The sequence below is a fragment of the Chelonia mydas genome, chromosome 10 (genome assembly GCF_015237465.2).
Source record: "Chelonia mydas isolate rCheMyd1 chromosome 10, rCheMyd1.pri.v2, whole genome shotgun sequence".
In the NCBI taxonomy this organism is placed as follows: Eukaryota; Metazoa; Chordata; order Testudines; family Cheloniidae; genus Chelonia; species Chelonia mydas.
Window position 1 is genome coordinate 30,504,654 of NC_051250.2, and position 141,286 is coordinate 30,645,939.

The 141,286-nt window shown below is 46.5% G+C and overlaps 1 protein-coding gene and 1 long non-coding RNA gene across 5 annotated transcripts; one reads left to right on the top strand and one right to left on the bottom strand.

Moving 5' to 3' along the window:
* Positions 1-2,463: 2,463 nt before the first annotated feature.
* Positions 2,464-121,348, top strand: GSG1L (GSG1 like). 4 transcript variants are annotated; one of them, XM_037911179.2, is made up of 7 exons: positions 2,464-3,236; positions 41,164-41,211; positions 61,063-61,215; positions 70,430-70,541; positions 74,376-74,543; positions 115,081-115,677; positions 120,525-121,348. In XM_037911179.2, exons 1-7 carry the CDS (start codon positions 2,936-2,938, stop codon positions 120,952-120,954), a joined length of 1,809 nt encoding a protein of 602 aa, XP_037767107.2. In that variant the 5' UTR covers positions 2,464-2,935; the 3' UTR covers positions 120,955-121,348. The 4 variants fall into 4 exon arrangements, with proteins under 4 accessions (XP_037767107.2, XP_043380215.1, XP_043380217.1 ...); XM_043524280.1 differs by having other exon boundaries at positions 120,528-121,348; XM_043524282.1 differs by lacking the exon at positions 120,525-121,348 and adding an exon at positions 87,861-87,928 and having other exon boundaries at positions 115,081-115,225.
* Positions 66,222-86,365, bottom strand: LOC122462099. The gene is made up of 3 exons (XR_006284452.1): positions 85,937-86,365; positions 67,936-68,267; positions 66,222-67,402 (listed from the first exon to the last, which is right to left on the bottom strand). It is a non-coding gene; the product is annotated as an uncharacterized LOC122462099 (long non-coding RNA).
* Positions 121,349-141,286: the final 19,938 nt, after the last annotated feature.

A 141,286-nucleotide genomic window follows, 5' to 3' on the forward strand; every position in this document is an offset into this window, starting at 1 on the left:
TTTATACTCAGTCCCCTGGCTTAGCCTGCCCACACTGTCCTTTTGACAGCTCTGCTGCTATTCTATCCAGTCAGACAGCCAGGCCCCCAGTCTTTGGCAGCCTCTGCTGGGGTCAGTTCTGTCTGGTGAGCTCTCTGCAGTAACCTATCCACAGGCCAGCTGGCCGTCCAGCCACCTAGTCCTCCCTCATCAAGCTCTACACAGCAACTGAAGGCTCTGCTCTGCTGCTTGCCTTTTATCTGGCCCTTCTGGCCCCTTATTGGTCACTCCAGCAGCCCCTCTGATTGGCCGCTCTTCTACAGCCACTCTAGGCTGCCTGGAGGACTTCTTGCTGTTTTATTCTGGGACAGCGTGATGCAGGGCCAAGAAGCCTCCAGCAGGAGGCCTCTGGACCTAGTCCACCCTTCCACACACACACATTTTATCAGGATGATACTGACCAGCAAATTATGAGTTTTTAGATGATATCATACAAGGCACACTTTGTACAAAGATTATTTCAAGAGTGGGTAGAGTGTGAATACAGGGGTACATTCTGTCACATAGGGTTATATGCAATTCCCTCTGGGAAGCTTGTTGATCTTACATGATAGGTGAGCTTCAAAGATACATTCTCAAATTACCTCTATTTATAGTAGGGTTGTTTACAAGCTAAAAGCACTTTATACATCACCTAAGATCCAACCCATCAGTTCATACAAATTCCTTAACTTGTTGTTTTGTACTTTTCCTTATCTCTTTGTTATTACATTCTAAATCAGTTGGGTGAAGAGGGACATCCCAGCATGTGCTAGGACCTACACATTATTCATGTATCTTGATTTTGACAGGTTTCCTATTTTCTAATGCCAAAGCTGACTTTGGGTTTGCAAAGTGTTATGGGATACTGATATGGGTGAACAGAATTGTGGAAAAAGCATAATACATTCAGTTAACATAACTTCCTAGCACGACATATATGATGTATATCATAAATACCATGAGCATAATACCTATTAAGATGATGTATACTATACCTAACACATATGAAGTGGCTAACAGCTCCACTGTCCAGCATCAGTAGTGTTTGAACCTCCGGGACAGGCAACCTGTTCGTGAGTTACAGTACTACTTTCATTAACTGCCAGCAGGTGAAGGCTCTTCTCCTAGGAGTGCGGGGAAAGGGGCACTAGAGTTAGGTGCGAGGTCTGGGAGGTCGTTGCGGGGAGCCTAGCCTGGCTTTCTCTCCATTCCCTCCATAAATCGGGGAAACTCCTGTCCTATTTGGTGTCCACAGGGGGCAGAGGCCATAGGAACCGTGTGCTGAGTCTATTGGAATGGTCACAGGGAGCCCAGAACAGCTTTGTTCCACCCCCAGCCTGCTACAGCTGTTCCTGGAGCCCCTAGGTGTGTCCAGCTACAGTGTTTGCTGCTGCTGCTTCTCTGGTGGTGGCATTGCCTCAGCTTTAGAATGCTTACGTTCAGATATTATTTTGGTATGGTCCCCACATTTCTCTATGGAACATAAGGCACAGTAGTGAAATGGATAGAGTCAGTCAAAACTTTTCCAAACAAAAGAGTTTTGTCAAATTTGTGATGTCATACAAGTTGCATAACACTTATCGGGTATGTCCCTAAAGCGCTTCCAGAGGCCCTCTAAAAAGATCAGAGCCCCAGAGGTTTGTGCAACTTCTGCTGTTCAAAAAGTTATGCTTATCTGATAAGGGCACAAAAACAATACCATGTGACTAAGGTGACCAACCACACAGCTGGATTTGGAATTCTGTATATCAAATTCTCACAACAGTGCTCATTGAGACAGTTTACAAGCAGGCTGAGCATTCACTGAATAATTCTGAATAAAAGATTGTACGCTGATCAGAAATGCAGTAAACAGGTGGACAATGATGGTCAATACATCATTCCTTGTGAATCTGGTCTTTTTAAGGAGTTCCTCTTATCAGCTGGCAGGCAAGAGGCAGACACAAAGGTGCAAAGATCACAGTTTGTTCTAAGTTAATTCTCTTCATCCATAGAAAGTGGAATTATCCTACAGATTTATTTCATGAGACACACCTGTATGTGCTATATCTGGAAATAAGTCTGTAACAGTGGCCTCCATTTGCTACTGTGGGATTATGTTTTTCCTACTAATTATGGCATTTTAGTAATTAATCACCTTTGGGCCTAATTTTCCTTTCACATAGGTGTAAATCGAGAGTAGTTTGGCTGAACTCAGAGGAATTACACCACGTAACGTAACAGGAGGATCAGCTCCCTGCCTTGTTCCTTACTCAAGACACCATAAAAAGTCTGTAATCATACTGAATTCCCCCTTCCTCTGGGTAAATATTCATGCACAGCTTCCGAAAATGGGCTCCTTAGCCTTGAATAATTGTTAATTTGAATATAAAATGAGGCTTCCTCCCCCGCCTCCTCCGTAATGTTCAGCTGTCAGCATGATGCAGTAACAGCCGAGATTCACAAATGACTTTGATGGCATGCAGAAGCAGCCCCTGCTGTCTGTCTCCTGCTTGATTTTGGAGTCAAGTACAATGTAGTCCCACAGCCTGCAGGTGTCTCCCCCTGGAGAAGGCTGCATAGCTCCTCGGCATCATGTGTGTTACGCTAGCAGATGTTCAGTTGCTCTTCATGCTGCCTCTGAGGCAGACCTTCTCTGAGCCTTTCAGCACTCTTAGCCACAACACACACCACAATACAGCTACATTTCTGCTGGCTGCAGCTGCTCTTGTAACACACCAAGACGGGATTTCAAATAAAGAGGAAAATGGGAGGATGGCTGCAGCATTTCCTTCACTGTTTCAGCAACAGATTGGAAGAAGCCGAGAGTTTCTGTGACTGGAAAACCACATTCTGAATTGTGACGGGCTTTGAACTTCCAAGCCCCCAAACCCCACATTTGATTTCTTTTCTCTGCAGGAGGGGGCGGGTTACCATGAAGACAAACCGAAGATGCAGAGCCCTCCTAGCAGTGAGTCTGAACCTGATGGCTCTCCTCTTCTCCACCACAGCCTTTATCACAACCCACTGGTGTGAAGGGACTCAGAGGGTCCCCAAGCCAAACTGTGGGAAAGACAAGAAGACAAATTGCCTCAACTACAGTGGGAATGAGACGGCCAATGAGACAAACCAGAATGTGGTGCACTATAGCTGGGAGACGGGGGATGACCGCTTTCTCTTCCGGTATTTCCACACTGGGATCTGGTACTCCTGTGAGGAAAATATCAATGCTGCTGGTAAGTGGCAAGACTATTTCCTTTCAGCTTGCATTGTTTTCTATTTATTCAGCAGCTTAACGAATAATTAGAGGAGCTATTTGGAACTGTAAACTCTCGGCAGATGAAAGCCTGAGAATTTTAGCAATTCATTGTTCCAAACAGGACAGAGGGGAAACAACCTGTTCATAGCGAGGAGGAGACTTTGCTTGTTTGTCTGCTAATCAGGCAGTGAGGGTGTGCTGAGAGATCAGCTGAACCTCAGACAAATATGTGCTAGCAAGCCCTGGTCCTGCTGCTTGCTTGCTTCCAGAGGCCAGTCAGTGATTTCCTTTCATGAGTCACTCCACATATCATACAAAAGACAAGGTCTTGATAGTAGCTGCAGAGGTTCTGGGGTTCAGTTACCCAATCCCAAGCATCCCCTTAAATATCCTGAAAACACTGTCCTGGATTTCAGGGGGAGGGTGAAGCTCATGGTTCCACTCAGACAATAGTCCCAATCGTGTGTTTCTAGTAACACTTATTGTGACATGACCCTAGGTCATGTCACAAGCTAACCAAAGTCCAGCGGAGGAAATGCTGGTGAAAGCACAGGACTGAGTGACAGGAGATAGAATCATAGAATCATAGAATCATAGAATATCAGGGTTGGAAGGGACCCCAGAAGGTCATCTAGTCCAACCCCCTGCTCAAAGCAGGACCAAGTCCCAGTTAAATCATCCCAGCCAGGGCTTTGTCAAGCCTGACCTTAAAAACCTGTAAGGAAGGAGATTCTACCACCTCCCTAGGTAACGCATTCCAGTGTTTCACCACCCTCTTAGTGAAAAAGTTTTTCCTAATATCCAATCTAAACCTCCCCCATTGCAACTTGAGACCATTACTCCTCGTTCTGTCATCTGCTACCATTGAGAACAGTCTAGAGCCATCCTCTTTGGAACCCCCTTTCAGGTAGTTGAAAGCAGCTATCAAATCCCCCCTCATTCTTCTCTTCTGCAGACTAAACAATCCCAGCTCCCTCAGCCTCTCTTCATAAGTCATGTGCTCTAGACCCCTAATCATTTTTGTTGCCCTTCGCTGGACTCTTTCCAATTTATCCACATCCTTCTTGTAGTGTGGGGCCCAAAACTGGACACAGTACTCCAGATGAGGCCTCACCAGTGTCGAATAGAGGGGAACGATCACGTCCCTCGATCTGCTCGCTATGCCCCTACTTATACATCCCAAAATGCCATTGGCCTTCTTGGCAACAAGGGCACACTGCTGACTCATATCCAGCTTCTCGTCCACTGTCACCCCTAGGTCCTTTTCCGCAGAACTGCTGCCTAGCCATTCGGTCCCTAGTCTGTAGCGGTGCATTGGGTTCTTCCGTCCTAAGTGCAGGACCCTGCACTTATCCTTATTGAACCTCATCAGATTTCTTTTGGCCCAATCCTCCAATTTGTCTAGGTCCTTCTGTATCCTATCCCTCCCTTCCAGCGTATCTACCACTCCTCCCAGTTTAGTATCATCCGCAAATTTGCTGAGAGTGCAATCCACACCATCCTCCAGATCATTTATGAAGATATTGAACAAAACCGGCCCCAGGACCGACCCCTGGGGCACTCCACTTGACACCGGCTGCCAACTAGACATGGAGCCATTGATCACTACCCGTTGAGCCCGACAATCTAGCCAGCTTTCTACCCACCTTATAGTGCATTCATCCAGCCCATACTTCCTTAACTTGCTGACAAGAATGCTGTGGGAGACCGTGTCAAAAGCTTTGCTAAAGTCAAGAAACAATACATCCACTGCTTTCCCTTCATCCACAGAACCAGTAATCTCATCATAAAAGGCGATTAGATTAGTCAGGCATGACCTTTCCTTGGTGAATCCATGCTGACTGTTCCTGATCACTTTCCTCTCCTCTAAGTGCTTCAGGATTGATTCTTTGAGGACCTGCTCCATGATTTTTCCAGGGATAGTTTCCAGATAGTTTCCATTCCCAGCTTGGTCACTGACTCCTTGTGCCGCCTTGGGCAAAACACTTCACCAGTTTGTGCTTCAGTTTCTTTGACTGTAAAATGGGAGTAATGGTATTTTCCAACCTCACCTCACCTGGATGGAAGGTGTTATAGACAAGCAAACAGGGCTGGATGAAGGCACTATAGGCCCACGCCTATGGCCCTTGCTCCCCAAGCTGTGCAATGATGCCAGAATCTAAGCTTAAATTTTGAAAAATTGTTTTCTAGTCCATGTCTAGTCCTGATCACTTTCCTCTCCTCTAAGTGCTTCAGGATTGATTCTTTGAGGACCTGCTCCATGATTTTTCCAGGGATAGTTTCCAGATAGTTTCCATTCCCAGCTTGGTCACTGACTCCTTGTGCCGCCTTGGGCAAAACACTTCACCAGTTTGTGCTTCAGTTTCTTTGACTGTAAAATGGGAGTAATGGTATTTTCCAACCTCACCTCACCTGGATGGAAGGTGTTATAGACAAGCAAACAGGGCTGGATGAAGGCACTATAGGCCCACGCCTATGGCCCTTGCTCCCCAAGCTGTGCAATGATGCCAGAATCTAAGCTTAAATTTTGAAAAATTGTTTTCTAGTCCATGTGGTTGCAAAACAAAGCTTGAAAATGTGGCCCAGGTGTCCCCGAGGCAATGACGGCTGCAGTGAGCCTCCAGCAGAGGCAGGAGCAGCAGCCGCTACCGCCAGGGAGGAAGCTGCCTGGCCCTACACTCTCAATGAAAGCAGGTGTGTTGCTCCCATCACTTCTGGGAGAGATGGAGAGGCTACTGATTCAGCATCCTCTGGGGTGATGTCTGGGGGAACTGCAGGTAGGAGTGTGCCTAACCCCAGATCTCCTTAATCTAGCCCTGAGTGCAAAATGATGACTCAAAGCAAAATGGAAAAGGATTCGTCAGACCCGAAAGAGTAGAATTCCATACAGAGCTAAAGCAAGGATTCTTTGGGCAGGATTTAGGGTTTAGGGGCTGTAGTAAAACAGGTCAAATAGTCTATAAATTGGAGCTGTCTTGGCTGGGAGCTTGATTACATCACGAGGTCGGCACTATCCCAAAGCACTGGGTTGCTTGCTTACTGGATGGCCAGGACAGGACGTGTTGCTTTCTAAGGTGGTACTTTAAGAATTAGTAAACCACTAAAGCTCATTCAACAGAAGGGTAAACTTGGGCCATCTTGCTCAGGTGAGGGAAGGAATGTGCATGGAACTCCTGATTTGGGATCATCCTCTCAGACCTGCTTGGAGTGGAATGAAGGCAAATGCTGGATCATAAAAATGTACGGAAAAATAAAACTTTACGAAAAAAGGGCATTTTTCTCACTGATTTTGAAAGAAGAGCAGGACTTAGCCAGAGCCCGGTGGCACTCAGACCAGAACTAGGGCCAATCAAGCTCCTCTGAGTTTGTTGCAGGCTATTCCAGTTTTCCTAGCCAGGCTCAGTCCACTACTGTTTATACCCCAGATTTCCTGGGTATCTCTTCACCATGTGAATTCAGTCCAGTTTACACATTGAGGTAAGTCAGCAGTAGAAGGAAAGCCTGTATATGCCCTTCATTAAGAGCTGTGCTCAGGAGACAAAGCCATGCTGGAGTGGATAAGCTAAGGCTACCTCCACAGCCGTCAGGCACAGGACAGGCCTAGCGCAGCCTTGGGCACTAGGCTGGCCTGACCAACTTGAAAGTGCTCGACAGTAAGGCAGGCTCATTGTGTTCAGGGCCATGTACACACCAGCTTGTAACTGGAAGCATCTACGGGGGGGGAAGCGGGCGGGGGGGTACATGTTTACTTTGTGCTGCAGCTGTGAGAAGCACCATGCAGGGCAATCACAGGCTGTCTGCCTCTGAGTGCATTACCCAGAGCACAGCCCCCGGCTCCCCACCACAGCCCCAGCATTCCTTGCCACCTTCCCATGCTCCAAATAACCAGAGCACTGTCTATAACATGCTCCACACAGCCACAGGACTAACTAACTGCACAGGATGACTTAGGTGGTGTGTTGCAGTGCCTCACTTTTAGGGGCCCAGACTTCCTACACAATGCATAGGGAGAGCTAGGCACCTAGGAAAGGGACTCGCAAAAGCCAGAATGCTGAGCAGAGAGCGGGATAAGTTAGTCAATAGCAGATACCAAGCGGAGGGAGGTGGCCTAAGCTGTGCCCCTCAAAAGGACTGAGATGACCAAGTGCTGGCTGGAGGCTGGCACCTCTCTTCATTTGTGATTCTCAGCCATGAACCCTCCCTTGAATCAGGTGCCTAAGGCACTTCTTGCAAGAACGGCAGCAGCTGATGCCAAACTCTGCACAAAACAAGCGTGGGGGGCAGCTATCGCCCTTATAACACTTAGACTAGTGGTTTGAATGTGGGTGTCCCACCACTCTGGTGAGTCCCTGAACCTTTGGAGTAAAGAATCATCCTTACTCCCTCGCTCTCGGAACAAATGCAGATTTAATTATTTCATACCCAGTGGAACAGCTTCAACTGGAGAGATGGACAAACTCACACCAGACTGTCCCATAGACCAGGGTGAAGGCACTCATGTAAGGGCTAAGAACCCCAAGTTCAAACCCCTTCTTCATATCCTGCAGAGGGGGGAACTGCCAGGTGTGTCCAACGCTCTGTAACCACAGGGCCAGAACTAGTAAGGAAGGATGCCTTCGGTGTACTCACACACTCCATATAGCCACCACCCTGTTGATAGCACCCTCCATACAACCGTAGCACTGTTAATAACATACTCTGTATAGCCCACAAGGTTGTCAGTAGCAAACTCGGTATAATCACAGGGTGGTCAATAACACATTGTACAGCCCATATCTCTGTCAATAACACATTCCATGTAGCCACCGTCGAGTCAATAGCACACTCTGTAAAGTCACAGAACTGTTAATTAAATATTCCTTACAGCCCCGGTGCAGTCAATAGCACAGATCATACAGCCACAGTGTGGGCAATAACACAGGCTGTCACTTCCATCTCCTACACCTACCAACAAGCATAACCATGACACTTGTGCTGCTACAGCAAATTAAACTGTGGTGTGTGTTTAATTTTCTAGTTTTGTTTAAACAGGGTTGGTTCCCTTAGTGGGTTTAGGCTGGGCTGGGTTGGAGGCTCCAACGCTACCCTCATACACGTCATGGCCCTAGGGACACAAGACATTCCTTTCCCGGCTTGCCCTGGAGATTTGATCTCTTCCTTTCCGTTGGGAACCAATTGTGGTGGTGGCGTAAAGAGCCACAGGGGAGGGCAGCACATTGCTGCAAGATAGTAGCAGTGTCAATCGGGGTTAATTTTGTCAACTTGCGAAGATGCCAGTTAGATTTTAAAGCTGAAATCTGACAAACCAGATTTGCCAAATTAATATGTGTTGTATTGGAATGGAATTTAAGGATTAACCCTTTTTATTGAGTCTAGGAAGCATTAATTTACTAATTCTAAAGTGAAGTTTTTTTCAGGTCTACTTCTAGCTCAGACAGTGTTTCTCAAATCAGTACACTTGGTATTCTTAACCAATCCACAGTTTATTAATTTACCCGGAACCACATCCATATGCCATAAACAGTTCTTCAATCAGCTGTAGACACAATCAATTTTCTAGGTCTGTACTGAACACAAAAACACAGTCTTGGAAGCGATTGTCATAGACTAGGGTCAAGGGTCAGCAGTTATGCCAAGGAACAAAGCAAACTACCAAGATTTCTTATTACATATGAGATCAATAATAATCACTTTGTCAGCATTTCTAATACATTTTTTACACTAGAGGTCCCTCACTAATGTGCACGGATGTCTTAAGGCACTTCTAAGAGTATGGTCCCTGCTATTTGAATGGTATGGACTAAAAGGAACAAGTTTAAAATATCAAAAGCAATTGATTATAGTTACTGTAATAAATTTCTCTTAGGCCAATTTGCTGGACATACAAAGTAGAAGTGCTAATAGCATTAGTTAAAATCCAGAATATGATTATTTGAGGTCTCTCTAAAGAGTGCAGACTCAACAAACTAACCCTCAGTTATTTATCTTACAGAATAGAAGGAGAAATACAATCTTTGAAATTTAATCTCACCACTTCTTACCCCGTTAAGCATGAAATAGGGGAGAATCCTTTCCTCATGGCTGATCCAAACATCATTCTCCTGTCTGGATTTTGCAGCTTATTTGTGGGTTCAGTCATCCCTGCTCCATCCTGTGATTCTGGCCTAGGGGAGAGGCTGTCTTCAGGGGTTCAGCAAGCTCTAGGGTCCCACAAGATGATCCAAGTTGAGATACTGTTTCAGGGTCCATTGGAGGAAGGCAATCCCCTTATTTTGTATTGGACACTGGCCAGTTAGGTATTCAGATTTTAGCTCTCTCAGTTTCTCTGAAACTTCCCTTGGTATTCAGTAGAGGGTGTTGGTATATAACACATTCTTTCAGTACTTTCCTTATTGTAGGATTTTTATATTGGATTCATTTCAAGGATTGTATTTTAATATTAGCCAGGACTATTAATTGGAATTCCCCAAGCTATACCCTCAGTGGGTGCTTAGACCATTCCTTTTCCCTTCTTGTGCCATGCAATCCCTGTCACTTCTAGAGTGCAACAATTTACGAAGAAAACAAACAACATCCTTTATAGTTCCTCTAACCCTAGTGGGCAGAGTCTTTACATTCTTTTCACTTCACATCTTCTGGGGCTTATCATGAGATTGGAGACTTTATACTGTCAGAATAAGACAGGTTAGTCACAGAGAGATGTGCGTCTGAGTCATAAGGCAAACAAATGCATAGCTTGAGGTGAAGGCAATGTGGATTGGGTTTCTTGCAGGAACAGGTCGTTTGTTCCAGTTGACCTTCAGTTTTCTGGGTCTCATAACTAGTTATTTCTAGAGGGTTTAAACTTACGTTTGTACACACATCACTGGTTCGTAATACTTTGTAGCAAGCCAGTAGAATGGGAATTATGTCCTCATGCAAATTATGGGAGGTTCCCTTTAACAGTAACTTGAAGACTTTGTTAACCATTGGAGCTTTCCTTCCCTGGTAATTGTGTATTTTACTTTAGCTTAATTAATGCTCCCCAGATAAGCTGTCCCACCTGTTGGGACAGGCTTATTGACGCTCATAGTCTTTAGCTCCAAGAGGAAGATAAAGGTTTGTGCCAATTCCCTTTATCCATTTTTTTGTGTGTGAGAATTTGTCTGGCCCTCTTCTCACAGAATTTGTCTTCCATTATAAAATATTCTGTTAATAGTTTTTTTTCCCAGCAATCTACAGTAGGAATCATTGCCTGAGTCCACAAATTAAAGAACGGTTATTTTGTTTTGTTGTTTGCTATACAGAGCAAGAATACGAGTAACTTCCTCATTTCCGACTTGAATCTTTTTTTAACAGGCCAACTCCCTTATCTTTAAGGCCGGTTTGAGTCCTATCTCTCGTATATTTTAAAATTTCTTTCAGAGTGGTTTTCCAAAAATGTATTACACATGATATGGGAATGCTGAATTGTATGAAAAAGGGCCTGGCTGTTTTGCATTTCAAACTGTTATGTTTTATATAGGAATGGAGAAACATGCTGTAAACTAAATAGTACTGACCTTGCACTATTTGGTTAGTAGCATAAGTGTGATTGGTGGTAATCTTAATTAACAGATAATTAACTGGGCTGAGTAAGAACTACAGCTGTTAACATATTTTCAAGGTATATGTTAATGGCTATATACACCTTACAATGGTGTGGGATGCAACAGGAAATCATACATCTTTCTGGGGGGAAGAAGAGAGACTATTTAGGTTTGGGGTGTATCCCTGTCCCCCTCATTTCTCCTGCTCACATGCACTGACTTTTGTGACTTTGGAAACAATTAAGCTCAGGGCTGGCAAAGAGGGGAAGAGGGGAACAATTGTACCAGGGCCCTGAGTTCAGGGGGCCCTCAAAACATCTGTAACTGGAGTGAAATGGGAAGATGTGGGTCATGTTTGCTGGGGCCCCACACTTTCCCATTTCTCTTAATGAGACTACCTAAGCTCTTAATTTCAAACTGGACTTTTTGAGAATTCAGACACTTGTGATGAAAATTTAACACTCCTCCTTAAACAAAACCTCTGGTGCAATCTTAACGTTGGTAAAGCTATAACTCCACCATAATTAGCATGACAGTTCTCTCTTTTATCTTGTTATAAGATGATATCAAGAGATCTTGGGTAACATGATCCAAATTTGTACCCTACCACGGTCATCTGATACAGGGCCCTGGAAAATCTGCTCCATGACGGAGAGAGCTGCTGTCGTACTAGCAGCTCTCTCTGAAACATCGTGTTGTCTGTCTCCTGTGGAGAAACCTTCTCATTGTGTCAGCTGCACTCCTTGGCCTGTCGTCATATGGAATCTTAGGTGGCGTGGTGGCAATGTGCTGGGTAATTTTCACTCCATGCATCTGAAGAAGTGGTTTTTTTACCCACGAAAGCTTATGCCCAAATAATCTGTTAGTCTTTAAGGTGCCACCAGACTTCTTGTTGTTTTTGTGGATACAGACTAAAATGGCTACCGCCTGATACTTGACTGCTAGGATAGTGAACCTGACCTACTGTCATACCCTCAGTCAGAGTAACAGGCACATGCCCTGGCCCTGGGGTCTGGTTACAGTTACATTCAGTGGCTGGGGTCCCTCCATCATAAGAATGTCATGGATGCTCTCACAGTCACTCTCACAGTTCTAGTCCCCATCTCAGAGGGGAGCATATGTCAGACAAGCACGGTGCTGGTTCTGCATAGTCACAGGTGTGCTCATGTCTATCTAGGTCTATCTTCCCTCTTCCTGCTCCAGGCATAGGCAAAGATACGAGGCTAACCTATTGCACGGGACTCCACACCACATGACTCTATTAGAAATCTATAACTAGGAACAGTACTAGGTGGGCTTCTGAGGAAGTGTGAGTTTTTGGCACGTTTGAATTAGTCATGATCTGAGATCAATCTGCGGAGGAGTTTGCTCAGCAAAACGCTGTGTGAAAGATGCTTACAACAGGAGGGCTTCACTGTAGAAAAGGCAGTTGCCATGGCATGACTATCTGAGTCAGCACCGGCAGGATCTAGCATTCTCTGCTATACTGGCCGACCGGAGCACGTACAGCACGGCCTCCTGGCCCAGCTACCCACCATTTCAGCCAAAAAGATGCTTCAGCATATGTATAAAATATGGATTTTACCTTTGTAAAATCTGCTGTGGCTGCGAACTGTCCACACACATTCACAAAATAAACGTAGGTCAAGGAAATCCAAAGCTCTGTGCTGTAAGGAAGTGGGATGCTGCTAGAGTTGGCAGAAAAAAAGCAAATCATAAACAAAAGGGGCCGCAGAAATTCTGAGTTAAAGCAACCCCCAATGGGAGGGAGACTGTGAGCTGTCTCAGGAGAGAAAATAACTGTGTTATTAAATCAGAAGTAAAAAAGCCTGCAACTGCTTGTGAATGGACAGAAGCTAAAAATGGCAGCTGATGTTGGGCGTGAAAACAATTGTATTAGTTGTACCTTTTTTTAACAAACTATTTTGAAATATGTTATTAGTAGGGTTGGTTTGGAATGTTCCATCAGAATGATTTTTCCAGTGAAAAGTGCAGTTTCTGCGAAATGCAGCTTTCTGTTGGGAAAAATCAGAATGAAATATTTCAGTATTTCAGCTAGAATCAGTTAAACAAAATTAAACTTCATTATCCTACTGTGTGGCGTATTGTCTTATGGGTAAGGCGACCAGACAGCAAGTGTGAAAAATCGGGACTGAGGGTGGTGGTGGGGGGGTAATAGGTGCCTATTTAAGAAAAAGCCCTGCATATGAAATCGGGACACCTGGTCACCCTACTTATGTGTGGTGTATTTCCAGCCCCCATTCTCTCTTATGGGCTAGGCTCCAGAGGGACTACATCTCTGATAAGGCAATGCACTGATTTCACTGCGACCAAGTTGAGTGGTGCATAATGGGGGTATGCTCCCCATACGAGCCCAGCAAGTGCTGAGTTAGGCCAGATGGGCCCAATCAGCTAATTAGGCTGCAAGCAGGGGAGATTTAGGCTGGAGACAGCTAATTAAGGACAGGCTCACCTGTGCAAGAACAGGCATGGCCGGTATAAACCCAGGTAGCTGCTCCCAGGGAGTAGGGCTGCTGCTGGGAAAGGCTGTAGTCACTCCCTGAGTGGAGGGAGTTGGAGGCTTGCAAAACCAGAGAGGGGGCAAACCAGACATGTAGGAAAAAGCCCAGGGATACAGTAAGAGGTAGGACTACACAGGGACTGTGGCTGCTTGTTATAGGGTCCCTGGGTTGGAACCCATTATAAAGAGGGGGCCTGAGTTCCCCTACCAGCCATTGGGCAGTGGCTGGGGTATTGGAGGTGCCAGACAGACAACAGGTCTGAAAAGTCTGTGAATTCCCTGGAAGGGGAGGACTTTAATGACCTGGCTGGAGAGCCAAGCCCCAGAGAGGAAGATACAGACCCAGGAGTGATCATGGTGGCAGAGTGAGACAAGATTGGGGGGGACAACGCTGGAGGGGGAGCGCAAGCTGGCAGAGCTAACACTAAGGATGGTCAGCAGGAGGTGCCACGCACAGTGAGTGGACCCTGTGACAGGCTATATATGAGCTGGGGTGCATTGTGGAGCTGTAGTCCAGTCTGGGGGCCTGGCCCTTTGGGTAGAATGGTGATATCAGGCTCTCCCATAAGAAAATACAGTTTAATGTTGAAATGACTCCATATGAAGCATTTTAGGTTATTCTGACAAACTGAAAGGAATGTCAAATTGTTTTGTTGTTTGGATCAAAAATATCTAAAGGAAATGTTTCAGCATTCCCAAATCAAATTTCCATTCCACAGAAAACTTCAAAATATTGCAGTGTCAGAATTTCCTGCAGGATGGAAATTCTGCATTCACGCAGCTCTAATTATTACCTAGAAAAAAACAATTGTTTTGCATTTGCTCAGACAACACCAAGTTATTGTATGAGCTGTCTCAAAGCCCAGTTTCACTGGAAAATGTACAAGGTGGGATTTTTCTGAAGCACTCAGTGTTGGGCTAATTCTGTTCCCATTGAAACTAATGGGAATTTTATCATTGACTTCAATGGGATCAGAGTTAGGCCAACACTGAGTTTCTGCAAATCCCACCCATAGTTTATGGGATGACATGTATATACTATTGAAGAGAGTACTGAAGCCTGTCCAGTCAAGGAACCAGCTTTGAATTACATAGCTTCTCCAGTGGGGAGAGAGGGCAAATTAATAGTACATTCTAGAGCAGTGCTACTCAAAGTGGTGGTCCGCGGACAGGTGCCCGTCCACAAGCCATAGGCTGCCGGTCTGCGCGCACATTGGAAAAAAAATTGCAGGTCCCCCCCATCAGATAGCTGGAGAAGCACTGGACTAGAGAATGGTTGGAGAGACTTATTCGGGAATATGATTCTTTAGTCAGCCTTAAACAAAACTAACAGATATTGTCACAATGCTATGATAAAATGACAGCAAAGATTGTGACTTCCTCTATATGCTGTGATAGCTGCTGTGAATCAGGAATTGCATAAGTTCCTGTATCTACAACTGATAATATTTTCCAGGTTGTGCGGGGGCTCAAAGTTTTACTGTAAATACGACACTGGAGTGCATTATTCCCTGAATCCAGAAATCTGGCAACCTTTACTATGCCTTTTTCAGAGAGTCTCTAAAATTTCTTTTAGGCTTTCCAGTGCTCCTGAGGTTTCTCAACAGGCCAAGATTCAACAGTGTGTAGTTTATAAGGCATTTGGTAGGTGGATAAGTACACAATGTCGAGAGAGATGAAAGAGGCAGCAATATCTAACCTAATATTAGTAATAGGAGACTGTTACCCACATACGCTTGTCAGATGGCCCAACAGGACAAGGTTTCCCGACAACACTTCATGTAATTGCTTCTTGAAACAGCTAGCTCTAGAGCACGAAGAGGAGAGATTATTTGTGACCTAACTCCTGTGTGTTACTTCAGGCTAATTTAAAAGTGACAAACTTAACAATGACCACAATATAATTAGGTTAAACATCCACGAGGCAGGTAGGATACCAAAAAGTGACACAGATTGCTTTAGAAAAAGATTTCAATAAAATGAGAAGGTTAGATGCTAAGGCTCTAAAGCTAAAAGTAAAAGAAAGAAAATCCCTAGAGAGGGCTTGGATGCTACTAAGAAAAACCTATAATAGAATCTCAGAGGACACGCAGACTACTGAACAGAAAGGGAAGCAGGAAGGCAAAGAGTAAACCATGTTTTCTACATGACAGGTTCAAGAAGCTATTTGAGCCAAACCGAAATCCTTGAAAACTTGGAAATCTAAGCCTCTGAAGCCAATAAACAGGATAATAAATTACAGCAGACATTAAGTAAGAAGGCGATAAGAAGGGCCAAAATGAAGTTTGAAGAGCAAATAGCTAAGGGAATAAAAACAAACAAGGGATTCTTTAAATATAGCAGAATCATAAAGTCTGCAAAAGAAGTGGTGGGCTTGCTAGATCATCAAGGGTTAAAGTCAGCAATTAAAGAAGATAAGGACATTGGTGAGAAGCTAAATGATTTCTTTGCCTCAGTCCACTGTTAGGGAGAGTCCTACCTGGGATAGGACTTTCTGGTAAAGATGAGGTGCTCTCAGAGATGGAGGTGTCTGAAAAAGGTCCCGGAGCAAACTGATTGTTTAAACTGCAATAAATCACAATAAGTCACTAGGCCCAGGTGATGCATCCAAGAATTCTGAAGGAGCTTAAGTAGGCAGTGACTGAGTTGCAAACAAACATTTCCAAACTCTCACTAAAAACTGCTACTGTTCCAAAGGACTGGAGGGTGGAAAATATTGTACCCAGGTTTTAAAAAGGCTGTAGAGGAGATCTGGAGAATTACAGACCAGTCAGCCTTACATCTGTACCTGGTAAATTGGTTGAAACAATATTTAAAAATAGAATAACAAAACACCAGGAAGATCATGTTCTGCCAGGGTCTAACCAGCATGGTTTCTGCAGAGGAAAACTGTGTCTCACTAATCTCTTAGAATTCTTTGAATGTGTGGATAAAGGAGAACCAGCTGATATATTGTATTTTGACTTCCCAAAGGCCTTTGACAATGTCTCATACAAAGAGGCTACTAAAGAAGTTAAGTGGTCATGGGGCGAGAGGCAGAGTATTGCCATAGATCAAAAAACTGGCTAGGAGACAGAAAATAAACACTAAGATTCAATTGTCAATTTTCATCATGGCAAGCTTAGCAGCAGGGCCTCAAGGTTCCATACTGGGTCCTGTGTTGTTTTTATATATTTATTAATGATCTGGAAAGGCAGGTAGTAATGAGGAAATCATTGAGGCCAAGATCTGAACAAGATTCAAAAGAGATTGGCCATTTATATGGATATCAAGAAGATCCAGACTGATCATAATTAATTATGAACAAATTTTGGAAGATAGGCTTCAAGACTCAAGCTAAGAGATGAGGCTATGACCTGTTTGGGGGAAGATTATCCCACATCTTCCTATTATGGAGGTATTACACCTTTCTCTGAAGCATCTGGTTCTGGTCACTGTCAGAGACAGGACACTGGACTAGATGGAGTCTGGGTCTGATCCAGTCTGGCAATTCCTATGTCCCTATAAAATGAATGATGTCATCCGTAGTTCTCAGAGTTATTGTATCAGGCTGTCTTCGGACTCAGGCAGAGATTACTGTAACAATAACTCTTGGGTCACATTTTCAAACATTTCTTCACCGCCAGGAGTGTTTTTTTTTAAATGAAAGCTGAGAGTCTGCCATCATCACGTGGCTCCAGGAGCTGGGGCCCTAAGCTCCTGCTTTGTGTTGCTGTCTCTTACCTCCACACAATCAGAATTACATGTCAAGTTTAAACTGCAAAACTATCTATAATATTTCCACAGAATAATGTCTATCTCCACACAATGCATTTCTAGTAAGAAATATTAAATATGTATAAACATGTAAATTCTAATATTTATAATATTTTTATACTTCTATATTTAAATATGAATATATATAAGCAGTTAATGATTTGCATTTTGTTTTTGTAATATACTAATTCACTTTTGTTTTAAGAAATTAATGAGTGACAAGTGCAGCTACAATAGTCACAGGCAAACAGATGAGCATTAATCCTGAAAAGGATTAAAATTGTCACAGGCAAAAGATAATGGGGTGAAATTCATCATGCTGCTGAGGGTTAGCAAAGGCTGGTGCACCACTTTATTTTTGCGTCTATTTGTGATGGTGCTCTATACAAGTGTGAACTTCACCTAGCCTGATTACATATAGATATAGGGGTGTGTGGGTGTGCAAATGGTGTTTAGTATTCTTTTTGGTGGATTTTTAGTGGGTTTCAAAATATTTCCTATTAGTTTTAAATTTTATTGAATATTTCCATGTTCTTTTTTGTATTGGAGCTTGAATAAGAGCATCTCATTTACCTTCTCTAGCCCCTGTCTTCTATCATGTCCCCTCTTATCCAGTTCCCCTTAAATAGTCCTAGTCTTAACGCCTCTTCATACAGAAATCTATCCACTCCTCTAATCGTTTGCATTGCCCATCTCTGGAGCTCTTTGATTTCTGGTATATTCTTTGGATGGGGTGATAGAATTGACAGTATAACACTATTTGCACTATTATTTTCCATCCATTTTCTTTGCTTGTTAGCCACTGCTACACACAGCAGAGGACTTTACTAAGCCGTCTGCAGTGCAACCCAGCTCTTTTCCCAGGGTGGTTCCAGTGGATTTAGAATCCAGTAAGGAGTGTGAGAAGTTAAAATTACTCCTCCAAGGTGCATTAACTGGCATTTGCCAACACGGAATGTCATCTGCCGTCATGCTGCCCATTCCCCTGGCTTTGTCAGGTCCCTATGGTACCCCTATTCCACTGTTTTGAAATGTTGCTGTTCTCAAAAATTTAAACTAAAGCTATGTTTGGGAAGGGTGATTTTTTTGGGGTAACTCTGAACTAAAAGCCTTGGCAGTGGTGGTCTAAATTGCCACAATGGTCCACTCTGCAAGTAGCACCAACCATTTCTTTCCCTTTCCTCTGCTACTCTCTTCCTGGTTTTCTGCTACCTGGCCACCTGTTTCTGTGTTGGTGCAATGATTCTGTGAGCACAGCACCTCTATGTGTGGTCATGCCACCAGGAGCTGCTGATGCTACAGCTGCTGGTGTTCCTCCACACCCTGCTGCTGAGGGTCCCATGTGGCGCTCCGGGTCCTGAACGTTAAGATGTGGGTAGGAAAGGGAGGGGCCATTGTCCCGTCAGTTTGGACCATGGAGCAAACAGTGGGGCAAGGGTAAGGCAGATCATAGTGACACATGCCTAGTGAAGACCTGCAATGGGGGAGAATGGTGATCTCCAAGACCCCTCACAGGCTGTTTTCTCCCCTTTCTTCTGCTCAGTGGAAGGTTTTCATTATTAAGGTTAAGAGATGGCTTGATCGCAGTTTGTAGGTATCTACCTGCGGAGAAGACAGCAGAGGGCTCTTCAGTCCGGCAGACAAAGGCACAACAAGATCCAGTGCCTGGGAGCTGAAGCTAGACAAATTCAGGCTAGCAATAAGGTGCAATTTTCTCACAGTGAGGGTGATTAACCATGGAATAGCTTACCTGGGGATGTGGCGGATTCTCCATCACTTGAAGTCTTTGTGGTGAGATTGGGTATCTTTCTAAAAGACCTGCTCTAGCCCAATCAGAAGTTATGGCGTTGATGCCAGAATCACGGGGTGATTTTTTTTTCTGGCCTATGTTGCGGAGGAGGTCAGACAAGATGATCATAATGGCCCCTTCTGGTCTTAGGCTATTCACTTCTTGGCTTAAACTATTCTGCTCTCACTGAGTGCTGTTGGCTCTTCCCACAGGTGGCATGTGCCAGTTGGGGCAGGAGGCATGTTAACTGAATTATTATTTATTCCAGGACAGCCTAAGAACCAGCCAAGAATGGGGTGCCACTGTGCTAAACAGAGTAGCAGACAGTCCCTACTGTGAATTCCATACAGAATAAACGGACCACACAGACATAGGGTAGGGGACAGGGACACAACACACTGGAACAATAAGGCTGAAGTTTTAATTAGAGCTGCTTGAATAGCAAATTAGTTCAGCCAGCTGCTAAGAAATCAATCCCTGGAATCTATTGCCAGCATTATATTCCTGGGTGGTCATCAAAGGCAATTAAGCTCTGCCAGGAATTCAGATCTGCTGGTAACAAGCAGTAGGCTGTTCATAAGAGCAAAGAACTCATTCAACTGCTGGATCAAACCAGGTGTGATCGATAGAGGGAGACAGTCACAAAGGTGGACTTTACTCATTCCAGCCGGAAAGCCTGGCAGACCATTAAAAGTCTTTCTGGATATTCCATGCTCATCAAAAAGGAGTTTCCTGTCTCTACAAATGCTGTCATTTGCTAGCAATGACTATTGCCCATAGACAGAACCTGGATAAGTCTTTCAGCCCTGCAGTCAAAACTGAGATTACAGATGGCAGGCTCCTAGTGTGGATTCAAACTTGATGGGTCTTTTTTCAGACAAAGAGGTGGACTGGACCATAAAGTTTATGAAAACAGGAAAGGCTCCAGACCTGGATTATATCCATATGAAGTTCCTACTATACCTAGGGCTTAAAGGCAATTGCTTTGGTTCCTCAATCAGTGTTTCCAGAATAACCGCATGCCAAAAAATGGCACAATGCAAAGATTGTAGCCACTCTGAAACCAGGAAAACCCTGGAAGATCCCAAGAGCTAGTGATCCATCTCTCTACCTTGTGTCAAATACAAGTTTATGAAGAGATCGATTCTGATGTGCATCAATGAGGTTATCAAGCCACAACTGCTCTTTGTTCAGGCTGGCTTCAGATGAGCACGCTGTACCCAAGATCACATTATTCACCCAACACAAGACATTGAAGATGCCTTTGAGAAGAGCAAGAAAGTTGGTGCTGTTCTGGTGGATCTATCAGCTGCACGTGATGCTGTTTGGCAGGTGGGGCTGACTGCCAAGTTGTGTCACATTATTCTCTCTAAACGCATGGTGCAGCTCATCTTGGAAATGATGATAAATCTGAGTTCCTATTTGCAAGCTGGAGACAAACTTAATTGGCTTAGACATCTCTGTAGTGGACTCCTGCAAGGATCCATTGTAGGTCTCCTCCTTTTCAACATATATACTTTCTGGCTTTAATTGTTGGTAGGTTGTAAGTATGTACATGTGGATGGGCTCTGTCTCGCTGATGTGGATCTCAACGCTGAAGAGACGCTCTGCCAGGATATGAATGCTCTGGCCAAAGCTTCATCAAATGGAGATTTACTCTGAGAGTCTAATAGTGCCCACAAACTTCCATCAAAACAATTGCCTGGCCTATCAACCCCTTACGGTTTGTGCTGAGGATCATCCACTCCATTTCCAGCCAGTTGTCACTTATTTAGACTGTGGTCCAGTTTGACTCCTAATATACTGGTCACATCTAGAACACTTTAAGAGAACTCTCACCTCCTGAACTGCCGTGAGATAAAAGCTAACAGGAACCTCCTGGGGAACAGAAGCAAATGTTCTATGAACCTCATTCCCAGCACTGGTGTTCGCACCAACAGAATATTGTGCAGCAGTTTGGGGCAGAAGTTGGCACTGCCTCCCCCTCTGCTGGACATGGGTTTAGTGGGAGCACTGTGGGGAAGACAGAGCTCCTACACATTACCATTCAGCAGCAGCCATCACCAGCTACAAACCCCAGGTCCCTGCTGCAAAGCCCTTTAGACTCCCCTCTTTTTGAATGGTGGTGATGGCAATATAAGGGTCACTTGCCAGCTAGGCAGATGTTTATGGCTGGCTTTTGACTGTGGCCCCTAAAGGGTAGGGGCCTCTGGCATGCTGAACCACATGGCGCACAGCCCTCATGACTTAAAGTAGCAGCAGCTTGTCTCAGGACAACAAATATGCACTGGGCCCTCAGAGCAGGGGTTGGCAGAGCATAGTGTGGTGTGTTCAAGTGGGACAGAAATATGGTCCTAATCAGCCTTTGGCCATATCACTGACTGCAACCTGTCCAAGGATGCTGCTGTGCACCTGCTTCCTTTCTCCCAAATGGAGAGTAAGGGGTACAGGGACTTTGCAGCTGCTTATGCTCCCAGGTGGCATATATCCTGACAGTCCTATTTTGCAAAGAGGGCCATGGCAGAGCTGTGCGCAGCCATGAGGGGAGCTATACGGTGTTCTCTGGGTAACTGTGACGGTGGTAAGGAGCTTCTGTCCACTAATATATGGACCAGTGGTCAAACAGCTGTCATGGCCCAGTGGGTAAGAAACTGCAAGACTAGCACCACCCATGACTGCACCACACTGTCCGTGTGAAGCAGCACTCCTCCAGGAGCATTGTGGGGAAGCTGCATGTTGTTGCAGAGGAATGGGTGAGCCCCTAACTCTCTGCTAGTGTTGTGGACATGGACAATGGATTGCATGTCACCAAGGCCATGCATGATGGAGGCCAGGGACGTGCTGGAAGCCTCCTTCACTGCCTCAGTTTGGTGATGAGGGAATTCTAGAGGGGGATGCCCAGGTGCAGCGTGGCTTACAGTGGCTGTCAAATCCAAGGCCATGGAAACCGTCTCTGTGCACCACGAGCGGCTGGTCTCACTCTCTTTGCCAGATAAAGCAGGAGGTGGTGACCAAGGAATTCTGCCTTTTGCATGCTGGAGCATCTGTCTGAGCAGAGAGCAGCAGGGCAAGCATTCTGCAACCCTACTTAGGCTCAGACAGACATCCTCCTGGACCTGTCAGCATTCCTCCGGCTGCTCATGGAGAAGATCTGCAACCACCTAGAGCAGGGGTTCTCAAACTTCATTGCCACCGTCACCTCCTTCTGACAACAAAAATTACCACCGGGCCCCAGGAGGTGGGGACTGAAGTCTGAGCCTGCCCAAGCCCCACTCCAAGCCCGGGAGTGGTGGGGGGAAAGCCAAAGCCCCACTGCCCCAGGCTGGGGGGCCAAAGCCCAAGCCCAAGGGCTTCAGCCCCTGGCAGGGGGCCTGTAACCTTAGCCCCGTCACACAGGGCTGAAGCCCTCAGGCTTGGGCTTTGGTCCTGGGCCCCAATAAATCTAAGCTATCCCTACTCACCCCATTAAAATGGGGTCATGACCCACTTTGGGGTCCCAACCCACAGTTTGAGAACTGCTGGCCTAGAGCGCTGCAGTGAGGCCACCACGCTGGCAGCAGGGGGGATGTGGCATTGGCCAGGTAATCCCTTTGCTGTGCAAACTGGAGAGGAAACTAACCCCACATAAAAACCTCTTCTAGCAACTGAGCACTACGCTGGGTTCTCGCTGATCGGGAACATGCTGTCTGTGCTTGTGGGAAATTTCCATTTACAAGCAATGATGGAAAAGAAGCTCCACCTGACTGCAACCCTCCTAGTCCTCTGTTTCGAAACCACCATGGCTTCATTTCTGTCAGGGAAGAGGAGGACACTTAGAGGTAGATTCATAGGCATGGTGGCTCAGATCCATGACCAAGAGCCTCCGACATGTGGCCAGCAGCTTTACTACCTGCAAGCAATGGTCCCTCTAATTTTTTGACAGGCCGTGTGCGCAAAAAATGTCCTCTGTGCAAATTTTTGAAGCAGAGTTCAAATTTGTGCGGCATGAGGCAAATGTGCCCAAGCGAGTAAAATGCTTATACATTTAAAAAGTTTTAATTTGCAATTTGTGATAATAGTTTTACACCATGTTATTTTATAAATGTCATTTTTAAATACTTAGAAAAAGGAAATTTAACCTCCTTTCCCTCCCCCCGCCCCTTGCCAGCTAATAGAATCTGGCTGTGTTGATAGATAGCAGATGAACAATGTCAAAAATTGCCCGTAAATGATATTTCGGCCTGGCTCCTATGTAGTATTTCATTTTTGTGCGCGCGGGGTTTAGTATCTGTGCGCGCACACATGCACACAGCTTAGCGGGAACAGTGCCCGCAAGTGACGTCATGGCAGATGCAGCAGCAGAGGGAGAGAGCAGCGGGTCCTTTTGGGACAGTCTGGAGGGCTTTCAATTGGTCAGCGTTGCTTCTGGCTCCTCTCAGGGCCAGGGTGTTGCTGCTGCTACAGTGAATGGGAGGAATGTCTCCATGATCCCAGGGGAATAAGCCCTAACTGAGACCCTCTGTCATACTGGCAAATACCCAGAGATGTGAGGCCAGCACTGCACCAACTTGCAGTCACCCACCTTCCCTGCCCACTGCAGAGTGTGTGGCCCGAGTGCCCATTTAGTGTGGCATGTGCTATAGTGACGACACAGGTGCACGTCTCTCCTGGGGAGTGTGGAGAGAAGTCTTTTCATTTGGATGAATGATAAACAGCAATAAACCCTGCCAGAAGAGGCTGTGGGTGGGAGGAGGAGGCAAGTCTGGAGATGGCTTGCAGCCCTAGGTCCCTAACTGTGACATAGCTGCACTCGTATTCTCCAGCCCCTTCCTCAGCAAATGCAGCATGTAGAGAGACTTAGCCCAGCGTCCATCTCGAGCTACACAGACAGACACATGCGACCTGTCAGAGTGCTGTCACATGGAGTGACTTCATCATGTCATTTGCTCATTGCAGTGGAGGGGTGGGGCTAGACACAGGGGGAGCAGGACTAGCTCAGCCAACCCTGCCTGTGTTGGATTAGCAGGCTGACCCGATCTGAGCCTCTGAATTGGTTTGGGGGGTTCTGATGGACACTCCCTTTTCTACATGGTTCAAAACAAGGCTCTGGGCTGGTGTGAGTCACCAGATCCTCTAGCTCCTCCTCCAGCAATACCCTCTTGGGAAGGGGGGCATCTCCCATGTCCTTATGGCAGGGAGCACCCACCTCCAGACAGTGTTGGGGTCACCGCTGTGGGAAGGTCAGGTGGGGAGAGCAACCCAGCTTCCACCATCCAGCAGTGGAGGGTGTGTTCTTCCATTAGCCTCCTTCCTCTCCCTGTCCTCCAAGGACTCCTGTCTCCTGGAGGGGCACCAGCTTTTAGGCAGTAGTGTCCAATAATAGTACCTGCCAATCCTTCCGAAGCAGCACCTGGCCCCAACAGAACGTGCAGACAGTGGCTGCTGCTTCTCCAGCAGGGGCACCTGAGATTGAGAGCTGGGCACTGCCTTGGAGGCTGGGGTTGCCAGCATGTGGTACCTGCACCTTCTGCCCTCAGCTATGCACCTGTGCATGAAGCTGCTCTAAAATAGGGTTCTCAGCCTTTTTCTTTCTGAGGCCCCCTTCCTAACATGCTATAAAAACTCCACGGCCCAGCTGTGCCACACCTGGTTTTCTCCATATACAAGCCAGGGCCGGCGTTAAGGGCAATTGCATGGGGCCCCCATGCCACAGGGGGCCCCGCAAAGCTAAGTTGCTCAGGCTTCATCTGTGGGTGTTGGCACTCGGGGCCCCGGGCTGCAGTCCTGCACAGCGGGGCTTTGGCTTTCTGTCCCAGGCCCTAGCGAGTCTAACACCAGCCTTGCTTGGCGGACCCCCTGAAACCAAGGGGAACCAGACCTCTGGTTGAGAATCATGGCTCTAAAGGGCCCGATGCTCTTGTCACCAACTGCATAGCAGCCTCCTACAGAGGTTTCTGCATGTTCCTTCCCACACCTCCTTTCCTCTCTCCTGTGCCCCTGCATACATATTGACCCCTTTCCTCAGCCCCTCCCTGGGGCCCAGCAGAGTCACCCTGACCTGCCCCTAACAGCTGTGACCAAAGCGCACCCTTCTCTCCCACACCCACAAAACCCTATTTCCTTTGCCTGTTGTTTTTGAATGTAAACCTTTACAGTTTTTGAAAAATAGGGAAATTTTCAATGAGCAATTAAAATGTTTGGGCAAAATTTGAAGAGATGAAGCATCTTGCAAGCATGTGAGAGGCATATGGAGCAGCTCTCGGTTTCTGTAAGGAGTGGGGATGCCTCTCATCCTGCTGTGAGAAGCAGGAAGAGGGCACTGGGCTAGTGCTAGTGTTGATCAGAATGTGCTTTCGCAATGCACTCTTTCCCTAGTATCGTGGAGACCTCTCTGCGCAAGTGACAGCTGTGATCTAAAGGCTAGAGAAAGGTTTTTCCTCTGTAAGGGATTGGAGCTTTGGGGTTTTATTTGCCAACTGATGTGGGTAGTCTCTGCAGTTGCATAGTGGTAAATGAGGAGAGATGAATGTCTCAAACCTTGAGCCTGTCTGTGGAAAGGGCCACGCTGTGCTCCATCTCTTTAAAGGGGAGGTGCCTAGGTGCTGATGATGAACTCAACAATTTCTAATGTGTACTGATCACCTACAGCACATGTTGTATTCCACCTTGGTTCGTAGAGGACTGTCTGACTCCACCATGCAAGTGAGGCAGAAGTGTAGCTCTTCCCATCTCTGTAACTTTCCTAATGCTACCCAGGACAGCTGCTGTTAAAATCCTCAGTGATTTCTGCTTTCTGGAGTCCAGGGGAGAGGATAAGGGAACTGCTGCTCATTTTAAATTTCTTGGTTCATCAGGAAAGCTGTGAAAATAGTTTTGCTAGCATGGCTGTTGTTTTCATCTCCTGGTAAGCTGCGCCTATTCAAACAAATGTGCTTTCATAGAGCCAAATGCAAAATTATACCTCCAGGAACAAGGAAGGCAGGCCATGCCTACAGAATGGGGGACTGTATCCTCGAAAGCAGTGACTCTGAAAAGGGATCTAGAGGTCACTGTGGACAAGCAACTGAACAGAACCAGCCAGTGTGATGCTGTAGCAAAAATGGCTCATGCGATCCGTGGATGTATAAACAGGGGAGTAATGAGTAGGAGTAGGGAAGTGGTTTTTACCATTTTATGTGGCATCGGTGAGACTGCTACTAGAACCCTGCAAACAGTTCTGGCGTCCACATTTTAAAAAGGCTGTTCTAAAAATTGGGGAGTTTGCAGAAAGGAGAAAATGATTCTAGGACTGGAGAAAATGCCGTAGAGTGAGACATTAGGCGGTGTCCATGCTACAAGCAAGGCATGCGATTGCCCTGCTCACGTACACATACTCACGCTAGCTCTGATTGAGCTAGTATGAGTATAAAAAGCAGTGTAGCTATGGTAGCACGGGTGGTGGTGGCAGAGGCATGACTGAGGTGTGCTGTCATAAATATAAAGGGAAGGGTAACAACAGTTATGTATGCAGTAATATAAAATCCCTTCTGGCCAGAGGTTACCTGTAAGGGGTTAAGAAGCTCAAATAACCTAAAAAGAAAAGGAGTACTTGTGGCACCTTAGAGACTAACCAATTTATTTGAGCATAAGCTTTCGTGAGCTAGAGCTCACTTCATCGGATGCATACTGTGGAAAATGCAGTGAGGATGTTTTTATACACACAAACCATGAAAAAATGGGTGATTATCACTACAAAATGTTTTCTCTCCCCCCATCCCACTCTCCTGCTGGTAATAGCTTATCTAAAGTGATCACTCTCCTTACAATGTGTATGATAATCAAGGTGGGCCATTTCCAGCACAAATCCAGGTTTTCTCCCCACCCTCCCCAACAAACCCACTCTCCTGTTGGTAATAGCTTATCAAAAGTGATCACTCTCCTTACAATGTGTGTGATAATCAAGGTGGGCCATTTCCAGCACAAAGCTTATGCTCAAATAAATTGGTTAGTCTCTAAGGTGCCACAAGTACTCCTTTTCTTTTTGCGAATACAGACTAACACGGCTGTTACTCTGAAACCTGTCAAATAACCTAGTTGGCACCGGACCTCAAGGACCAAGGAGAAGGAAGATACTTTCAAATCTGGGGGGTGGGAGGAAAGGCTTTGTTTGTGCTCTTTGGTTGTGTGTTCTCTCAAGTAGAGAGAGAGAGACCGGGGCAGAAAAAAAACCATCTCTTAAGAACCTGCCTGAAAAAGCATCCAGAATTACTAAAATAGTAAGTAAAGCTAGGAAAGGCATCAGATTATCTTTTATTTTAGCTTGTGCATTTTCCCTATGCTGGAGGGAGGTTTATTCCTGTTTTTGTAACTTTGAAACTAAGCCTAGAGGGCAATTCTCTGTGTCTTAAATCTTTTTATTTTTCCCTGTAAAATTGCCTTCCATCTTAATTTTACAGAGGTGATTCTTTTACGTTTTTTAATAAAATTCTTCTTTTAAGAACCTGATTGATTTTCAGTGTCCTAAAGACCCAAGGGTTTGGTCTGTGCTCACCTGTACCAATTGGTAAGGATATTATTCTCAAGCCTCTCCAGGAAAGGGGGTGTAGGGGTTTGGGGGGATATTTTGGGGGAATAGGAACTCCAAATGGTCCTTTCCCTGAATCTTTGTCTAACTCTCTTGGTGATGGCAGCATACAGTCCGTCCAAGGACAAGGGATTTGTGCCTTGGGGAAGTTTTAACCTAAGCTGGTAAAAATAAGCATAGGGGGTCTTTCATGCGGGTCCCTACATCTGTACCCCAGAGTTCAGAGTGGAGAGGGAAACCTGACATGGTGGCAAAGGTTGAATCATTTTGAATCAGAAGCACAAAGGGTTTAAAAGGATTTTTTTCTGCTTTTGGCTGCTTGAAAAACAGGGAGGTTTTTTTGTTTGTTTTTTGGCTGTTTTTTTAAAAGGACACTTTTTTTTAAGCTGGAGTTTTTCTCTCTGCCTGAGGGCAGGGTAGTTAACTTCTTGCAAGGGAATTCACAAGTAGGGTTTTTTTGTTTTTTCTAGCTCTTGGGTTAGACTAGGCTGGGATGACGGACAGCGAAGTCCAAAAGAAACTAGAATTAGCCAGATTTGAAGCTGAAGAGAGACAAAAAGAACATGATAGACAGATGGCCTTAAGGCACTTGAAGTTGGAGGCACAAACAGCCAGAGAAGAGGCTGCCCACAAGAGAGCTGTGGAGGCAGAAGAGGCTGCCCACAAGAGAGCTGTGGAGGCAGAAACACCCAGGGTGGAGGCTGCCCACAAGAGAGCCCTGGAGTTACAGGAAAGGGAGAGGCAGCACGCTGAGAAGGAGAGGGAAAAAGAGAAGAAGCATGAACTGGAGGCGATGGAGTGGAAACGACGAAGCCCTTCAGCAGCTGGCTCCACTTCTCCAAAAATCCACAAATGGGAGCGACTATGGCCGCAGTATGATGAATCCAGTAATATTTCGGAATATTTCCTCACCTTTGAGAGACTGTGCACCCTCCATGCAATTCCTGATGATCACAAGATGACCACACTGGTAGCAAAATTGACGGGAAGAGCTCTGGACATATTCAACAAGATGCCTATTGAGGATGCTTCTGACTATGATAAATTTAAGGATTTGGTTTTAAAACAATTTCAAATTACACCTAAAACTTATGGGTAAAATTTTGAGCCCTTAAAAGAGAGGCTGGACTAAGTAATGTGGCTTATGTAAACCAGATGAAGGATCTGTTGCATAAATGGGTCAAAGGAAGGACTGTAACTAGCTTTGAAGGAATGTGTGATTTGGTTGTACAGGAGCAGTTCCTGACCATGACCAATGATGATGTAAAGCAGTGGTTATGGGATAAGAAAACGGACTAGGCAGAAAGTTTTGCTTCTTATGCTGATCAATACGAACAGTCCCAAACCGCCAAAGAGGAGGGGAAAATCTAAACAAAACGGGTGGACGTAGCAGAGGAACAACCCTGGTCACAGTTTGGGTGGATAGCAGAAGGGGCACCCCAAGACCACACAATACCACCGGGGGCAGCCCAAGGCCCCACCTGCACCCCAAGGAAAACCCCAGACACCTTATCGTCCCACCACACCATTCTCCAGCAACCCACTTTGCCCCACTGACCAGTCAGCTGGGTAATGTTTTAAATGTAATGAGCTGGGGCATGTGAAGGCCAACTGTCCCAAGAACCCCAACAGATGACAGTTCATTGCAACGGGGTCACACCAAAGGTCCTCAGGCCCAGATGCCTCCCAGATACCCTCAGAGTGAAGGGAAACTGTGAGTGTGGGCGGGAAGAAGGTTACAGCATGGAGGACACTGGAGCGCAGGTGTCAGCTATCCACCAATCCTTAGTGGACCCCAACTTAATCAACCCAAAGGTCCAAGTGACGATTCAACCCTTCAAGTCAAACTCTTTTGACTTGCCTACAGCCAAGTTGCCTGTCCAGTACAAAGGCTGGTCAGGAATGTGGACTTTTGCAGTCTATGATGATTATCCCATTCCCATGCTGCTGCGGGAAGACTTGGACAACCAATGTGAAGCTAGCCAAGTGGGTGGGAATGGTCACCCACAGCCAAGCTAAGTTAGCCGTCACACCTATCCCTGTTCCTGAGCCTTCCACCAGGGCCCAGTCTGTGTTACCAGAGACCCAGATGAAGGTGATATAACCGGATCCCCTGCCAACGTCTGGAACAGCAGTAGTTGAACCAGTCCCAGAGACCCAGCCAGAGCCAGTTCCAGAACCAGAACTGGCAGACCAACCAGCACCAGAACCATTGCCAGCACTGAGTCCAGCGCTTGCAACCCCATCTACAGCTCCAATGCCAGAGGGCACTACCGAGCCTGCACTGGCAGCAGCAGATAAACCTATGCAAGAGGCTCAGCCGGAGCCTGAACCACAACCTAGTGCACCTGCGGAGAGCGGTTCACAGTCACCGGAACCAACCCCATCCCCTGCATCGCTTCCCGAGGGACCAAGCCCAGGTCTACCATCCCGTGAGGAACTGATGTCTCCAGTATCAAGGGAACAGTTCCAGGTTGAGCAGGAAGCAGATGAGAGCCTCCAGAGAGCTTGGGCGGAGGCACGGAGCAACCCACCGCCTCTCAGCTCTTCTAATCGATCCCAGTTTGTTGTAGAAAGGGGGCTTTTATACAAGGAAACTCTTTCTGGTGGGCACCAGGAGGACTGGCATCTGCAGAGAGAGTTGGTAGTTCCAACTAAGTACCGGGTAAAGCTCTTGGGCTTAGCCCACGATCATCATAGTGGTCATGCCGGGGTGAACAGAACCAAAGACTGTTTGGGGAGGTCATTCCACTGGGAGCAAATGGGCAAAGACATTTCTACCTATGTCCGGTCTTGTGAGGTGTACCAAAGAGTGGAAAAACCCTCTCCAGCCACTCCCCATCATTGAGGTTCCATTTCAGTGTGTAGCTGTGGATATTCTGGGTCCTTTCCCAAAAAATACACCCAAAGGAAAGCAGTACATACAGACTTTCATGGATTTTGCCACCCAATGGCCAGAAGCAGTAGCTCTAAGCAACCCCAGAGCTAAAAGTATGTGCCAGGCATTAACAGACATATTTGCCAGAGTAGGTTGGCCCTCCGACATCCTTACGGATTCAGAAACTAATTTCCTGGCAGGGACCATGAAAAGCCTTTGGGAATCTCATGGGGTAAACCACTTGGTTGCCACCCCTTACCACCATCAAACAAATGGCATGGTGGAGAAGTTTAATGGAACTTTGGGGGCCACGATATGTAAATTTGTAAGTGAGCACTCCAGTGATTGGGACCTAGTGTTGCAGCAGATGCTCTTTGCCTTCAGGGCTGTACCACATCCCAGTTTAGGGTTGAACTTGTGTATGGCCGCGAGGTTAAGGGGCCACTACAGTTGGTAAAGCAGCAATGGAAGGGTTTTACGCCTTCTCCAGGAACTAACATTCTGGACTTTGTAACCAACCTACAAACCGTGTGCCGAACCTCTTTAGCCCTTGCTAAAGAAAACCTAAAAGATGCTCAGAAAGAGCAAAAAGCCTGGTATAATAAACATGCCAAAGAGCATTCCTTTAAAGTAGGGGACCAGGTCATGGTCTTGAAGGCGCTCCAGATCCATAAGACGGAAGCGTCATGGGAAGGGCCATTCATGGTCCAAGAGCGCCTGTAAGCTGCTAACTATCTCATAGCATCTCCCACCTCAAACCTAAAGTGTACCATCTTAATTCTCTAAAGCCCTTTTATTCCAGAGAATTAAAGGTTTGTTAGTTTACAGCCCAGGGAGGATATGACACTAAGTGGCCTGCAGGTGTCCACTACAAAGAAAAAAGTGACGGTGGCGTGGAAGAGGTGAACCTCTCAAAGACCCTCTGATGTATGCAGTGCCAGCAGATCCTGGAGCTGTGCACTAGCTTTGCACCAATGTTCTCAGCCACCCCAGGGTAGATCAAACGGGCATACCACTCCATTAACACAGGAATGCTTGCCCAATTAGAGCCCAACCGTACTGGGTGGCTCCTCAAGCCAAAACTGCTATAGAACGGGAAATCCAGGACATGTTACAGATGGGTGTAATCCGCCCCTCTAACAGTGCATGGGCATCTCCAGTGGTTCTAGTTCCCAAACCGGATGGGGAAATACGCTTTTGCATGGACTACCGTAAGCTAAATGCTGTGACTTGCCCAAACAACTATCCAATGCCACGCACAGATAAGCTATTGGAGAAACTGGGACATGCCCAGTTCATCTCTACCTTAAACTTAACCAATGGGTACTGGCAAGTACCGCTAAATGAATCTGCCACGGAAAGGTCTTCCTTCATCACCCATGTAGGGCTGTATGAATTTAATGTGCTCCCTTTCGGGCTGCAAAATGCACCCACCACCTTCCAAAAACTTATAGATAGTCTCCTAGCGAAATTGGGAAAATATGCAGTCACCTATCTTGACGACGTTGCCATCTTTTCTGACTCATGGGCAGAACACCTGGAGCATCTCCAAAAAGTCTTTGAGCGCATAAGGGAGGCAGAACTAACTGTTAAGGCTAAAAAGTGTCAAATAGGCCTAAACAAAGTAACTTACCTTGAACACCAGGTGGGTCAAGAAACTATCAACCCCCTACAGGCCAAAGTAAATGCTATCCAAAACTGGCCTGTCCCAAAGTGAAAAAAACAGGTCCAAGCCTTCTTAGACTTGGCCAGATATTACAGGCGATGTGTCCCATACTACAGCCAAATCGCTGCCCTACTAACAGACCTAACCAAAAAGAAACAGCCAAATGCAATTCAGTGGACTAAAAAGTGTCAAAAGGCCCTTAACTAGCTTAAAGCGACACTCATGTCTGACCCTGTGCTAAGGGCTCGAAACTTTGACAAATCTTTCCTAGTAACCACAAATGCATCCAAGCATTTGGAAGGACCAGATCAAGAGTTCCATCCTGTCATGTTTCTCAGCAAAAAACTGTCTGAGGGAAAGCCACTGGTCAATCACCAAAAAGGAACGTTACGCCATTGTGTACGCTCTGGAAAAGCTACGCCCATACATCTGGGGACGGCATTTCCACCTGCAAATCGACCATGCTGCACTGAAGTGGCTTCATACTGTCAAAAAAAATAACAAAAAACTTCTTCAATGAAGTTTAGCTCTCCAAAATTTTGATTTGAAAATACAACACATTTCAGAAGCTTCTAACAAGGTGGCTAATGCGCTCTCCGGTAAAAGTTTCCCAAAATAAACTGGTTAAAATTGTCCTTAAAATGTGGGAAATATTGTTAGTTTTTATATAATCAGTAGTATATCTGAAATTGCATGTGTCTCATTAATGCCGTTTTCTCCTAAAAATCCAGAAAGAAATCACAGCCAGTGTGGAACAGGCTGTCCACCACCATCTGTGATTTGGGGGACCTGTCATAAACATAAAGGGAAGGGTAACAACCTTTATGTATGCAGTAATATAAAATCCCTCCTTGCCAGAGGTTACCTGTAAGGGGTTAAGAAGCTCAAATAACCTAGTTGGCACCTGACCTCAAGGACCAATGGGGAAGGAAGATACTTTCAAATCTGGGGGGTGGGGGGAAAGGCTTTGTTTGTGTGTTCTCTCAGGTAGAGAGAGAGAGGGAGAGACCAGGGGCAGAAAAAAAAACATCTCTTAAGAACCTGCCTGAAAAAGCATCCAGAATTACTAAAATAGTAAGTAAAGTTGGGAAAGGCGTCAGATTATCTTTTGTTTTAGCTTGTGCATTTTCCCTATGCTGGAGGGAGGTTTATTCCTGTTTTTGTAACTTTGAAACTAAGCCTAGAGGGCAATTCTCTGTGTCTTAAATCTTTTTATTTTTCCCTGTAAAATTATCTTCCATCTTAATTTTACAGAGGTGATTCTTTTACTTTTTTTAATAAAATTCTTCTTTTAAGAACCTGATTGATTTTCAGTGTCCTAAAGACCCAAGGGTTTGGTCTGTGCTCACCTGTACCAATTGGTGAGAATATTATTCTCAAGCCTCCCCAGGAAAGGGGGTGTAGGGGTTTGGGGGGATATTTTGGGGGAATAGGAACTCCAAGTGGTTCTTTCCCTAAATCTTTGTCTAACTCACTTGGTGATGGCAGCATACAGTCCGTCCAAGGACAAGGGATTTGTGCCTTGGGGAAGTTTTAACCTAAGCTGGTAAAAATAAGCATAGGGGGTCTTTCATGCCGGTCCCCACATCTGTACCCCAAAGTTCAGAGTGGGGAGGGAACCCTAACATGTGCCAAGTACAAATCTGCCTGAACTTGGTGGGTATGTACTCAGTCCATATCAGATGTGCCTGCACTGCCACTGTATGTGCTACGACAGCTACGCTACTCTTTTTTTCTTCCAGTCCTCTAGAACTTCTCCCCTATAACAAGTTTTATTAAACAGTAACAATCCATGGAGTCCCTCAGCCAATTCTTTTAAGTCTCTTGGCTGCAATATATCAAAAGCTGCAAATTTTAAAATGTTTAATTTCAGTAGCTGCTGTTTAACATCCTCCTTAGATACTGTTGGAATGGAAATATTTCATCATTGTATGATGTGAATACTTCATCCAAATTCTTTCCAAATACAGGATGGAACTATTTATTGAACATTTTTGTTTTCTGCATCTGTATTAACAGCTTTATAGATCTAGTTGGGAATTGTATTTATTTCCTGCAAAAATTTCAATTTTTTTTCATTTTTGTTTAAAATTTTCACTGAACTTTTTGTGCTTTCATCACAAAACTGAAAACCAAACACTTGTTAGTTTTTGAAACTTTAAAACTAAATTTTCCATTTTCCAGGTTTTAAAACCAATGTTTAATAAAACCCTGCAAAATTTCAGTGAAAATTTCTTGTAAAGATTTCTGTTTCATTAAAAAAAAAAGGGGGGGGGAGTATTATTAGTAAAAAAAAAAAAAAAGATCTCTAGTGAAAAAGTTTGGACAAGCATTACAATTTTACCATCTCAGTCTAGTAATGGATGTACACTATTGCTAGGATTCCTTGTTCCTGATAATTTTTTAAAAATTCCTTTGTGTTCTTGACTTGACCAAGCATGGATTTTTTTTTCACTATACCTTTAGCATCCTTATCAAATGTCTGCATTTCTTAACAATTAATATAAATTAGAAGTTATCAGCATCTTTCTTTTCTATTTGTTATATTTTAATTTTCTCATTTGCTGCTTTACCTTCCCCTCTAAAGTAGGATTTTTTAAAAACTGATTTACCTTTCTTTTGTGATTATGGCTCTTTGGACATCTAGTACAATGTTCTTAAATTACTATCATTTACATTTTTCTTTTTAAATTTATCCTCCTGGTTATCTGGTCCACTTAATACTAAAGATCCCTGTTACTCACCCTGGCTGATTTATATGTTTTTTTTGTTTTCCAAGTATCCCTTGTCTGTGTTTCATCAACAATTATTTTATCATGTTTTCCTTTCTTCATAATTCTTTAATCTTGTTTTTTCTCTTTTTCTTATTCAGGATAGTTTTAGAATTATAGGAAGTAAATATAAGAAATCAGAGCAATAGCAGTATAATAGTAGCTTGTTATTCTAGAACAGCTGTCATTCTGATATTTTGCATTCTACTCAGAATCCTAGGACACTGAAAGTGTTAACATTTTACTATGGCTTGTGTAGCTAATTAATTACCGTTGTTAAACCCCACAGTAATTTTTGGGGTCTCTGCAGCATTTTGCTGTTTTCTTCTATTAGTATTGCATTTTTGGTCTCAGTGTTTTTACTAGAGTAGTTAAAATGGAAAGAAAATGACTCAAAACCTTCACTCGGTACCTTTCAGCTGTCTGTACGTTAATTATGTAATGTTAGGCTGAAATGGACTCTTCTCTATTAGCTAGGACAGGCATGCCATCTCGGGATCACTTACTAGCCATACTATTGGTCCCCTCAGGGTACATCACATTCAAAGAGGCAGTTAATTGGTTTGGTGGGTGGGTGCTTCAGAGGAGTGAAATCATCTTATCTCTGTGGCTGCCTAAAGAAGAAAGGTCAAACACCCACCTCCCAGCCCTGAGATAAGCTTCCCTTTCAGAAACAACAAGCCTTTTCCTGTGGCTGAAGTAGCAAATGTGGAATCTGTTTTCATTTACAGTGATAAATGAGTGTGACAGGCAGAATCCCTGATCCAGTGGCAGTGGCTCTTTGTGAGAGACACTAGCAAAATTGCAGTGGCAGCAGCCTGCTTTTGTCACCAGGGGTGGTAGTGGGGCTCTGGCTTTGCCTTCAGAAATGTTGTAGAAATCCAGTGTATGAACAGCTAAGGGAGGCAGGGTGGAGGTGCCCCCTCCCCCCCGTGTTCTTGAGCCCCTTTCCCCTTTCTGTTGAACTTACTGTTCACTGCCCCCCCAATGATGATATAGTCCTTCCCTTTTCCCCAGTGCAGCTGGAGGAGCCGGTAGTCTCACCTTGTGTCAGTGATAGCCCCCTCCTTCCCTGTCTTGAGAGGTGCCCCCATGCCCTCCCCCCCTCTCTTGGCACCCTCCTCTTCCGCCTGCAGCCTAGTGGGGAGAAGCAGTCGACCCTTCCCTTCGCCCCCCCCCACCCAGTGTTCATTCCCGTCCCCATTGATCATGGCGGGAAATAAGGTGGGTGGGGGCCCCTCAGGTTGACCCTGCCACACCTCCTTCGCCTTTTCCCCCGTCCCCCTCTGTGGTCCCCATCTCAACTGCTGCTGCCGGACCGCCTGTCATCACCCCTGCTGGGGCACTGGCAGCAGCAAGCACAGGGGCGGACTCCGTTGCTGCCATGCCCCTTGTCCCCTCCAACTCTAGGGGAGCCCCTCCCACAGTCGGCAGGAGGGGCCAGAGGAATAAAAAGGGCAAAGGCCCCGCCAAGAAGACTAAGCGCTCCATGGTAAGGGCTGCCCGCTCTGCCGCGGCTCTGCCATCGGCCACGGTGTCCCTCCCTGTTATTCCCCTCACCAGCTCTGCGGGTGTCCCTCTCCTGGCCCCCAGGGCATACACCCAGCTGGCGACGGTCCCCATTTGCACCCACTTCCTTTCTTGTGCCTGCCCACTTCCCGGAACCCAGTATCAGGACCCTCTTGCAGCCGTCCAGACTGAGCCTCGGTACTGTGGACACACTCCGCCGACTACATGCACTTAGAGCACTTGTGTGGGGATACACACACTCAACTGTATAAAACCGCTTTCTACAAAACCGACTTCTATAAATTCGACCTAATTTCGTAGTGTAGACATACCCTGACTTTGTCACACTAGCCTCTGATGAGCAGAAGCTGGGAATGGGCGACGGGATGGATCACTTGATGATTACCTGTTCTCTTCATTCCCTCTGGGGCGTGGCATTGGCCACTGTTGGAAGACTGGATACGGGGCTTAGATGGACCTTTGGTCTGACCCATTATAGCCGTTCTTACGGTTTGCTGGAATGACTTTTTCTGTTCAAATTTCTGTTCTGGAAGCAGTCCTCCTCTGGCCCCTGGGAGATGGGCTGTGTGACCCAACATGGCATTTCCACCTCGAGCATCTATGCAACTTTGATAACTATTCCTTTGCCTAGCAAAATGACCTGGATGGAGCTGTCTGACATTTTTTCAAAGAAAAGTTTTTTTCATCAATAATATTTTTTTCAGATAAAATATTTGTTCATAAAAATTATTTGTCAAAAACATTTTAAATGAAAAATTATGAAACACCTTTTTCATATTTTTGACTTTTTGCAATAAATTTGAAACAAAAATTCCAACCTTGTGTCAGGTTTTCACTCCCCTCACCCTTTTTTCTCCACTTGAAAAGATGGCAAACAACAAAAGAAGTGGGAGAAGGTACATTTTAAGACACTTTTCCACTCACCCCTCCCCACTTTTGTACTAGAAAAGAGGAGGGGAAGCGTGAGTGCATTTTTTCCCTCCTTCTCCCCCTTTTTCCTTGGTCTGTTTTTGCTACTAATGCAACAGAATGAGAAATGTTTAGGGGTTTGAATGAGTGGTCTGTAAGAGTTTTGATTTTTCCCTTTTTTTCCCTCTTTTTACTATAGAGTTTTCTCATGTTTGGATAAGTTAGAGTGGCAGAGTTGCATAGTTTCACTTTTACTTTTAAAATGGCTTTTGCCAACAACTTGAACAACCTCTTCCTCACCATGTCTCAAGACCAGTGCTCCATCCTCCTCCTTCTCAACCATCAGCTGCCTTTGATATCGTGGACCACGCTCTCTTTCTTGAAATCTTGACCTTTCTTGGCTTTTATGACCGCTTCCTCCCCTGGTTTTCCTCCTACCTCTTCAGCTGCTCCTTCAGCATGTCATCTGGAGGATTCCTCCTAGGGTGACCATAGGTCCATTGTTGGCCAGTACCCAAAAAGAGGGCATTTTTGTGAAAAAAGTGAGGTGCAGTGTGGAGAAACGTGTAGGGGGTGAGTGGAGATGCCAGCCCTGTGCAAGGGGGAGGTTGGGCTGGAGGCAGGGGAGGAAGAGTTCCAGTGTGTAGGGAGGCAGGCAGCGTTCCAGTGACCAGAGACAGCCTCAAGCAGGGGGCCGGCAGGGTTCGAGTGACCAGTGACAGTCTTGGGGGGCACCTTGGGTGAGCTGCTGGGGCCAGCCCTATGGGGAGGTGGGGGGGAGCTTGGACCAGCTCCACATGGACACTGTCCTGTTTTCCCTTTGGGAAATATGGTCACCCTAATTTCTCCTCATCCTCACTTCAACTTTCTATGCAGGTCTCATGAGGATCCATATCCTCTCCACCCCCCTTTCCTTCTACAGCTTGGTGATCTCATTCAAAAACAAAGCTTCAGCTACCATCTTTACACTGACTCGTAGATCCACCTCTTCTCTGTACCTGTCTCCTTCTCTCTAAACCAAATCTTGGCCTCTCTCTCTGACATCTCCTCATGGATGTCCAGCTGTCAGCTTAAACTCAAACTGGTCAAAACTGAGCTCTTAAACGTCTCCCATCCTTCTCCTTTCTCGCTCCGCCTGGACAACTTCACCATCCTCTCTGCCACTCAGGCCCGTAATCAGGGTGTCATCTTCAACTCAACCCTCTTTCTAGACCAGGGGTTGGCAAACTTTTTGGCCCGAGAGCCACATCTGGGTATGGAAATTGTATGGTGGGCCATGAATGCTCACGAAATTGGGCGTTGAGGTGTGGGAGGGGGTGAGGGCTCTGGTTGCGGGTGTGGGCTCTGGGGTGGGGCCAGGGATGGGGGGTTAGAGGTGCAGGAGGGGGCTATTGGCAGGGGGTGGAGCAGAGGGGTTTGGAGTGTGGGAGGGAACTCTGGGCTGAGGCAAGGGGTTGGGGTGTGCAGGTTCCATGGTGGGGCCAGAAATTAGGGGTTCAGGGTGTGTGAGGGGGCTCTGGGCTGGGGAAGGGGGTTGGGCTGTGGGAGGGTGAGGGCTCCAATTGGGGGTGCAGGCTCTGGGGTGGAGCTGGGGATGAGGGTTTGGGGTGCAGGAGGGTGCTCCGGACCAAGGGGTTTGAAGGGCGGAAGGGGGATCAGGGCTGGGGCACGGTGTTGGGAGGGGGTTAGAGATGCAGGCTCCAGGTGGCACTTACCTCAAGCAGCAGCATGTCCCCCATCCGGCTCCTATGCGGAGGTGCAGCGCCAGCCAGGCGGCTCTGTGCGCTGCCCCGTCTGCAGACGCCACCCCTGCAGCTCCCATTGGCCACGGTTCCCAGCCAATGGGAGCTGCAGAGCCAGCGCTTGGGGCAGGGGCAGTGTGCAGAGCCCCCTGGCTGCCCCTACGGTTAGGAGCTGGAGGGGGGACTTGCCACTGCTTCCGGGAGTTGTGCGGAGCCACAGCATGCATGGAATGGGGCAAGCCCCTGACCCCGCTCCCCAGCGGGAGCTCGAGGGCTGGATTAAAAGATCTGATGGGCCGGATGCGGCCTGCAGCTGTAGTTTGCCCACACCTGTTCTAGACCAATCAACTCAGGTCATGTTTAAATCTTTCTGCCCAACATCTCTGAGACCCAGCCTTTCCTCTCCATCTGCACAGCTAGAACTTTCACCTAGGCCCTCTTCATGTCATAGTGTGACTATTGCAACATCCTCTTCCATAGCCTGGACTAATGTAATGTTGGCCCACTTCCCTCCATCCAAAAGGCTACTGCAAAGTTCATTTTTCAGCCTCCTCACTCCAACCACATCCCTGCTCTCCGCACATCCCTCCACTGGCTTCCGCCTTCTCCACTGCCTCAAAAACAAACTACTTTTTTTCCTTCTAAATATATCTTTCTAGACCTATGCCACCCACCTATCATCTCTTAAATGTGGTTGAGCTGTCGACCCTCAGCTCCACTCTGCAAAGGAAGCCACTCTTGAGTGCTCCTTAGTCCAGTTTTCTTCTATCATGCCACCCCCAAAGGCCTGGGTTGAGCTCCCTGTTTACAAAGCCACCTCACTGCTCCTTCAAATCCCTCTTTAAAGCTCCTCTGCTATGATGGCTACAAAACAAGGGCTAGGTGAGGCTACTTGTGTACTGTGACTGCTTCTTGTCACTGCGATCATAGTTGGCGTCTCACTGCTCCCTTGTCCTCCTCTGCCTGTGTGTGTGAACCTACTGGCCATTCTTTTCTTAGACTCAGACGGTAAACTCTGTGTGTGCAGAATGGGGTCCAATCCTTCTCTGACTGGGCTGCTAGGCACTACCCCCCAGTACTGCTCATGCTGCTGCTGCTAGCACCCTTTGAGGCACAAGGTTGGGCAGACTCTAGGGCTGACCTCAGGAGCCACGTTGGCCCCTGCAGCCTCACCTAGGTTTCTATGCTGGTGCCAGTGCAAGGACGACTCTGTGTCTGTGACTGTCTGTAAGATAGTAAGCAGAGCCCTCAGCAGAAAGGAATCGGGTAGGAAGGTGGCAGTGTAGCTAGGCTCCTGGTGCATGCTGGCTGTACGACAGGTAGAGCAGAGCTGACAAGGTCCTCATTGTATCTTCCAGTTTCTCCTCTTTCACCATTTCCAATGGTTTATTGATGCTCCCTTACCAGCACATTTGAGTGTTTCCAGGTACAGTGAAAAGGGGAAAATGACTTTTGTTGCTGAGTCAATTTCATGCATCATTGGCCTTTTTTTACATGGGCTTTTTCTGCAGAAAATGCCCCATCATTGTTATCACCAATTCTGCTTCACTGGCATTAGCGGAGGTGTGTGCTAGGATTGACCAGGATTCTCCAGTCACTACTTCTGGGAGGCTTGCTCTGAGCAGGAGGGGTTGAGTAACTAAGGCAGACAGAGAGCTAGGCTGGTGCAAAGGGACCACAGGACAGGTGTAAAACACCCCTCCACCTTCCTTGGAATACCCCCTGCCACAGGGAGGCTCTGCACCACCCTGGTTGGAGCACCAGATGCCAGGGCAGGTCTGTGCCCAGTGATTCTGTGCCCCTGCAGTGCATTGCATAGTGGCCATTGCAGCAGGGGTACAACAGAAGACCTTACAGCTCCTGAACAGATGCAGCACAGACTGTGTCCCCTCTGTCACCAGCATGGGGGGCGGGGGGTGGAGAGAACTGGACCCTGGCAGTCAAAAGGTAAATTGCTTCTCCATAATCGTGTTCTCAACTCCCAACAGAGGAAGGGAATGTAGGAGCTCACATGGGTGAGGAAACCCCATACAGACAGGCTGGGGGGTCAGACCATGCGGGAGCAATGCATGGTGGATGGGAAAGACTGGCAGATTAATAGCCAGCTCTTGGTGCATGGTCTGTTAGCGCCTGAAGTGGGAGCGACTGCAGTACCCATCGTTGGAAGCGAGAGAAGACAAAGCAAAACCAAATCAACTTCTGTCTCTTAAAATAAATCCTTTTCTTTTAAAGGTGAAAAATGTCGAAGTTTTATTGACCTTGCCCCGGCTTCTGAGAAAGGTAAGACAAATAACAATTGAGGATTCTTCGCACTTGCCCCTTTGCAGATATCACTGTTATTTTTTCATATTTCTTCAGTGCCATAAGGTGCATTCTCATAAAAATACAAGAGGCTCTTACAATAGAAATTATATGATAGCTAGACAAGAAAGGGAGTGGGACGTAAAGTGAGAAAGAATATCCAATCAGTCCTTCCCTACCTGTGAGGCAAATGTTTATGTGGGAATTTTGTAAGGTCTTGTGTAGTGTTCTCCAGGTCCATCTCCTCCTGAGGAAACCCAGTGCTGTCCAGGAAGTCAAACTATAAACCACAGCTCAGAAACAACTTCTTAAGCCCCAGCAATGGAGGAGAGGAGCAGCACATTTGTGTTGTTTTCACAGGCCAGAAGGATTTGCATACAGAGCAAGCAGCAGTGTCATAAGCATTATTGTTCATTAAATATTGGTTGAGGGAGATTTGCTTGTTTGCGAGGCAGAGAAATAAAAAGATGAGCCAACAGCACTGAGAAGGGACTCGCTGTAAAGATCTTGTTCAACCTGACATATGGAGTTCCGGTTTGTCAATTTCTTCAGGATTTCAAAATCACCTTCTCCAGCTGGTGAATATAGCTGAACCACGCATTAATAGTGATCATAATGTAATTAAATATAATATTGCTGTGGGGAAATACAAACCCACCACAGAAGCATTAAAGTTAAAAAAAGGGGAACTTCAGAAAACTGAGGCAGCTAGTTAAGTGGATATTAAAAGGAATGTTCACAAAAGTGAAATCCCAGCAAGCTGCAGGGAAACTTTTTAAACACACCCTAATAGAGGCTCAAGTTATATGTATACCCCAAATAATAATAATAATAAAAAAAAAAAAAAAAAAGCAACAAGACCAAAAAAATGCTGCCCTTGCTAAACAGAGTAAAAAAAAAAAAAAGAGGTGGTTCGAGACAAAAGGGCATCTTTTAAAAATTGGAAGTAAAATTCTTCTGAGGAAAATAGAAAGAAAGAAACAAACTGTCACAAGTCAGGTGTAAAAGTATAATTAGGGAGATCAAAAGAATTTGAAGAGCAACTAGCAAAAGACACAAACTAACAGCAAAATTATTTTAAGTACTTCAGAAGCAGGAAGCCTGCCCAGCAGTCAGGGGGTCCCGGTCTATTGAGGTGCTAAAGGAGCATGCAAGGAAGACAAGGCCATTGTGGAGCAGCTAAATTAATTCTTTGCATCAGTCTACTCTGCAGAGGATATTGAGGGAGATTCCCACCCCGAGCCATTCTATTTAGGTGACAAATCTAAGGAAATGTCTCATTTGAGGGGTCGGTAGAGGAGGTTTTGGAACAAATTGATAACTTAAACAGTAATAAGGCACCAGGCCCAGATGGTATTCACCCAAGAGTTCTGAAGGAATTCAAATGTGACACTGGAGAACTACTGACTGCGGTATGTAACTTATCACTTAAATCAGCCTCTGTCCCAGATGACTGGCAGATAACTCATGTTACACCAATTTTTTGAAAAGGTTCCAGAGGCGATCCCTGCAATTACAGGCCAGTAAGCCTGACTTCAGTACCAGGCAAATTGGTTGAAACAATAGTAAAAAACAAAAAACAGAATTATCAGACATGCAGATGAACACAATATGTTGGCAGAATCTACACAGCTTTTGTAAAAGGTTGGTGAGCCATGAATTCCCATTAGAATTCTTTGAGGGGGCAAAAAGCACATGGACAAGTGTGATCAAGTTGATATTGTATACTTGGACTTTCAGAAAGCTGTGGACAAAGTCCTACACCAAAGGCTCTTAAGCAAAGTGGGTAGGAATGGAATAAGAAGGAAGGTCCTCTCCTAAATCAGTAACTGGTTAAAAGACAGGAGACAAAGGGTAGGAATAAAAGGACAGTTTTCACAGTGGAGAGAAGTAAATAGCTTTGGCGGGGGAGGGGAAGGAGCTGTACTGGGGCCTGTGCGATTCAACATATTCATAAGTGATCTAGAAAAAGGGGTAAACAGTGAGGTTGCAAAGTTTGCACAAAATTGCTCAAGATAGTTAAGTCCAAAACAGACTGAAGAATTACAAAGGGATGCAACAAAATAGATGAAATTCAGTCCTGTTACGTGAAAAGTAATTCACATTGGAAAACATAATGCCAACTATCCATACAAAATGATGGGGTCTAAATTAGCTGTCGTCACTCAAGAAAGATCGAGGAGTCACTGTGGATAGTTCTCTGAAAACTTCATCTGCACAATGTGCAGCGGCAAGCAAAAAAGTGAACACTGTTAGGAGCCATTAGTTTGTCTTATCTGTCCCTTTCCTATCATAATGCCGCTATATACAGCCACCCACAGCTTGAATACTGTGTGCAGTTCTGGTCACGCCCATCTCAGAAGGTCTTAGAATTAGAAAAGGCACAGAGAAGGGCAATAAACAATCATTAGAGCTATGGAACAGCTTCCGTATGAAGAGAGATTAAAAAGACTGGGGCTGTTCATCTTGGAAAAGATAGTGAAGGGGGGATGTGATAGAGGTCTATAAAATCATGACTGGTGTGGAGAAAAAGTGTTATTTACCCCTTCACATCACACAAGAGTCATCCAATGAAATGAATAGGCAGCAGGTTTTAAACAAACCTAAGGAAGTACTTCACACAATGCACAGTGAACCTGTGGAACATGTTGCCAGGGGATGTTGTGAAGGACAAAAATATAACTGGGTTCAACAAGGAATTAGATAAATTAATGGAGGACAGATCCATCAATGGCTACGAGGCAAGATGATCAGGGATGCAGCCCCATGCTCTGGGTCTCCCTAAATGTCTGACTGCCAGAAGCTGCGATTAGATGACAGGGATGGATCATTTCGCAACTGCCCTGTTCTGTTCATTCCCTCTGAAGCCTCTGGTACTGGCTCCTGTTGGAAGATAGGTGTCGGGGCTATCTGGCCTACTGTCTTGAGCCAGTATGACTGTTCTTCTGTAATATGACATGATTTAAACTGCTTTCCCTGGGGTCCTCACACTAATTTACATATACTTCTGCCTGTCCCACCATCAGCTGGATTTGAACCCCCCACCACTCAGGTGCATAACACAGTCCTGAATTACCCCAGGTCTAGGAGTAACTGGGGTATTGGAGGAGGGGGAAGCACCTGTTTGGGTAGGTCTTTGTATCTGCAGAAGCTACTTGTCACAGAAAGGAATTCTGCCTTTTTGATATGTTCAAGTTCTTAATGGCCCTGCTGGACAGAGTCTGCAATGAACATCAGAGACCTTCTTTGTATTATATGTCCAAGCAATGAGTTTTGAATTTTCATTAACATTCTTTGAAGATATTTTGCAGCAAAGGGTGTTTGAAGATGAATCCCAAAGGTTTGTTGTCTCTGTCCACGTGGATATGATCATGTCCCAGGACACACTGGTCAAACTTGATGTATGTAAACATAATGGCTAGGCATTCTTTCTGTGTTTGAGCACAGCTTTGCTGTTGGAGATAATCCTAGACTAGGCAAATGCCACAGGCTGGCCAGTCTGTAATAATGCTGAGTTCACTGGCTTCACATTGAATAGTTACAGGTTCCTTTACATCATAACGTTTTAGGACTATTATTTAACCACTAACTTTTTGATCTGTTTGAGTCATCTTGCTGTGGGGATTTCCAATACCAACCAGCATCTGCAGTGGTCAGACTGCTAAGGTGTTCGCTGACCTGGGGGACGTATGGCAGGAACTTGGACAGATGATGAGCACACAATAGAAAGCACTGTATGCCTTTCACAGGTGAGAACAACAGACATTAGGGAGAGCTTATCACGCTTTTAGGTAGACTGGCTAGTCTCTACCCAGGCCCTCAAAGGTTCTGGACACATGTTGCTTATTGAAAGAGATGCGACTCTGGATCCATAGGCACCAATGGGGGTGGGGTGGGGTGGACAAATGGTGGGTGCTCAGCACCCACCATCAGCACCTCCCGCACACTGCAGATCAGCTGTTAAGTGGCATGCAGGAGGCACTGGGGGGGAGAGGGGGGAGGAGCAAGGTCAGGGTGCTTGTGGGGGAGGGGACAGAACAGGGCAGGGGTGGAGCAGGGGTCAAGCACCCCCCCACCCCCAAGAAAGGAAGAAGATGGAGTTGTCTGGATCAGTTTCTATTTTATAAACTTAAGATTTTTAAATGAACTAAAATAAAAATCAAGGAAACATATCTCCATAGCTAAGCTATTATTAATAATACTAAACTAAGACTAAAATTATCAAAATAGAATCAAATCCCGAAATCAAAACAAGTGAATCTCAATATTAGGTTGGAATGAAATCACCAAATTAGTATTAAAAATATAATCAGTGCTATATAAACTCTAAAGAGGCAGCACAAGAAGGTGGCTGCCCATTTGGTTATAAATCCTAACTAGCTAATTTTACCAAAAATCAAATCAAATGTATCATTTGCACCTGGTTAACGATGAAACCAAATGCTTATCATCTTAACCACAACTTCAGTCAATTATACAGCTTCCTTCTTAGATGTCAGTTCTTATGTAGGGGGCTGACCCTTTCTTCCTCTGCCACAGATATTATAATACATACTTTAACAGAACACCATTACTAAGCAGAAGTTTAATAAATCTTATTTACTAGACAATCATTACAGAGGACAGTCTCAAAGTCTCGGTCTTTTAGGCACAGAAGACATTCTGAGTGTCTTTATGAGACAATATTTAGAGCTGTTAACATCTGGGACACTTCTTTCCGGCATCTTCCCCATGTGGGCTTTTTGCTCTCTCTCTGAAAATAAAAAGGCGGCTAGGGCATCTTGCAGCTAATGTAAAAGACAAAAATAATAAAAGGAAAAGTATGATATTTAAAATGAGATAGAGGCTTCACAGTCTCTCCAGAGCTCACTGTCTTCTGGACCCTCACCCAGAGTCACTTCCTGTGTCTCTTAGGCTATGACTGCACTTTCAAGTGTACAGTTACTTGTCCATGTACTGCTAGAGCATGTACTCTGTACCTGCACAGCCGAAGACTCACCGGTGCGGTGCCTCCTGCTGGTCGTTTGGGTATTAGCTCTTTTCCAGCCTCGGAGTGCCCTCTGCTGGCCAGTTTCTCGCCTGCCTCAGGCCCCCCGCATGTCCCTCCCGGACCCCGGTGCCCTTTACCTCGGGGTGCTGCCCCACCACAGTGCCCCCATGCTCTGGGTCTCCCCTCCCAGGGGAACCCCCAACCCTCTAAGCCCACCTTGCCTCAGTGGCTACTGCCAGTCATCATCTAGCCTCCTTTCCCTGGGGCAGATTGCAGTCTATAATAGCCACTCATCATTGGCAAGGGGGTAGGATCTGCTGCCCTTGCCCATCCCCGGGCTGCCCCTCTGCAGCCCCAGTACCTTTCATAGGCCTTCAACAAGGCCTGCAGCCTGGGGGTTTACCAGGCTGGAGCTCCCCAGCTTCCTTTGCCCTTCCTCAGCACTGCTCTGCTTCAGGTCTCTTGCTCCCAGGCAGCTAGCCTTTCCCCCTCCAGGGCTAGGGTGAGACTCCTCCAGCTCCTAGCCCCCCAGCCCTTTTATCAGGGCCAGCTGGGCCCTGATTGAGCTGGCCACCCCTGTGGTCAGCTACTCTCTCTCATTCCTTTTATCCCAGCCGCAGCCCTCTCCAGGGCTGCTTTTAATCCCTGTTCTGCTGGAGTGGGGCAGCTGCCCCACTACACTGCACCACATGGCCACAGATGCTGTGCTGGGCATGAGTATATGCTGTGCACTGTTGAGTGCCCTCATCCACCCTGCATCTATTCAGTACGCAATGTTCATGGTAACGTTTCAGGAGCAGTATCCCAGAGTTCTGTGCGTCACAGAAGACATTCTAGGAACTGCCTTGCTTCACATTGCTGGAATTATATCTTCATGCATTTGACAATGGCACCTCTCTGTCATCTCTCCCTTCTGCCAAAATGCGTTGGAGACATGGAGCAAGTCTATGATGATGTCGTTCTGCTCCTGCTTGTGGGACAAATGTTCATGCAGTGCAGTACTGGTTACTGGACGGAATCAGACCAGAAAGATTTCAGATGGTGAAGATGGCTGACCCAGAAGAGGAATGAAAATCCACTTTGGTCCCATTGAACAGATGTTTTCAATGCTGGGATTGCAATGGTATGCTCGCAGGTGGATTGCCGCTTCTGGCCCCAGAGAATCAGCATGGTGTGGTGGGTCCACGTTGTCTTGGACACCGAGGAGGATGAAGAACTTCTGAATGAGAAAGCAGAAATTCATGGATTTGTGCAAGGTGCTTGCCCCAACCCTCCAGGGCCAGGCCTCTCACTTTTGCAAACCCATAGTACAGAAGCAGGTGGCTATCACCCTTTGGAATCTGGCAACATCTGACAGCTACCAGTCTGTTGTAAGCCAATTTGGGAAGTCAACTATTGGGGCGGTCTACCAGGCTATATCAATACTGAAGTCTACACACGAGTCGTAAAAGCACCGCTCAGTGTCACATATCTTCTGTTATTTTACTTTTGTTTCCTGTCACTGTATTATCACAAATTATTAACAAAGACATAAAGATGTGTCCACTAAATTCTCTTCTGGTTTTCATTGTGGTGCTTTGGATGCAACAGTTATTTCACAGCTTACTTCGTTGTCAAGATAGCAAATTCATGAGTAGGGGGGCTGGAAGGGTTTGGTGCAGGGATGAAATTGTTTGCAGTTCCGTGGTACCAGATTTTTAATAAATCACCATCATGAGCTGTTTTCAGAGTAGCATGAATTTTCATGAGCTGTGAATTCTGCTACCCTCTTCCCAGCCTCTAGGAAGTATCGTGTTGATTATACTCCAAAAACAAGATGCGCACACAAGGGAAGTGAATAGAAATTTTTACTTACATACACATAGCAAATTTTTTTTTAAAACAGGAACAAATGAACCAAAAAAGAAAAAAATCCCAGAGGTATGGGCAAACATTAATGTCTGTGGAAATGTCTTCTTGCTCTTCCCCTCCCCCTGGAGGAAGAGATAGCTCAGTGGTTTGAGCATTGGCCTGCTAAACCCAGGATTGTGAGTTCAATCCTTGAGGGGGCCATTTAGAGGTCTGGGGCAAAAATTGGGGATTGGCCCTGCTTTGAGCAGGGGGTTGGACTAGATGACCTCCTGAGGTCCCTTCCAACCCTGAGATTCTATGATAAAGGGCAGGTAGAAGGGGACAACTATGGATTATGGTGCAGGGGGACTAACAGGGACTCTCTGTATGGGGCTTGGGGGCTGATCCCAGGCTGGGCTACAGGGACAGGATGGAGCCCATTGTCTCCCTCCTCCATGCTCTGGGGAGTTCCCCTGAGAGGGGTTTCAGATGCCGGCAGAGCATCTTGTGCCTGGTGTCCGGCATTCTCCTCCCTGGTGGGTGGGGGTTGGAATTCACTGCCTCAGCGGCAGCCTAGTCATCCAACGGAGGAGGAGCAGAAGTGAGAGGCGCTGCCTCTTCCAGGAGAGGAGCAGCAGCAAAAGCAGTGGATGGGCCCCGAAAGCATTCTACCACCCGCCGGAGTAGGCACTGCATGAGTGCACGCTCCCATTGCCTGGGCTGTCTCTCCATTTATAGGAATGCATCATCCTATCTAAAAGCCTGATCCTCCCTTGCCCTAAGAAAGTCCAGCTGCTCTTGACTCCTTCTCTGTATACCAACAAGCAGGTCCTCCAGAGTCCTTTGGCATCTTTGTCCGCTGTCTCTGCAGTGCCGCTTCTGACTTCCCAGGGGAATGGGTTCCCTGTTGGTATCGGAATGGTCTGCCGAGTCAAACAGATGGCTAGCATTATATTTCATTTCTCCTTTGACGGAACCTAAGAAATGCCCCATAACGTAGGCCTGAAGGCCACAATATTGATAGTTTTAAGCAGCCCAGGAGTGCAGCTGTTACAGCCTCCTTTCTTCAGACTACTTTTGCAGCCCATGAGGAAGGAGCCGAGGGTAAATATATACCTGTGTTACTTATATTCAAATGTTGGAATACATACAGTGCATCAAAGGGTCCTGTTGGGGTATGGTCAGTTCCTGCAGGGGTAATGTGTGGGTTTTCTTCTTTAAAGGCTGGCCATCACTTGGAGAACACAGCAGTTTTGAAAGCATCAGCATGGAAAAGAGATGTGGCTATCCAGGACTGAGGCGGGCACCCAGCCACCAGTGCCAGAGAGATGTTTTTGCTAATGGTGACTCCTCTACATACAGCTGGGTGGAGTGGTTTGGGGAGCTACGAAGGTGGACCAAGCACATTTGAAGAACCAGCTCAAATTTCTGCTACTCCAAAAATTTGCTGAATTATGCTTACAGGACTGGGTGGCAATTTGAGAGGAAACTGTATTCTAAGATAGCAGATTGATTTCCTATGGAAGAGGAACAGAGAACCACAAAGAATGCCCACCAACTCCACCTGCATTGCCAGAAACTCTGGCCTCTGTGTACAACCAACAGCACTGAAAAGGACAGGGAAACAGAGATGCACTGGAAGTGTATTTTCTCCCTTGAACTTCTGGATTAACACTGCGAGCCAGTCACCTCTCCACAGTTAAGGGACACAGCATTGTGTCTATGGAACTGGAGAGCAGATGCTTTTCCCAGCATCTGCAGAGTGGCTCAGTGCGGTGATGGAGCCCAGGGATTGGGAATGGTACATAATATTTCCAATGGTCCCAAGGAGAATGGATCAGTCTAACTTTCCTTGAACAACCTTTTCCCTTCCTGGACCTAGGCAGGCCCACACACAAGCGCCCAACCATCCCCCTCCCGCTTTCCATGCGGCTCCCGTTCATAAGGGGAAGGAAAGATGGGCATGGGGGGCTGGGGGAGGGATGATGGGTTTTTGTCACAACCATAACTGTTCTTTCCCCACTCAAGGCCATTTAAAACCAATGCCATCCTTCTTCTCTCCCCCTCTTTCCCCCCCACCTCATCTTTTCCTGCAGCCAAGGAACTATCACTGTCGTGCTGGGCAAGTAATGCACAGGGAAGAGTGCCTGCTTGTTAATACTCTGGTATAGCTTATGCTAAATGCTTTGCAGTGGTTCATGGGATTTCAATAAAATCATGGATCTACCACTGTGTCTTGCTCAGGGACAATGTTGGGGTGAAGCCTGGGTGGGATGCGGTGACAGGGCCAGCTTCCAGGCATGTATTACTGGCGCAAGAGGGGATATCTCCAGGGAGCATGAGAGTGTATTATAACTTGCCAGCCTGAGATTCCTTTTCCTGCCACGGCTTGAGACCCTCCTAAATAATTCCTCACCAGGTCTGCCAGGTAGAGGTGCAGAGTAACATGCTCCTCTTCCTCCAGGTCTTCTGGGACTTCCTCAGAGTCTTCTTCCATGGTCCTTGTTGCTGCCTTGCCCTGCCCCTCATGGGCATCCTGTCACATGAGGAGGCTGGTGTGGTTGAGGAGGGGGTTGTGACTGAATTCAGGCTCACTGCTTGCAGTTCTGGAGAGCATCTAATCCAGCTCATCTACAAGGGCATGTGCTAGGTCCCCTCCCAGAGTGATTGTTTCAGTCCTTAACCCTCTGGTACCTGAGCATGAGATGCTTCATGCACTCCCATCACTGGGACGAAGTCTGGTTCATGCCACCTCCTCCAGAATCTGTGAAATCTCCCGAGACAGGGGAAAGTTCCTGCCAGTAAAGAGGAAGTCATGGAGGAGGGTGTACTCTGCTCACACACTGATCAACACACGAGTGGGCTCCAGAGACCAGGCAGCAGCTCTTGGAGCATGCTCCATGATCGCGGGCACTGAGCAGCACAGTTCATGGGATAACTGAAAGTGCCAGTGGTGCTGGAACACTTTTAATAGTGGGGGTGCTGAAACCCAGCCCCCCTTACCCCTGCCCGCACCTTCAGCCCCGGAGCGCCCACGGAGTCCGTGCCTAAGGCACCACTTTTGGCCGGTTGTTAAATTTAGAAGCCCTTTTAGAACCGGTTCTGCGTCGCGGGACAAGTGGTTCTAAAAGGGCTTCTAAATTTAACAACCAGTTCTAGCGAACTGGTGCGAACCGGCTCCAGCTCACCACTGGACACACCCCTAAAGAGACAGTGCAATTATGCAATTACTAACTGCATGAATACAATGCTGTGACACTGACAGACAGGCCACCCTGTGTATGACCCATAACAATTTAACAGGAGACATTACAATCTTTAATCAAGATAATCTACTTGTATGTACATTTCAAAGAGATGTGCTAGACTAGCAATCATCAACTCATTTGTTTGTAGGAATAATTTCAAGAGTAATTGTCTGTGTTTACCTATATCTTGTTAGAAGTTTAACAGCATAACCAGATTAGTTTGTAGATGCTGATCCCCTTTCATGTCTTAATTATATATGTGGCTGTGTCCAGTTAACATTAAGATCACAGATGTAAGATACTGCAGGAAACTAATAATATTATCTAGATTGCCTTCAGTTTAACTATCTATGTTATAATGAAGTACCGGCTAATTGCCTTATGTGAATGAATGTAACTAGTTTACCTGTGTATTACCTGTGTAGGAAATAGAAGATTAGCTTCAAAACAAAGATCCATCCGTGAAGAAAGATATTGGGTAAAGTTTTCAAAAGTGCCTAGGGCACCGAGTAGCCTAAGTCCAGTGAAAATCATTGGGAGTTAGGCTCCAAAGTGACTTAGGAACTTCAGAAAATGTTCCCTGTTCTCTTTTGGACACAGCACTCCATGAGGACCCAAGAGAGCTGGATTCCGTTCCTGACTCCACCACAGACTTCCTATGAGATGTTACAAATTGATTGGTTACAATGTATAGCACAAGGGGCAGAATTAAGGTTTCACAGAACACTTTATATCTGATATTGCTGGATGGCTGAGTGATGGACTTTACAATCTTTTAACATAGCTTTTTGTGAATAATAGGATATATCTATTCATTGAGCCATAGATTTCAGTACCAGAAGGTACCATTGTGACGCAGGTCATGAACTACCCCATAATAATTCCTAGAGCAGATTTTTTAGAAAAACATCCATTCTTGATTTAAAAATTGTCAGTGATGGAGAATCCACCATAACCCTGAGTAAGATCTTTCAATTGTTAATTACTCTCACTGTTAAAAATTTGCGCCTTTATTTCCTGTCTGAATTTGCCAAGCTTCAACTTCCAGCCATTGGATAGTGTTACCTTTCTCTGCTAGATTGAAGAGCCTATTGTTAAATATTTGTCCCCCCATGTAGATAATAAAGTCACCCCTTTAACCTCCTCTTTGTTAAAATAAATAGATTGAACGCCTTCAGTCTCCCACTGTTTTCTAATCCTTTAACCATTTTCATGGCTCTTCTCTGAACCGCCTCCATTTTATCAACATCCTTCTTGAATTGTGGACACCAAAATTGGACACACTGTTCTGGCAACTCTCACACCAGTGCCAAATATAGAGGTAAAATAACCTTTTTGCTCCTACTAGAGAGTCCCCTGTTTATGCATCCCAGACTCGCATTAGTTCTTGGCCGCAGCATCACACTGGCAGCTCATGCTGTATGTCACTTATGGCTTGTATTAACTCTGACGTATTTTGGGATAGAGTAGGGAAACTCTGTTTTGGATAAGAGATTTAATCCATTTTCCATACAAAAGTATGTGGAATACTCTTATTTTAGATATTACTGTATAGGTTTTACATTGCATTCACCACCACCATACCTAGGTGCCACACAAACATTCGTTAGTTTCTCTCCTAATGCTGCAAAGTAGGGAAGTATTATTACCTCCATTTTACAAAAAGGCACAGGGGTATCAAGTGATTTGCCCAAAGTCACACACAGAATTGACTCCTGATCCCCGTCCAATGGCATAATCATAAAACCAACCTTCCTCTTGTTTGGTTAAATAGCAGGGAGTCAACTGTACTGCAATAGACAATGGAAACCCTCCCTTCTGACTCCAGCCCACACTCTTAGTTCCTTTGGCACAGAGCTCCCCTCATCCCAAGAAAATAAAGTCCAAGATTAAAGCCAAATGAAACCAAAACCACCAGCCTCCTTTCCATGATCCAAACCGTGCCTCGGCATTAAACTCACCACATGCAGCCCCAGAGGGGACATCTACTCTGAGCTGAAGGTGGGTGTTCCATCTCCAGCACACATACCCATGCTAGCTCTGATGCAGCAGTGGTGGTGCAAGCACCAAGCCATCTCACGTAGGTACCTATCCAAAATGGAAAGCACAGACTAGGAGTAGCTAGCCCCTCCCACCGCTTGTGCCACTAGGGCTCTGCTCTATTTTTAGTGTACTAGCTTGACCAGAGCTAGTGAGAGTATGTTTCCTTGAGCTGGAATGTACACCTCCAGCTCAACGTGTAGATGTATCCAGAGTCCGATAGCCACAGCCACCCTGGCTGGATGATCCTTTCTTTCTGTCCCTTCTGCTGAGTGTCTAATAACATTTCAGCATTGTAGGTGTCTCTGCTGGCTTTTGGCAGAGTAACAGTGCCTTGCAGTGGCTCAGGAGCAGGGGTACCAAGCACAGGGCAGACTGTTCAGACCCACAGCACAAACCCCACATTGGCTGTGACTTCTATTTAGATTTCACCAACCAATTATCAAATGTAAACCCTCAGACACTATACCTGGAGTCACACAGAGTCCTCTTGGGTACTCCAATCTGTCTTGCTTGGTGTAAGGGACCATCTATCACATAGGTAGGCTCACCTGGTTGGCACCGCAGCAATATTCAGGTTATTCCCTGTCCCAAAGGACCAGTCACTTACCCCAGGTCAATTGCACCTCAGATCTCACACCAAAGACAACTCCTGTAGTCAATCCTATATAATAAATCATAGGAAAGGAAATTATTTACAGCGTTAATGCAGGTAAACATAAGTACACACATGAGTTACAGTCTTAAATTTCAAAAGGAAATAGAAGCTTTTATAATCTGTAAACTCTAGCTGTCCTTTAGGGCTAACCCAAGCTAAGCAGCTGGGGATCTCTTGTCAATGCTTAGAAAAACCTTGCCAACTGGAGTCCAAGCAGCAGAGAGAGCCCTGGTTCTTTTTGTTTGGGGTTTTTAACCCCCTCTTGCCATGTGCTCTGAGCTGCAAACTCAGCTGATGGGATCTTCACATGGGGAGATGGAGAGAGCAAAACAGCAAACCTATTTTGTACTATATAATGTTCCACAATAGTCCACCTGGTGTTGATGGACCTTGCCTGTTGGACAGGACATAACACCTTCTGTTGGAAATCAACGCTTTACACTAGTTAATGGCTAGTCCCTGCCTGGTGATTTACACAGTTACAGAGGCTTACAATACAACCCTCAAATATTACTTTACAAGATGGGATACAGATGTTATTACATTAATGCATGCAGCAACTCACATGTATTCAATAAAGTCAAAACACTAAACACATTCTTATGATTCTAATACTAATACTAACACACAGGTGAGGCAAACTAATTCCAGGAATGTGTTTATTAGTGTTCAGTTTAGACATGGGGACTTTGACGAGCCGGCATCTGGTCTGCCAGCACCCCAGGCAGCATGAAGAATTTGTGAGGAAGTCTCTCACAGCTTCTTGATCTATTTCTCTCATCCCAGCTTTCTACACAGAAGCACAAAGTAATCCGGCAGATGGTCTGACATAATCAGATTACACTACCCAACAGATGGGCTGAATGCTCAGTGCTGGGAGTGCAGAGCTGGAAAACTGTGCCAGCCACAACAGCATGCTCAATGTTTATTTCTTTCACCATTTCTTATTGATCACACCAAGTATTTGTGGCACACAATTCCAATCTGGGAGCCTAAAACATATAAGCAAAAATATAGTAATAAAACTATCTGAATGGTGAAATTGAACGAGAAAGAAGGAGTGCTCACTTGGCCATCATGCCCTTATTTTAAGCCTGAATGGGGTTTAATGCATTCTCACAAAGGAGACACAAAGCATCCCAACACCTCCTCCTCAAACTCAATACACTTGTATAGTTACTGTGACGCTGGCAGGCCAGATGCCAGCTCTTGCCCAGGCTGCAGGCATTAGCTAAGAACTGACAAACTCATAGCTAGAGACCAGACCAGTTCACCTGTATGTTAGTTTTGCTCAAAATAGGTATTAATCTTATAAGAACGTATTTCGACTCTATGAAATGCTTGCAAATTGCTGCATGCATTAATCTCACTTTTAATGTCCGTATTCCATGCTATAAGAAAATAACTTTAACTTTATATCTTTGAGAATGTTTGCTCTGAAATTGTGAGCCCAGGCATGCAAATCATTCCCCTTCTACCCTCACCCATATTGAAGGGCTGTCAAAACCAGATGAGCTGGGATGCTGGCAGACCAGGTGCCAGCTCATGCTGAAGCTCCAGGTCAATTCACTTGTGCATTAGTATACATCAAAGTAATTGGTAAATGTATAAGAGTGTTTTTGGTGTTTAAACTTCATGAAAACAAATGGGATGTTACTTGCATTGTTTTCATGTATCTGCATCCCATTATAATTGGGTAGCAAATATTTACATTGTGTATACCCCGCAACTAAATAACCCATCAAAAGAGCAGTCAAATGAGAGAGAAGCCATGTGAAATGCAAATGAAGAACTTCAACAGAAAAGTGCTAATTTTAAAGCAAGTCATCATTCTGTGTGATGATCAGAGGTCAAAGATTCAAAATGCGTTCGTCTCTCTCCGTCAAAGGAAAAGCCCACATGGGTAGTGACACTGTGAGCTTGTCTTCTGTGAGAAGAAGCTATAAGTATGGATTCAGAGAAAGATCCTTTATCTCTGGACTGTTTGGATTGTAACAGGGCAGAACAACTGAACAAGAATATGGAGATCCCCAGAGTTATTCTGGTAGCCCTGAGAGACTTTTGGAAACTGGCTGATTACTACATCTCTGCTACCATTTACAATTATAGACTGTGACTTGCCTGTTCATATATTTTACCTGCTTTAGCTCCTCAATAACTCTCATTTCCTTTTCTTAGCTAATAAACCTTTAGTTAGTTTACTATAGAATTGGCTGCCAATGCTGTCTTTGGTGTAATATCTGGAGTACCAATTGATCTGGGATATGTGACTGTCTCTTGGGACTGGGAGCAAACTGATGTAGTGATTTTTGGTATAAGTGACCTTTTATTACAAAGTCCAGTTTGTCCAGATGGTAAGATGACTGGAGAGTCCAAGGGGCTGTCTGTGACTCCATGGTAAGAATGATATAGTGATCCAGAAGTTCACATTTAGTGAAATTTAATTATCAAACACACCACCAGTCTGGAGTATCTGCCCTGTTTTCTGACAGTCTGCCCTGAGGCAGGCATTCATGGTCGTGAGCCACTCCAGATAGCGTGACGGTTTCTTTCCTTCCCCATTGTCTATCCAGGCAACAGAAAATACATTGGATGAGCCTGAGGGTGCAGGGAGCTGGTGAGCTCAGAGGAGATACCAAAGACTAAACAGTACAGTGGGCAAACATGAAGAAGCAGGACAATGATGGCTGGCGAGTCCAGAGTCACAAGGACTAGCAAGCCCAGATAAGATATTTAGTATTTTTATCAGTGACCTGAAAGAAAACCTAAGATCATCACTGATAACATTTGCAGAAGAGAAGACCCAAAGATTGGGGGAGTGGTAAATAATGAAGAGGACAAGTCACTGATACAGAGCAATCTGGATTGCTTGGTAAGATGGGTGCAAGCAAACACTATGCATTTTAATATGGCCAAAAATAAAGTTAGACATCTAAGAACAAAGAATGGGGGACTATCCTGGGAAGCAGTGACTTTGAAAAAAAGACTTGGGGGGAGGGGGTCATGGTGGGTAATCAGCAGAACAAGAGCTACCAGTGTGATGCTATAGTGAAAAGGGCTAACTGGATCCATTAATGTAGGTAGGTTATATTACTTCTGTATTTGGCACTACTGTGACCACTACTGGAATACTTGGTTCAGTTCTGGCATCCACAATTTAACAAGAATGTTGATTAATTGGAGAGGGTTCAGAGAAGAGCCACAAGAATGATTAAGAAATTGAAAACATGCCTTATAGGCTACATCTATACTATGAGGTAGGGTGTGATTCCTCTGCTCATATACACCTAGAGTCATAGATCCATAGGTTCTAAGGCCAGAAGGGACTATTGTGGTCATCTAGTCTGACATCCTGTCAGAGAACTGCCCCAAAATAATGCCTAGAGCAGATCTTTTAGAAAAACAGCCAATCTTGATTTAAAATTGTCGGTGATGGAGAATCCACGATGGCCCTTGGTAAGTTGTCCCAGTGGCTAATTAGTCTCACATAAAAATTTATATCTGATTACATCTGAATTTGTTTAGTTTCAACTTCCAGCCATTGAGTAATTTTACAGCTTTCTCTGCTAGATTGAAGAACCCATTATCAAATATTTGTTCCCCATGTAGATGCTTAGAGACTGTAACAAAGTCCTTACAATGAAGTCCCTTAACCTTCTCTTTGTTAAGCTAACTAGATGGAACTCCTTGAATCTATCACTATAAGTGTTGGGAATGGAAGGTGGGAAATTGAGTCACAAGTCCACTCAATTTAGGCTTACTCAATTTTCGTTTTATTTATAAAATTCAGATAGAATTATTGCCACTTTCTGAACATGTATTTATGCCAGACAAACAGATCAGATGGAAGAGGTAGGGGCCCAAGTTGCTCAGCACTGGGGTTCTGGGAAGCTCTTCTATACTTCATGATGATTGTCTCAGCCTCTGATTCCTGGTCTGGTCCTTCAGTCTCATTCCTTCAGTTTCTGGTCTGGTATTTCTCCAATTCTCCCCTCCCCCACTTTACTTGGCTTCTTATAAATTTCCACATTACAAAGTCTAACTTTTCTTCAATCAGCATTAAACACGCTCTTATGTAGCCCATACAACGTGCATGCACAAGCTTCAATTTACACAGCTTATGCTGTTTTCACTATTTGCATGTCCTTATGTTTTCATGTCTTCTTGTTCTCTCTCAGTAAAGGGACTTTTAACCAGTATAAGAAATACACAAATGTAAAGTTAACTTTTCTTTTATCTAAAATTTGCAGCATAACAAAACATCACTGTCAGCAGGAAGCATTATCTAAGCCAGTCCATGTAAGAAAAAAATTGGCAAAACACCACCCAAGCCAAGGCCATGGCATAAGCAATACCTCAAACATATTCACTATCCATAATTATAAACTATTAAAGTAACAAAGCCCTGATTATTACCATTTAGCAATTCTTCATCTTTATATTTCAATATCATAATTCAGTATACATATGTTATCCTAACCTGCCCCAGTGGATCATAACCTTTACATGGTGGAGCAGCTTGAGTGTTCCCATGATCCCAAGAGCGATGCCATCGGGAATCTTGCACTCCCTGTAGGGTCACCCAAGGAAGTAAAGTCAAAGGTGAGGTTCCAGACGAACAGCAATCCACCACACCCCACCCCAAAGTCCTCAGCAGCAGTGATTTCTCTCAACGGCTGTGAAGGTGGACGAAGGCTGCAGCAGGATGGCGTTCTCCAATCTTCTTGGTTCCTTTGCCATTGGATTAAGAGCTTCATCCTGTCAAGCACCATGTGGGCACTTGCGTGCAACGGTGTCTCCACATTAAAAGAATTCATGCACATATGTCCAAGTCTTGTGGCAATCGATGAGTGGCGACAGGCACAGGGCCATGATGACCGGACCAGCACCCGGGTGGCAGCTGTATATGGTCGTTTTTGCATTTGGACAGAGGCAGGACTGCAACTCAGCAACTGTGACTGTGACTGAGCTGTCCTTTTCAGGACCTGCTCTGCTCACTCCACATGGGGAGGGGGCTAGAAAAGGTGCCCTGCACATAATCTTCCTTGCCTCCCCCCAACTGCATAACTGCACCCAGAGGGATTGCCTTACTGCAGTTGGTACCCATCCACCTGCTTCTTAGAATGGACTTTTCTAGATGCAGCTTTGCCTAGAAATTTGGAAAGAACATATTAAAGGCAAAAATGGCCAGGACACAGGGAGAGTACCATGGTATTCACTCCATTTTTAATCCTTACTAGTGCTTTCTCATTGGTTTTCCCAATCTTTGGCCTTTTATACCTACCAAAGACTTTGGTACCAGTAGGTTTTGCTGCGCTTATGTTCTTTTTGCCAGCAGGGCGCCAGAACAAGGGAGGGCAGGGGGCCATGGCCCTCCCACTTTTTACCAGCCTTAAGGGTGAGCGACATGGGGGAGGGGGTGGAGAGGAGCTAGTGGGGGTGGGGTCATGGCGGGGGAAGAGGCAGCGCAGAAGCAGGGCCTCGGGGGAAGAGGCAGCATGAAGGCGGGGACTTGGGGGTCAGTCATACTAGGAGAACATCAATGATCCTTCCATTGTCAGTGCTGATAGGTGAAGGTCACTTACAGCATGGTTTTCTCTTCAACTGAGGTAGTTCATGCAGCAGTTCTTTCTTGACGTGGGTTCATGGGAAATGGCCATAGTTAAAGTCCTGATACCAGTGTATACAGAACATTATTAGGAATCCAAATTAATTTATCCCTTGAAAGTTAGTCTTACCTGCTAGCTTCTCAATTCAGACTCATGTCACCTAACATTTTAATGCACTTTTTAAGCACTACTGCCTCTCCATCTCCAATGTCACCTTCAAGATAGGAAGTTCGCGCTCTCTCTCTCTCATTAATTCCCCTGCACTAGGAAATTAAGCTAGTGTCTGATGGCTGGTGCCAGTGCATTTTGCTCTCGTGGATCCATGCAGCAGAAAGACCTGACAGTCAACTGATGCTTGAATCAAGTTGCCAACACAGCACTGAGTCAGTGCAAGTCTCTCTGGAGTTGCCGGATCCTGTGCTACTAATGTAGGCATAGTGAACACCCCCACCATCCTGCAATGGTGCTCCAGAAAAGGTATAAAGGGTGTTTCTTTTAAATCCATCCATCCAAGAACGGTAGTTTTCCAGTGTTTCTGCTTCATACTGGGGCTGATTGGAGAATGGCCGTCCTTTCCAAAGAAATATGCAGAAGGCATCTTCAGATGGAAAAAAGTGACATAAGCACCACTCAGATGTTGGAGATGTTGGGAGGAATGGGAATTTGAATAGTGGCCTTTGAGCCGAGACTCCATCTCACACAGCCCATCCCTGAGGGGCCGTGCAAATGAAAACCAAGAAGATACCACAGTGCAGGACAGCAAGTCGTTCTCTCTCTCTCACCCAACACCACAATGAACTCATTTGTGCTACGTAGTGGGACAGGGCAATTGCACAGCTGTCGGACTCAACCAAACACAGGGTTGGCACTAACTGCACGGTTCTAGCGCCCTACCAACTCTTTCTCTGCACAGTCAGTGCCTGCTGCTTCTGCCATTCATATTCTTAGGAGAGCATGAGCCCTAGAGCTTCTCTGATCTCACCTAACTAAATCATTCTGTCTCAGGACCACTCAGCACTTATGCCTCGAGGCATATGTCCATTTTCACACTCTTTTATTTGTCCATTTTCCCATCCGGTCCTTGGCACTTCCCAAACATCAATGCTTTATTTGCACCCACCTCTGGTGGGGATTATTATGAAATCATGTCTATTTTACAGCCGGAGAACTCAGACACAGGGATTAAATGACTTGCCGAGGATCACACAGAGTCATTAGCAGAGCTCAGCTGAGAATTGAGCCCACAGCAGCTGTGTCCCAAGCCAAAGCCTTCACCCACAAGGCCAGCCCCCTTTACTGCCACATGTACTTTCCCTCAAGCGTTTTCTCTGCCCCATTTAAACGGCACAAGACAGCGCTACATATTCCTGCCCTCATCACTGTGCTTTTGTCAACGTTGGACTGTGTTAGAGGTAACTAAAAGCAGCCTCCGGTTGTTTCTCTTCTGTGTTTCAGGTGTCCTGTGGCTTTCGGTCGTATCTGAAGTGTTGTACATCATGCTGTTAGTCGTTGGGTTCAGCCTCATGTGCCTAGAGCTCTTTCATTCGAGTAATGTGATAGATGGGCTCAAGCTAAATGCCTTTGCCGCAGTCTTCACTGTGCTGTCAGGTAAGGGACCTTTCCATTCCTCAGTCCGCCTGGGATATCCAACGAAGTGAGATTCTAAAACTTCGAAAGGTTGAAAACACAGGGCTGCCGGGCTCCTCTCGGCCATGTGTGGCTCGCCCAGTTTCATTAGAGCTTTGGGAAAAGGTCAGCACAGTAGTGCTGCCTACAGCCCCCTAGAACTAAAAATATCTGGCACTAAATCCAAAGTGACGGCATGCTCGTTAATCTTCCTACACCACCAAGACTGCCCTGATTATGCCATCTATGAACCTCCTCTCTCAGCATCACCCTCCTGGTCACCAAATAGAAAACGAGAAGGTGTGTTTTTGAAAATCCTTTTTTAATGTTCACGTTAAAAAACAGAGGACTAGAGTGTGCAGGAAAAAGGAAAGGGGTCTAGCTGATGCATTAGGAGAATTAAGAAGGAGAAGCATCCTAGGAGCCACAATGGGTGAAGAAAACTTGGTGTTACCAAAGGACAGCTCAGGAACAACTCCATGAACATGAATGGGGAAGTTTACACGTCTCAGATCTATTCTCTCAGGCTGGCTGCAGATTCCAGCAGACTAAACTGTGTTAGGCTTTGTCTACGCTGCAGCTGGGAGTGTGCATCCCAGCCCAGGTAGATTGATGCACACTAGCACTGTTTGTGCTGGCATGCTAAAAATAATAGCGTGGACATTGCAGCGCAAGCTGTGGCATGGGCTAGCCACCTGAGCTTGGACCCAAGGGGTCAGCCAGGCTTACACTCTGGCAGCTAAGCCGCACCAGTTCCTATGCTGCAATGGCCACACTGGTATTTTTAGTGTGCTAGCTTGAGCAGAGGTAGCATGAGTCTGTCTGCCCAGGCTGGGAGGCATGCTCCCAGCTGCAGTGTAGACAGAACCATTTTGTTCCCAACCATTCATTCTGGACCAGAGCGAAAGTGAGGGTCTGATGGCAGCATGTGAATGCTGCAGCTGGGGGTTCCTGGTATATCCCCAATGTGCTTTGCTTCCCTGCCAGCTCTCTGATTCCTGAACTTGCTGGAACCCTAAACTGTGACTCTTGCACTAGGACAGAATTTGATGGAGTATCTCAGAAGAGTGAGGATGGCCACATGCTCTTCAAACATAGCATCTGACCCTGTGTGTGATTCCCTCTCACACAGCCTGTACGTGTGGGGCCATGCAAATGAAAACCAAGAAGATATGAGTGCAGGACAGCAAGCCGTCCTCTCTCTCTTGCCAATGGCCACAATGAACTCAGCAGCACTCCAGTTTGTGCTAGGGAATTTCACAGCTGTTTCACTGTGAAGGGGGAGAATTACATTAACTTCCTTGTTGCTACTGTGATTGCAAAGAGAAAATTCCATCTTCTGGAATCCACCCTTTAAGCAAACCTGGCAGTGCACATATTTCTTTTCCCCCAGTGGCAGGGCTGGCTCCAGGCACCAGCTTTCCAAGCAGGTGCTTAGGGCAGCATTCAGTGTCCCATGGCAGCAACTCCGCCACACTTCCACCACGGCGGCTTTTGGGCGGCAGCTCTGCCACTCTTCCAGGCGTGGTGGTAATTCGGCGGCAACTGCTTGGGGCGGCAAAATTGGTAGAGCCGCCCCTGCGCTGTCAATTCCAAACCTCCATGCTATGTGTCTTTGGAACCCTCTCATTAATCTGCCCCAAGAGCAGGAAGTAGCCACTTGCCCCCACCCCCAACCCCAGGGGCTAGTAAAATACCATTTTTTTTTCCAAACAGCCAATCCAAGGCTTGCTTATCACCAATCCTCATTGACCAACTGCTCTGTAGCCACAACTCCTCTCCCTGTCTCTGTCCCCTCCCCAGATTCTCTATCTGCTGACAACTCTGCTGTGTTCACAGCAAGCATCCCCATAAAACAAAAGCATGCTATGTTATAAGAGAGACAACTTGTAGCAAGCAACGCGAGTTTTTAAATCTTATTGCTCAGTTGTACCAAAAGTTCACACTAGAAACATCAGGGGTGAGGTGTTCACCAGAGGCACTGGCTTTGGCACATTCCCACAAACTACCCAGGCAACCATAAGGTGGCTGCATAGAAACCTTTGCATGATTTTTGCTTTATTGGTGCATGCACAGTGCCATCCTTCCAGACTGCACATCTATGCAAGCGAAGAAGGGAACATGTTCTTAAATACCATTTACAATTTGGGTCTTATATCTCCAGAACCCTTGACTCAAATGACCCCAAATGTGGGTCATGAACCATACTCTGCACTACCACAAGGCATAGCAAATTTCAGCATAATCCATGCAAGCATGTGTGGATTTTAGAAACATCATCCTTTAAACAGGAAGGATAGAGGGACGATGTCAGGAAAGAGCTTTTCTACACAACCATCTGCAGGAGAGGAGGCTTTGAAAGGTGGGAAGTGCCCATTCGTCTCAGTGTGGTGTTCTCAGCTGAATGAGAATACCCTGTGGAGATGAATACAGCCTGGAACCATAGCTCTGAGATGTGTGACCTGCAACATTCATATCAGTGGGTATTCCCATCCTCCTTCTTGAGGCTTTAGAGATGTGATATGCATGAAATATACCCATTCTGTTTCCCATCCAAAGGGGCAGGACTTTCCCAAAGCCTGGGGGCAGAGAGAAGGCCCCAGGTCCTCCCAGAAAGGCAAGGCCCCCAAGACCCCAGCCCAGATTAAGGGAGTAGGGTCCAACCCCTGTACTCATGAACCCAGGAAGTTGAGTAGTAAATACCGCTGCCCAGCTGACCCAGAATCTGCATGGGGCATATCAAAAGCTTCTTCAGAGGAGAGTGAGAGGCTTTTCCCCATAACATCTTGGCGTCTGGGGAGGAGGAGGAGAGGCTGGCATGGCTGCGGCTGGCCTGCTCTGGGCAGGTGGAGGGGGGCTTGGGGCTTTGGCTGACCTGGGACTAGGGTTGCCACCTGTCTAATTGCACAAACCTGGACACCCTTGCCCCGCCCCTCCCCACACCTTCTCTAAGGCCACATCCCTGCCCTGCCCCTTCTCCGAGGCCCCGTCCCCTGCTTACTCCATCCCACTCCCCCACTTCATCGCTCGCTGTCCCTCCCACACTCACTTTCACTGGGCTGAGGCAGCTGGTTGAGTGCGGGCTCTGGGCTGGGACTGAGGAATTTAGAGTGTGGGAGGAGGCTCCAGGCTGAGCCTCAGGCAGGGGGTTGGGATGCAAGGTATGGACTCTGGGAGGGAGTTTTGGTGCGGGAGGGGGCTCAGGGCTGTGGCAGGAGGTTGGGGTGCAGGAGGGGGTGAGGGTGCAGGCTCTGGCTGGGCGGCGCTTACCTCAGGTGGCTCCCAGAAGCAACCAGCATGTCCGGCTCCTAGGCTCAAGGGCAGCCAAGTGGCTCTGTGCACTGCCCCTGCCTGCAGGCACTGCCCCCGCAGCTCCCATTGGCTGTGGTTCCTGGTCAATGGGAGCTGTGGAGTCAACACTTGGGGTGGGAGCAGCACATGGAGACCCCCTGGCTGCTCCCGTGCCTAGGGGCTGCAGGGACATACTGGCTGCTTCCAGGAACCACGCAGAGCCAGGGCAGGTAGGGAGCCTGCCTTAGCCCCGCTATGGCGCTGACTGGACTTTTAGCAGCCTATTAAAATTTCATGGATTGGTTTCAGTAGCCACCAGGAGATGGATTCTGATTCTGGGAAACTCCTGGCCAATCTAGGAGGGTTGGCAACCCTACCTGGGACTCCAGCCAAGGGCGGGGCGCGCGCTCAGTCCTCTGGCCAGCCTGGGCCTCCTCTGGCTGAGGGAGGGCCACTTGGGACTCGTGGCTCCAGCTGTGGGGGAGGGGCAGAGAGTCTTGGGGGGCCAAGGGTGGAAGGGGTGGAACTGGGAGCTAGCCTTCCCTAAAGTGGGGGCTCAACCCACTGCACATGTGGGTGATTATTCTGTTCTTTACTATAGTTTCAATTTTCCTGTTACTGAACTTAGGTTCCTGGACTGTAATTACCAGGATTGCCTCTGGAGCCTCTTTTAAAAACCTCCATTACCTATCTTCCTGTCATCTGGTATAGAGGCTGATTTAAGCAATAGGTTACATACTACAGTCAGTAGTTCTGCAATTTCATATCTGAATTCCTTCTAAACTCTTGGGAAAATACCATCTGGTTCTGATAACATATTACTGTTTAAATTTATCTATTTGTTTCAAAACCTCTTCTACTGACACCTCAATCTGGGACAGTTCCTTAGATTAGTCAACCCAAAAGAATGGCTCAGGTGTGGAAATCTCCCTCACAGCCTCAGTCCTGAAGACTGATGCAAAGAATTCATTTAGCTTCTCTGCAATGGGCTTGTCTTCCTTGAGTGCTCCTTAGCACCTTGATCATCCAGTGGCTCATTTTGAAGCAGGAAGCCTGCCAAACAATGTACTTAAATAATTTTTTGCTGTTAGTTTTTGTGCCTTTTGCTAGTTGCTCTTCAAATTTTTTTTTGGCCTGTTTAATTATACTTCTACACTTGAAGTACCAGAGTTTGTGCTCCATTCTATTTTCCTGAGTTAGAAGTCAAATCCTATTTTCAAAGGATGCCTTTTTGCCTCTAACCGCCTCTTTTACTCTGTTTTGCCATGGTGACATTTTTTGGTCCTCTTTTTTTTTTTTTTTTTTTTTTTTTTTTAAAAGTTGAGGTATACATTTAATTTGAGTCTCTATTGCAGTGTTTTAAAAAAGTTTCCATGCAGGTTGCAGGCATTTCACTCTTTTCACTTTGATTACATACCTCCCAAAACAAACAGCCACCCATGACTCACAAATTGTAGCCAATCTCCAACCACTCCTTTTGTTTTAGGTGGGGGTTTGTGATTAATTTATCCTTAGTTATGGTAACTGAAGGGTGGGTTCAAACCCATCAAGGGTGAGCTCAGATTCATCAGACTCACGGCGGTGTGTGATTCAGCCAATGGTTAGTCTCTCAGCTTAGTAGTCCAAGGCAACAGAAGGGAATTGGTTTCAGGGGGGATCTCCAGGCATCAAATGACGTCGAACTGGGATCCCTAACACTACCGTGCAGCCCATGGGGCACACCAAATTTCAAAGCAATCCAATTAACCATTTGGATTTTACAGCATTTACAAGAACCAAGCTTTAAAGCACATAAAATAGCGGGAATAGAAACCCTTTAATTTTTCTGCATTGGCCCATTCACTAAGTACAATTTCTTAAATATTGTTATCAATTTGGGTCACTCAAGGATTTAGTGTGTCCCATGGGTCCCTGGGTAAAGCTAAACAGACTGAGTCCATTTTGACCCACATCTCATCAATAGTTTGATCTTGAGCTTTGGGCTGCCCCCAACTTAAAGCACACACAGTGCTGAACTCGTATACTGTCAATCTGTAAGTATAGTTCAGTCAACTGTTCGAATGGTGCCATGGAAAAAAGACTATACATTCAACCCAAGTCTGGGTGTGGTCCCATTCCGACTGCCCCTAGGTGCAGCCCATAATGCCCAGACACCTCACTGTCTGTGAGAAAGAGTATTGGTGATGGAATGGCCTTTGCTTGTACTGTGATGGGCAGGTCACTTCACCATTGACTATGCCCTTGAATCCAGACCTGCGCCAGATCCAGGAAACAACCGAGTTCAGCCCCATTAAGGGGGTTGTGGCTGGACGTAATAATGGAATCAGGTTTCTGAAATGGATCCCCTCTTCTGCCAACATGCAGTTTAACAGCTGTGGATCACTGCCATCCCCACCTGTTAGTCTTGTTCTGTCTCTGCATCCCTTCCACACCTAAGGTGAGCTGCACCCAACTTGCACCTGTGGATTCTGGAGCCTCTATTAATTCAGTGTACGCTGGGTTTGCTAGGGCTACTCAGCTTCCAGTAAAAAGAAAGCTTGCCCCACACCTGGTGAAATTGATTGAAGGTAGCATGCTATCCTCAAGTCTCATCGCCCTTGAATCTGTGCCTTTTTGGGTCAAAATACAAGACCACCAAGAAACCCTGCAATTTAACTTTATTAACTCACTTCACTTCCCCATCATACTTGGCATCCCCTGCTTCTTGGTCCATGATCCAAATATCTCCTGGAAGATGCAAAAGGTATGGTTCGAGTCAGGCTACTGCCAGCAATGGTGTCTTGCAGAGTCAGGCAGCAAGGAATGAGAAACTAGCATGGAGAAGAAGATCACCACCTTCTGTGTCCAGCTAATTCAAGGAGTAACAGCTCACCAATCCCTGCAAAATATTGAGATTTTGCCTACATATTTGATTTTAAAAAAATGCTGATGTCCTACCCCTGCATAGGTCTTATGATTGCTCCATTGAACTTCAGCCAGGGGCCAAAATTCCATTGGATGGTTTTATCCCTTGTTGGAGCCAGAACTCCATGCCCTGTGGGAATACCTCAATGAGGACCTAGCAAAAAACTTTAACCATCCATCTACATCAACCACAGGGGCTCCAGTTCTGTTTGTCAAAAAGAATACAGCTCTTTCATAGAATATTAGGGTTGGAAGAGACCTCAGGAGGTCATCTAGTCCAATCCCCTGCTCAGAGCAGGACCAACACCAACTAAATCATCCCACCCAGGGCTTTGTCAAGCCGGGCCTTAAAAATCTCTAAGGATGGAGATTCCACCATCTCCCTAGGTAACCCAGTCCAGTGCTTCATCACCCTCCTAGTGAAATAGTGTTTCCTAATATACCCTTTGCATGTTTGTGTAGACTGTCGAGCCATGAACATTACCCTCCAGAATGAATGCCCTTTACCTTTGAACACTGAACTATTGGAGAGGGTGGGCTCTGCTCAAATATTCACCAAGCTTGATCTTTGTGGTGTTTACAGTCTAGTCTGTATTCCAGATGCCAGTGAGTGGAAGACAGCAATTCACAGCCAGTATGATCATTCTGAATACCTTGTTGTGCCCTTCAGTCTTTCCAATGCTCCAGCCACATTCTAGCACTTTGTGAATGACATCTTTAGAGATGTTCTGAAGCAGTTCGTAATGACCTATTTAGATGACATTGTCATCTTCTCAGAAATCCCAGCCCTTCATGGCCAACATGTGTGCTTGGTACTCGAGTGTCTTCAAGCAAATGACCTGTACAAAAAAACATGAGACTTTTATACTGCATGTAACTTTATGCAATTTGGAACTGTCTCTGTTAAGAGGAGGTTTTTTTTCCCCCACATATTGTGACGGGGCAAGGCCAGATGGCTATAGAAAAGTAGTGGGAGATAGATATATTAGCTCCAGGCTAAACAAATCCCTGGTACCAGGATAAGTTAAATGGCAGCTGCTCCAGGTCAATTAAGACACCTGGGGCCAATTAAGAACTTTCCAGAAAGCAGGGAGAACGCTAGGTTGATTGGGACACCTGAAGCCAATCAGGGACTGGCTGAAACTAGTTAAAAGCCTCCCAGTCGGCCAGGTGAGTGTGGATGTCAGGGCTGTGGGAGGAAGTTGTGCTGTTGGAGAGACTGAGCAGTACACACCATATCAGGCGCAAGGAAGGAGGCCCTGAGGTAAGGGGGAAGTGGGGGCTTCTGTGGGGAAGTAGCCCAGGGAATTGTACGTGTCATGTTTCTAAAAGGTCAGCTACCATAGCTGATACTATTAGGGTCTCTGGGCTGAAGCTTGGAGTAGGGGGTGGGCCTGGGCTCCTCCCTTTACCCACCCTGATTAATCACTGAAACTGGGAGACAGACTGTGCAAGGGAGGATAGCTTCTCCTCATCTCCCTCGCTGGCTTATGATAATGGCTCAGACTGTGACCCTTGTCTCTAGAGAGAGAGGTTATGTGGAGGGTCACAGTGAACCTCTGAGGCTAACAAAATCTGCCAGGAAATGTGGGACCAACAGAGACAAGGACAGAGCTTTATCACAATATATATAAATTTCATGTTATGATCAGTCAGTCTCAAATACTGCACATGGTACACTGCATTTGCATCCTTTTACTAATGAATTCCTTCCTGCCCCAAAAGCAGTCCTCTACTTTCTAGTCAGTCCTCACACTACATATCATCCTTTATTTGCTTTTGAGCTGTTGATGCTCACCTATGGTGGCCCCACAATTCCAGTCTCCACTGACCACTTGCTAAACTTTCAAACACCTTCATGCTTTCTCCCATGCTTGGGAGAGTCTCCTTGTGAACATACACCAAGCTATTTCCATTAGCTATCTTCAGATCCCTCCTCAAAATTCTCCTTTGCGGCGATGCCTCCAAAAACCTGGACAATGGTTGGGCTGCTGGTGTGCAGAGACCACTGCCTACCATGCTGACTAATATTGTCTCATTACCTACTTGTGCTCCCCATCGGTCTATAGTCATCTGTCTCATCTTATACTTAAATTGTAAGGCCCTTGGGGGCAAGGACTGTCTTTTTGCTCTGTTTGTACAGCACCTAGCACAATAGAGTCCTGGTCCATGACTAGCACTCCTAGGTCAGTGGCTCTCAACCTTTCCAGACTACTGTACCCTTTTCAGGAGTCTGATTTGTCTTGTGTACCCCCAAATTTCACCTCACTTAAAAACTTGCTTACAAGAGTCATAGCAGACTATTACTGAAAAACTGCTTACTTTTATTTTTACCATAATTATAAAATCAATTGAAATACAAATATGGTAATAGAGAGTAGTATAAGCAAGTCATTGTCTATATGAAATTTTAGGTTTGTACTGAGTTCGCTAGTGCTGTTGATGTAGCACATTGTAAAACTAGGCAAATATCTAGATGAGCTGATGTGCCCCCTGGAAGACCTCTGTGTACCCCTAGGGGTATATGTACCCCTGGTTGAGAACCACTGATCTAGGTGATATAGTAATAAATATAATAAACAAGAACAACTTCTCACAAGGGACACTTGGGGCTGGATGTTTATGATTCTTGGAAACATCACCTTGTATGAGCAACCAATGGAAGCATTCAGCTTCTGCTTGGTACCTGAATAGCACAACCAGAGAGAACCTGGCTTACAGTAGCAAGGTTGATGGTAACATTAATGTGTTGGCAAGCTCTTCAAAGGGTTTCCTTTGTACCATCAGCACTCCTGCACCGTTCAAACTGTGTTGTAAAATAACAAAACTGAATGGCTCCCTTCCTCTGCCCACAATGTGCTGCCTTTTCTGCAGTGGTGCAGGGTGCACTAAGAGGGTTATTTTGCAGGAGCTTTCAGCATCTGCTGGAGTTGGCGAAGCTCCTTCAGGAAGGACAGAAAAGATCGGGAAAAATGTTCTTATTGCAATTCCTGCTTTCCAGGTCTCTTGGGGATGGTGGCTCATATGATGTACACCCAAGTTTTCCAAGTGACAGTCAGCCTTGGACCAGAAGATTGGAGACCACATTCATGGGACTATGGCTGGTCCTTCTGGTACGTGTCTCCTTCATTTAGTATCTTCTCACTCTTAAATTGTCTGATTATGGATATCAGCGCAGGGGTTACAAACATGGTCTTAAATCTCCAGGAAATTGTATGTGCATTTCCAAGTGCAAAAACACTCACAGTTGATCATGGACATTGGATGTACAATAACTGGGATTGCATTGGCTAGTTATAATTGCAAATAAAAATTATATCTCTTGCAAGTCAATTGCAGCCACAATTACCACCACTGAGAGCAGTTCCATTAAGTGTATACATTTGAATTAGGTGCCATAACATTTCTGAAATGTTGGTCTCCTGAATTTAGGCTCAATTGTGCCTTACAGGGCAATTTTCTATAGAAGCGGCAATGCCCCTATGTGGCAGTGCAAGGCATAGTGTCTTTGGATCTCACAATAGCACCCGGGGGAGTTTCTTGGAAGGTTTGAGGCAAATCAGACAAAAGTGTTTTGGAGAGAATTTAATGTACTGTGGGGGGGGGGGGGGGGTGCGGTGGCGGCAGCTTTGGAAAGATTCCCAAATGTATTTTGCTCATGAAAAAAATAATGGCTTGGCCTAGAAGCCCCCTAATATGTTTTATCCTACCCTTTAGGAGAACTGGCACATTTGACTAGTACAGGAGAATTTGGGGAGCTAGGAATATTTTGATCACAGGCAGTTTTCACAACTTTCAACAGCTTGCATTGTCCTGTGTAGCCTGTGGAAGGGGTTTCCTTTATAATTTATTACATTTTAATTTTTTTTATTACTGAGTAATATTTTAATTCTACTCCCCAAATCAGGCAGGTGTGGATGCAATAATCCCTGCATACACCAAGGCAGAGGATTAGTGACCCTTCCACCCACACATACATCCCAAGGCAGGTGATTAACAACCCTCCAGGACCAGAGGCAGGATGTTCTTAGCCCCTTGCACCTCAATACAGTTGATTAGCCCCCTCCACATTGTGAGGCAAGGGATTAGCCCTCCCCCCTCTTCCAAATCCCACATTCCAATGCAAGGGATTTTTAGCCCCCCACTCCCACTTCTGGGATCCCACAGCCCCCCCACAATTGTTATCCCCCACAATCCCTCCTGTGTTCCAATGCAAGGAACTATTAGCCTCCCTCACCCCTTTTCAAAGGGTTATCAGGAGGCTATTGTGGCCCCCACCCTGGTTTCAGAGCTCACCTACACCAGTTAACATTGTTAGCTACAAATTGGATGTACAGGGGCCAGCTAGTTGTGAGTGTCAGTTCAGTGATTAGCAGGAAGCAGCCTGACAGCCGTGAGGGAGAGGCTGAAGGTGCCATGGCCCAGGTCATGGTCACTGGGCATTCCCAAACCTTCACACGTTTAAAGTAAAATCAAACTTTCAGGTTCCTAGTTGTCGATTTGTGTTATAGCTACAGCCTCCTGCCAAGCTTCCCTGAGTGACTGAGAGACAGTCTCATGCTTAACAACATTTTTATCTCCCATCATAGGGCCACCAAGCACTTTAGAAACATCTAATCAGTCCCAGTGCCCCCTGGAGAGGGGTGCACATCAATATTTTTATTCTGTAGTTTGGGAAACTAAGGCCAGAGCCTAAGTGGCTTCCCAAAGGCCATGCAACAAGCCAGTATCACCACTGAGAAAAGAGCCCAGTGTATCAGACTCTCAGGTCCTTGCTCTGACCATAAAACCATGTTCCTGCCTTCCAGATTAGCAATTATGTCTGTTAAACAGACCAGACCACTATATCTGCCTCTAGCAGTGGCCCACATGTAATGCTTTAGAGGGTGAAATGAAATATACTCCACATGGCCTTCAGGCCAGTTGTGAGGTGTTGTAAGTAGGGGAAAGTTCCTTGATCCCTCTGGGGATCAGATGATGCCCTGAAGTATGATTACCTCTGTCAGAAACAAATTATATATATAGGATATTTATAGCTTCCTTTTAAATCCAGTTCTAGTGTTTGAGTCTGGCCTATACAGCAGGAAGGCCTACACCCCACTGAAGTAGTACAGGAGAGGAAGGGACATCTTGTGGCTGGGATTTAGAGGGTGGGGTTCAGTTCCTGACTATGTCACAAGCTTTGTATGACATTAGTAAAATTGCATATAGTTTCTCATTTGATTCAGTCCCCTTTCTGTAAAATGGGGGGAATAATACTGCCCTCTCTCAAATGGGAGCGATGTGAAGTGCTCAGATAGTATAGCAATGGGGATGTATAGGTAACTAGACTAATTGCAACCAGTGTTATGGAGGTGCAGGTCATGGCGGCATAGTTAATATTGAGTGGAGTTTTGCACTTAAAGCAGGAATTGGAATTCAACTTCCTAGTTGTATTTAAAAATCAGTTTAATCTAGGACCATACATACTCAAGTATGGTTAATTTATTACATTGCTGCAGGGAAAAATTAAGGTTGTTTGGGTGTCAACTGCACATTTCCAGGTCTTATCCTGTCTGGATTTCTTTTAAATGCAACTTTAACTCAGAATTTCCAACATTTTTCAGGTGTTGATTTCATGAAAAATTTAAAGATCTTCAGGCATAGCTCCCACAGCTACATTGCAATAAAAAACCCATGTACCAAATCTCAGAACCCAGGTCAGCTGACTCAGGCTCCTAGGGCTGGGCTGTGGGAGCTAGAAAGAGCTGCAGAGACACTTGGGCTCAGGCTGGGCTCTGAGACCCTGTGCAGGAGTGGGTGGGTCTACACTGCAATTTTATTGCCCCACAACCCAAGTCAGTGAGCATGAGACAACTGACCCAGGCTGTCTGCATTGCAGGTCCTTTAGTGCAGTGTAGACATACCCAGAGAAACCTACCTCCTGCTACCCTATAGCTCAGTGTAGGAGAGCCCAGTTCAAATTCTACTCCCACATTAGGCAGAGGGAGCCAAACTGGGGTCTCCCACAGCCCAGGTAAGGTCCCTAATCACTGAACGATAAGGTGGGCATCACCTCTTCCTACTGCTGTTTTGTGAATAGCACTGAAGTCCCAAAAATACAAATAAAAACCTGACAAACCATTCAATGAATTCATATCACATTCATGAATAGTTTTAGGTCAACTGAAACTGCATTTTAGGGGAATAAACTAGTCATTTGAAAAATTTCATCCCACTCAACTGTGGCATCCATGTTACCAGACAGGACTTCTCATTGCCAAGGATAAGAATCGCAGCCCAAGTTATCCTGCTTTGCATTATGGAGATCGGGCCGCAATTAGAGCTGAATGAATAATCGCGGTTTTTAGTTCAGGGGCCAAAATGAAAAAAAACAAACCCACACCTATTTCAGGTTAAACAAAACATTGTTTTATCTGAAGTGAAATTTTTGGATTTTCAGTGTGTTAACCCTACACCAAAATGTAATTAACTTTTTTAAAAAATCCAGCTAAAATTCTTAATGTCATTTCAAATTAAAGTCAAAACATTCTGAAAATGTTTTGAATATTCTTTATTCAGCTGAATCTATTGACCCAAACTTGTGAATAGTTTTGTTTGACCAAAAATATATATTTTTTTTGGTGAAGCTGTTGGCTGAACCAAGTAGTCTAGCTCTAGTCAGAGTTCTTGAAGTAAAATGAGTCAAATCTGTTGTAGCCATGTTGGTCCCAGGATGTTAGAGACAAGTTGGGTGAGATATCATTTATTGGACCAACTGCTGTTGGTGAAAGACCAGCTTTTGAGCTTACAGAGATCTTCTTACATCTTTGTTACTGCACCCACCTTCTCTTTAATATGTTGGTCATTCTTGACCACACTCCATTTACATGTGTCTCTTGCCTCCAGAAACCCGAGGTGGGCTGCTGTCTTAACCCCGTTCTGTCTGCTGGTTTTTCTTTCCACAGTCTGGCGTGGGGTTCTTTCACCTGCTGCATGGCTGCCTCAGTCACTACATTGAACTCTTACACTAAGACTGTAATTGAGTTCAGACACAAGCGCAAAATCTTTGAGCAGGGCTTTCGAGAGGAGCAGACCTTCCTAGACCAGGAGGCAATCAAGTACTTCAGAGAAAGGTCAGTGCAGTCAGTCTCTGGGTCAGTGGAGGTTTTTGTGGATTCTACTGCTAGCCTCAAAGTCTGGGATCTCACCCACCTCAGTAGATCTAGGTGGAGTCTGAGATACTTGGAGAAGAACCATGTTAAAGAGAAGCCCATAGGATTCTTCTTTACTAGTGTTTTTTCTTCAATGTTGTGAAGTCCCCCTGCATGCCACTTCTTATATACTCATTAAAGGTAGACTGGCAAGCTCCCAATGGCATGTGTCTGATTTGCAGGCGATGTTGCAAATGGAAGCAAAGACTTGTCTCCTAGTGTGTGCAGCCTGAAAGTCTTACACCAATGCTCAGTGTTTGGTGAAAATGATATTTTCCCTTTGCCTAAAGGAAGCTGCCCCTGCTCTGGGAGCATCTACTTGCAAAAAGCAATTCAGAATCTAGGCAGTACAGATGCTTCTCTGGAAATGGGCTCAGTCCTGCTGGAATGAGGTGAAAATGCTTGGGATTCAATGACATGATTGGCTTCAATTTGAAAATGTGTTCTCCATTGCAACAGACAGACATTGTGCTCTGACCCAGTGTCTGAAATGTGCAGCTTTTGGGAGTAGGGACAACTGCATACTCCACCAGCCTCTCCCCCTGGAACACATCAGACCCCTACATTATTCCACATCCTCCCTGAGACACACACTTACCACCAGTCACCCTCAGCTATGCATGTGCACACAGAACCGGTCCTCCTTGCCTTGTACACACACCTCACCTATCAACCCCACCACTTGTGGGCACAACCCACCTGCCATTGACACACCCCTGCCACATGCACACCTCCTCCTAAGAAGGATGAAGTCATCCCCCCTCCTTCCCCAGCATGTGCACCAATCACTCAGTCTCAAACACATGAGCACCCACAACAAATACTTTATTCCCTTGCTGCCTGCATCCACTGCTCATCTCCCAGCCTCCACACTCCATGCTCACATATCCACAACTCACCTGGCCCCACCACACACACAGCTCACCTTCCCCTGCATACTAACACACACCCTGTCCTCCTCCACATATACACAAGCCACCTATCCCCCTCCTACACACACTCGTCTTTACCCATAAATATATGCACTGATCCCCCTCCGCTAGTGGGCCTGCTGCCTGTCCCTTCGACACACTGCTCATCCACATTACCTCACCCATCTATAAACCACACTCCCATGCTCTGCAGCCTTCCTTGCATACACCCACTGCTCCTCCTAGCCATACCCCACACATCCTACTTACTGCCTACAAATCACATCCCCCTCCACACACCACCACCCATCCTCCCCACCCCCACTACCCATCTCCCTCCACACACAACCACCCACAGCCCATTCTTGCAAGCACTCACAGCCCATTCTCTTCCAATAATACACACATCTCCCCACAAACACACGCCAGCCTGCCATTCTGCTACATATGCTAACCATCCCCTGCCATCCTCTCCACACACTTGCCCCACAAACCACCCATCTCACACATTCACATGCCACCCAACCCCCTTACAAACACACCAACCATACTGCCCCCTCACATCACCCAACACAAGCTTCCCATATTCCCTCCCCACACTGCTCATCCTGGCCACAAATCACATCTGCCTACATGTACATGCACTGCCCATCACCCCCACCCAGACATTCCCTCCCCCCCCACACACCGTACTCCCACACACCCTACCCATCCCTTACATACCAAGCATCCCCCTCAACACACATCCCACAACCCTCCACAAAAAACTCACCCCATGCACACACACCACCCATCCCCATATCATACCCACTACCATATACACACACACACCTGTCAATCCTCTACACTCCAAATACACACCATCCACACACAACCTGCCCCCCAAACAAGTATCTTTCCCCACTCACATATGTACACTGCCTATTCTCCATATACATGCCACTCATCAGCTTAGGCACATAGCACCTGTTCCCCTACACCCACTGACCACTGCACACCATCCGACTGCCTTGCAAACACCACACAAATACCACACTCCCCCACACATCACCCTTCTTCCAACATACACACTGGTCATTTCCCCTCCCAAACACTGCCCTTCTTCCCCACACAAACCACCCATCCCATTCCAACATACCACCCGACCTCACTGCCTAGCCTCTCCTCCAGACACACTCCACTCATATGCCATATGCATACTTCCCTCACCCTTGACACCTCCCACCATCCCCACATATCACCCCCCAAAAAACACACAAGCCACTCCTACTCCACACACTCATAGCACCCATTTTGCCCACAGTGCATTCCTCCTCACACACTGCCCATCCCCCTGCATGCACATCCCACACATCACCCTTCACACATGTGCTGCCCATTCCTCTGTTTGCACCCCCTCATGTCACCCCTTCACACTGCCCAGCTCCACCCACAAGTTTCCATTCCACCCTCATACCCATTGCCTGTCCCCTAGATGCGTAGTGCTCATTCCCCTCCACACACCCCCACCTCTCTTCCCCAGTGTCCATCCCTCTGTATGCAGACTGCCTACCACCTTACACACAACTCCCTACACACAGCTCATCCTCCCCACACAAACACCTATCTCACCCACACACAAAGGTCATGCCCCTTCACTCACAGCCCACCTTCTCACATGCACACACAGCCCACCCTACCAATCCTCCACACACATGCTGCTTATCCCCTGGCGTGCACACTACCTATCTTGCCCCCCCCCCCGGCAAACACTGCCCCTTCCCTCACACATGCATGTTTGCCCCACACACTACCCCATCCTCCTCACACATTCATTGCCTGCCCCACCCCCATTGTCTATCCCACACACAACCCAGTCCTCCCAAACTCATCCATTGCCCATCCTCCTTCCGCCCATTTCCTCCCACATACCCTCACCAACATGTATTTTCACTTTCACACCCATCTTCCCCACACATCTCCCTGCACAAACAGATATTACCCCCCAAACCACCCATTTCCCCACCAATACACCGCACATCCTGTGGAGACAGACATCCCTTGCCCCTGCTTCCCAGCATATCGGCATTGCCCACCTCCCCTGCACACAGGCCAGCCATCATCCCCCTTGCAAACCATCCACATCCCCTACTGTCCTACTTCGCTCAACCCCATTGCAAACACAACCCATCTCCTCCCCACACAGAGCCCATCCTTCTCCCACACTGAAGCTGCCCATCCCCTTGCATGCTCATCATTCATTCCTCACAGATCACCCCCATTCCTCACCACAAACACACAGTGCCCATCTCCTGCCACACACTATTCAGGCAGACACATGCACTGCCCCTCCCTCCTTCCAGTCCATTGCCCATCTCCCCATACACTCACAGCCCCTCCCTTGTCATGCTTGTGGCAGATGAAAAATCAAAGGAATTCATGTGCCAGTGTATCAGCTCCCCACATAGATCAGCAGCAGGGTTTAATCTAGATACACAGCACAGACTGCTACCTCTTGAGTTAAAAGAGTAACCACATGAGATGGCAGCAGAAGTAGGTTGTGATCATTCATAGGTCAGCTGCTATAGAGAATGCTGACTCACACCAAACAGTATCAGGAGAGCTAAGTGACCAACCGCCAGCTAGCAAGGAGCATCCCCAACCAGGTAGCAACACTGAGCAGACTTGAGTAGCTGCTTTCATTAGCAACCTATAGACCTGCCTTGGTCACCTGGCTGGACTGTGGATTGGCTGGACACTTAAAACTTGCAGCTAATTTCTTCCAATGACTCATGAGGCTCAGCACACTCAAACAGTTGGTTACATATGTGAGAATTTCCATTTTACGTACAGCATGGACAAGCACACAGATTTGGCAGACTTTCTGAAAAGCAGGGTGGCTCAGTGGCCAAGATGGAAGTCTGTCATCTGGGAAAGCTAGACTCTAGTCCCAGCTCTGCTAGAAGTGACCTTAACACATCTGTATTCTATCTGAAATTGCAGGAATACCTGCCTTCCCCCTCAGGTAGGGCAAAAGGCCTTGCTCAAAACAAAAGCAGCCTAGAAATATTGATGTCAGTCAGTGAAGGAGATGAGATGTGAACTAATCTCCAGATTCCCTGCTCAGTGTACCTTTCATTAGCTTAAAAGGTATCTGGAGGGGGAAGCTAACAAACAGGCAGCTCAGCAAGGCATGGGAGCACACGTTTGGAAGTGGTGCACCTTCCCATAGGTGAAAAGATATTGATGGCAGAGAGCAGGAGGGGAATGAGCCATTTTTGTCCTGGCTGGAGGCATGGTTCTTTCCAAATGCTGGAGATGCCTCAGCAGGGCCAGGCAGCATGCTTAATACAGATGGACTGTTCAGAGATTTTTGGCAGCAAACCTATGACAACTTCTACTCAGCCAGTATAAATGGTGATTTTTTGAGGCTTATAAATTGGCCACATTTAGTTTTATTAGAACAGTAAAAGGCCCCTCTGACATCAATTTGCAAGACAATTTACAAGCTCCAAAAGGTGCTAGCTCTTTTTAAAAAAGTCATTAAAAAGTTAATTTTGTCAAATTAAATTTTGGTGAGTCTTCCCAGAAAAATTCACCCTGAGGTAGAGAGCAAGAATGGAACATTTTTGCCTGAACTGTTAAAGTGTGGCAGAATTATAAGTGATTAAAAATGGGATTATAATAGGAAGTATTAAGCAATTTTATATAGCATCACTACCAGTCCTTCCTGCATGATAAACAGACCAAGTGAGTTGTATAGCAGACTAACAATTCTAACCCTTGCATGTTTTGATGGTGCTTTTTATCCCATTTGTAGCAGAACATTAGCAATATTGAACTTTCCTTAATGCTCAAAGTTCCAGGGTCGCTGTTTCTCCCTCTCCAAAATCCAAGATGCTTCTTGTTTGTGGAAGAAAGCAATAGTCTACTTAATCTTTTAAAAAGATTGAATGAGTGGGACATCTCTTGGTGTGGGGAACCCCTAGCTGTAGGTATTGCTCTCCAATCAAAAGTTCACTGGACTGGGAATGTGGGTTTGAGTGGTCTTTCAGGGGGCACTCTGGAGGAAGAGCATGAATGTGTGTGTGACTACATCAGAACTGCTGAATACATCACACCATGTGCTTGAAACAGACATTCTACTTCTAGGCCTCCTCCTTACATACAGGGCATACTCCCAGAAACAGTCTGTTGGTGTTTTATAATGGCAAAGGTGTTCATGAAACCATGTAGCTATCTCTCATTTAATAGCCTCATTCTCCCCTATATGGGATGACTTCTTTAGGGGAGAAGATTGTTTCTCTAGCCAGAGCACACTGGCCATGTGGCTATATGCCCAGCTCGGTACAGGCTATTCAGATCTTCCTGCCTGGGAAGATCAGAATCTGGATGAAGATTTGTTCCTTGGTTTTTGACAGGGGTCTTTCATCTCATCATGCTTTGGATTGTACAGTATTATGAAGACATTAGGAGACAAAACACACCAACTGAGACCACTCCATTGTCAAGCCACACCCCCAAGTACTTCCACACTGCACGCAAGCCCTACACACACACCACACTCCTGTTCCACACCCACACAGACCAGACCACACCCCACACATGCCTTGCAAACCCAGCCCCACCTGCCACATACACACCCCTACATGGCCAGACACACCCACATTATACACATGCCCTGCAGACTCAGCTGTCCCCCTCCACACACACCAAACCCTCCCATACCACATATGTACCCACTACACACACCACTCTACACACTCTCCAGACCCAGACAACCCCCTTCACACACCCCACCATGCTCACCCCAAACACTGCCCAACCCCTATGCATCCTCCAGACCCAAACTACCTCTTCCATGTACAAATGTCCCACCTTACACCCAAACAGCTCATACTCCCTCCAGAATTAGACAATTCCTCTTCTCACATATACCTCACCACACCCCAGACACTCCTGCATCTCATATAAAAAACAGAATGCTAGATGTGTAGGGCCGGAAGGCACCTAGAGAGGTCATCTAGTCAAGTCCCCTATGCTGAGGCAGGACCAAGTAAATCTAGAGCGTTCCTGACAGGTGTTTGTCTAACCAGCTTTTAAAAGCCTCCAGTGACAAGGATTTCACAACCTTCCTTGGAAGCCTATTCCAGAGTTTAGCTGCCTTTACTGTGTTGGTATTTTCAATCCCTAACTAGAAAGCTTTTCCTAACTGTATGCAATGCTCACACAAGCACTCACATCCCCTTTCTAGCACATACACATCCTCCACACACACACTTACCCTGCCACAAGCACTCCTTATACAGGTGTTGGGATAATTACAATCTTCATGTAACTTTTACCATTAAGTTATATGTACTCTGAGCCTCAATGTCGTCTTAATTTCCTTTATTTTAAAGTATTAAATTCATGTGGATACTGAATGAGAAACTCAGAGAATGTAACCATGTAATATTTCTAATGACCTGAAGATACACAGTAATCTGGTAATTTAGTGCCAGATTCACCAGTATGCTCTGGATAATTTCTGCCAGTCAGGAGCAATGCAAAGCAGCCAACATGTACTGGCTAGTTACCTTTGGTTTACAGATGCTTTGTATCACCAGAAGATCACAAATCAGTCAGTATACACCCCTTTCCTCACACCTCCTCTAGCCCATACCCTCATCTGTGCACATACACACATAAAATTCTCCCTCCCTCCTGCACCCTCTACATTCCTCTGCACCCTCCTCCTGTCAAATTCCTGTTTACTCCTGCATCCCCCCTCCATTCCTTTATGCACACATTCACCAAATTATCCATTCCTCCTGTTTCCTCAAATTCCCTGCATGCATGTGTGCATACAGTTTTTCCCACCTATCCCCACATTCCCCACACAGGTACATATGAACACATGTGTACACCTCTTAATTTCTCTCCCGCCACTCCTTTTCTGTTGAGCGGACCTAGTGCAATGAAGTGAAAAATAATGAGTAAGGGTCATTTTCCCATTTTTCTGCATAATGGATGTTGATCTTTCACAGATGCTGAAAAATAAAGATAGCATCCATTTTGAAAGAGCAATTATTTGTAGAATTCTCTATTTTGCAAATAGTTGGGTAAATGGATTTTTTTAGGTTTTCCAATTCTGAACAATTAAAGTTTTATATCAGACACTTGACTTTCAGCAAACCAAAAAGAAAAAATAAAGTTTGTTTTGGGTCAAATTAAGTTTTGACAAAAATAAAAAAATCCAATTAACAATTTAATCTTTTTAATGTTTTCATTAAGCTAAAGGAAATTTTGAAACAGTCATTTAAAAAAATCAAAATGTTTCATTTTGAAATGTTAGAACAAACATTTAGTTTTCTGGGGGGCCAGGGGAGTGTTTGGTTTGGGTATTTTAGGTGCTTTTCCCTGACCAAAACAATTAAGTGAAAATGACAAATTTGCAAAACGTTTTGGTGTCATCAAATCTGTTATTCATTGAAAAAGTTTAATGTGAAAAATTGTGCCCAGCTCTAATTGCTATATTTTTTTAGCCCCTGCTGAAGACAAAACTGTCAGTTATGAATAATAAAGGCAAAATCACTATTAACTTTGCACGTTTTAAGTGTTATTTCATTACTGAGATCTCTGGGGGGGGCGTGCGGGAGGAGAGTCTGACAGTTGAGTGCTAAGTTTCTTAAGGGACCTATTTTCTAATTAGTTTTAACTCAAACTAATAAACAGATTTACTAGCACATGATCAGAAAACTCATTTTATATGCACAGCATTTACTCTTTGCATTTATGGAGGATGTGTCTATTTTTCATGGTTGCATCCCTGCTCTAAGTACAAAACTCAACTCAGCCATAACTATGAAGCAGGGCCAGTGCTTCCATAATAACAGTTCTGGAAGCCTTAGCCAAATTGTTTGTCCTTAGGCTGTGCCTGCAAAGCTTTTTAGACACCTTGGAACAAACACTAAGGGGGAGATTTTCAACAGCACAAATAGGAGTTAGGCCAAACTGACCTTGGTACTTTTGAAAATCTCCCCCAATGCTCCCAAAACTGAAATGACAGGACTGTGAGAAAGCCTAAAGCAAATTAAATTAGGAGCTACTCAGAATTCTAAAGATTAGGTGTTACTGCAAAGTCTAGTGTCCCAGGTGCTCCCAGATTTTATAAATAGGAGGGTCACAAGGAAGTAAAGGGCATAAAATGTTGAGCTCAAGCCAACAGTGTCAAAGCAGAAGAACTTTCTAAGCAATGGCTTCTAAGCAAAGCAAATTCTCCCTGCATAAAGCATGATGCCTCTTGGGAGTGAAGGCTCTAGGAATGTTCAGACTGGAACAGCTAATTGAGTATTTTACCTTATGCTGTTCTAGGGGGGTGTGCAACTCGGAGGAGTCCAGCAGTCGAGAGAACTATTCCATTAACTTTATAATCCAGCCTGATTATATTACCAGATATTATGAAAACTATTTCCTAGTCTGTCTGTACCATACACAGATTCACAGCATCTCTCTGCTCTGGTCTTTCCTCTTTCTAAATACCAATAAACGATTCCCACTATCCCCTTGTCATGGGGTCATCCCCTGAGTCTTTTCAGGACTTAATCATAGACCACAGTCACGCCAGGTTTCCTTCATCAGCACCATGTTTTACTGTATTCTTTCAGCAGGCCACAGCCTATAGTGTTATATGTATTTACATTGCACAGGTAGTTTCCCCATTTGCTTCTAGGGACAGGCACCATACTAACAGCAACCAGTGCTGGCTACCTCTGCCTTGCTTCAGGCTCCCTCCTCTTTAGCGCATCTTTCATGTCAATTTATATAATCCCACCTGCTGGGATTGCTTCCCCATCAATTAGCCTTTCAGCTGTAGTTCTACTCAGTTAATTGACACCCTGTCAACTACCTGTCTTCCAATTAATATATACGCGTGGGTATTAAAGTGACAGGGTGATGAGTTAGCTTCTTATTCAGCACACCCTGTTACAATCCTTCATAATAGACATCCTCTCCTGTAAAAGCAGTTACAGGGCTGTGTTTTTATTGTGACTATTACAATGTAACTAAGCCTGTCATGAAGTGTTGGTTCTCATGCTGTGGGTAACAGAAGGGTGGGGTCTTTAATAGAAATTGAAGTCTGCTCATTGGTTTGCAAAAAGCTCAGAACCCACTGGACTGTCCTTGGCAGACCACATTCTAGCACTGGTTAGAATGTCATTGGTTTAGAGTTTGGAAAGGGCCTTCATAACACATCATTTTCATTTTTTTTAGATGTATTCTATATGATTTGTATTGACACAATCCTCCTACTGGGCAGAAAAGGGACATGTTGTGTCTACATGCTCTCTTATATGTCAATGTGTTATTTGTCAAATGTGTCCAGTTAAGGTGACAAAGTTGAGCCACAGTAACCTACATATCCTGCAAAAAAGATACAGGACCAGACACTCAGCTCGTGTAGATCAGTATAGCTTCACTGACTTTAATGGCGTTACTGCCATTTACACGAGCTGAGAGTCTGGCCTAGAAGCTCCTCAAGATTTAATAAAGCAATAAACAGTGGGTTTTCTCATTTATATTCATGCACACTCTCAGACAGTGGATTTAGCTTCCTTGTGGGTCTCTTTAGGAACCCAACTGAGGAGGCAGGCCAAGTCAGTGCATCATCCTCCAGTAACCCCAGCCCCTACCCCCCCTTTCCTAGCTACAACTCCACCCACTTTCTAGGCTGTTCTAGCTAACTCCAGGCCCTCCACTGGAGCCTAGCGTGTAGGTGGCTGCATTACTATGACCTTTCCCTCAGCCAGTACAACTTGGGCCTAAATATACTGCAAACCAGTGTCTTACTTTGCTTTAAATCTCATTAAGTAAAATATGGCCCTGGTGACAAACAATGTGCTTTGTCACTTCCCCTCTAAGTGTGAATAGGGTGTGTGTGTGATTTTTATAAATTTGCTGAGGTGCTAGTTGGATTTTTTTTTAAATTTGAAACCTAAAAAACAGATTTGCTAATTTGATAAGTGTTATAGCAACTATTAGAATGCAATTTGCTAGGATAACACCTTCTTGTTGAGTCAAGGGGGCATTTGCTTATGAGTTTAATGCTTTTCACGTCAATTTTTATCTTGGACAGTATTTCTCAAATCAGGACACTTGGTTATTCTTAGCCAAAGAATATATTCATATATTCTCTGATTCCAAGGCCATTTGGGACCATTGTGATCATCATCTAGTCTGACCTCCTTTGTAACACAGGCCAGACAACTACACCCAAAATAATGCTGAGAGCAGATCTTTAAAAAAACCCAAAACATCCAATCTTGATTTTAAATTGGTCAGAGAACCCACAACCACTGGAACAATTTACCAAGGGTTGAGAATTGTTCTCACTGCCAAAAAATTTACACCTTATTTCCAGTCTGAATTTGTCTAGCTTCAACTTCCAGCCATTGGATCATGTTATTCCTTTCTCTGGTAGATTGAAGAGCTAATCATCAAATGTGTGTTCTCCATGCAGGTATTTAGAGACTGTAATCAAGTCATTCCTTAATCATCTCTTTGATAAGGTAAAGAGACAGAGCAACTTTCAATTGGGGAAGTTTTCTAGCCTGTGTGATGCAGAAGGTCAGAGTAGATGATTATAATGGCCCTCCTGGCCTTAAACATCTATGACTTTTCCTGTGGCTCAAGTTTCTTATTTCTAAAATATGCCTCGCATGACACTTTGCATTACCTGAAGCTTTCCCAGCTGTAGCTGTCAAATCACCTGAGAAATGGTATCATGCAGGACTTGACCCATTTTACAGACAGACTATGCATATAGATTAATACATTTTTCCTGAGGCACTGATGTAGTGGATAACTTTAAGCAATTAAATTTGAAATGTTTAGTGTTAAGTTATCTGTAAAATTGGGATAAGGAAAGTGGGGGTTCTAGTTTTTCCCCATTCTCCTCATACACCCAAATGACTGAACAGTTTTGCTCAAAACTTCCAAAAAGAAAGAAAAAACTCACCTTCTGGCAGAGACCAGTGACGCCTTGTCTACACTACACAGGGGAAATTCAATCTAGGCTACGCAATTTGAGTTACGTGAATCGTGTAACTCAAATGGATGTAGCTTAGACCCACTTACCATGGGGTCCACACTACACAATGTTGACAGGAAACACTCTCCCATTGACGCCCCCCCTTACTCTTGTCCATCCAGTGGAGTACAGAGTTAATGGGAGAGCAATCTGCAGTTGATTTAGTGAGTCTTCACTAGACCCACTAAATCAACCGCCAATGCATCAATTGCCACTCATCCATCCCCCGGTAAGTATAGACAAGCCCTGAGTAAAAGAGGATGTTAATAAATTGGGGAGGGTTCAGGGAAGAGCCACAAGAATGATTAAAGGACTAGAAAACTTGTGTTTAGTGTGTGATGGGTCTCACTCACCACTGCGGCACCTCCTGCCAGCTGTCATGGGAATTAGCTCTGCTCACCAGAGCACCCTCCTCTGGTGGTGCCTCAGCCCATCACTTTTGTTCCAGGACCAACACCACACCCAGGACTGCAGCATCCTCTTCAGTGACATTACCTGTCATGCCACGCTTTGTGTCCCCCCCTTCCAGAGCACCTGCAATCTCTGTCCCATCACTACTTCAGTGGCAATTGTAGTCCATTGTCCTGGGGCTGCTTCCCATGCGGCTCCAACACCCTCTTCTGCCCCTACCTCAGGGCCTCAGCCTGCAGGCCCTAGCAGCCAGTCAGGAGCTCTCTTTAGCTCCCCCAGTCCCTGGTTGCAGCACTGCTCTGTCCCAAGTGCTGATACCCCTTCCTTCTGCTAGGAGCCTGGTCTTCTCCCATCAAGCTCTAGTCAGCTACTAAACTCTGCTCTGCCATGCAGCCCTTCTTATATGAGCCTGCCGGGCCATGATTGGCTACTTCTCTCAGCCTCTTTCTAATTGGCTGCCTCCAGCACAGTCTCCCTAGGGCTGCTTTTAACCCCTTTTCTGCCAGTGGGGGGCAGCTGCCCCATCACACAGTGATAGACTCATGAAGCTCCATTTATTTAGCTTTACAAAGAGAAGGTTAGGGAGTGATTAATTACAGTCTATGGGGAACAAATATTCAATAACTGGCTCTTTAGTCTAAGAGATAAACGTATAACACGATTCAATGGCTGCAGGTTGAAGCTATACAAATTCAAACTGGAAATAAGGGGTACATTCTTTAACAGAACAGTTTACCAAGGGTGGTGGTGGATTCTCTATCATGGTCATTTTAAAATCAAGATTGGCTGTTTTTCTAAAATATCTGCTCTAGGAATTATTTTGGGACAGTTCTCTGGCCTGTGTTGTACAGGAAGTCAAACTAAATGGTCACAGTGGTCCCTTCTGGCCTTGGAATCTATGGAATTCTAGCCTCATTGAAGGTGATGTCAAAAGTCTCACTGATTCCAGTGGAGCCAGGATTTCACCCTGAGTCTGGGAAATTTCAGCCCAAAAGGTTAAAGGTTTGGAACATTCTGCACAATTGGAAACAAATGTTAGAAGTGAAAGAATTCTGTAAACCACCACAGAGTTTGCTCCTGTTCCCCTTATAATAATTACCTTTCAGTATGACCATTTCCTATAGTCTCATGTGCATGTAGCATTTTTTCTTATTATGTGGGCTCTTAAGGAAAAATTACTAATGTACTGTAATCCCTATTGTTTGCAATAGCTTCAGGTGCATACACAAAGAGATGTGAAGATTCTGGCCAAGAGTTTCAAAAGAGATGCCTAAGGTTTGGCTCTAGTGTCTATATTTAAGCATCTAAATAAATTCCCTGATTTTCAAAAGTACTGAGCACCCAGTAGCTGCCATTGACAGTACAAATGATCAAGAATTTCAAATCTGATTATTTGCCTCCTATTGGCATGCAAGGTACAAGTGCAAAGTTCTGCCTTGGATTTATTCTGTACTTTATTCTGCAAAGCATGGAAGGGAACATCTGCAGAGCTGTTCCTTCTGGAAAGTTACATGGACTGGCATATAAATGGTGTAGCATTAACATACCCACTTCCAACACATGTACTGTACAATGTTAGTTCCTGCTGCTTAGATTCATCATGAAGAGTGAGATGCAGCCGTGACCCCCTCCCCACAATTCCCATTCCCCCTAGCCTCTGTACATAAGCTTTCCCCTGAGAAGGGCAAAGCCAATGGAAACAAGTCCCTCCTGAGACCATTAGGATCACCGTAATGGGCCTGGCTGGCTGTAGATGGAGGAGCCCAGGTACGTTGTACTCTTATTGATTTTGACCCTTCCTTTTTGTACATTTGGGAACAGCCGTTGTTTCTGTTAAAGATGCTACTTCTATATTCTCTTTTCCAGGACAAAGGAGGAGAGGGATGAGGATGGGGATCTGAGGTTACAGTGCCTCCATAGCTGCTCCCCAAATAGTAAGTGAACATAGCTCTCCATGTCTCTAATAGATGATGGTTTATGTAACCCCCAGAATAGTTCCTGGGAGTTTGGATACAGGTTAAAGTAGGGAGGTGGGACAAATACATGTTTGCAATTTAATCAAATAGCCAACATGCAAGTGCAATTTTAATCAAATAGGAATAATGAAAAATAACTGAACTGTGCACAATCCCATGAAGTTTATTTTAGCTGTCCATCCAAAGCAATGTTGTCCTACAATGATATACCATATAGTATCTCTAGCAACCGTTACTACAGAGACATTTATTTTTCAAGATAAGCACTAATTTAGAAAATTATAACTGTATAATATTCAGCATGCAATAATAATGTACAACATTTGTACATGTTTCATAAGTATGTGACACTAATCCACACTGGTGCATGCGGTGAATATCTACCGTTCATAGATAAAATCAGTGAAAGCAAGTATTATTCAATAATAACTTTAATATGAATCAACTGGGCCAACTCCTGCAGTCTTTCATCAATCACTACACAGACAAATCAATAGGTCTTTACTTTGATCTTATTCAGCATTTATTCAGGCAAAATTCTTACTGTAGCCAATGGGAGTTAGCCAGCTGTTCTGTCTCATTGCTGACGAACATGGGAGTAAGGATCTCAGGGTTTGGCCCATAATGAATGCTCTTCTTTCCCTTCAATATGCAGCAAATACAAACACGGATATAGCAACATGTTGTTTATTTATGGTAAACAGCATTGTGTTCAAAAGAATCATGGAATTCTCACAAAGAAAGCTGGAGAATCCTCACTCAGCAGAGTGGAAAAGCCTCTTGGAGGGAACGCTGCTTGGCAGAGCTCCCGGAAGTGACCTGCCAATACTAATGAGATTTGGAAACCTGAGAGTATTCCACTTCCTCTGTTTTACTGGGATGCAGAATGCACAACCACATCTCAGTGTCCACAGCCTTGATAATAACAAGGACAGTGATACCTCTACAGTTTTGTCCTAGCAGCTCCACGGACTTACATTCTCCACGAATGGTTTCTTGATGGTGGTGGTCATCAGATCTACTGGCATTTACTGAGGCTTGAAGGCAGCTTTGGTATCACAAAGGCGGATTAGCCCTTGAGCTGAAAGAGTTGCATGTCAGTTGTGGATCCATTACACAAACTATATATTTTTTTCCATTTCCATATAGCTGAGGTGTAATGAAACAAAACTGATTATTTCTGATTATTCTATTTGTGTTTCTGATTACATCAGTATAACATGAATCCTAACCTTGTTCTGGGACACACATGCACATCCAAACTCTCTTTCTCTCTCATCCCCCCCACCCCAATATCATGCACACATGCACAACCATCCCACCCTCTTGAGGAAAACATTTGAGAGCCTTGCATTGTTCCTTAAATGTCAACAAATTTGAACTCAATAAGGTGAGGTGTTCCAGAGCTGAGCCCCACACTGAGAACTCCCCGCCCTTAATCCTCAAGCTGCTTGAAATTTTGACAACCTGGTATTTTCCCCCATCAAAAAATGGCATTTTGTTAAAAACTAAATGTTTTGTGGAAACTGTCACAATTCAGGGCAACTGCACCTGTATTTCCCTGCTGTAGTCCAGCAAGGGCCACTCTCAGGCCTCCAGCTCCCCAGACTTCAGCTTTCTTGGGCAGAGACACAATATTTTCTCTCTCTTGACCAGGATATTTCCAGGCTCCCTGCATACTCTGTGAATTTCGCAGCAAAGTCATACTGCCTAAACAGGCCTGCTTTACTTTTCTCCTCAGAGATGGTAAACAGTATAATTGATACAGTTAGGCTACGACCCAGCTCTTTCTCAGCAAGCACATTCATTCTTAAGGTAAAAGCATTTCAGAGAAAACCTATGAAAACAATAAAAGAATCTACATGCATGATAATAAGCTTACCAGAGATCACCCCAACTCCAACAAGGGGTCTGGCCAGTGAACAGTCCTTCAAACCCCCGCAAGTGGGTTTTCTGTGATCACAAGTTCATAAAAGCTGTTTGCTCAGAACAAGCACACTCATGAATCTGTGAGTCACTCGTTTGGGCCATCTGATCCTGTGAATAGGTCCTCTCCCCAGAGCAGAGAGTCAAAAGAGCAAGTCCAGAGGTGGGCATTTGCATTCCCCTCCTCCCAAGTACTTCCTAGGAAACCTACTCAACTAACAGTTCATTTTTGTCTTAGCCATTGTTTAGGACAGTCCATTGAAGCTCATAATGCTTCCCAGGGCTTATATTAGTCATGTCTCCAAGACAAATGACATACAATCCCATGATAACACATACATATTTGCATTTTTAAAACAATGAGTTCCTAAGATATTTAAACTTAATTCAACAATGTTTAATTTAATTCTATAAGGTTTGTCCAGGATACGGCAAGAAGTTGCCATACCTGTCACAGAAACACATTGCTTTCCATGAAAATTTTGTTGGGAAGGGTTCTCAGATCCAGGAGAGAAATTCTGGTCAAAATGAGAGAAACTGACTGCAGAATAGCCTGGTGGTTAGGGCACTCACCTGGGATGTGAAAGACCCAGATCCCTGCTCTGCCTGATTCAGAGCAGGAGCATGAAATTGAGTTTCCCACATCCTGAGCAAGTTAGCTCTGGCTATTCTGGGATCAGTCTCACTTTTTTGTGAAAGTTTTGTGTTTGTTCTGCATCAGAAAGAAAACTAATCTAAAAACCTCAACATTTTTCACAAAACAGACTTGTTGTTTTCCAGCCAGCCCTACTCAGATCCTTCCCTCTAGGGACACAGCTTGAACACACCAGCTAAACGGAAGGGGTTGCAGAAGCACACTCTAAGAGGAGTATCTCTCAGGTAACCAGCCCAAGCTTCCGAGGATGTTTTAGATCAAAGATCCAAGTCAGTATCTTGAATTGCACCCAGAAGCAATCGGGAGCCATTGCATTTCCTGGAGAACTTATGAAACTTCTTCCCTGTGGCTAATACTGCCCAAACATTTGAGAAGCTGCATTGTGCCCAAAGCACACCTTTACAGTGCTCTTCAGGTAGATGTTGTACTCTTCCCTGTAGAGGACATTGCAATAGTCCAGCCTGGAAGTCCTAGAGGCCTAGGGGATGGTGGTAAGGTCTGGATGAGAAAGAAAAGATCACAAATGCCAAATGCAGATGAAGTAAAGCGTTCCCAGCCATCACCACATCCTGGTATTGTAGGATCACACAGGAATCAAGAGCACCCCCAAATTATGAAGCTTTCTTTAAAAAGACACAAAACACTTAATAATGGGGCAGGAACCATCCCTGGCATACTCTCAAAATCCTTCCTCCAACCTACCAGCATCACCTCTTTCTTGAGCTTTATGCAGCTCACTCTCAAAGTCCACATCTTAGATCAGCATTGGGTAAGCCCAGACATCACAATGGAAGACATAAATCAGTGTGTCATTTGCATTCTGTAACAACACAGCCGAAATCACTTAAGTAGCTGCCCTGGGTACCTCGTGGACATGCCTTGCCTACCCCGGCTCACAGAAAAGCCTCAGAGCAGAACATGCATTGTCCAGAGCTTAGAGAGGAAAGAATGGAAGCATCCTAAAGCACAGCTGTCTGCCAAGTCCGAGCCTGCAGACTAGTTAATAAACCTCAGAGCCCTCTCAGGCTGCTAATCAGCCCCAAAGTATGACTATGGACCCCTAACCATTGTCTATCTCTAGGGAGAGGTCAGTGCCCAGTGAGACCAGTGCTGACTCCATCCCAAACTCAGGCCTGGAGCTGAAATGGAACAACCAAACCTGAGAACTCCAAATGACACCAGAACTGCCTCACTAGACCTTTATAATAGACTTCCCCACAGAGGGAAGATTAGCAACAGGCTGATAACTCTCCATCCTGCCAGTGACAAACTACAGCTACTTGCAGAAGGGAAACTGGCACCTGACCCTACAGGAGAGAAACACTGACAATCTCAGGCATCAGTGGGCCTAATAGCTCTTACTTCAGCAAGCCAACAGGGGCATGAGTGCAATTCAAAGGCCACAAGCGGAAGCTCTTGCAGTATATTCAGAGCGGGCTGACCGAGAAGACATTGTGTTTGGCCCCTCTGGGCACCGATCCTCCACCGTGACACCAGCCATGCCAGTTCAGATTCAGTGGATCATGTCTGTGAAGTAGGTGAAAAATTCCTCACAGCTCTGACAATGGGACTATTTCAGGGCAGAGCCAGACGTCACTTACCTGCCTGTGAATCAGAGCAATTCTGCTGCCAGATGTATCTGTACAGAGATATTGGAAGAGAAAGCGGCTTTCACCACCACTGCATACGTACCCCAGTTGCATGGACTCAGCATACAATCTTGGCCATTAGTGCTCCAATTTTTCAGCATGGATGTCTGATCTCTCCATTGCTCTGAGGATGTCAGCTACCAAAACAAAATTCTGGGCCATTTCAGCCCTATGTCTGAAATCTGACAGCAGTACCAAATGCTTCTAGGGTTGGCTAGCCACCATTTCCTCAATGGACTTTACCAGAAAGCAAAGTGTAGCAGATGGCTTATGATTGTCAAAATAATTTATATCAAGAGAGGATATCTGGTGAAGGGGTGGTGCAGACACTCTCTTCCTCCTGTTTTTATACTGTCAGAGCAGCTGCAGTCAATCTGATCTGCTATGTAGACTGAAAGCTCCTTGCAAAGGGAGACTTTCTGGTCTGAGACTTGGTGAAAGCAGCCTGAGTTACCCCGACAGCCCAGGACGTGGAACAGTGGATCAAGGTTAGACTTGCTAATGGAGCAGAACTCCGGAGGGAGTAGCAGGAAGGGAGGAGTACAGAGGATGGAAATAAATTTGGAAGGAGCAGAACTCATGGCCAAGTCTGAAGGCATGGCAAAGGGTGGGAGCAGGAGTGGCACGGCTACACAGGCAGCCTCGGTCAGGAGAGAACAGAGGTAGAGCAGGCAAAGGATGAGGAGAGGATGTGTGGGAATGAGGAAGAGGAGGCAGGGGAGGTGATACTGAGATGACAGGGGAGCGCTTACAGGAGCAGAGGAGGAGCAAGGAGAGAAGAGGATTAGAGACTAGGAAGAAAGAGAGGAGAGGGGCTGAAGGGGAGGGCAGAGGCCAGGAATCAGGAGACATGTAGGAGATTCCCAGAGAGCACAGGAAGTAAGGCAGGGAAGAAGTTGCTGCATCTGGGCTATGCAGTGTGGGAGAAAGGAGACCTGCTCTGATCCACCATGCTAAATCAGCTGTTCTAGGAGACACAAGAGGGTGTGTGGTTCCAGCAGAGAGAAGGTGTCAGTGTCTGAGTTTGCAGGGAGGGGTTCAGAGAATCAGAGAAAGTTGGAAAGCTTCTAGCAAAAGAGCAGACCTTGAGAATGGGAGTCAGGAGAGAGGGAGGGGAACAGGGTGGAGAGAGTCCACCAGTTCCAACCCGAGCAAGAAGAGGTTGCTCAGCGCTGTGTTTTGCTCCAGCCATGCCAGTGGCAGCTGCTGCTACCAGTCCCTGTGCTCTGAGAAGGAGGCAGCCAAGTGGTGGGGGAGTGACTTAACCTTCTGACTAACAGCATTCTGAACTAGGTAAGGGATCTGCGCAGCCATGCATGTCACAGCAATGTTACTCTGAGGAAATGGGAATACAAAGCCCCAACTATTTACTCCAATTAAAAACATGAGTTACCAATAAAGAATGGATGAGCAAACCCAGAGATGCTGAGGATGATCCTTAGAATAAATATAATTCTATCAGAAACTTTTCAAAGAACTTGGAAAAGCCTTACCTATTAACTTTGCAAGAGAAACCAGAATACCAGTCTCAAAGACTAGCTGTGCACTGTTAGCAGTGACAGATGTTACCCCAGGCCTGGCTTCTAATCACTGGGGAAAAGGTTTATCCAAGTAAGTTTTCTACCATATAGAGAGGAATTTGTAGAATTTCATTACTACAAAGGTTGTATCCAACTCCCCTTTCTTGCTGTACGCCAAACCCCTGTCAGACGTTTTATGGGGTGTGACACAAATGCACTGAGCTTCTCCTTGCCATCTGTCAGTCTGTGTGAGATTAGAGCCTCCCTTCTGACAAGAAACGTGCCACAAACCCCAACTCAGCGTCAAAATGCACTAATACTCCACCGTGCAGGTTGAGTTACTTTGTCCCAATGTTCAACAGTATTTAGATGCCTAGAGAAGCAGATAAGAGGTTAGTGGGATTTTCAGAAGTCCCTAGTTTCCTAATGTTGTATGCAGTGTAGTTGTGGCCGTGTCGGTTCAACCTTGCATTTAGCTGTGACACTCAGAGTACCTTTCCCAGACTTAAAAAAGAGCTCAGTGTGACTTGAAAGCTTGTGTCTCTCATCAGCAGAAGTTGGTCCAATAAAAGACATCACCTCACCCACTTTGTCTCTCTAGTTTCCTAAAGCAGACTTAGGCCTAACACGATTAAGCACTTTGAAATCCCACTAGGCCCTAACACAGAGTGCAAGGAGTTAACATGTGAGCCTGCACTCTGTCACCAATTATTCCCCCGGCCCCCCAAAGAAAGCTGATAATTAAAGGTAATTCAGTAATGAAAGCTGGTGGTCTTGGGGAGCTAATGAGCCAATGAGTCCATCAGCTCAAGCCTGTTAAAGAGGCAGAGGAAGGAGATGCGGGGGGAGAAAGGAATAGGGGCGAGCCAAGCCTTAGGGGAGAGCGATCTCTGCTCCCCTCTGGTACTGAGGAGATGGTCTAAAGCAGAGGTCCCCAAACTGCAGGGCACACCCCGCTCAAGGGGCACGAACGAATGTTCAGGGTGGGGGCGTGGCTGGGACTCGGGCCAGCCCCCACAGTGGGCGGGGAGGGAGTGCCACCCAGCTCCGCTTCTGGCCCTGTGCCTGGGGCCCCACTCCCGGTCCTGCATTCCGCTGCCAGCCCCGCACCCGGTGTCCTGGCTGCAGGCTCTGTGCCCGGGGGTCTGCGCCAAGGGCTCCACTCCTGGCCCTGCCCCTAGCTGTGGCCCCAGCCTCAGGCCCCTTACCCCTGTCTGCACCCCCACCCCACCCCACCCCCAAACCGCAGCCCCTTCCCAGCCCCTGCTCTGGAGGGAGGGGGGGAGTCAGACAAGGGTAAGGTAATGTGTGAGGAAAAATATGTGGGGACCACTAGTCTAAAGCATAGGCCACATCGACAATAGACTGTTGCACAGGCCTCTGAAGGGGTTGGCGGAGGGAACTCCAATGGCATGGTAGACACACACCAATAGAGTCTGAGCCGGTTTCTGGGGTGCAAAAAGGCAGGAGCAGAGCTCGCCCTGCTACAGGCCCCTGTCTGCTTCATTAGGCACCGAAATGCCTTCGAAAATTAGGCCTTGGTTAGTTAGATGCTTTCTGGTGCCCCTGTGACCACTCATAGTTTTCACTCTTTACAAGACACTCCGGAAGCTTAAAACATGAACAAGCAAACAACGAATGGCCCATGCGTCTTTATTATTTCGAGGAAAGCTTGCAGTTTGGTAATGGTGATAAGCACTAATGACAGCACTATGGCATCAGTCAAATCTTACCTTGAAAATGTACTTCTTTCTGTTAACATTGGAAATAAATCCTGAGAATTAGTTATTGCTCTATGTCCAAGCAGCGATTAATTGCCATTTCATAATTCCCATAAATTCATGCCTCAGTGTCTGAGTTCCACACACGGAGGACAAAGCTCACCCATGCCCAGGGTTTGCATCTCCATTCTCCAGCTCCTTGAATGTCTGGATCTTGGCTCTTTCTCCATGAGCCAGACACTGGCTTCGCGTCACGGCATTTTGGAATTGCTTTCTCTGGAACATTAACTTTTGCATCATTTCCTTTCACCAAAATACACCCATTGAGACCATATATCTGTTTAGCACAACACTCCCCGAATGAGGCAGTAAGCTGCTTAACTCTTCACCAAGCCACATTTAAAACCTCATTTCTCACCTAAACAGCAGGACCTTTGTCTTTTGAGGCAAACGGTGTTCTGTTTAGCCCCTACTCCTAGACTTTCCCTTTACTACCATTTTAAGTGCTATTCTGTATATTTCCAGAGCCACACTGCCAGATTGCACTTCACTCAGTCTGGGCCAAATCTTCAGCAGGTGTAAACTGGCTAGCTCAATTGATGGAAATGGCACTGCACTGAGTTACACCAGCTGACGATCTGGCCCTCTGTATTTAGTCTTGCACAGTTTCTCAAAAAGAACATTTTGCTACTCTGGGATCTGTTTTCATGCTGATTTTTACACCCAGAGCTGGATTTAAGTACAAACAGAGCAAGGCTATTCTGGAGGCCTGAGTTACTGCCTGTAATCTTTTGTGTCTTGTTTTAATCACACTGGGAAATCCAGTTTGTGAAGCTCATGTTCCCAAATCCAGCTTCTCATTCTGACTCCCCGCATAAAGCTAACCAGCCCACAAGCAGGCTGTCACACTCTGTAGCAGCAAGTGGAGGAGGGGCTCTTGGTGTGAACAAATGAAAACAGTGAATGCAAGTGGGAGTAACACATTCAGTAATATCTCCCTTCAGCAAATGAGAGACTCCTTCTGGTACAATCTCCTGTCACAGCATCCTCAGGAAATGTCGTGAGCTAGTGGTATTGATTGTGATACAGGGAACGTAGCCAACCATAACCATTCAGCTCACAACAGTGAAATGATATAAACATACAGGCCAGATCCTGAGTTGGTGTAAATTGAAGTAGCTTCATTGAAATCAGCAGAGCCATGCTGATTTACATCAGCCGAGGATCTGGCTCACAGAGCTCAATTGTAGCCCTTCAGGGTTCAGCCACTTCCCATGAATGAGAACTGGAACTCCAGGAGCCACTCTGCCTCTCCCTCCAAGGCCGCAGCAGCTGTCCTTTTCAAGGGGAGCTTGGTGGGCCTGTGTGGAAGGGAGGCAGCGTGGGCCACAGCCCCATGCCTCCCCGTCCCCTTTGAGGAGACTAGAGCAACCATTGCCACAAAGACCATTCCCAGAGCCCAAGGCCTGTGGTTGTGCCTGGGCTTTGGGCCGAGGCACTGGGGATGGAGAAAAGCTCCCAGTGATCTCACCTCCCTTGCACACCCACCCCGCTGGTCTTGGTGCAGGGATTCACTCACAGCACCTGGTCAGAGACAGAAAATGTAAAACTGTTATGGCCAAGGTTTGGTGGCAAACGGACAGCCAGCAAGGTCTTGTGGTGTGCCGCTAGGCCACGGTACTGCTGATGAAAAGAGTTGCACTAGTGGCTCACAGGTTGTGGCTGGAACTGGGGATAATAGGTGTGAAAGTGCCTTTCTGGTGAGTGTCTCTCAGCTGCTGGCTATGTCCGTTCTCTATAAGTAAGAGGGATCCCATCATGTCCATTGAGGGTGCAGACATGAGATAATCCTCCAGTGTTTCCTGTTACATAATAATAGCAGGTTCCCACAACCATCCTTATTTCACACAGTGTTCAGCAGCGAGAGAAGCTAATTGGTTGGCTGTAGTGATGTTTTTGTGATGTCATTTGCCTCTTGGCCTAGCCGGAGTTTCACTGCTCCAGTTGAGATTCATTTCTTCAAGCTAATTTCCAGTAACACCAACCCCAAAAGTTCAAAAATCATGAGCCAGACCCTAAAACATCACGAGAGTGGCCCAAATAGAATGAGATTTTAAAAAATGATTAAATAATATTTTCCGGTCTGTCCTCCGATTATTGGCATGCCCCCACCCATGGAACTCAGGAAATTTCCAGTCCCCGCTGCAGGTTCTTTCACTAGAGAACCCATCTGAGATCAGGGCCCCACTGTGCTAGGTGCTGTACAAACGCAGCGAGAAAGACAGTCTGTCCTGAAGAGGCAACATTCTAGTGCAAACTATAATGGTGTGTTCGTGACATAGGAGCGGGAACTAGTACTCATCAATTTCATCCCACACAGGGAGCCATTAGAGGGGAACCACTCCTGGGCAGGACTCATGGTGGTGACCTGCAGGTGAAAGGCTCTATAGCAATAGCAACACCCTGGGGCATCCAGTTTCCATACGTGCTAAAGTGACACCTGCGAAAGTGAGGCTGCTTTCTGGAAAGACACATTTATCCGATCAAACCCTGACCTTTTCGAACTGACACATGCAGAGTCTGCTCCGGTCTAGTCACACCAGCACAGTCTCTCAAACACGGCTCTTCTTGAGTGTATGCTCAATCTGCCAAATCCTATTCTTAAAGGGACAGCGCCAACTACCCCAAATCCAAATGCAACAGTAAAACAATATTAACACAACACCCAAATTCACTGCTAAATACATCTTGCAACAGCAAATCCTTCCATCAATTACTCAGGGTCCTTATACTAACTGTAATACATCTACCTATTGTATTTCACCCACATGTGTCATCAGCCAGATTCGCATACACAACCTTCAGATCCACAGCATAAACCTCTTCTACTGACGCTTAAAGAGAAACCAGTGAGGAGAAAAATATGCTGTTATCCTCTTATGTGGATTTAGCCCATAGAGGGAGCCAGAACACACCCATTGCCAGTGCGTTAAACAAGTATTTGTCAGACAGTGGTGGGACACTGGGTGGCCACTGGCAGGTTTCTTGGTTTCTCTTTCTGGCTGAAGAGGAGATTGTAAGCTAGTGGTTACAGACAGCCTAGCAAATGTAATAAGCCTGTTTGAGTTGTCTATGAGGAATGAATCCAGACTGCTGGATGTCCAAGCATGAATATCTACCTCTTGAGCTGAAGAGCCAGATGGAGCAGAGTAGTCATACATTTGTATATGTTGACTAGCCACTAGAGGGTGACACAGAGACACTCTGTGTAAACCTGGATACAGACACACCTAATTTGCCATGTCCCTTCCAGACAAGGCTGTGTGGCAAAGTGTTTGGGACTTGACTCTGTTATATTAGAGAACTCGGGATCTATTCCCAAATCTGCACGCTCTCAGTTATCTTATCCGAAGTGGGCGGATGACAGTTACCCCCCAAGATTCCAGTATCAGGTCTTGGCTTATAATAAAGATTGTGAAAAGTAAAGAAATAGCAGCGCCCATGGTGGAACAGCTGAGACTCAACCTTCAGGTCACTAGCTTTGCAGTTCAGTGCACCTTTAGGCTATTGGTGCTCCAGAGTCAGCAACAGTGGACTTATTAATGAACTGGATGCCTCAGGCCATTGCTAATGGGCTTCAGCCTTTTGCCTGTCAGTCACCAGTCTGTAACCAGCCCAGCTCAGGAGGGATTAAAAGTTGTTCCTCTCTAATGGCCGTCTCAGTCCCCTAGATCAGAGGTATTTGCAGGAGGTGTTCAGTTCCAGCTCCCACGCCACATAATTACACTTTGTGCTGATTGGCAGACTCATCAGCGAAGCCACGGGCCACAGAGACAGACTGTTACCTGTGAGCCAAGCTGACAGTGCATTGTTTGGGCAGCTCGCCCGGACACTGCTCTGTAGACAAACCAATGACTTTGTTCACCAGGCTGTGCATGAGCACTAAATCCACACCATTTTTTTAAAGCCAGAGTTTGCTGTTATATGCCAGTTAGTTGCAAATACGCAAACTGTCCCATTAAATAATCTGCGTTAAATGTCACACGCAGAGCTCCACGAAAGTCAGCCATTGTGAGCTTTAAGCCTCATAACCCTGTGAGGCAGCCAAGTATCATTATTGCTATTTTACAGCTAGGGAAACAGGGCGAGCAGGTCAGTGATTTCTCCCAGGTCACAAGTGACGTCAGTCGGAGCATCAGCATTGATCTTCTGACTCCCCATCCTCTGCTTTAGCCAGACGAGCATAGTGTGAGTCATTCTTGATCTTTCATATGCTTTCGCAAGCTGGTTTTGGGCCAGCTTTTCAATAAAGCTCAGGGTCAGCTCTGTTAAGTGATGCGTTCTTTTGAAAATCTAGCTGCATGTGCCTGCTCTTTCGCTTGTTTTTGTGGTTTTAGTGCTTGTTTTTTGCTTGGTTTTCTATTTGCCTGTGCAGTATTGGTGCTGGTTTTGTGTGCATCAGGGCAAAAATTGTTTCTTTAGCATCAAATGAAACAAACAAATAACTATTAAATTCTTGAGGCACCAGTCAGACAGACAGTTCAAGACAGCAAATAGGGAAAGTGGTTGCATTAATTATTATTTCTTTGTGGTAGCACCTAGGGACCCCAACTATGGACCAGCACCCCTCCTCCCCCCAGCACTAGGCACTCTGCAAGCACAGAGAAAGATGGTCTCTGTCCCAAAGAGAAAAGGAGTACTTGTGGCACCTTAGAGTCTAACAAATTTATTTGAGCATAAGCTTTCGTGAGTTACAGCTCACTTCATCAGATGCATGAAGTGAGCTGTAGCTCACAAAAGCTTATGCTCAAATAAATTTGTTAGTCTCTAAGGTGCCGCAGGGACTCCTTTTCTTTTTGCAGATACAGACTAACACGGCTGCTACTCTGAAATCTGTCCCAAAGGTGACTCTCCATCCGATCCACATACCCCTCAGTCAGTGCCCCATCAAAGAGCAGCCAGGGCCTGCACGTGTCTAGGGAGAAGGGCTGAAGCTGCACCAGCCACAGGGCAGATCCAGTGCCCTGCTCTGCTTAGCAGATTCACCACCTGCACTTTATCAGCGACTGCAGAGCAAGCAGAGTCAGTGCTTTTGCCATTTCACATTGAGCTGCTGAATCAAAGGCCATGTCAGGGGGTGTTGGGGTGGGGAGGTGGCATGGCCGGAGCATGCTGCCTTCTGACTGTTCCCAGCTGGCAGATGATGTCTTGGGGCCAATTGCCAGCTGGCATAGCTTGGAACTTCCCCGTGGCTGCTCTAACTTGAACTGCAGCTGGGGCAGGGATAGTACCATACAGAGAATCGACAAGCAGTAACTTGCCCTCTGACAGCACCCTCCCCACTTCCTGTTCTGCGCCTCCCCACAAATGTGCTGGGCAGATCTTGACCCAAGAAAGAATCTGGCTCTTCTTCAGTAACTTATTGAGAGCCCAGGATCCTAAAGGGGATACTACAATCAGGGTGAAAACAGCAAGAACCATCCAACAGGAGAGGACAAGGGTGTGATGGAAGGTTACAACCTACTACCTGCTGTATCCATGTTATTATTGCACTGTTCTGGATGAAATGTCAGGCTACCCAAATATAGGGGTGGGGTGTCACCCTGGAGCAAGTGTAATCCCTAGTTCTACTCCAGGTAACAGACATTCTCCTTTAGCTCAGGTGCTAGGGACCTATGCTTTGGAGTTGGAGGAAAAGGCCAAATAACTAGACAGGAACACAGGCAGCCAAGAGGATGGAACAGTTCAGAAGAGACCAAACTAGAGGACTTAGACCCGTAACGGAGCAATGTTAGCTCAGAAGAAAGCAGCCAGACAGCAGAGTGTAGGGTGGACCAACAGAAGGCTATAAACCAGACTGGAGGGCTAAGCATGGATGTCAGGGCGCCATCACCAGATGAACACGAGTTTAGTCCACAGGAAAGCCATTGTCTCAGTAGAGCCAAGTGTAATAGCGAGTAAAAGCATTCCTGGGGGGCTGGTTTCAGAATTCCAGTTCATCTGGGAAAGAACACAGTGCATATGTTACTTTGTAGTACACTGATATCTAAAACCGGGGACTTCTTGTTCTATACAAATTAAAGATTGTACATTTATACCGTACCTGGCTGAGGGTCCTGGGTTCAAGGACGCCTACTGTGAAATGTATCACTGCCTGAGCAGGGCTGTCCCTAGGGGGTGCGGGGCCCAGGACATAGGCGCCTAGTTTCTAATCTGCTGGAGGGGGCTCCCTCCTAGCTTCACCCAGGCCCAGCTCCACCCCTTCCCCCAAGGCCCCATCCCCTCCCCACCTCTTCCCGCCCCCACCCCTTCTTCCCCGCCCAGTTCCGCCCCCTCCCCTGAGGGCGCTGCACCCTTGCTCCTCTCCCCTCCCCCCCAGCGCCTCCTGACGCCACGAGCAAAACATGTGATCAGTGGTAGGCCCTGAGAGGGAGGGGGGAAGTACTGATCAGCGGGGCCCGCTGGTGGGCAGGAGGCACTGAGGGGAGGGAGAGGTTCTCGTAGGGGGGCTCCTCCTCATCCCCCCCCACCCACCTGCCAGCCTGCCACTTGCCTCCTCGTTCGCCTCCTGACCCTGCTCGCCCGCCCACCCGCCTTCCGGCTCACCTCCCCGCCTGCCTTCTGCAGGCCCCCCCAGAGAGCAGGGCCCGGGGCAGTCGCCCCAATTCGCCGTACCCTAGGGGCGGCTCTGTGCCTTAGTGTCTGTGCAATGAATTTGTTACAACCAATTGGACACTGGCCAACACCTTTTCCAAATCTCTCTCGTTGTGCAGTAAAATTGTGATGTGTGTGTTAAAATAAAAGGTGCTACTGATTGTGTGATTCGGTCTTTTTGTGGGTAATTTCACTCAGAAAAGTCTTCATGATTCTGCCAACACACTTAAAACTGGCCTCATAAACGAAACCTCATCAGAGTCTAGAGGACTCCTAACCACTGTGGTGCTGTGGCAGGCTGAGAGTAGGTGCTTGCTAATTCTACCTTAAACTACTGGTGTCCTAAGAGGGTGAATCGTGCATTAAAAAGCAGCTCTTACGCAGGAAGGAATAAATTATGCCTCTGAAGAGGCAGTACCATGCTGGGACAAGAGCAGTGACAAGCAGCCTTTGATCTATGTTTTTAGGTGTCAGCACTGCTCTTCCCAGTGCTGGCCTCCCAGTGCATTCTGATGTGCAAGGGTCTTGGTTCGTGGCTTTAAGCACTGGGCGCCAAATGGTTGCAGCCTCCTATGAGGGTGGGTGCAATATGAGGAGCAGGATCCCCCTGCTCTAACCCACCTCCTCAAAAGCAGCTGCTGGTAAATGCAACACGTAGCCCTAACTCACTACAAAGTTACCCAAGTTTTTGCAGTACTGGTGCTGGTTTCATGCACGCTCTTGCAGTTCCTATGCCAGCAAAGCCTCTGCATGCAGTCACGAGGACAAGGCTCTGTGTGGTTTTACTACGGCTGCTCTGGCTTTCTGCTTGTTTGAATGTCTTTGCTGCTGTATCATTATCATGTTTGTTCTGGAGTCGCATGCCAGTGGGAGAGAGTTACAAATTGCCATGACTGCATTAATATTATGATACTTCACTAGCTGGGCCTATCCTATGGATGCCATTTGGCTCCTGGGGGGAAGGGAAAAGGGGAGGAAACTCAGCTGTAGTGGCTGGCACTTTGGGAGTGGAATCAAGGATCCACCCATTCCCTGCCCTTCTCTGACCACTCCCCACCCACCTGCACACAGGGGAAGTATTAGTTATGAATCTCCTGCTTGCCCCTCCATGGCTGTAGTAGTGCATAAGCCTGGGGAGGCGTGTTTGATTCCTCCGTATGCCCCAGAAGCTACACAGCCTGGGCCATGATCTGGCCCATTTTAGGGGAATTCAGCCTGAGAATAACTATTGTGGACTTGCCCAACTTTGCAAGTGTAGGGGTTCCATGGGCCAAAAGTCAGCCAAAGTGCTGTGAGGCTGACTGCAAATTCTGATTGGTCACAATTGCATAAACTGGAACCAGACTGGCTGCTTTAAGCTATGTCTGATGGGCCAAGTATTGCATATGCCCAAAGTCTTGGCTAGCCAGCAAACAGCACACAGAGGCACCTGATCATTCCCAAACGTGAGCAAATGCAGCTACGCGGCTGCTGAGTCACTTCTGCCAGGTTGGTGGTGTGAGGGAATTACGGCGCAGAGCCCAGACTTTACTTTCAGAAGAATCCAGTTTTAAGCCTTTCTTAAAAAATTTGGACAATTTCCAAATCATTTTTGTTCCACAGCTTTTGCAGAGACTGTTCCGGTTTATTTAAAAATATGGATTGAAATTGTTCATTAAAATTTTCAATTTAAAACTGTTTCAATTTGGAAATGTTTGGTTTGGTTTTTTGTTCTACATTGTTCCCTCATTCCCTCCTATTTGTCCTTTTTCCAACTTGCTACTTGGAAAGGTGGGGAGGGGCAAAGGAATGGAAGAAAAGGCAGAAAAAAGGTAAAACAGAAAAACCCAAATCTGAAGAGCCAAAGGAATGGAAGTTTTTCATTTTGGAGTTTTGTTGAAAAAACAGAGCATTGTAAACCAACGAAAACCTTTATTTAAAATATCTGTTTCTGAAAAAAAAGGCCATTTTTCAACTAAAAAAATGTTTCATTCAAAAAAATGGCAACTGGCTCTATTAAGCTCCTGTCTCCTCAGCCAAAACCTGGTCCACCCTCCTGTTTTAGGGGCAAGGGAGCATGTGTGCCTGCAGAGTAAGGCTAAGCGTGCAGTACTGGGCAAGCTCACTCCTTACTCACACCCAACACGCTTCCCGCTACTGCTTTTGCTGGAATAGAATATGTTTGTGCTCCTTCCTGAACCTGATGCAATGGCTTGCAGGGTCCAGATCCACGTGAGGAACTGCACAGGGCTCAAACTATTGAGAATGCCACAGCTATCATTTAATGACTCAATAGCTGAGCACTGGGGAAGTGTGTAGGGACCATGTTTTCAGCATAATATAATAATGCATGAAACGGACAGACCCATCTTTAAGGTTCTTTACTAAAGAATTCATGGAGGGGGAGAGGAATGACCCAGCATTACATGAAGGCTGCTGTACGTGTCCACCTTGCCAGACAATGTTCTGCATGTTTGTCTGACTTTTGCATGTCATGCCGAACATTGTGCATGTTCTCTGTGTTTTATAGACCTTCCCACTGAAGGGCCAAATGCTGCTCACCTTCCCCAGGCCTGGCTTCTGTAGAAGGCTGAGGCTGTCCATGCAAAGTGGAACGTGAGCCTTTGTATGTGAAATGCAAAAACCACAACTAATGTGACATTGCAGTTAACATTGCAAATAAACAAGAGCCCAGAAATAAAAATGTGAACATTCCCCCAAATGACATCCCACCACGTCCCCAATCTCACAGCAACTCAACCCTACCTAGCTGGGAGCTTTTAAAGGAATCTCATGATTCCTGGCATCAAATTTGTAAATATTTCTTTATTTGAAGTGACTGTCAGCTCCCATTACTTTCAACAGGAATTTGAACATGGCCTTCTGTCACAATGGCGACCATTTCCTACAGCCTTTGCACGGGGAAGTGAGGCTGACCATAATAAAGGTGCATCAAGGTGTGTGGGGTAATAACTTTTATTGGCCCAATCTCTGTTGGTGAGAGAGACAAGCTTCTGAGCCCCACAGAGCTCCTCTTCAGGGCTGGGAAAGGTACTCCCAGCGTCATAGCAAAATGCCAGGTAGAAGAGATGGTTTAGCACAAGCAGTTAGCACATATTCTAAGGCATCGTTTTTTGGTTGACGGTCCCCTTTTCAAATGCAGTGTTAATCATAGACCCGCAACAGAGAAAGTGATTGACAGAAGTATATGTGTACTTCATATAAACATGTATTGTTAGCTTTAAGAAAAGACATGTAAGAGTACTTACAGATATCAGTGAGATGGGTGTGCCTGCGTCTTACTGCAGAGTCTGTCTATCCTTGGTGTGATGGTTGACAAGCAAACATGTAAATCATTCTTTACTTCCAGGCGGGACCTGAACTTTGTCTTCCTAGCTGTAATGGCAGAGAATGATGCTTCACATATATATGTTGTTGGGAAAGGTAGCAACACTTCCATTGCTTCTGTAACTAAAATCGGGTACTCTGCAGCAACTGTTGGCCAAAACTTGGCCAAAAGTGGCAACGAGTCTGTTCCTGAAACTTACTTTTCAGTGTACTGCCACAGGAGAGTTCGAGCAGCTCCTAGTCTGCTTTTCCACTCAAACAGCATAGTATGACATAGTAGGAGTTGAAAACGGATCCCAAACCCAATCATATTCCTTCCAGTTTATATTTTTAAAGTAAACACTGATGTACTCTGCCAAAGTTGAAAGGTGAGCAATGATCCTGTCTCTCACACAGTCAATTGTCATGCTGCTAGTACCAAGAAAATCTGTCAGTAGCAGAAAGACATCAGAGATTCCATTAGTTTGCCAAATCTCTACTTTCTTCCGAAATGCTGCAGTTTTGTCACTCACCTCAAGTATGGTTGTATTGCCCCCTTGTGTGGACGGGTTTAGCGCATTCAACCAGTTCATAATGTCACAATCCATATCAGGTCAGAAAAGTTTGCAGCGATCTTGGGATTGTGCCCAGAAAGCAAACCCAGCAGCTCTTTGTGAAGCTCAAAAACTCTTTCCAACATTCTGCTGCGAGATAGCAAACACCCTTCCACATGAAACAATAATTTGTCATATCCTGCACCAATTTCTAAACACAGCTTTGCAAAAACGGCGTGAATTCCAAGGCCAGGACTTTATAAAATTCACAACTGTCACAGCTGCATTTAGCATATCGTGTACGTTGGATTCCATTCTCTTTGATGCAAGGGCCTGGCGATGCAACGTACAGTGAGTTACAATTACCTGTGGGTTTGCGGCTTGTATTCTTTCTACAACACTATTCCTATTGTCTGTCAGAGCAGCAGCACAGTCTCTGCAAACAGCAATGCACTTCTCCCAATTCAGCAACTGAGCTTTAATGAAATCATCCAATAATTTGAATATTTCCTAACCTGTTGTCCGTTCTGGTAACTCCTGACAAAAAAGAAAATCTTCCAAAATGTCCTCCAGCCAAACATAATGAACAAAAACTAATAATTGTGTTGCATTACCAACATCAGCTGTCTCATCAAGCTGAATTGCAAACTATTCACAGGTACATAGTCTTTCAGTTAGCTGTCATTTGACATCATTTGAAACCTCGTCAATTCTCCTACTAACTGTATTGTTAGAAAGTTGGAATGGCCTTAAATTTCTTTGCTGCATCTTCACTTATCATCACGTTGCTCTTTTCTACAGCAGCTGAAAGAATCAGGTGGTCTCCAATGCTATGGGAATTTTTACTCTTTGCAGTCTGAAGTGCTGTTAAGAAAGATGCTTTCAGAGCCTTTTCTGGAACCGATGTTACATTTGTCATTTGAGTTTTCTGTTGATTGTATTCTTTTGAAAAAAGTCTGTGGATTTATCTTTCTATTGAAGGTGCCTTGTTGTGAGCTGTCATTTCAACTTTGCAGGTTTCATTGCTTCGTTTTATAGGATTTGTAAGCATACAACGCATTGCAGTCACCCATCACTAAATTCCATAAAACCAAAATCAGTATAACTTTTCGTCAAACTTTCTGTTCTTCATTTGTTTCTTACTACTTGACTGTGCATTATCCATGGCTTCAGCACAACTAGCAATACTAGTATGAGGACATTTTAAAAACTCAATGTAATTTGCTCACACGACTGTAAAAATATATTCCACTTCCACCCGCCAAAGACATCTCAGTCATTTCTGCTTTCGATTTTTTATGTTGATGCTTATGTAATGTATTTTGGCACTGTTCATGCACCACAGAATATGTTGTGTAAACAGCAACAGTAGATCTGCTGCTTTTCATCGTTAGGCAATGCAGACATGAGGTGAGATTTTTAAAACCTTTTTGTAATATTTTGCGGGGCCCCTCCTGCCCTGTGCAGTCTCTAAGGCCCCCGTGCTGTACATGGACCCCAGCTTGAGAACTGCTGTCCTAAAGGACCATTCAAGGCACAGTGGCCTGCAGTCATAGGTCAAAAAGAGGGGGCTAGTGGGTTACAAAATGTTGTAATAATAGAGGTGGACACCAATGCTCATGGTTTTCAATGAGACTGAAGCCAGGCCGTAGTCAGGAAAGATGGCTGTCACTGTGTTCTACAGCTTGAGGGCTGGACAGGAAACTATGAGGAGACAGGAATGTGGGGCAAGAAAGGAGGCTGAGGGGGGTGCAGGAGATGTGGGGAATGGGGAGAGCGGAGTGACTAAGGGAGTGCAGGGGGATGTAGGAGCAGGAGGGAGGCTGAGGAAGATGCAGGGCAAAGTCGGGGCAGGAGGGAGGCTGAAGGATGCAGAGGTTGTGGGGAGCAAGAGGGAGGCTGAGGGGGGAGGAGGATGTGGGGGCAGGAGGGAGCCTAAGGCGGTGCAGGGGGATGTGCCCAACTCCACCCCCAACTCCACCTCCAAAGAAAGGGTGCCAAAATAGAAGTTCATCCCGAGCAGCATTTTCCCTAAGGCCGGCCCTAGGACTGAGACATTAGAAGGCTTGATTGTTCAGCAGCTGAAGAGCTGCATTAAATCGCAGACCAATCAGAACACTGAGTTCAGCAAAAAAAAGGAATTGATAATTTAACAGCCAGATGCAGAGGCAGGAGAGCACTGGGATGGGGGCTTGTGGAGGCTATAGCAACCGCAACATTTGCCTTAGCCCCTCCGGGAGCTACCCCTCCCAGTGCAAAGGTCAAACATTTTGCAGAAGTAAGGGTGGCATAGTATGGCATTGCTGTCCTTCCTTCTGCAGTTCCGCACTGCTCCAGCTGCCCAGCTTTGAAGGCAGCGCTCGCCACCAGCAGCAGCACAGAAGTAAGGGTGGCAATGGGGCACTAAGTCTGCTGTGAAAAGTGGTAGTGACAAAGTTTCTTTGCCTCCCCTTTCCCCCCGCTTTGATACAAATGTGTTTTAGTCTTAATTTAAAAGCAGCGAGAAAAGGTAAATTAATTTTAAACAATAGGGTTATAAATGTAGCATTTAAAATAGTGTTAAATATTAAAAAATGTGTCAGATCGGGTGAATGGCCAACGGCACACAAAGGCACCCCCTGTGACTCATGGCCAGGCGCCCCTCATTACTGCTTCTTCTCTCCCCTGAACCCGCTGCTGTTCACCGAGTGTCCGGTGTGTGTGCGGCAGCAATCACCAAGGGAAATCTGCACAAGGCAATGCTGGTGGAATCAGCCTACACTCCCAATGGAACACCTACATGGATAGTGGCAGGGAGAGCCAGGGTAATGCCATGGCAAACAGCTGGTACCCAGCTCTTTGTCATCCTGCACCTGCACAGCCCAAATGAAGTGTATCTGGAGGGATGCACGGTCAAGAGGGCTGGCTAGAAAACAAGGACTCCAGGTGTTTCAATGCTCAGCTTAACTTTTAGGTACCCTACCAGCTAGTAGAATCCGCAGGCCCAAGTTAGACACCTGGGCTCCCTGGACAATGCCTGGGGAGAGTTAGGCGCCTAAAAAAGGGAGTCACCGGAACCAGCCCGCTGAGCGGGGAGTGTCCTACACTAGCCTGGAGGAAATGCTGAGGGAGCAGGGCCTCAAATGGAATTAGGTGCCTGGATCCAGGCTGGAGGGCGGCACCTCTCTCCACTCAGCAGTCTCAGCCATGACCCCTGTGTTGGAGTGGGATGCCTAAGCCAGGCCAGCCCTTTCTCAGGTGATGCCCTCCATTGCCCTTACCCAATAGCCCAGCAGTTAGAGTGCTCACATGGGAGAGCCAAGTTCAAATCCCCACTCTGCTGATGTGGAGCAGTGATCTGAACCGCAGTCTCCTCTATGCCAGGAGACGGCCTTAACAACTGAGCTATTGGGCATTCTGGATGGTCAGGGCTGGGGGTTTCAGATGTCCTGGGGAGTTAGGTGCCCAGCTCCCATCCTATACCAATGGGGTTTGGGTGCCTGAAGTCCCTTTGTCTCCTATGAAAAGTCCAGCCTGGATCTTTAAGTGCACCCCCTCCCAGAGCTCCTTCTGCTGATGCTGCCCCACTGTGGCTAGGGGAGCAGAACGCACAGACTCTACCCCTGGGTAGTTCACATCGTGGGGGGGGTGGGGTGGGCAGGGTCCTGGACACATGCCCTGCTGTCCCCTGGGCAGGCAGGATGAATCCCAAAACAATATGGTTCTGGTAATATCAATATTTTAACTCAGGATTGGATGTTTTCTGATCGAGCTGCTCTAGGGGTGATTGTGGGGCAGCTCTCTGGCCTGCCTTATGCAAGAGGTCAGGCTAGATGATCGCAGTGGTCCCTTCTGGCCTTGGAAGCGATGAATAGCTACATGACGGTTAAGGTTTTATTCCGATCTGTGGTGGCCCTGGGACCGGCCATCCTCTCCTTTCTCTGAGCAGTGTTTAGTTAGGGTGCCCCTCCCCATGGCCCTGGGACAACAGCCGTGTGCCGATTCGCTTGGCAAAGGGCATGTTGGATAGCACAGAACCAGGTACATGGGTAGGGTCTGACCTTATGAATCCAGAAATGGACTGACTCAACCAGACTCAACTTGTATCTTTTACAAGACCGCTTGGGCCTGGTTTGCTGAGGTGCTGAGCCCCTGCTGCATCCACTGCCTTTTCTGGGAGTTGTGGGTGCCTGGCCCTTGAATATCTCACCCTAGAGATCGAAACATACAGGGCAGGATGTTCAGAAGTGCTGAGCAACCACAGCTCCATTGACTAGACTGGAGCCAGGACTCCTCAGCACTTCTGAACTCAGGAGCAAGGACTACACTGATGACGGAGATTTGCAGTCTCCTTGGGAATCCTTACTCCTGTCAGAGTTGCCATTTCTCATATTGCATTTCTGCTATAGATGTGTTTTCAATCAAAGAAAATCGAAGGGTCTTAATTCCAGTTAAGAGATGATAGGAGGTGGATTTCTAAGCCCCTCTAGAAGATGAACAGTGGATTAGGTGAATAGAAAAAATGCAATCTCCTTTAAGGGCAACAGATTTTTTGAGCTTCCATATAAATGCTTTCTTAAATGCTTTATGTCCCTAGATATTTATTCTAAAATTGATCCTTAAACTCTATCAGAGAGCCCTAAACACAAAATTCAAGGCTGGATTTAATAGTCTATTGTGTTGTCCTCAGAGAAATTTTGAAATGATGGCACCATTTACTAGTGATGCTTTATTATAAATGTCAAATTAGGCCCAGCAGACTATATCATGGGGAAATGGGCAAGTTGCAGGGTTTATCCTCATCCACTACCACAGTTGCTTAAACCAGGCTGTACAGAAGAAAACTGTGTACTGCCATGGATTTCAAATATGACTCCTACACTGGGTTTTTGAAGCCTTTTAAAGTAGTTGTTTGTGAGGTGTAGAATTGTACATGTAATGGAAAAAGAGGAGGAATTTTTGCAGCTTGCCTCTTTTAGTGGAAGCTTTTGCCTTCTGTTTCAGATTGCTGTTAGTAGAGGAAAACAATCAGAAACTATTTAAAGTTTATGATCATTTAAAACTGTAGTGTATTCACAAGAGGGGAGTAGAGCAGGGAAGATGATCATTTTGTCATTGCGGTAAGGAATATTTTAGCAATGACTTTAGGCTGGCGATGTCTGCAGGGGGTGGGAGGGCCCCGCAGTTGGTTCAGTGGTTCCCAGATCCAAAGTCACATGCCCCGGATTTCCCACTATACCCCAATCCCTCTTGGGGAAGCAGGAGTTAACCCCAGAAATAAAAGCTGCAGTTAACAATAAGAGAACACTTTTATCTGCGCCGAGACAAGCCTCTATCAGTATGGAGGATGATTCAAAGGAGGGTCCCCCCAGCAAAGGTACAATGTGCCCAGCACCTAAATATACTGGTTAATGCTCTCTAAAGCCACTAAAAACCCCACCAGCCCCAGTCTCTCAGTCCCAAGTAGGGTATGTCCTCCTACCCCCACAGGTTGCAGTGCTGCATACAGTGCAATCGTGGAGTCCTGAGTCCTGGGCTCTGCTGTGCTGGCTGGCAGTTCATGCTCCCTGGACAGACCAGGACTCTCCAGGGCGGAGGCGGCTTGGCTGCTGCCACGCCCCAGGTTCAGGTTGCATTTGGCTGGCTCCTTCCAGCTACAGCAATCAATGTGCAACCCTGAGCCACAAGTTGCATGGGACACCAAGGGCACTGACTACCCCCCTGCCCCACCCAGGGCAGCAAGGGCACTGAGTACCCACCCTGCCCCATCTGGGGCACCAAGGGCACTGAGTACCCACCCTGTCCATACAAGACACTGGGCTCCCACCACACCCAGGCCACCAAGGGCACTATGCACTCACTCTGCCAGGGCCACCACCTGCCCATTCCTCCGTGGACACTAAGGGCTCTCCCTCTCCCTGTAACTGTCTGGCCAAGTGGCTCTGGGATATTGGGTTGGTTCCAGGCCGAGCTCCTGTCCTTGTTTGAAGTGACATCGCTCCCTTCCCATGGGACTCAGGTGGCCTACAGCCAACCCATCTCCACTTGGACAAAGCTCCTGGCTGCGCCTGCACAGTGACATCCCTCCCTTCCAAGCAGCAGGCAGTCCAAGTAGGATTTCCTCCCTGGCCCTGCTGAGTCACAGCTCAGGATGATGGGACTTTTCTGAGGCACTCTGCTCTGCCCTAGATGGCATGTTCTAGTTTCTCCACTTTTCTTTTCTTTCACAGGGACCCCTATTGTGTTTCCTTTCTAAAGAGCTAAGCTGGGTGTGCCATGTCCATGAGAGCACCCTTCTGTCAGGAATCTCAGCTGTACTAAGCCAGTACAAAAGGTTTGTTTGTTTTAAACTCGGAGATCAGGCCCTGGTCCAGCAAGGCCCCCAAGAATGTGCGTAGTCCTGTTAAAATTGAGGGGTATGAAGCACATGCTCAAGTGCTTTGCTGGATCGTGGCTGTGATGCTGGCAGACCAGGTATCAGTTCATGCCAAGGCCCCAGGCCTCACTGAACACTTACAAATGCATAGCTGGAAACCAGTCTTGCTTCCCTGTGTGTTAGCATCATCATAATAGAGATTAGATGTTTTGCTGAAAAGAATGTGTCTAGTGTTTAGGCTTTATATTGATCTCACTTATAACCTCTACAGCCCATGGTGTAAAGTTGTATTGAGTATTTGCATTGTAAACCTCTGTAATTGTGTAACGCACCAAACAGGAAAAGATGCATTGGTTAAGATAAAGTTACAAGATGGACCATTGAAGGCAAATGAGGTATTGTGTAGCCTCAAAGGAGACAGGCCCCATTGATTGCATCCTAACTCCCTCCAGAAAGGAGAGACCTGCACATGAACTCATCCCATCAATTTGGACTCCGGAGTGGAGAGGATAAAAATCCCTGACAAGGAGAAACTTTTATGCAGTCTGGACTCTGAGGGGCAAAGATTCCTAAACATAAGCAAAGAGATCCCCATGCTACCTGGCATGCTTAGCCCTGAACGACATTCTGAAGTGACAGATTATTACAACTCTGTCACCTTTTGAATCAGAAACTGAAACTCATTTGTGCTTATCTGTTGCCTGCTTTAACCCGTAAATAACTCTCTCCTTTTTTTCCCTAGTTAATAAATTCTTAGTTAGTTTACTATAGCATTGTGTTTGGTGTGAGATTTAAGGGACAAATTGACCTGGGGTAAGTAACGGGTCTTTTAGGACTGGGAGTAACCTGAATATTATGTGATCTTTGGTGGAACTGACCACTTATCACATAATCCTGCTTGCCTGGGTGGCAGGCTGAACTGCAGAGCCCAAGAGGACTGTCTGTGACTCCATGGTAAGACTGTTACAGTGATCCAAGAGTTCACATTTGTTACTGGGTTGGTGAAATTTATCTATAGAACACACCAGCTTGGGGTCTCTGCCCTACTTTTTGACAGTCTGCCCTGAGGTTGGCACTCAGGGTTGTGAGCCGTTCCAGACAGTATGACAGTGGCCTTAGGAACCTGAGGCTAGATTCTGTCCTGCACTTAATGCACAAGGGAGTGGAAGGGTGGGAAGGTATCAGGCAGCTGCATTTGGCTCCCTGGGTCTGAAACCACAGTTGCTCTGGCCCTGTCTGTCCAGGAGCTGCTCTAACTTACTCAGGGACCATAGAACAGCTGAGAATTAGCACAGTAGGGCTGCATTTTGCTCCACCTCCTCCCCTGTCCCCAACACTACCCCTCCTCCCTGGACATGCTGGGCTGGGGGGTTCTAAGATGTGCAGTTACAGCTAGATTCTGGTTCCCTGAACCACTGGTACAGCACAAAGGAGCCAAATCGCAAATGTCTCTGCCTTCCCCCCGTGCATCAGAGTCTTGAGAGACCGAATATAGCTCAGCCAGGGCAGCAGTACTTAATGCTCCCTCCTGCTTCTCAGGGGCCCGAGAGAAAATTATTTGTGGAGCACATCATTCAGTGAGATTTGTCTGTGCAGCCTGGGGAAAGCAGCCTGTGGCAGTCAGCTGTCCCAGTGCCTGGAACAGTTACACTGGTCAGGACTCTGTACTTCCTGTGGCTGAGGAAAAGAAGGAAAGACCTCCCCTTCCTCAGCTGAGCAATAGCAGGGGCTTGCATGAACCTGCCACGATACTGGTGACATGAGTCAGTGCGGCCCCTCCACCACTAGCTTGCCAGTCGCCTCCCCTGCCACTGCATCTGGGAACCATGATGAAGTGCAAGGACACTGCCGAGAAAGAGCCAAGGGTCAGGGCATAAATAGTCAAGGATGACATCACAATGCTGCAGCAGGCTGTCCACACTGGCCTACAGGAACAAAAGTATTTTCCCCCAGCAGGAGCCCTGGTCTCTGAGCAGGGAATGTCACAGGTCCTTGCCCTGCCAGGAATGGGGACAAGGCCAGATCTCACCTTAGAGGTGATTATTTGACCACAACAATGGCATATTCGCAATACCCGACTATGCCACAGCCCAGACCCGAGCCGGTATTGCATACCTTGTATAAGTGGAGCCAGAGACCACCAGGAGGTCCATGACAACCCAAGCCAATGAACTAGAACATTCATCTGCAAGGTCTACCAGGACAACAAAGTCCCCCAGGCCAGTCTAACTCTGACACCAGCTGGGATAGGGGCTTGTGGAGCTGCTTGCGGCCAGAATTCCCACAATAGCGTTATGCCAGGACTCACCTGTTATGGTACCCCGCTGAGTCCATTGTTTGCGACGAGGAGGGAGGCTCTGCCTTTTACAGGAGTGAGCAGGAGTGACTTCTTTAGGCATGGGGGAGGACTGCATTTCAGCCAGTCTCCCTTCCATTCAGCTGTCCATCCATATGCCATCACTGGAGCATTAGTCAGTGTTTATTTGGTATCCCCCACTGCTGCCTGCCTTCTGGATTCCCCAACAAAGGTCTCCATATATTAAGTCATTGAGAAGATGGGAAATGTTGATATGCTGGGTATGATTCTCATAGTGGCTGCTTTTTTGTAAAACTGCTTCTTCCTTGGAGACCAATTGGGGGGAATATGGCACAAAAGAGATAGGTGACTCATGGGTGTAATACTCATGGGCGATGGGTCTTGTACTGACATATCAGCTCTTAGCACAGGCCCGGAGTGGGGAGTGAATATTTGTTTGCTTGTCTTTTTCAGGGCAGCGCAACACTCAGCTCTAAACGTTACTAAAGTGAGAAGGACCAGGAGTGGCCACAATGCTCAGAAAACATCCCCATGTTCTACATCGAGCTCCTCCAGCGATACATCAACCAATGCCTCGCTTTCATCAGAGCCTGTCAGCCAGACCTCCATGGGGCAGAACCCAACCATGCTGGAAGCTGTTCACATCACTCAATTGGCCCCAAGAGTAGCATCAAGACCCAGAACATTGGAGCAAATGAATCCAAAACTAGCAACATCAGGTTCAAGTCCAACCAATCCAAGGCCAAATACATCATCTCATTCTGCCAGCCTCAGACCTAATCTAACATCCAGCTCAGCCAATCCACAGCAAGACCCAGAATCCCAGGCAGGACTCAATCTGACCTCCTCATATTCCTGTTGTCCTCACACAGCACAAACTCTACAAGCCTCACCATCAGACCACACAGTGATTCCAAGCAGGAAAAGCACAAGGCCTAAAGTGACAGCGAACCCCAGTGATAGCTCGCAATCTGCTGGCTACTCCAATTCTGGGTCCACACCTCCAGGAAGGCGTCTTGAACCGTCTCATGAAGATCCCCTTTGCAAAAGGTATGCATCCGGGTAATGTGTTTAGATCAGACAGGCACTAGGGGTCCCAGCGTGGAGGTCACTAATTCATTTGTTTATTCTTTTTTAAAAATAACTGATTAAGCAGTTAGCGCACAGAGTTATACCAGTGAATGATGTAAATGTGGCGTACCAGAGATATTCATGGTCCCTTGTTACACTGACAGTTGGGAGCCAAGCTGGTATTTGATTCAATAAATCAGTTTGTAATCAAGCAGCAGCCAGACCCACAGCTGAGCTATTTTCTATACTGTGCTTGGGATGGCTTCATTACATACAAGTGGGTAGAACGGTTCCTGAATGCAGCGCTGGGAAGTTGCACTCACTGTGGGTTGGTATTTTAATTTGGGGTCAAGGCTGCACACCTGTTGGGCTTCCTCCTCCTAAGTGCCATGAGCAGTTTGTCTGTGAGTATAAATAGTTGCTTATATTGTATTTAAACTGCAAAGACTGCAGCGCTCCAATCACTGAAAAGGCCACACTTTATGAGTTATGGATGTTACAGTTTCAGGGTAACTGCACCTGTACGCCCTCTTCATGGTCCACTCCAGGACTGCCCAGTCAGGTCTCAGGCTTCCAGACCGCTCCTATGTCTGAGCAGGGACCCATGTCCCACTCCCTTCTGACTGGGAGTTGAAAGCTGCTCAGCTCCCTGTCATACACTGAGATATCCCCAGCCAGCCAGGCTGCTTAATGGCCAGCGCCTGTACTGTGCTTTCTCTCCATGGGCTATGGCCTGTGTGTGCCAGCAGGTACAAGTGACCACATGACTCTACCAAAGGAAGCAGATTTATTATAAGGATACGAGCATCACAGAGAAAACATGCCAAAAATAATACAAGGATTTTAATGCTCACTACACATACCAGGAATCATCCACTATCCACATGGGCAGTCTGGTATGCCAAGGTCTTTCCAATCTTTCCACAACACTTGGGAGCACCCTAGGACCAAGGGGCCCATCTATTTACTGAATCAAGAGGAATGTTGTGAGCTTTTTACACCAAAAGCTTTGGTATAGCTAGTCTCCAGAAAACCCAGTTTGGCCCAGTGAATGCAAGCCACCCCTGGGGGTGATATCTTTGGAGTTTACTCACCTTGGTCACTCCCCACTGTTTTTAGTTCCTGGAGGAGCTATGGTAACCCTCCGCCATGCAGTAGAACACAATCCTATATAAAGTATCACAAATGTAATACAATGGTCCCAAAAGATACTGCATGGAGCTGCCATATCTGTCACATCTGCCCCATAAAGAAGTTGGTATAATGAGGGCACACAAGTGGCATCCTAAGGGAACCCACAGGTTTATTCCCTGGGTGGCATGACTGCCAATACCTTTTATCTTTTCAAATTTCAACAACTCAGATCGTAAACATTCTTCCCCACAGCCCAGTTCCTTTTCTGTGTCCCACCCCCTCAGAGGTTGGGGCCTGGGGACCGCTCTGGCCTAACCCCAGCTTCTCTGGGGGGAGAAGGGAGAGTATTAACTCCCCTCACTCATCCCCACTGTGTTGGCCTTTGGTTCCCTACACACTAAGACAAGGTGAGCAGCAGTTCTTCCCCCCACTCTACCCTACTCAGGGTCCTTTACATTTTCACAGCCCATCAGGCGGCCATAACCTGGAAGAAGAAGTTCCCCCATCTTCCTGGCTGTAGTTACTTCTGTCATCTCGCAAGCACTTTATTTGGGCATTTACCACCCTTGGGTAGGTGTCATAGATTTGGCAGTGCTCCGCAAGGGCCTCAGCTGGAAACAATGGCATCACTTTGCTCAACATTGCCTCAGGTTCCCTCAGGGCAGAGAGCTATTTCCCTGGTCTGGGCCTCAGGACTCAGAGAATTTACCTTTGGACTCATCACTACCATGGGACAGGTGGCTGTTTCTCTCTCACACACACAATTCCAGGTATCTGGTTACATATGCTGGGCAGTGGTTGCTCTTGATTTCTCAGCCAAGGACATTTAGTGAGCAGCAGCGATAACACAGTCATGCTGCATGTTTTGTGGTGTAACATAGGCCCTGATCCTGCAAATACAGGAGAAACTTTATTCATGTAGCTAAAGTTTCTTACATGCTAATTATTTGCAAGATCAGGCTGCTTTAAGGAAGCTGTAGCAAACTTAGCTCCTGATCCAAACCCCAGTGAAGTCAATGGGAGGAGTTCTAGTGCATTGTCATGGAGAAATCATTCCCTATGCCATGCTATCTGAAGCACAACTCTCCTAAGCAGTGGTGTTACCAAGGGCCAGATCTGCCAAAGAGCCAGGACCCGATTTTCAGGTGCTCAGCACCTGCAACTGGAGTCAGGTTATCAAATGCTTAGCTCCCCTCAGAGCCCAGCATGACACTAATGGCCAGATTCTCAAGAACTCGTCACCCAAGATGCACACAACATGCTGTGTGCTTCTGAAAATGTGGTTCTTCATGACAAAGCTGCATCTTTCCCCAGAAAAGCAGAAGGCTAAAACACTACCTATCTGTTTGTGCACCATAGCTAAGGTAACATTGCTACTGGAATTTTAATCTGGGCATTTCCTGGCTGCAATTTTTAAGTGTGCAGTAATCACATTTCATTAATGCAGTTTTCTGACAGTTAATTTCCAAGGAATTTTTGTGAAAGATAAGAAAGTTGGTGAATATTAATATCCACATTTTAATGTCCATGGGGTTTATTTTTAAATGTATTTTAACTCCTCCCATGCCCATTCTGTGCTCCAGCCAGCTCACATTATTTGAAACACACACACACAAAACCAAGTTTTCAGTACAAATCGTTCAGGTATGCAGATATCCAGCCATGAAATAGAAGCTCCCGACCAATGCTCTAAACTCCAGTAGAGCTTTCCTACAGATTTTCCAAAAGGCTTTGTAGATCATACCTGTGAGGTGATCGGGGCTGGGAAAAGTCTCGTTCCCAACTCTGCTGTTTCCCAAGTGTGACTGCATAATCTCCTGTCAGTCCCTTTGTATTGGTTTGGCTGCATCTGCACTGGGAAAAAGAAATGTAGAGCCAATTGCTGACCCAGCATTCAGAGGGCAAGGAGCCTGACCCTAGGTGGCCCAGCTGGGTTCTGTGCCCAACGGGTCTAGCTAGATCCTTTTAGCAGAAGGCCCCTTTGGCTGCACTACAGCCACCCAGCCTGCTGGAGGTGGACTATGGCTCCAAACGTGGTCGGTAGTGTCGTGATGGGGGAGTGACATCAGTGAGTGGTGGGGTTATCCCAATCTGATTGACAGCTGAGAGACTTCCCACTACCACCATGCCAGCCCGACCATCCTCCAAATTGGTCAGGCCAGCACAGAGACCCCTACTCAAGAGCAAATGGCAGATACTTCCCTTGGGAGCTGGCCCTTAATTTGTTTAAATGCTAAAAACAAAGAATTTGCAGAATGCAGCCAAATAGTGAAGGCCTTAAAACCACAGCACCGGTCCCTTTCTTTGCACCCCAGGCTTTCAGATTTTCTCCTGTTGCGGCATTCAGGAAATACTTGATGATGTTCTTCCTCCAAGTCATGCCAGCCCGAGCCCCCTCTCAGCATGTGCAATGCTGTCACAAAGAGGGCAGGACCCCACTGAGCGCTATCAGAAACTTAGCTCAGTGTGTTTGCCCAGAAGTGATTTGGCAGTAACCTTGGTACTTTCCCCCAAACCCAGCAAAGCAGAAGCTCCTTATTAAGGATGATGTCTGCGCCGGGCTATAAAACTCCACCCTTGGGATAAGCACCACTGGAAATTTTTACAATGGGAAAATGTGTTTCTTCCTCCACAACTACAGTGAACGAGGAGGGCAGAACTGCCCTGGCAATGTCTCTTCCAATCTTTGATTTCCACCCCCTAGTGCCCTCTGTGCCAGGACTATTTGCCACTTGGGTCTTTGTGCTAATGTGGTAGGCACTGTGTTGGCCCACATACCAAGGATGGAACCAGGGATCTCCAAAGCTATACATGTGAATTGCTGCAGCTTGAGGCAACCCTGCCAGCTGACCGCTTTAACAGACTCACCTCCTCTAGGGATCAAGCACAGAGGACATGTAATGCACACTGCTCAGTGGGCTAGCTTTGCTCTCCAGTTCGAGGTAGCTGATACAAAGCGCCCAGAGGGCGACAATGAGTCTGGCCTATAGTGTGTACATCCATAGCCTGAATGTGCAATTGGCCTGCTGTAATGACCCAATTCTGGCTACATCCCTGGTCCTTCTGCGTTCTACCCTAGCCACAGCGTGGATTGCCCATAGCTGCATGCAGCTCCTCAGTTAGCAACCACAGGGAGCATGGCTTCAGGCCCTAGCCCCAGGCCCAACATGCAGCTATGCCCATGTAGGAAACGCCCCCCATGACTGTATTCCCAGCCCCAATATGCATTGTTCCCTCCCACACCCTGTCTGCACTGCCACAGCCCATACGCGAGCAATCCTCCAAAGTACTGCTAGGGCTGTTGCGGTCATATAGTGCTGGATGCCCTGCCTTCGTGATGGAATGTCCCCTTATGTCAACCACTCCTCCACTCACAAACATACCCTCCCAAGTTCCTTCTACCCCGGCCCCACTTATGCGGTGACCCCCAGATCTTTCTGGATAGCTCCCTCAGGACATACCTTTTGGAGGGTCGGAGAGAGTCTCACTAGGACAGTGCCCAAGCCCCACTAATGACAAAATTCAAGCATTTAGCTACAGCTCTGAATGGCCCCAGACTGAGGGTATTTGGGGCTGGCCCCTGTGCAGAGTCCCAAACCCTGTACTGATAATTCCGCCCAGCAGCTAATTTTGAATGAACACTGACTGTCCTTTGACTACCACCTTGTATCTATTATTAACATCTCTTTCAGCAGGAGATTTGTAACCCTGAAGGAATTCCAAGCCATGGAGAGAGAACTGGACAATGTAAAAGAAGAACTGAAATGCCTGAAGTGGAAGGTGAGACATATTGGTGAGCCTGAGCCGCCTCACCCAGAAGACAGCAAGCGTTACAATGGCTATACCCTGACTGAGCTCAAGGCAATGGTGCAGTTTGAAAATGATCCTTACAAAGCGGCACACAAAATCCTAACTGCTCTCTTCAGTGATGTGTACTTGCTGCAGCACTCTGTCGCTGAACAGGCCTGCAATTCGAACTCAGCCCCCATGCCCAAGATAGACCCGGAGCTGTACATGGTGTACTGTAACATTCTGAAAAGCCTATTCCCTGGAATCAGCAGCCAAACCCTGAGAGAAAAGACACAGCATGTGCAGAAAAGAATCCAGAAAGAAGTCCAATAAAACCAAGCAAATCCAGCATCTACAGAGGCCCAGGAACCCTGCATTCTGTACAGATTTCAGAGCACTGAATTGTGACATTGTAGGTTCCCTCTATCTGCAAATGCTTGGTGAGCTCTGAGTCTGTCACGCTATCCTCTCCTGAGGAGACAGGCCGGGAAGACTTTCTGTGCAGCTTCACATTTGAAAGAAAATGCCCCCTTAGAACTTCTTTCGACATACTGATGTTCCCTTTGGTTCCAGCAGCAGCAAATGCTGCCAAAATAAGCCAAAGAAGGCACTGTGTGTGAGGGAAAGGGCCTCCTCTCATGGCTCCATGGAACATGGCTCTCATCTGGATCCCAGCACCCAGCTAGTTTCTATTTTCTATAGTGCATCATTCATTAAATGGCATCAATTGTTAGAAAACTGTGCCTCTTTTGTGTCTCAAAATACATCAAACACCAAGTTAACCAGCCACTGGAGTCTAAAATTGTACTCTTGCCATGGGTTGGGCCAGGGGTACCTCAGTGACAATGGTAGCTGTAAGCCCCATAAAAAGATCCCAGCGGATCCAGTGAAAGGTGTGTAGGTCAGCAAGGAACTGGCCATGGCAATTTCACAATTTCAGATGTAACGATCAGCTGTTTGACAGGGCAGTCGATCACCACAGTTCACAACTATGCATTTTCTACCTATCACCACGGCCTTTCTGTGGCCAGCACCTTCCTTAATTGCTGCTGCTTATACCTATCATCCATGACATCTAGTCCACTCATATAGAGACCCATCACCCCTGTATCCAGGTCAAAGATGACCGCAAACGTGTTTGAGGTGCTTTCTGACCCCCGATCACTACCGCCACCGCTGTCTGAGAGCATGAGATTTCAGGGCTAGATGACATTTAGTGTGACGTTCTGCTCCCAATTTACTGGACTCATACCATTCTACTTCCAGGACACCAAATATGTAGGCATGCCCTCCAAAATACATAGCAGGGTGGGGTTGCCATTCATCCCAATTTTCACCGGACAGTCTGTAAACTGAAAGGGCTATTTCACATGTTGCACTGGCATGGTTTCTGGAGAGAATGTCCCTCTCCAAAGACCCGTTACCATAGCACCCAGGAGACTATGAGCTCTGTTCTCACCTTTTCTACTAATTATTGCTACTATTTCTCGGCACTTCCCAACCCTCATTATTGACCAAGGCCTCATATCCCTACCCTAGGAATCATTCCCCTCAACTTTACAAATCAAGTAACTGAGAAGCTGCAGAAGGTCCCAGTTCTTGCAAAGCTGGGAACAGAATCCATAGCCCAGCTATGGCAGAGCCAACCAAGTTAGTCCGGTTAGTCACCCTGCTTCTCAGAGTCACCCTGCTTTTGCTGTGCTGTACTGTTGATTCGCACTGCTGCACCCATTCAACCACACTCCCCTCACAGGGACAAGTATCCTGATACCCAGCTTGCCACTGCTATCTTAACATGGCATGTATTAAATGGATTAAAAGCTGGCAAACTGAGGGGTCTGAAAATGTAAATATAGTAGAACGGGTGTGTTCTTAGTGGGGGCCTACAGGGATCCGTTCTTGGCCCTATGCTATTTTACATTTCTGTTCATGACCTGGAAGAAAACACAAAATCATCACTGATAAAGTTTTCAGCTGACACAAAAATTTGGGGAGTGGAAAATAATGAAGCGGACACGTCACTGATACGGAGTGAGCTGGATCGCTTGGTAAGCTGGGTGCAAGCAAACAATATATGTTTTAATAGGGGTAAATGTATCTATCTAGGAACAAAGAATGTAGGCCATACTTACAGGATGGGGAACTCTATCCTGGGAAGCAAGGACTCAGGAAAAGATTTGGGGTCATAGTGGATAATTAGCTGAACATGAGCTTCCGGTGCAACACTGTGGTCAAAAGGGCTAATGCAATCCTTGGACAGGAGGAGCAGAGAGGTTATTTTACCTCTGTATTTGGGACTCATGTGGTAGCTGCTGGAATACTGCATCCAGTTCTGGTGTCCACAATTCAAGAAGAAAGGATTTTGATAAATTGGAGAGGGTGCAGAGAAGAGCCACGAGAACGATTAAAGAATTAGAAAACATGCCTTATAGACCCAAGGAGCTCAATTTATTTAGGTTAACAAAAAGAAAGTTAAGGGGTGACTTGATTATAGTCTATAAGTACCCATATGGGGAACAAATATTTAATAATGGGCTCTTCAATCTAGCATAGAAAGGTCTAACACAATCCAATGGCTGGAAGTTGAAGCTAGATCAATTCAGACTGGAAATAAAGCATACATTTTTAACAATGAGTGTAATTAACCATTGGAACAATTTATCAAGGGTCCTGGTGGATTCTCCATCACTGACCATTTTAAATCAAGACTGGATGTTTTTCTAAAAGATCTGCTCTAGGCATTATTTTGAGGAACTTCTGTGGCCTGTGTTATAGAGGACGTCAGACTAGATTATCACAATGGTCCCTTCTGGTGCTGGAATCTATGAATCTTGTAAATAGTTGTGTAAGGTGCTGGAAGGTCTGTGTCAAGCGCATTCAGTTACTCCTTTGGCTCAAGAGATAGTGTTTAGAGAGTCCTGTCTTCAAACCCTGTTGATGCCCCTTTTGTAAAACCGCATGTGTTTATGTAATTAAAGAGTATATTGTAATATATATGCACCACGGCACTTGCCTATCTCCAGATTGCAGCCCCTTTTCTTCTCACATGTTCATTATGGTCACCCCATCCAAGAACCCACAAACTCCAGAGATGCCTTGTGAACCTGCTCCTGGCATTGACCTAGCTGCCCATGCACCAGTTCAGGGGAGGAAGCTCAGCCATGAGGAAGCTGTTTATTAACATATGGCCATTTTCCTTGCTCTTGTCTGTTCCTGCATCCAGGCAGAACTCCACTGGGCAGTGACCATCAACTCCTTGGACCTTTTCTCTGGGGTCTCTGCATGGCACCCCCACTAGCTCCCTGCTTCTGCACCTTTGACCTCAGCTGTGGCCTCATAGTTTTGCTTTGCCTCTTTTGGTTGATCAGTTTCTGTGTGGCCCCCTCTCCTTTCCTAGCGGGAAGGCCACTGTTCTTCTCTGAGATGGGGATCCACCTCACTCCACAGAGGCCAAACAGGCCACCACCTTTCATCAGCAACACATCAGCTGAAACTTATGATTACACTCAAATTATTTGCAATTGTGTAAATTAGCTCATTAAAATCTGTATAAAATGTTACATATGGCACTGCACAAAACTGGGCAGCTGTCACCCCTCCCTGCTAAGCAGTAGCAAGTCTTGAGGCCTTGCTGGTCGGTTCTTCCATAAGGAGAGGTTCCCGGCCAAGGGAGGGAGCAACTGACAGAGTGAGCACAGGGGAGTTGGGCACTAAAGGCAGCAGGCTTCTGACTTTCATTGCTAAGAGACAATTAGGCGAATTAAAAGCTACTGCCCTAAATGCTTCAGCCGACCACATAAAAGACATACTGTAGAGCTCTAGTTGGTGCTTCAACTCCCTCTGACTGTGGAGGTAGAGGACCAGCAGCGGACTAGCCAGGGGGGCACTGCCCAGTTACTGCAGAGTGCAGAATGTCTGACTATTGCCACGTGGCCAAGTGGTGTATGTGCGTGCCCAGGGCCAGCAGCTCATGGCCCTCGACACTCACATGCAGTGTCTGCGGGCCAGAGCTGCTGAACTGGATGAGCCGAGAGAGACAGAACTGCTTTCAGAAACAACGTTTAGGCACATTGTGGAAAGGGCCCAAATCAGAACCAACTCCCCTGCCCTCTAGTTGAGGAATCCAGTCTCAGGAGGGAAGGGTGCTAAGGTGGTATAGAGGGCCACACGCTGCCTAGATGCAACCCACCTGCTGACTGAGATAGAGGAAGCAGACAATTCCTCACTCGCTGGAAGGGGTCATAACAGTTGGGAGAGTAAGACCGGCTGTGCTGATGGGATTAGATCACGTGGAATATAAACAGCTGGTACGCAGTGACTGAGAGAATGCTCTGGTGTCTTGCCTGCTGGAAGCGAAGGTGGCAGATATCACAAGACACCTCACGTCCCCCTGTTCTCGCCTTATGCTAGAGTTAACAGAAGCGCCCAGTCTCCCTTCTCAAGCGTAGTCGGTATTTTATACAATTTGATCAAACTTTCCGAAGGGCCTATAGGAGATGTTGGGCTGGAGATGCTCTACCCAGATTCTGTTTGGAGGTACTTGCTTCCCGGAGGTTAAGTAAGATGGGTGTTACCCACACATCACCAATCCAACACAAGGGTAGTTATTCATGATGATTATTATTACCATGAGCACTAACAGCCACTAAGATTAAGATTGCCTAACTCTATCATTTACAACTGTTACAACTGCTTATAGTTTTTTTCCACATTTTAACTATGTGGACTGTTATTTTCCATGTTTGGTCTCTGCCTTGGCTTGAATTTCTTTTGCTTTTTTCAGGTTTCAACCCAAAACATTATGGCCAGATCTGGCCAAGTTATAAGCCTCCCCCACTACCATTTGCACATTCTCAGTAGAGCTTGTTACAAACTTGTCACTAAACTCTGAACATTCCATCTACAGCAAGCAAGTTCCCTGGGCCTGCTGAGTCTCCTGAAATAGCCACCCAGACCAAAGCAACCCCTCCAGATGGGCCACAGATAAAATCACTTCTCCTGCTGCTGCCTTAACCTAGCAACATATCCTTTTGCCTAAAGGCAGGTGCACTGGGCTGGGAGCCAGGAGACTCTATGTTCAAGTTCCACTTCTCTCAGTGGTGTTACTAATTCTGTGTACGTCACAGCCCTTACTAAGGAAAGGGTCATACTCTTCTCCTATAAGGGAGGCAAGTATCAAGGCTTCCTATGGTAAAGAAGAAAAACTGAGCCATTGTACAAGAGGTGGGAATAGCACTCAAATCATAGATTCATAGAATTGTACGGTTAGAAGTGAGGGTAAGAGTCATCTAGTCCAGTGGTTTTCAAATTGCGGGTCATGACCCAGTACTGGGTTGCAGAATGTAAGGCACTGGGTCACAGTGGCTCTGGTCAGCACCGCCGACCAGGCAGTTAAAAGTCCCAGCGGTGGTGCTGCCTGGCTAAGGCAAGCTAGTTCCTACCTCTTCTGACACTGTGATGTGCCCTGGAAGCAGCCAGCAGCAGGTCCGGCTCCTGGGGGGGGCGGGGGGCGCCACAGGGCTCCGCACACCGCCCCCACCCCAAGCACTGGCTCCACACTCCTATTGGTTGGTTTTCGGCCAATAGGAGCTGGGGGGGCGGTGTCTACGGGCGAGAGCTGCGCAGAGCCACTTGCCTCCGCCTAAGAGCCGGACCTGCTGCTGCCTTAGCACACCCACTGCGCTGCTGACCAGGAGCTGCCTGAGGTAAATCCGTGCCTCAACCCCAAGCCCCAATCCCCTGCCCTAGCCCTGAGCCCCCCCAAACCCAGAACCATCTCCTGCACCCCAACTCCCTCATCCCTGACCCCACCCCAGAGCCTGCACCCCCAGCTCAGAGCCCTGACCCCCTCCCACACCCCAACCCCCTGCCCCAGCCTGAGCCTCCCCCAACCCGGAACCACCTCCTGCACCCCAACCCCCTCATCCCTGGCCTCATCCCAGAGCCTGCACCCCCAGCCCAGAACCCTGACCCCCTCCCGCACCCCAACCCCCTGCCCCAGCCCAGACCCCCCTCCCACACACTGAAACCCTCATTCCTGGCCCCACCCAGCAGCCCTCGCCCCAACACCCCAACCCTCTGCCACAGCCCTGAGCCCCTCCCACACTCCAAACCCCTCATCCCCAGCTCCATTGGGTCACAGGCATCAAGAATTTTCTTCAACTGGGTTGCCAGAGAAAAAGTTTGAAAACCACTGATCTAGTCTAAGGCCCTGCCAAGATGCTGGATTTTTTGGGTCTAAACCATTCAAGACAGGTGGCTGTCCAGACTCCTTTTGAAAACCTGCAGTGAAGAAGCTTCCATGACCTCCCTAGGCAGCGAGTTCCATTGTCCTACTGTTCTTACAGTTAGGAAGTGTTTCCTGAGATTCAGTCTAAATCTGCTTGTGCTGTAGTTTGAACCCATTGCCTCTCGTCCTGTCCTCTGTGGCAGGCGAGAACAACTTTTCTCCATCTTTTTTATGGCAGCCTTTAAAGTATCTGAAGACCACTATCATGTTCCCCCCTTAATCTCCTCTTTTCCAAACTAAACATACCCAGTTCCTTCAGCCTTGCTCATATGGCTTGCATCCCTTTGATCATCTTTGTCGCTCACCTCTGGATCCTTTCCAGTTTTTCTACATCCTTTCTATACATTGGTGACCAAAATTGGACACAGTATTCCAGCTGCGGCCAAATCAGCACCAAATAGAGCAGTACTGTCACCTCCTGTGGCTTGCATGCTGTGCCTCTGTTAATGCAACCAAAAATAGCATTTGCTTTATTTTGCAACAACATCACATTGCTGACCCATGTTGAGGTTGTGATCCACCACAACTCCCAGATCCTTCTCAGCAGTGCTGCTGCCAAGCCAGTTATTCCCTATTCTGTATTTGTGTATTTGGTTTTTCTTCCTTAAGTGTAGCACCTTACATTTGTCTTTGTTGAATTTCACTTTATTGTCTATAGCCCAGTTCTCCAATTTATCAAGATCCCCCTGAATTTTAGCTCTATCCTCCAAAGTGTTGGCAAATGCCCACCTCCCCCCCCCACAGCTTTGTGTCATCTGTAAATTTGATCATTCTGCTCTCTATTCCTACCTCCAGATCATTAATAAAGATGTTAAACCGCACCGGACCCAGAACAGATCCCTGTGGAACCCCACATGAGACTGCCCTTGAAAATGTCATCATTCCATTAGTAGGTTACTCTTTGTTTGTGGTTGTTTAACCAATTGTGTATCCACTTAATGCATTTCTCCAGCTTACTTATCAGAATGTCATGTGGAACTGTGGCAGAAGCCTTGCTGAAGTCCAGGTATATTAGGTGCACCACATTCCCCCATCCACCAAACCAGTTATCCTGTCAAAGAAGGAAATCAAGCTGCTTTGACATGATGTGTTCTTGGTAAATCCATGCTGGCTGCTAGTGATTACCTGTAATAGAGTAGATTCAAGTTTCAGCCACTTAGCTACAGTGAAAAAGGATCTGTCAAATCTATATGCTTGGCTATGGTATCTGTAAAATGGGGCTACTCCTGCATGCGTAACCCACCAAACACACTCACCCAGCTGCCCCCACACTCAGCCTTATGACAGGCTGTGCCAAGGAGTCTCCAGCCATTAGCTGCTGCTGAAGCCAGTGTGCCTGTGAGAGAAGGCCAACTTCATGCAGAGGAGCTTCTCCTGCAGTGGCAGAGGGGAGAAGAGGTCTGGAGGTTCCCTTAGCTAATGGAGACAGGCAGCATGGTCTGGAACCCAAGAGGAGCCGTGTGGGCTGTGCAGGCTGGAGCTCAGGCTCCATTCACACATGGCGCTTTGGAGGAACAGCTCCTGCCCAGGCCAAGGGAGACGCTGCTTAGCCTCACTGATGAGGGTGCTGCTAGTCCCAGCCCACATCAGTATACTTCTCAGCTTCTCAGTTTTCCTGGATTAGAGCTTCCCCTATTCATGGCTTCTGCTTCTGGGCTCTGCAGCAGAACCAGTGGACTGAGACAGGGCTATCTCTGTGAGTAGGAGGAGCCATGGCAGCAGAGCGCTGCTACTTGCCATCTCCGTGCACAGAGTCCGGTCTGGCCCAAGGCACAGGGCTGCTTGCACAAGTACAGTCTCTAACAGGCATCCGTTATGCACACCTGGCTGTCTGCCTCTCTCCCGGAGTGCCCATTGCCTCCAGCGTGAAGTGCTCCTGAGCTACTCCTCTGTCTCCTTCCCTTTGTAAAGGGACCCCTCAGTGCACAAGAAACACACTTTGCTTACAGTACTGCAGGCTGGGAGTGTGCTGCTTCACTCTATGCAAGCTGAGTGGGAGGGGAAACACACACTGACTAAACAGGAAGTAAGGGAGGGGTGAAGCATGTACCAAATCAACCCAGTTAACCCCTTTATGACCACTGTACCACACCTCTCCGAGGTGCAAGGAAGGAGAATCCTGACGGTCTCCAAAGAGCCCTCTGCACAGTCAGGTCCAACTGGTTAATACCACCAGTTACAGTATACTTCTGCTATAGCATAAGGCCACATTGTCCCTCCAACTAACCTTCTATACGGTCTGCCCATGGCTATCTCTGGGGACAATCTGACACAAGGAGATACAGGGTTGGCAGCAGGAACGTCCCCAAACTTACTGAGCAATGAATAAACCCAAAGATTGTCCATTAGGCTCTACTCAAGAGAGCAAGAGGAGAACAGCCTGGCTCCAACGTTCTTTCACCTGGTCTTAGCGGGGCCACGTGCAACTTCCCAACAGCCTGAGAGGACGTTCTGGTGGTGTTCTGGCCATTGTTGAGATACAGCAGGCTGTAGAGACTCACTTTCTCTGCACGACTGCCCTAACCATCCTCTGTGCAGCCAGCGAGCAAGAGTTTTAGAAAGGGGAGGCCTTCCAGGCAGCATTTCCCCCAAAAGACACAGAACATGCTCCTCTCACAGACTTGATGGCCAGTTGCTGGTCCCATTCCTGCTGCTCTGTGCCAGGTCACCAGCATAAAACAACCAAAGAGCCCCCCGAGCAGAGGTGGTGAAAGTTCACTTTGAATGGGGGTGGGCAGAGTGAAACTTGACCATACTGAGCACCATACCACACCTGGGGAGTGAGGAAAGCCGGGGCAGACAGGGACTTCAGGGTGTTGAGGGAGGTGGCGGTGGGAACTCTGCCTGGGGAGCAGGATGTCAGGGATAGGAGCAGGGTGGGTGCTCTGTACAGGGAGCTCAGCGAGCTACTGAGACTCAGGTGGAGGAGCAGCTGGCTCCAGGCTGCGAAGGGGTTCACATTTCAGTTGCCAGGGTCAGGGTAGCTGCTCCTGATCCTGGCCTAATCTCCCTGGTTCTTCTCTGCTCCCGGTTCCAATCCTCAATGCCACAGACCCTGCACCAGAGTGTTCCCCTGCCCCCAGGGAATCCCAGGGTGGTGTGCAGCTGCCTATGGCCCCCTCTGCCCTGCAGTAAAGGAACTGTGTGGAGGATGTGGCCATGGGAAGGGGCTGGGCCATGTGCTGCTGGGCTCCTGGAAGCCCTGGCTGCAGAACAGCCCCTTGTGGAGCACTGCAACGTCCAGCTGTGTGCATCATCTTGTCACAGCTTAATAGCAAAGCAGGGCCCCTCCTCTAGGGTTTGATTTCTCAGAACCACAGCCATGGTCACTTTACATGCCCATGTTTTGTGCCAGTCCTGTTCAACATTTATATAGCAATAGATTTGGGGTAACGATTAGAGCTGGCTGGACAATGTGTTTTTCCCCCCACAGACACTCTGGGTTTATTTGGTCAAAGAAATGAAAATTGAAATTTTTCAGGTTTTGATCAATAGTTTTCAGTTTTGAGGTTTTCAGATTTCTGACAGAAAAATTGAAAAATGTTCAAGGAAAGGCAACACTTTGCATGACAAATTTTGTTTAACAAATTTCCATCAAAAAAAATTTTTTTCAACAAAAAACATTCAACCAGCCCTAGTAATTCTCAGTCAATGAGACCAGCTGGGTGGTTCAGCCTGGGCCCTGCAGCTCCTCCTTTTGCATGACATTCACAGTCTTGACATCCCCAAGTGTTCAAAAATCACAAATCAGGTCCCCAAAATCAGGTTACTTGTTATCTTAAAAATCATTCCTTGCCTTCGGGTGCTGGGCCTTTTGGAGCCACATTATCACGTCTTTCTGCAAGAGGACTAGAAACTGTTACGAATTATACCTGACAGGTCATGTACACAAACTGTTACGAATTATACCTGATAGGTCACGCACAGGAACTGCTGCGAATTATACCCGATAGGTCACGCACAGTTCGAGTCTATGCTGAGGCACACGAACAAAGTCCACAACTGCAGAGTTCCCAAAGATACTAAGTTTATTACGCTCGAGCGTGTTGCACCCCTGCTAGTCAGAGGGGGACCCCGAATGCAGGTTATACAGAGATTATATACCTTTTAGCAGAGCATGTTGCCCTCGTGCATCGGAAACCTTAGCCAATAGACAAACCCTTCCCTTATCTACCACCTATCCCTGCTAGGTACATTCCCCGGGCTAAACCATTACTTCAACTACACAACATGATCCTAAAGCAATGCACCAGTAGCCTTTCTTATCAGGATGGGAGGCTCACATCAAGGCCAGGAGGCAGGGAGTTAGGAACAGACAAAGAACAGAAACCAGGAGTCGAGACAGGAGGAAACAAGGGGGAGGGTTTTCACAGGAATGCAGTATCTAAGGAACACTCCTCCTGGTGCATGATATGCTTGCTTTTAGACAATGGTGGGCCCCAAACCAAAATGGAGTCACATATGCTAATTTTTCCTTAACAAAATTCACATTTGCTTGTGTAATTAATGGAAGCTGAGCTTCACTCCTAATCACATGAGATTCATGATACATCAGGCGAGGTGGCCATACTGCAGTCACTTGCTCTGAACTTCAGGCCAAGTACAGCCCATGCACCTGGGTACACTCTGACATTTGCTCCATTCTGCATGAAGCCCACTGGGAAGTTTGTCTTTCAGTGCCAAGAATCTACACATTCTCTGCTGGGTTTATGAGCTGACTTAAGTCCATGTTTATCAGCAGTACAACATCAGTTCAGCAGTGTCTGTTCCCAGTCAATCTAGGACTCGGTTCAAAACAAGCTTCAATGAAATGGACACTTCACTCTTTCATCTCCACATCAGTAACTACCCATTGCCTTTATTTATTTCTCATTTCACTGATGAGAGCTTAAATTGTTTCATCTGCACACTTCTAAACATGCCCCTGATGCACCATTTTGGCCATCCAGTTCTTCTATGACACAGTGTCATTGGGCTCAGTTCAGGGCCCTACTGTGGGGCTTAGCAAATAGCTAAGCAGCTGCACCATTCCACGGGGAGGGCTTGGACCAAGCATACCAGTGCCCTGGGGGCCTGAAAAGCCTGCTGCCCCCAGTGCAGCCAGCTCCTCCGCAGGCTGGTGCAGTGGGGGGCATGGCACTGTGGGGCACCAGGCAACCCAAAGGTGCACTGACAGAGCAGTCCATGTACTCCTTAGATGGCAACTGTGGCAGGTCCTGATGAGGGCTGTCCATGCTCCTTCTGTCTCTACCCCCTCACCACACACACACACGTCTGACATGTCCTACACGGAACATGAGTGCAGGGAAATGTGTCACTTGGCTTCTGATAGAATGGAAATAAATTCTATCACCTCTTGCTTTGTAGCCAAAAGATCAGTCACATAAGATTTCAAATAAAAGAACAAATATTCATGATACTCTGTGGTCATGGGTTTGTTTTTTTTTTTTAAAGCAACAGAACTTCCCATTAGACCATCCCCTTGCCATTTCAAGGGTTGGATTCCCCCCACCCAAAACTAATCAAATTTTAAATGGATACAGAATTGACCAGAATAAAATTTAATGAATCCCTCTATACAAGTGGCATTAAACTACATATGTGGTAGTTACACTCCTCTGTCTGCAGAATTTTAACAATCAGTGTTGCTCTTAGCAGCTTTCTACTAATAAAGCATTTGCTACCAAAAGGCAAAAAACTTTCCTCAGTTAAATTTCATAAGAAATGCTTGTTTTACTTAGTGCTCTGTCACCCTCTCATAAATATTTTATGTACGATCTTTGATGCATATTTTTATAGTTAATCCACCTTTCTCACAAAGATCATAAAAGCAGGATTCCCTTTTGTACACATTAACCATGACCTGTAGTTTAACACAAAGGGTCTGTGTTGTCTTCTGTGAAGCATGACAAATCTATTAAGCAACTCAGTGAAATCCGTTTTTTTATGTCTCTGTGTCCCCATCAGGTTGGTTTTTTTCCTGACCTCTCAGCCCTTCCCGGAGTCTTAGCTGCTCTCTCACTCTGCTAGTTCAGCCTGCTTCTGTGCTCTCTGACAGTCACCATTGCAGGGACATTTTCACTAGGTTCTGTTGTTGTTACAAAACACACCATTAAAATCATTTGTTCCATATGGCTGATGTCAGGTGTGCGGTCTAGAATAACAGAGTAATATCTTGCTGGCTTCAGATCTGCCACAATCTTCTGTTTGACTTTTGTTGCTGGTAACTGTATGATCTCATTTTGAATTGTTTTTCCAAGGTAGTGGTGTGTGTACATTTCTTGGGTGGTGACTCTTCTTAGATGCTCCTGGAGTACAGCATTAAACTCAGCAATCAGTTTCACAATTTTAAGGAAGTTTCCATTGTTTGGCACATGCAGCTGATCTGAAGTACCATGCAGTGCTAGGTTTTGGGTAGCAAGCATTCTCACAATGGCAGTGAGCCTTTTCAGAACATTTTGCCAGTAAAGAGACTCTGATGCAATCTTCTCTTGATGCTGACTATCTATGGTGGCCTTTAACTTTAGTCTCATCTCAAGCTCTTTCCACCTATGGACTGCTCTCTGTTGATTTGCTGCCTTCTCATCGCATGCCAGATTTCTAGACAGATTTTTCCAGTCCTTTGTTCCTTTAGAACCCAGTGTGGCTGGAACATTAGACTGGAAGAGTTTGCAACAAAAACAATATGCAGCATTCTTGGTTTTTGAGTACATAAGCCGTGGCCTCTCCACTTTGTCGTCATTGGGGATTTCACGCCAGTAAACGTGTTGGATGGAAACTTCTATTTTTATTGTCTTTGGGGAACATGAAGTTTTTCACTTGCTGTGGCCCATGCAGTACAAGGAAGTCCCTCAGGCTACTGCTCAAGTGGGTCCACAGTCCTGGATCATCTAGACTTAAGGAACTAAACTCAGCAGCAGCTGTTTCTTGCGCCTCCACCACACTCTTCTCTGATCTACGTTTTTTTTCAGGAATGTGCATGGTTACATCCATTTGAGATGGAGATATGGATGCTGCGGTAGCTGCCAGGTAACCTGCACTCTGACTAACTGGAAGATCAGGCATCTCCTCACCACTCACATCTTTACTGGGGCCGGAAGGCTCACCATGAACATTTGTGTCTATGTATCTCAGGATAACTCTTTCCAGCTTAGATAGAAAAGCTTCCTTTGCTTTCTTTGCTTTCTTTCTTTTTCTGAATGCTGCCCCAGAGGGGCGTTTTCTTCTTTCACTCATGACTGCTGTTCTGTGCCACCTACAGTGGCTCTCACTCAATTGAAGGGACAAATAAGCAGGCTGGTAGCAGGGCCTGAGTGAGGGAAGATATCAGCGTCTTAAGCGCCTAACTGGCTCCTACTACTTCAGTTGACAGCCTGTTCTCCTCAAGCGGGTTCAGGAAAGCAGCAGGAAATGGGAAGCTCATGGTAAGGCCAGCCCTGGACCCAGCAGAGTCAGCGCTTCTTCCAGGTGTACCTACTGACACCTCCAGTTCATGCTTCCAGCACCTGCCAGTGTAAACCAGAGCTTACTTCTTTTCTGGTGACTCCATACTCCAATATACTGGTGGGTAGGCTGACAATCACCGGGCTTCCCTCAGTGAGGTCGGTTCTGTCTCAAATGCTCCCATGAACAGTCAAAATTCCACTTACACATTGGTAAAGTGCCTAAAGGGAGTCTCCTCTTTGCCGTTCCCAATCCCATGTGCATGTTTTGCTGGAGTGGGCTGGCGAGCTGGTGCATCATCATCAGGGGGTTTTGATATAAGACTCTGGGAAGCAGGGAATGTTCAGGCCAGGCCAGTCTAGGATATGTTCACATGCAGCACATCATCTGGCCACTAGATGTCTGTACATTTTCTAGAGTTCCAGGCAGGATGTGGTTCTTGGTGAACAAGGGAGCCAAAGCAGGGACTCAAACTTCATGGAAGCCGGTTTATTTGTGTCCATCATTTGTAGTTGTTTTCATTAATAAATGCTTCCTGTTTTAGACAGACTGTGTTTCCATACGGCATGACATGTTAAACAGGCATTGGTACAGTGGGAAGGTTTCCAGAGGAGGGGTCGTTCAGTTTGGCCAGTTACAAATAAGCAGAAAGGCTGTGAAAACCTCTCTGGGACACAGGGAAAGCAAATGGACTCAAGAAAGACTGCTGGGGAGAAACGAAGGAAGTAGCCCTGAGCAAAGAAGAAGAAGTGGTTTGCAGCTCACACTGGACACTTGCTTCCTTTTTGCGACCAAACTTGGAGCACCCAGTAGAGAGGAGAATCACACATGCACAATATGCCTCCCATAGCCAGTACTGTGCTGGAGAGTCCCCCTTAAACACGTGGAAGGAAGGTTACTGCCCTTGGTGCCAAGCCTGCCAGATGGTGCAGCTCTGGCAATGTAAAGGGGTGGAAATGGCCCTCTCAGAATACTCTTGTCACTGACAGAACAATGCTACCCCAGCTCCCCTTGCAGCCAGGGCATAGGGGCACGTCAGAGGCAGGCTGGGGCTGCTCTAAGTTGTGCTGGGGGCTGAGCCCAGAACTAGGCAGAGGCAAAGGTGCCTTAAAGGCACCCACCTCTGCCTCTCATCTCTGACCCATTGCCAAGTGCAGGAACGAAGCACTGCAGAGTCAGGGGCCTTGTGTTCAGGTGTGTCTCATTCTCACATCAGTAATTCCTGCGAGGCTCAGACTGCATGCGCCACGTGCTGGGATGTATAAATCCTTCTGCACCTGGTCTGTGCACTCCTAGGCAGGTCACGGCACCACAGATCTCATCGGTGCTCTTACATCAACTCTCAAGGGTGAAAGAACGAATACAAGAGACTTTGAAAGGAGGCAGCCCAAGATGCACATAGCGGACACGACACAGACTGCAGACAGTATGGCCTTTGAAAGGGAAGCTGCATTTCATTATCAAACCACTGGAACAGCAAGCAAAATAATGCATCTTAGCAGCTCGCAGCCTAATTGTGAAGGGCTCATTTTCTCAGTGTCCAAATGAGAAAGACTAAAATGTTTCCACATTCAGATAAATACTTTGGAGGGTCAGAGGTTTGAATCAGATCTCCATGTTTTGCTTTAATATTCACAGATGCATTACTGTCCCGGGGAGATGAATAATAGCAGCTATTTCATCGCTCTGACAGTGTTAAGACGTAATAAATAGTCCTGGTAGCATCCAGCATCCTTCTCCATGAAGTCTGACCACAAACTGATCTCCTGTTGGTAATGGAAATGTCAACTTGATTCATTCTTTCACCTTCTACTTCTTACCCAATAATCTTTAAACCAATAGAAAAGCCATGCAAAAATTGTTCCTCTTCCCCCTGTGAAAATAGCTGTTTGAAAACAGGCCAGCTCCAGAGCTCTCTGGAGACTCTAGTCATGAATGGAACTTTGGGTTTCATTTTTGCCCCTCTGGGGGTTACATGTGTTTCCTCTTTTGTTATTAATTTTTCCAGGGTCCTGCAATCCCTGCACAATAGCACAGGCCTAGCCAGCAGCTGAACAGGACACAGCCCTCGAGTCATCAGATTCCTCCAACTTTGCCAATCTCATTTGACAGCCAGCAGGATTCAATAGACCTTTGCATATAACCACTTGACTTTCATGAATATGCCCCATCAATATAGTGCCAGATTCCGGTCCCCCTTACCCACACTGTGTAGCATCTTACACTGTAAGGGAAACGGTAGATTAAAATGTATCACTACATGGGGCCAACTCAGGTTTGACGTCACTTCCTCAAGAGTCACATTTTCTGTCTCAGTCCAAACCCACTCCACAAATTTTTAGCAATGCAGACATGGGTCTGATTAATGTTGATATATCTAGAATGAATTTTCCATATCAATTCAATATACCCCCCCAAAATCTCACTCAAACATTTTCGGCAATGGAGATATTCTCTCTTCGGAACATCCCCCTTTGATTTCTGTGCCACTGTCCCCCAGAAAACCAATCATATTTCTACAACCTGTCCAGAACTAATTTGAAGTGTTCCAGGATAAGTCATGTTCTTTTGTTTCTCTCACCATCAACAATGTATCTTCCAAATAACTGGTGATGCCTTTACCTACTGGAGCACCCGATCCATTGTTCACTGGAGCAATGACAGAGCACAGGCAATGCCATTGGTAAATACATAGGCCTTTGAGTTTGCTCACCATTCTTTAAGAAAAACAAAACAAAACAAAAAGCCCACTCCACAGCCACCTGCTAATGCACTTAGCCCTGGTCTACACTAGGAGTTGAGGTCAAATTTAGCAGCATTAAATTGATTTAACCCTGCACCCGTCCACACGACGAAGCCCTTTTTTTCCAACTTAAAGGGCTCTTAAAATCGATTTCCTTACTCCACCCCCAACAAGGGGATTAGCACTGAAATCTGCCTTGCTGGGTTGAATTTGGGGTACTGTGGACACAATTAGATGGTATTGGCCTCCGGGAGCTATCCCAGAGTGCTCCATTGTGACCGCTCTGGACAGTACTCTCAACTCAGATGCACTGGCCAGGACAAGAAAAGGCCCCCGAACTTTTGAATTTCAATTTCCTGTTTGGCCAGCGTGGCAAGCTGCAGGTGAGTGCAGAGCTCACCGTGATGGAGTCCCAGAATCGCAAAAGAGCTCCAGCATGGACCGAACGGGAGGTACGGGATCTGATCGCTGTATGGGGAGAGGAATCCATGCTATCAGAACTCCGTTCCAGTTTTCGAAATGCCAAAACATTTGTCAAAATCTTCCAGGGCACGAAGGACAGAGGCCATAACAAGGACTTGAAGCAGTGCCGTGTGAAACTTAAGGAGCTAAGGCAAGCCTACCAGAAAACCAGAGAGGCAGATGGCCGCTCCAGGTCTGAACCCCAAACATGCCGCTTCTATGATGAGCTGCATGCCATTTTAGGGGGTTCAGCCACCACTACCCCAGCCGTGTTGTTTGACTCCTTCAATGGAGATGGAGGCAACACGGAAGCAGGTTTTGGGGATGAGGAAGATGATGATGATGAGGTTGTAGACAGCTTACAGCAAGCAAGCAGAGAAACCATTTTTCCCCGACAGCCAGGAACTGTTTCTCACCCTGGACCTGGAGCCAGTACCCCCCGAACCCACCCAAGGCTGCCTCCTGGACCCGCCAGGCGGAGAAGGGACCTCTGGTGAGTGTACCTTTTAAAATAGTATACATGGTTTAAAAGCAAGCATGTTTAATGATTAATTTGCCCTGGCATTTGCGGCTCTCCTGGATGTACTTCCAAAGCCTTTGCAAAAGGAGGGCAGCCTTATTCCGTCCACCATGGTAGGACACTTCACTACACCAGGCCAGTAGCACATACTCGGGAATCATTGTAGAACAAAGCATTACAGTGTATGTTTGCTGGCATTCAAACAACATACCTTCTTTATCTCTCTGTGTTATCCTCGCGAGAGTGATATCATTCATGGTCACCTGGTTGAAATAGGGTGCTTTTCTTAAGGGGACATTCAGAGGTGGCAGTTCCTGCTGGGCTGTTTGCCTGTGGCTGAACAGAAATGTTCCCTGCTGTTAGCCACGGGGAAGGGGGAGGGGTGAGGGGCTAGCCACATGGTGGGGGGAGGCAAAATGCGACCTTGGAACGAAAGCACATGTGCTATGTATGTAATGTTAACAGCAAGGTTTACCGTGAAAGAGTGTACCCATTGTTCTACTAAATGTGTCTTTTTAAATACCACTGTCCCTTTTTCCCCCTCCACCAGCTGCATGTGTTTCAAGGATCACAGGATCTTCTCCTTCCCAGAGGCTAGTGAAGATTAGGAGGCGAAAAAAATGCACTGATGATGAAATGTTCTCTGAGCTCATGCTGTCCTCCCACACTGACAGAGCACAGACGAATGCGTGGAGATTGACAATGTCAGAGTGCAGGAAAGCACAAAATGACTGGGAGGAGAGGTGGTGGGCTGAGGAGAGTAAGTGGCGGGCTGAAGAAAGGGCGGAAACTGAAAGGTGGCGGCAGAGCGATGAGAGGAGACAGGATTCAATGCTGAGGCTGCTGGAGGATCATACTAATATGCTCCAGCGTATGGTTGAGCTGCAGGAAAGGCAGCTGGAGCACAGACCGCCGCTACAGCCCCTGTGTAACCAACCGCCCTCCTCCCCAAGTTCCATAGCCTCCTCACCCAGACACCCAAGAACGCAGTGGGGGGGGCCTCTGGCCACACAGCCACTCCACCCCAGAGGATTGCCCAAGTAACAGAAGGCTGGCATTCAATAAGTTTTAAAGTGGTGTGTGGCCTTGTCCTTCCCTCCTCCACCACCACCACCCCTCCCAGGCTACCTTGGCCGTTATCCCCCTATTTGTGTGATGAATTAATAAAGAATGCATGAATGTGAAGCAACAATGACTTTATTGCCTCAGCAAGCAGTGATTGAAGGGAGGAGGGGAGGGTGGTTAGCTTACAGGGAAGTAGAGTGAACCAAGGGGCGGGGGGTTTCATCAAGGAGAAACAAACAGAACTTTCACACCGTAGCCTGGCCAGTCATGAAACTGGTTTTCAAAGCTTCTCTGATGCGCACCGCGCCCTCCTGTGCTCTTCAAACCGCCCTGGTGTCTGGCTGCACGTAACCAACGGCCAGGCGATTTGCCTCAACCTCCCACCCCACCATAAACGTCTCCCCCTTACTCACACAGATATTGTGGAGTGCACATCAAGCAGTAATAACAGTGGGAATATTGGTTTCGCTGAGGTCTAACCAAGTCAGTAAACTGCGCCGGCGCGCTTTTAAACATCCAAATGCACATTCTACCACCATTCTGCACTTGCTCAGCCTGTAGTTGAACAGCTCCTGACTACTGTCCAGGCTGCCTGTGTACAGCTTCATGAGCCATGGCATTAAGGGGTAGGCTGGGTCCCCAAGGATAACTATAGGCATTTCAACATCCTCACAGTTATTTTCTGGTCTGGGAATAAAGTCCCTTCCTGCAGCTTTTGAAACAGACCAGACTTCCTGAAGATGCGAGCGTCATTTATCTTTCCCAGCCATCCCACGCTGATGTTGGTGAAACATCCCTTGTGATCCACCAGTGCTTGCAGCACTATTGAAAAGTACCTCTTGCGGTTTATGTACTCACCAGCTTGGTGCTCCGGTGCCAAGATAGGGATATGGTTTCCGTCTATGGCCCCACCACAGTTAGGGAATCCCATTGCAGCAAGGCCATCCACTATGACCTGCACATTTCCCAGGGTCACTACTCTTGATATCAGCAGACCTTTGCATCACAGCAGCCCCCACAGTAGATTTGCCCACTCCAAATTGATTCCCAACTGACCGGTAGCTGTCTGGCATTGCAAGCTTCCACAAGGCTATTGCCACTCGCTTCTCAACTGTGAGGGCTGCTCTCATCTTGGTATTCATGCACTTCAGGGCAGGAGAAAGCAAGTCACAAAGTTCCATGAAAGTGCCTTTACGCATGCGAAAGTTTCGCAGCCACTGGGAATCGTCCCAGACCTGCAACACTATGCGGTCCCACCAGTCTGTGCTTGTTTCCCGGGCCAATAATCAGTGTTCCACGACATGAACCTGCCCCATTAGCACCATGATGCCTGCATTGCCAGGGCCCGTGCTTTGAGAGAAGTCTGTGTCCATGTCCTCATCACTCTCATCACCGCGCTGACATCGCCTACTCACCTGGTTTCGCTTTGCCAGGTTCTGGTGCTGCATATACTGCTGGATAATGCACGTGGTGTTTAATGTGCTCCTAAATGCCAAAGTGATCTGAGCGGGCTCCATGCTTGCCATGGTATTGCGTCTGCACAGAAAAAAGGCACGGAACGATTGTCCGCCGTTGCTCTGACGGAGGGAGGGGTGACTGATGACATGGCTTACAGGGTTGGCTTACAGGGAATTAAAATCAACAAAGGGGGTGGCTTTACATCAAGGAGAAACAAAAACAACTTTCACACAGAATGGCCCCCTCAAGGATTGAACTCAAAACCCTGGGTTTGGCAGGCCAATGCTCAACCCACTAAGCTATCCCTCCCTCTGGTATTTCAGGCAGGACTTCACAGAGAGAGAGAGGGAGGGAGGGGAGAGCAAATGAATACAAAACAAATCTGGTCTATTTCTTGTTTTGATCCACTCCATCTATCTTTTACATCTTTGGCTGCCAGCAGACAGTGCAGAAGGACTGCATGCCATCCACATCTCATGGCTGCTTGGCAGAAAATGGTGCAATAGGACTGCTAGCCATCCACATCCCCTGCCTGCTCACCATAAGACAGTACAATAGGACTGCCGGCAGGACTAAAGAGAATGACCTGGTTGAGTCACTCCTAATTTAGTCCCTGCACCCATATCTGCCCAGGCACTCTTGACCGACCTTACCAAGGTGGCCAGGAGCACCTCGGACATGATGA

What these genes read in the sequence shown, in the direction of transcription:
- GSG1L (XM_037911179.2), top strand. Translation starts at nt 2,936, where the DNA reads ATGAAGACAAACCGAAGATGCAGAGCCCTCCTAGCAGTGAGTCTGAAC. An exon ending in GACTATGGCTGGTCCTTCTG is followed by an intron (nt 70,542 to 74,375) that starts GTACGTGTCTCC and finishes TTCTTTCCACAG; the next exon opens with TCTGGCGTGGGGTTCTTTCA. An exon ending in ATCAAGTACTTCAGAGAAAG is followed by an intron (nt 74,544 to 115,080) that starts GTCAGTGCAGTC and finishes TGTCTTTTTCAG; the next exon opens with GGCAGCGCAACACTCAGCTC.